Source organism: Aquarana catesbeiana, linkage group LG10 (genome assembly GCF_042186555.1).
Source record: "Aquarana catesbeiana isolate 2022-GZ linkage group LG10, ASM4218655v1, whole genome shotgun sequence".
Lineage (NCBI taxonomy): Eukaryota > Metazoa > Chordata > Amphibia > Anura > Ranidae > Aquarana > Aquarana catesbeiana.
Window position 1 is genome coordinate 146,192,972 of NC_133333.1, and position 144,179 is coordinate 146,337,150.

Consider the following 144,179-nt stretch of genomic DNA (forward strand, 5'->3'; position numbering starts at 1 on the left):
CATGCTGAACCGTTGCTGTCACATATTTTGGTTTTACCAAGGGACGTTTGTGTATAGCACCTTTGCACTTAATTGTTTGGGACAATTTATGTTATTCTTTGGATGAACGTTTTTTGCACATTTGTCACTTTGTATCCAGCATTGGGTACGTATTCATTTGATTGGAATACCCCATTGCACATTGTCACTTTCTTTGAGCTAATTTTTGCACATAGTTTTTTTTTTTTTTTATTATTGATATTTATGTATTGCACTATATGACAGAATGTTTTTTAATTGCAAGGTCTACTAAATTGCTAACAGGCCACTTTTATGTGTCACTATATATATTTCTTCACGAATATAAATTCCACATTTAAGATATCATTTCCACTAGTTTTCATCCACTGACTAGTGCCTTACATCACGTTTATATTTTTCCTACTTTTTGGTCTATGGATTAAGATTTTATTTTATGAATCTATACTCACCTTTATGACACAAGTCTGTTCAGTGAGGATTAGCGCAGCACCACCCATTTTATACTTATTCTTTGCGAAGGACAGGTGTGTACCCGAATCGGTGCAAGCTGCTTTTCCAACTTTAGCCGACTTCCATATCTTGATAGCACGGGAATAACCATATTTATTGTAGTTCAATGTAGTGTTAAGGACTAGTTTAGTGAAAAGGTTAAGGTCCGGGGTAGAGGGTTTGACAACTATTAGAGTAAAGTTACACAGTTGAATTTATTCTCTTGCTTCTGAGAATGTTTCTAGTAGATATAACGTATTCCTTAAAATGTCATAAAAGGTTAAAGTAGAACTATCAGAAAAGCTTTTTTATTTTCATTTTATTTCATTTTGGATAGGGTAAAGGAGGGTTATAAACATTATCAGATTTTTTTGCCATCTGTGTCCCATTGCAGAGAGTTTCCTTCACTTCCTGTCCCATAGCCAAACAGGAAGTGAGAGGAAATACCTGCAAATTAAGGGAATCCCTTGGGGACCCCCAGGTCACCAGAACTAGTGTCCCCATTGAAAAAAATTCCCCTCTATTACTTTTGTAGGGACAACCCAAAATTTGGGATTTTCGTTTATTTTCACTTTTAATAATAATGGTAAACAGGACAAATAGAGAGAGTGAATCTCCCTAAGGGGACACAGACAGCAATAAAAACCTGACAGGTGTTCTAATTCCTCTCTACTCCATCCAAAACTAAACCAATCTCATAAAATCTGCAACTTTTATTGAAGCAGTACTCAGCGAACCTGCCATGAAGGTACTTATTCAGGCACTTTCTGTTATGGAATGACACCTGTCTCCCTGCATTGTTATCCTGGTACATGTGCCCCAGGTGGAGATAACAGGCAACAGCACCAACACACATTGCACATGCATAGTCCACCATTGTCACTATCATGAAGTCAGTCCTTAGAAATGATGTGTAGCTGACATTAGAGCAAGTGCATGTAGACAGAATGTGGCTGAAAGAGGCTCAATAAGATCAGAAGAGCTGAGATTCAACAAAGGATGAAAAAGTGGTGAACACAGTGTTGTATGAAATAAAATCTACACCTATTGTTTATGATACACAATGCCTTAACAAAGTAAATGACATCCAGTCATGGTTTATATTAATGTAGCACTACTCCCTATAGAGTCGCTAATGTCCTGGGTCCCCACTGCTGCACCCCCAGTCACTTAGCATTTCCTTGATTCACGCAGACACGGAAATCAGTCCTTGGTTTGTTTTTATCGTTTTATTAGGGGTTGATAACTTGGATGGGGTAGGGAATTATGTGATGCCCAACTTGAAAAAATGTCCAAAACTATTCACAAAGGGACACTTTTCGTTCCTCCTGCACGGATTTGGTTTTTAAGTACAGCACCTGCTGCTCACTCTTCAGAAAACTAACAGTCTCTACAGTTAGTTCAGCAAAGGCCCATTACAAGCAGGGACTCTCAGCTCCTTGATGAAGTAGTGCAGTGAGCAAATAGCGTGACATTCCTCCTGCTTCCCCATGGCCACTGATCCCAGCTCCACTTGCTTGCAGAAAAAAGCTAGCCCACCGGGCTGACACCAGCCACTCCTAGCTGATCTTCCTCCCATTCCTCTTGACTGACTTTCTGCCCCAGTCCTGGTAATCAACTGGAAGTATTAATAATAAGAACATTAATATTAAAAATTTAATTAGATATGGTGCATATGGGTATTAAGTAAAATCAAAAAGGGAGTAAAATTTGTAAATGGATAAAGGGAATAAATTTATAAAAGGTGGAACAGGTCATAGGAAAGCGGGTGTCTTCCACCCTAATTATTTAGTTATCTATAGGGATTTATCTATTGGGACCACCTATGCCGGGCCACCGCTCTTTTTCATTCCCTGGAGCTGGCCATAACATATGGGCTGCTTTGTAAGTAACATTGATAGTGCTTCTCCTTTCTGCCTTTTCCTTTACCTATGGGGAATAGTGGACCTTATACATAACTCAATAATTTATTTAATTTTTAGTTCATTCATGCATCCAACTCCTGATGTTTGGCAAGAGGCCATGAAATGCGTTGAGGGTTCATCTACGGGTGCCAGGTACAAGTTTGCCCTGATAACTGTATCATATTACAACTTTTATCAATTTCACATATCAAGTAAATCATGTATGAATTATCTGTATGTATTTGATTGTCTATCATTTACTGTGTTTGTCACAAATCATGTTAATTAATTAATCATTTGCTATTAAATTTATTATTATTATATATATTATGATTACATTCTGTATCATAAAATTTTCACCGTTATCGGTTTTATTAAGCTTCGTCTCATTATTATGAATTACCCCTAGGGGATTGTGACATTCAACTTATTCATTTTTTTTCCATACATCATTATACACACCAGTGTGCCTCATGTAAAGTCCCAACCCCACTTATTTTTGTTTTCTCTAACAGTCTCTACAGTTAGTTCAGCAAAGGCCCATTACAGGCAGGGACTCTCAGCTCCTTGATGAAGTAGTGCAGGGAGCAAATAGCATGACATTCCTCCTTCTGTTTCCCTGTGGCCACTGATCCCAGTTCCACTTGCTTGCAGAAAAAAGCTAGCCCACTGGGCTGCCACCAGCCACTCCTAGATGATCTTCCTCCGATTCCTCCCGACTGACTTTCTGCCCCAGTCCTGCCTGACTGGCACACACACATGGAGACCTCCCAGGGCAAGGTTAGATGAAGACTTGGCACTGTGCGGTCTTCAAGAGAGGCTTGCTGCAGATGGCAGCCTCTCTCCTTGTCTGTCCCTGCACTGTGCTGAGCTACTCATTGTCTCCTTGCTCCTTCCCGCTGCCTCTCTGGCTCGGATCCTTCCACCGCCTCCTGTGTCAGGATCCTTCCAGGCCAGCCTTCCTGAGCACCCAGTCCAATGTACCACCCCTCCCTGGTAGGGGTCTTCTCCAGGGCCACCGACAGCCTCTCCTCAGCACTCCATCTCAATCTTCCATCCAACTCCCCTTGCTGGCATGGCCCATGCCTATTTATGGGGTTATCCCAGTGCCCTGCCAATCCACTGCTCAGGATTGGCTGGGGCCCCATAAATATTCATGTCAGCTACTCCTAACCACTGCCCTCTAATTCTAGAAGGTTCTCCAACCTTCCAGACACCAGGTGGAAGCACCAGAGAGCTGCCAGGATGAGTAATCCAGCCCTGGTCTCTAGTAAAACTAACCAAATTTGATGACTCAGGTTATTCCTGGCCAAAATATACTTTTTCCTACTCTCACACTAGTAGCACACACTAGAGGGTGCTACAATTACTTTATCAACTTGCTTGGAGTCACAAAATTAGGGTAGCATTAGGCAGGGTTTACACTATTGCATTTTGTTAGTGCATTTTACAATTTTACATGTTTTGGAGCACTGCGTTGCCATTCATTTTGAATGCCACCCCAAAGCACTATGATAATGAACCTGCAATGCCCCTACCATGCTCTGCCATGCCTTTTATTCTCATACAAGGGTCAGGTGTGGTTTTAGCCATGGAGGGGTGTGTTGGCAACCCATTTAAAATGAATAGGCGACCTTAATGCAATTCACGTTAACGCACGATGAAACACAACAAACTTGCATTATTGCACTGGACAAGTGTGGACCTGGCCTTACACAGGAGATTCTTATTCTTAGAAGCCTAAAGCACAACTCCAGGGTCTTTTCAGCAATCCCCACTTCAGCAAGCCTCCTTTCTAAGGCGCTCCAAGCCATGGTTGTATTTCTTCATCCTCCATGTATAGCACAGTGTTAGTACCCCTGCTTTGTGTGTGAAGCCGCAGAGGGACCACCTACAGCCCTGAGCACTGGAGGGAAGGAGGAGAGTGCTGGAGTGTTCTGGAAAGGAGATACATTTTACAGACATTTTCTTCTCCAACCAAGTATTTACCCTTGCAGTATGTGGGGTAGGGTAAATTAGATTAGATGTTAGCTGATTCTTGGAGTCGGGCTTTGATCCTGCTATTAAAATTGATAGCAGTTAATTTCTAGCAGTAGCATAATCTCTAAATAAATGAAAGAGACAGTTACCTAAGTCACACAAGTAGCACATAGGAGCATAGTGTAGTGATCAAATGCACATTTTGAAACATTGTGCAATCGTGCATGATTAATCAATGCTACAAACTATTTGTGTAGCTTACTCTATACAAAGCCATTTCTTTTTTCTGTTTAGTTATCATTTGATACCCCTTCTTTGTAGCTCCAGTCTAATGAGGTGACTGCCAGAGAGTATTTAAATCTCTTAGTATCAAGAGAATACATCACCAGTATAGTTTAGCCATCATAAGGAATTATAAGCAATCATAAGGAAATTCACAAGGCTTAAGGTTTAATGTTATACATCTTGGGATGTACTTTTTTAACCTGCTGATTATTATATACAGTATGTGTTTATTAAATGTAAGCAATGTGTTTTGTACAAAAATATACCTACATAAAGATTTTATATATGAGTAACAATTCCCAGAACTCAATAGGCTAGCTGCAGAGATGGCACAGCAGAGCTACTTGCTCTCAGGCACAATTTTTCAGACTGAAAAGTAAGACTAAGTCATCTGAAAAGGGATGAGTCCCTGCTGATGAGTTATTGAACTGTGTAAATTAGCTTCCTTCATCAAAGAAAAAAACAGTCAGTCAAACTAATAATATGCAATATTTCAAATGAAAAAAAATTAATTATATTCTGTTGCCTTGACTGTAATGTCAAAACCATGTTCAAACTATGATGAAATCCTTTTAAAGTTAGGGTAATGGTTTTTGTGGGGTAGGTTTAAGGGTAAATATTGGTGGAGGTAAGTGTTAAGGGCTTAGATTAGGTTAAAGTGGTAATAAACCCCAAACCAAAATTGTAATATATTGCAGCTTTCCAACTCTTATGTCGCGTAAAGATGATCGGAATTTCCGACAACCTAACCGTGGATTTTTTCCCGACCGATGTTGTCTCAAACTTGTCTTGCATACACACGGTCGCACAAATGTTTTTGGAAATTCCGATCGGCAAGAATGCGCTGACGTACAACATGTACGACGGCACTATAAAGAGGAAGTTCAATAGCCAGTGCTCCACCCTTTGGGCTCCTTCTGCTAATCTTGTGTTAGTAGAAGTTTGGTGAGAGACGATTCGCACTTTTCAGCCTCATGCTTTTCAGATCGTTACTGCTCTTCAGTTTGTGCTTGTGGGTTCATGTCCATTCTTCAGTGCGTGTTGTCAGTTCGTATCTGTTTTACAGTGCATTCTTGTCCACTCGTTTCTGATTTTCAGATTGTTCTTCTCTGGTTCTTTCTGATTTTCAGTGCGTTCTGTTAGTTCGTTCTGACCAGCCAACCGTTTTCAAGCCATGTTGTGGGTACGTACTCGTCGTAGAGTTCATGCTGTGCAGGGACTTGGTGTTGGGGTTCTTACTTTGACCAAAGCCCAGTCCATGAACAGGGCAAGGAGGAGTTCATGGACGAAGAATTGGTTGCTCCAGCGTGACCAATTCTCGCACATGCCTTTGTTGTGAGAGATCCAGGAGAATAATCCTGATGATTTCAGGAATTATCTCCGGGTGACGGACCCCATTTTTCACCGTCTGTTGGCTTTGCTGTCCCCTTATATTATGAAGCAGGACACCTGCATGCGGCAAGCCATCTCTCCCGAGCAAAGGCTCGTCACCACCTTGTGATACTTGGCGATGGGGAGAAGTCTGCAGGACATGAAGTTCTCGACAGGCATCTCCCCCAGGCTCTGGGGATCATTATTCCAGAGACCTGTTCTGCCACCATACAGGTCCTGCAGAAGGACTATATTAGGGTAAGTTTATCCTTTAACATCACATTCTATGTATTTAATGTTTGCTAATGTATTGTATTTATTTCATCATTCCATAGTTACCATGATTGTAATATGCTGTGAATGTCCTCTTTGTCCTCATGCATGCTGGAGACTTTTAAAGTTCCCTTTTGTCCTTCATGAATATTTGCCTTCACTTACCTCCCCAGCATGCTATTCTGGGCCCATACACACCTAGCCTAGTCACTTAACAATGTTTTTTCTCAGCTCCATTGTAGGGCTTACCCTAAACACCCCCTAAAATGTGTTTAAGCCCGGGTTCACACCTATGCGAATTAGAGGTGCGTTTCCGCACCTCTAATTCGCATAGCAGGAGAATGTGACTGGCTCCCTATGGAGCCAGTTCACATATCTCCGGGGCGGCTGCGGTGCGCACTGCACAAAAACGCTGTGCGTCTTTGGCTGCGTTTCAGGGCCGAATTCAGGCATAGAATCGGCCCTGATTCGTCCCTGAAACGGTGAACAGGGACGCACAGCGCTCCTGTGTGATCCGCAGCCCGTTGTGGTGTGAACCCGGGCTAAATGTTATCTCTGTCCTTAAATTCAGGCAGAATGCAATATTTTTTTTGGGGTGGGTGGCCCAAAATCATTTGGAACCCTCCCTCGCCCCCAACCGCTAAGTCAGCTGATACCAATCCTCTATCAATCCTCTGACAAACCCATACACAATATACCTACCTCTTTTGTGTTCATATTTATTGATGAATTCACCAAAGCATGTAGTGCAAGGGCCTGTCTGAAAACTTTCAAACGCTACTGTTTAAAGTTTTGTTCTCCTATTATCTTGATAGGTAATTGCAGAATGTAAAAATGTGCTTCAATTTGTACAGTGTGTATTCATATTTTTGTATTATGACACTTCTTACCTGTCCAGTGGGATGCCAATAGTGTAAGTAAGGAGGGGCTGGCCAAAGTAACACACATTATTTATGCATTCAGCTCTCAATGAAGTGGAGAGGGTTACCTGTCCAAAACATCCCCCCCCTAACATTTTTACAATGGGCCATCAGAGGATGTGAGGAATCTGATAAGTGGACCTTACAATTTTGTCTTTAAATACTAATTTCAATAAATGTTATAATTATGTTGACCAAGAATGTTAGTGTCTAATCTACTTGCAATGTTATGTGCAAAAGTACTAATTATTTTTTTTCTTGTTTGACTCCACAGTTTCCTTCAAACCCACAGGAATTGCAGACTGTGGCCTCCCAGTTTGCCCAGTGGTGGGACTTTCCTAACTATCAATCAATGGGAAACACGTCCACATCGTCCCACCCCCCAACTCGGGGTCATACTATTATAATTATAAGGGGTTTAATAGTATTATAGTGCTGGCGGTGGTGTCGGCAACATATGAGTTTTTGTATATGGACGTGGGGAAGAATGGCCGGATGTCGGATAGTGGAGTCATTGCCCAGACGGAGTTCTACAGACAGCTCCAGAATGGCAGCTTGGGCTTGCCACCTGCGGAAGACAACGTGGCTGATCTTCTGTTTGTTTTCGTCACTGATGAAGCGTTTGGGCTAGGAGAACATCTGATGAGGCCATTTCCCATGAAGATCCTCACCCCAGACCAGAAGGTTTTTATCTACCGGCTGGCCAGAGCCAGAAGACTGGTGGAGAATGCTTTCGGCATAATGGCAAGCCGGTTCCACCTATTTCTAACACTGATCCACGTGGCGGAATATAAACATATTGTGCTTGCCTGCTGCATTCTGCTCAATTTTCTATGTAAAAATGCTATGAACTATGTGGCCTCAGTTGGGCCTGAGGCCGGATTTCCTGATCAATCAACCCCGATGTCACTTGAAGCTGGCCGTCCTGGCTTGCCCCCCCAAAGTGCCCGCAAAGTCAGACAAAAATATCTGGAGTACTTTGCGGGTAGGGGGGTATGATTTGCCAGCAAATGTGTGAAACATTTTTAAAATACATTTTTATTTTAAAATGAACTAATATTTCATTTGATTTACTGCTTGTGTTTCTTTTATCTGTCTCCTAGGTTCTACAATGGGTTTTTCTTTTTGGCCATTTTCTTCATTAGTGCAAATGTAATTTATTTGATACATGAGGTGACAATTTCTTCTTCAGCTAACTATTATGTTGTGGGTCTGCTACACACACACACATTGTTTTTTTGTTAATGTATGTAATGCATTAGTGATAAAAATATTCATCCTTTTCGGCACCATGAATTAATTGTTTTGAGTCCCTAAAATGGCCTGATTGGGGCCAATTTTAGAGCACTGTGGGGGTTGTTTACTAAAGGCAAATGCACTTTGCACTACAAGTGCACTGAAACTGCACTGAAAGTGCACTTGTAGTGCAAAGTGGATTTGCCTTTAGTAAATAACCCCCGTTGCCACTGTAAACTACAACAACTTACTCCAAAAACTGGTATTGAGCATTGAAATAAGAAGCCACACATTGTTGAGTATAAAACATTTTACTCTGAGCACATTCACATGTGCGTTAGAAAAGGGTTTTTGATGGTGTATAATATTTTTATGGTTGACATTAGAAATAGCCTTTTTTTTGGTTAAACAGTTATGTTTAAAACCATAATAACAGACACAACTCAAGAACTTACAAAGTTTTTCAACTTTGAAAAATTGAAGGCAATATCAGACATTAGTATGTCCAAACTGTGTTGATCTTGCCTTCATCAGATGTGGTAATGTCACCCCTGTGAAAGCCAAATTTTGAAGATGCACACACATTGGGAGACAAAATGTGGATTTTCCTTCTGATCCCATGCCTAATGTCAACATGTGCTAGCTCCCATCATGGGGGATCACTGGACGTGTTTCGGGGGTGCAACCCCTTCATTTCACCTACTTGAGTTGCAAGGAAGGGGTTGCACCCACAAAACGCGTACAATGATATCCCGTGATGGCAGATAGCACATGTTGACACACTGCATCTTCAAAATTTGGCTTTTATAATACTTTAAAACTTGATTTAAAAGAAAAAATTCCAAAAAGGTACAATTTTTGTGTGTTTTAGATTCTGCCTAAAACATCAATGATGTTCTTAATTTTTTGTTGAACATCACTGATGTTTTCCTTTATCTTCTCTAAATCACGATTGCACACCATGATCTCCCCGATGAGGACGTGTGTACTTGCACTGGTGAAATGAGTTTCTTCTTCCACAACATCCACATCACCTAAAATGAAAAAAAAAAAAACACACCATGGGGGTTATTTACGAAAGGCAAATCCACTTTGCACTGCAAGTGGACTTGAAAGTGCACTTGGAAGTGCAGTCGCTGTCAATCTAAGGGGTAGATCTGAAATGAGTGGAAGCTCTGCTGATTTTATGATCCAATCACGTGCAAGCTAAAATGCTGTTTTTTATTTTCCTTGCATGTCCCCCTCAGATCTACTGTGACTTTACTTTCAAGTGCACTTACAGTGCATTTTCAAGAGCACTTGCAAAGCAAAGTGGATTTTTCTTTAGTAAATAACCCCCCATGTATTATAAATATGCAGGCATACATCTATTACCTGAAGCTGTGGTCTCAGACACTCACCTGTTGTGGTCACTATTTTGCCTACTTCATGTACCTCGGAATCCACATCCTTAGGTTGTGGTGTGGGGTTTTCCCCTTCTTTAGGAGGTTGGGGGCCCCTGGTGTCCTCAGATGTCCCGAGTCTTTTCTCCCCTATGTGAATAAAAAAAGGTATACTTAGCACACAGATATTTGAGGCAAGAAATAGGAATATGAAACAAAGCTTGGAAGTGTCATACAATTGTCTGTTTTGGCAGAGTTCCAAGCTGAAGACATGATTTTTTCCCTTTCTTCAAGCTGGAATACTTACCCTTTTTGGTATAGTTTCACACATGGAGACACGCCTAGCATTCACTGGAGCACCTGTGTGGGACACCCTTAAAAGGGTGTTCTAGTGTCCCACACTAGTGCTCCTGCGTCCAGATGTGTAAACAGCTGCTGAGTGTTCTCTCCTTACACTGAATCAAGTTTGCATTTCATTATAGTTACAAACACATGTAGACAACAAACTTCTTTTAATACAAATAGGCCTGAACAAATGTAGTTAACCTGCATTTGCCAAAAACATCGTATTAGTGGGTGAACGAACGATGTTTACTACAAACTATTAATGTGCCCACAAACCTGAAACTTGTCATTTTAAACGCCATTTTAAACTATACAACAGTAAAGGATAAGCACATGGAGCAGCATGAAAGTAATAATAATAATAGGAACACACAACAAATACATAATTTTTTGCAGCACTCTTTTGATTCTTCTGTACTGATCCTGCTCCTTCAATTTGAGGTCTTACCATCGTTTCCTCAGTTGATCCTTGGATCGTCGTACCCCAAAATTCTTCTGCAGACTTTTCACAACTTTAGTCATGATTTTGGCCTTTCTCACATTTGGGTTTCTGTACGGTCCATATTCCCCGTCATAGTCGGCCCTCATCAAGATGTCCACCATCTCCACCATCTCAAAGGACATATTTGAGGCTTTAAATCTCTTGGATCGGGACGTTTGTGGTTCCGGGCTTTCCTCGTCGTTGCTGCTACTCGCATGCACCTGCTCTGTCTCCACCATGTGCTCTCCCACTGCACCGAAAGAGAAGGGGCGGGGAATATACTAGAAAGAAGGTCAGGGGTGGGCGGAGTTTAGTGTATATAAAGCGTAACACGCGTGCGTCGTACGTATGATCTGTGAGCTAAGGAAGGAGTAGCAGAACCGCCGATCGTACTAACAAAGGTACATTTTAAATTGGGGCATCAGTGGCCTATACTGCTTAGAGATTGAGGCCTATATTGGGACAAGATTATGAGAGTTTAGCCTGACATTAGGGTGTGTCTTGTGTTGTGTCTTGCAGATAAAATGGATAGATTCAACGATCACGACTTCCTCCCTAGCTTCATTGATAAATACAGGGAGCTGCCCTGTCTGTGGCAGGTGAAACACCCATTTTATAATAATAAAAAAAAGAGGAAAACAGCGCTGAATCAATTGCTGGAATTGGTGAAGCTGGTGATTCCCACGGCAACCATCTTGTTTGTTCTGGTTTAATTTCGGCTCAGACAGGGTATTAAATATAAATGAAAGATGGGCGTTACCAACCATTTTCTACCAAAAAGGGGTACATGTTCAAATGACATATTTCCTTCACACATGCATTTAACCATTCATAATGTCATATATATTTAACTCTTTACATCTCTGTATCTAAGCAAAACTCATTAAGTCACATTATGTCACCTAGAAAACTCCCTTAAAACTCCAAACAGACTATTTCATGACACACACGTAAGTTCCTCATTTCGGGGTTTCGATTTCGCTGCCTACACAGCAATATATTATAATGTCATTGTTAAACAAAATACATTTAACCACTTCCACTTCAAATGACAGCTGGGTGGTGCGGTTCTCGTTCTGGCTGGATGTCATATGAGGGCTCTCCAGAACGACCACTTTCACGCGCTCGTGGGGGAGTGCATCGCAACGATTGGTGTTGCGGTGTGTCAGTCTGACACACCACTACACTGATCTCAGTAAAGAGCCTCTAATGGAGGCTCTTTACCACGTGATCAGCCGTATCCAATCACGGCTGATCACGATGTAAACAGGAAGAACCGTTGATCGGTTTTTCCTCACTCGCGTCTGACAGACTCAAGTAGAGGAGAGCCGATCGGCTGCTCCCCTGACAGGGGGGTCTGTGCTGATTGATTATCAGTGCAACCCCCCTCGGATGCCCACCCAGGACCAGCAGGATGCCACCAGGACCACCAGGGATTGCCACCACACTGGACCACCAGGTATGCCACCCTAGACCACCAGGGAAATACCAATCAGTGCCCAAGCAGCTGCCAATCAGTGCCCATCCCAAATGCCTGCCAGTGCCATCAGTAATGCCTAACAATGCCATCTATCTGTGCCACATATCAGTGCCCATCAGTGCCACGTATCAGTGCCCATCAGTGCTGCCTATGAGTGCCCAGCAGTGCCGCCTATCAGTGCCACCTATAAGTACCCATCAGTATAGCCTTTCAGTGCCCATCAGTGCCCACCAGTGCCACCCATGAGTGTCCATCAGTGCTGCCTATCAATGTCCATCAGTGCTGCATATTAGTGCCACCCATCAGTGCCACCTATCAGTGCCCATCAGTGCCGCCTGTCAGTGCCCATCATCAGTGCACATCAGTGCCACCTCATTGGTGCCACCTTATCAGTGCCCATCAGTACTGTCTTATCAGTGCCCATCAGTGAAGGAGAAAACTTACTTATTTACAAAATTTTATAACAGAAACAAAAGAAAAACTTTTTTTTTTTTTTAATTTTCGGCCTTTTTTTATTCATTTAGCAAAAAAAAAAAAAAAAAAATGCAGAGTTGATCAAATACCACCAAAAGAAAGCTCTATTTGTTAGAACAAAATGATAAAAATTATGTTTGGGTACAGTGTAGCATGACCGCGCAATTGTCATTTAAACAGCGACAGCGATGAAAGCTGAAAATTGGCTTGGGCAGGAAGGGGGTGTAAGTGCCCTGTATTGAAGTAGTTAAAGGAACACAGTCCAGCCTTAAATCGCAAAAGGCAGTATGAACATAAAGGGGGCTTTTTACATGACTCTTTCAGTACTAGAGCACACTGAGAATTAATCTACTGCTGGAACATGGGGGAGTATAGGATTGGTAAAAAAAATTAGCCATCTCCTAGACTAAACGAGCATCCAACTGCAAGGGGAAATTTTCAGGTTTTCCAGAGTTCAACTTTTGATTTGTCTCAAACCTCTAACCGCACTTGCTGGACAGCTCGGTCTGTTTAATAAAGTTGAAACAAAATTACTGGCTGGATCATCAAGTGAAAATAAATGTTAAAAAATCCTAAAAAAAGGAAACTAATGCAGCCACTGCATCTTATGCCGCGTACACACAATTGGAATTTCCGACAACAAATGTTCAATGTGAGCTTAGTGTTGGAAATTCTGACTGTGTGTAGGCTCCATCAGACATTTGCTGTCGGAATCTCCGACAACAGATGTTTGAGAGCTGGATCTCAAATTTTCCGACAAGAAAATTTGTTGTCGTAAATTTTCGAGCGCGTGTAGACAATTCCGACGCACCAAATTCCACACATGCTATGAGACGGAAGCGCTCGGTATGGTAAAACTAGCGTTTGTAATGGAGATAGCACATTCGTCACGCTGCAGATTTTTAAATCTTTTAATGCAGCGCATTCTTTTCTTCTTTATAATGCTAGAATAATGAAGTTGTTTTGCTGCTGATATTCACACAGAGTTCTGACAAACTGATTTATTTATTATTTCTCTTGATCTCCTAAATAATCTTTATTTTTTTTTTTCACCAGATCTCCAGAATAATGTTTATCTTTATTTTTTTCTAGTGATCTCCATAATATTTTTGTCATTTTGTGTGTCAAGTTACCACAACACCATTATTATCTTATATTTTTTAACCTCAAGAAGATTGGTTGGTGTTGGTGTCCCTTGTTAATTTGACATTGTATTTTTTAAATGTACCTGCCTACTCCCAAACAAACTGTCCTTTTTGAACTAAAACACATAGCCAAGTATTTGTGAAAAAAATAGACATTTATTAGGGGTCATAACAAAATTAAGAGGAAGGCAATGCTGGATAAACAGTTGAAATTGGCAAAGCCTTTGTACCCCAGGACAGATGTCAGTTATTTGACAGGCAAAATTGGTAGCCTGAGGAGTCCATTTAATAGGGAGCACAATATGGTCCAGGACTCCGAGAGATCGGGAGCAGCAGCAGATAACATGTATGTCCTGAGGCTGTGGTCTTACAAGAGTCTGCGTCTTTTGCCAGACCAGACCAATCACTCTCAAGACGTCCTTGCATGCTTCCTTCCAGACTGTGGCTGTGGTGTTGGAGTTGTGGCAGGAGGTGGAGGAGGACCAACTCACATACATGACTTTTTTTGCGAGTTCGCCCATCACCCCCTTTTTTAGGGCCTGATAGATCACTTTCTCACAAATGAGGTGTTGGCCCACCTCCATTTCCTGCATTTTGCTGGCTGCCATGCAGGCATAGGCCTCTTGAAGATTGGGGTGGTTCTGAGGGCTGCAGTAGCCTGCCGAATAAAAAAAAGCGTTGACTCCTCCACGTTACCCCCCTTCCTGGGCCATTTTGCTGGAAGGTGGAGGGCAGGAACCTGCGATTTGGTCAGGCTACTGGGCACGGCCACCTCCTGGCTGCCACTTTCCCTGACCACTTCCTGGCTGCCACTTAACCCTGCCACCTCCTGGCTGCCACTTTCCACTGCCTCCTCCTGGCTGAGACTTTCCTGTGTATGAAAATGGTACATAGTTTTAGTTTTTTGGTTATCAATCACACACAATTTTGAGCTCATGACTGTTGCAAATTCAATGTTAACAAATTGAAAAGACTATCCTTCTGACCCCAGCATTTTTCATTCTTGTCCCAAACATTTTTGGCTACTACTGTCTATGTATATGTAAACCACTTTCCTGTCGCATCATGGCAGCATACACCTATGGTTGTGGCTCCGCCCCCGCAACCTGATAGGACCGCGTAGCTATTAAAGTCTGAGAGAGCCCCTGCCCCAGCATTATCCTTTTTTTCCTCACCTGTCAAGGACCGAAAACATGCATCCCTTACCTAAAACATTCGCCCCAGCCAGGTTCTAGCCTCTCCTGGGTGGAAGTCCTATCCTGTACAGCCTCTAAATGAGCTCAATGGAAGGAACCCCACTCTGATGGTCTCAGGGGTATGTTACAATACATTACAAACCTTAAACAGGTTTATGGATCGCAGCGGTCTCCAGCTCCTTTCTGTGCACCTGTGGGTAACTTCCCCTCCTGTCTGTCTCCATAGCTCCAGCTTGTCAGGACATCCCACTTTCCAGCTTCCAAAATGGCGTCGGAGGCCTCAGAGCGCATCTGAGCGAGCGTGACGTCATCACCCCGGGACGGCGACAAGTTTAAAAATGCTGTAATGTCAGCATTTTCTTGTCTCTTCTCTCCTGAGCCTGTAAGGGGGAATTTTGACCGGATTTCTTTTGCTAATCTACCCTGTCTCTCTCTTGCTATCTCCACGCCCAGGTAAGATCTATGATGGCTTTTTTCTTTGCTTGTTTACTATCTGCTATCCCATGCATGCTAAGCCACCTATATAATTATAGGTTGATTCATCACCTTTCATGGAGACCGTTGCCCAGGTAGACCATCGCCAGCCTACTAGGTAAGAGGGGATGATGGGTAAGTATGAAGAGAAGGAAAAAGAGAGCCCTCACTAATGCTGTTTAAATTGAACAGCCCCACCAGGTCTTCCAGATCGTCACATTCAAGACGAGGGGAGCCTTCAAGAAGGAGCCGCTCAAGCCACAGGCAGAGTCGCTCAGAGCGCGGCAGAAGTCGCTCAAATTGCAGAAGTCGCTCAAGTCGCAGGAGGAGCAGATCAAGTCGCAGGAGAAGCCGATCAAGATCAAGGCATAGTCGCTCCCACCACAAAAAATCCCCTGCGCGCAGGAAATCTCCTGTCACCCAGCCTTCCCGTCCACCCGGGAACTTCTGCTGGATTTGCGGTGCTACAGCACTTCCAGACAAACTGGCCTGTCGCACATGCTTCATTGAGGCAACTAAAGACAGAGAAACAGAGGCAAGAGAACCAATTGATCCATCACCACAAGTCGCAGAGCCAGAAGCCAGCAGACCTATACAAAGTACCTCATCCACTGCCCCATCATCATCAAAGACGTCAGACCCTCTCTCTGACACTGATGATCTAGAGGCATCCACCGGCTTCGACTTCTCATTGATCGACCCATTCGTGAAGTCAGTAAAAGAGGCGATCGACTGGGTGGAAGAAAAAGAAACTCCTCAAAAAGTGAGGAAATACTTTCCAAATCTTAAAAAAGACCCAGAGAACTTCCCGTTCATTGAGGAACTTGAGGATCTAATTAAGGATGAGTGGCAAAAGCCAGAGAAAAAAACTGGCCTCAGCAACAGATTATCAAAACTCTATCCACTTAAAGAGCCTAACGTCAACCCACTAATATCTCCTCCAGTGGTCGACTCCTCCCTAATGCGCCTCGCCAGGCACGTAACACTTCCAATAGAGGATGCAGTCACATTCAAAGACGTCCTGGATAGAAAGATCGATCTGGATCTTAAGAGAACCTACCTCTCGGCAGGTGGCGCTTGCAGGCCAGCAATAGCATTGGCTGCCGTCGGTAAGGCTATCTCAAGCTGGTCCACGATGGCCGAGAAGCTGGTATCGGAAGGAATAGAGCAGGAGAAAGTTATCTCAGCACTCCAAGAACTTAGTCTTGCAGGCGACTTTGTCGCAGAAGCCTCTGTGGATATAATTAAAACCACTTCAAGAGCAATGTTAAGCTCAGTAATGGCCAGAAGGGCGCTCTGGTTAAAACCCTGGTCGGCAGATCCCTCCTCAAAATCCAATTGGTGCAAAATACCCTTTGATGGCGTAAACCTTTTTGGAGAAAAACTGGACGTGGCTATTTCTAAAGTCACGGGGGGAAAATCGGGACTCATCCCTTCAGATAGGAGGCCCAGGCAGCAGAGACCACCGGTTTCTAGAAGAAATCTGCCAGATAAATACAGAGAGGCAAGATCCTACAGGCCCGGAAAAGAGTATAGGAGGAACTGGAAGAATCCCCAGTCATCATTCCTCAAGCTCCAAAAGTCTAAGACCCCTGCGTCAGGGGAACAAAAGTCTTTTTGAAGGTGCGTCCGCCCAACCAGCTTTAGTGGGGGCCAGACTCATGAGTTTCAAGCAGGTCTGGGCGGATACAATAAAGGACCCATGGACGATAGACACTGTCCAGTTCGGCCACAAATGGAAATTCAAGACACGGGCTCCAAGAGACCAATTCTCTGTAACCAGATTACCTGCATCTCGGGAAAAAAGGATGCTACTGACAAAGTACGTCCAAGACCTGTTACAAAAGGAAGCCATAGTGGAAGTTCCAATATCCCAAAGGTCAACGGGATTCTACTCCCCGTTGTTTCTGGTGAAGAAGAAATCGGGGGATCTACGCCCTGTCTTAGATCTAAAGAATCTCAATCGCTCAATCTTAGTCGAGACATTCAAAATGGAGAGCCTCCAGTCAATTCTTCGGGCCATGAATATCGGGGATTGGATGCTTTCCGTCGATTTACAAGACGCCTATCTGCACGTCCCCATTCACATCTCATTCCAAAAATTTCTCCGCTTTGCGGTAGGTCTACATCATTTTCAATTCCGAAGCCTCCCGTTCGGGATCTCCACCGCTCCAAGGACATTCACAAAAATCTTACTGCCAGTAATAGCCTTACTAAGAGAACAAGGATTGAGGGTCCATCATTACCTGGACGACATCCTTTTGCTAGCAGACAATCAGGATTCCCTTCTACTGCATCGATCCATTCTGATTACCACCCTACAAAACTTCGGCTGGATCATAAACTGGGGGAAAAGCAATCTGCAGCCCACTCAGAGAATGATATTCCTGGGGGCGGAACTAGACACCCGTCTCAATACGGTGGAACTTCCGCAGGAAAAAATTCCCAGCCTCATTCAGAAGGCAAGAAAGTTATTAGCCTCTACCACACTACCAGCCCGGGAGTACCTCAGCATACTGGGGTCATTCTCAGCAACCATCCCAATGGTACAATGGGCCCAATGGAACACCAGACCTCTGCAAGCATCATTGTTAAAACAATGGAACGGGGTATCATTGTCTCAGCCGATCGTAGTCCAGAAAGAAATAAAACAATCACTCTGGTGGTGGACCAGATTGAACAATCTGAAGAGATGCAGGCATATAGTCCCTCTTCCTCAGGAAATAATCACTTCAGACGCCAGCCTGAAGGGCTGGGGGGCACACTACCGCCATCACGCAGTCCAGGGCCTTTGGACATTCAGAACACAGAACGTGGTTTCAAATATATTGGAGATGAAAGCAGCTTTCCAAGCTCTGTTAGCCTTCAGCCCCCTCCTCAGGGGGAAAGAGGTCCTGCTAAAATTGGACAACAGAGTGGCAGTTGCCTATATCAACAGGCAGGGGGGCACCAGGAGTCGCTCCATGATGCGGGAAGTCCGTCCAGTCTTCGAGTGGGCACAGCTGAACCTGTCGGGATTAACGGCAGCGTATGTCCCAGGAGTCCAAAATCAACTAGCCGACTCCCTAAGTCGGACCTTTGTATCAAACAACGAGTGGGCCTTAAGTCACCAAGCCTTTACCCTCATAACCCAGACCTGGGGGATACCGGATATAGACCTGGCGGCAACACCGGTCAACACGAAATGCCAGAGATATCTAGCCAGAATTCCTTTCCCATCGGCAGAAGGCACGGATTGCCTACAACACGACTGGAACTTCCGTTTGGGGTACATATTTCCGCCAACACCACTCATTCCGAGATTCTTACTCAGACTCAAGAGGTCGAAAGCCACAGTGCTAGCAGTCCTCCCATTTTGGCCGAGACGACCATGGTTTACGACGCTCCTCCAATTGAGCACAGCAGAACCACTGACACTCCCAATGACAGCGGATATACTGTCGCAGGGGCAACTCCTTCACCCATTTCCGGAGAGGCTGCATCTAACAGCATGGAGATTGAAAGGACTAGGTTCTTAGTCCAAGGTTGCTCCCAGAAAGTGATAGACACTCTCCTCCAGGCCAGAAAATCCACGACCAATAAAACCTATAAAAGGGTCTGGGAGAGTTTTCTCTTAGTCGCACAACAGCAATCCTGGAACCCGGCATCTCCATCAGTTCCTCAGATCCTCGAGTTTCTCCAGTTAGGTCTAGATAAAGGTCTTAGGTCTAGTACCCTGAAGGTACATGTATCAGCCCTATCCGCTATGACAGGAGTGAAATGGGCTCAAGAACCTCTCATCATCCAATTTCAGAAGGCTTGCCTAAAGCTGAGACCACCTAGGAAACCTTCCTTCCCGACATGGGATCTTTCAGTAGTGTTGGAAGCTTTATCCCATGAGCCATTTTTTCCGTTAGAGAATGTTTCCCTGTGGGACCTAACTCTCAAAGTCACTTTCCTAATAGCAATTACATCAGCTAAAAGGGTATCGGAAATTCAGGCCTTACAGGCTAAGGAACCATACTTGATGTTCTATCCAGACAAAGTAGTCTTAAAACCATCGGATCCCGAAAGTGTCATCATCTTTCCACTTTAACCAAGAACTATGTCTCCCCACCCTATCCACAGAACAGGGTGATCCACATCCGCTTGACATAAAGTCGAATATCCAGGCCTACCTCCTGGCAACCAGCAATTTAAGGAAGACAGAGGACCTACTGGTCATTCCTCATGGGTTTAGAAGAGGACAAGCAGCAACCTCTCGCACCATCGCAGCATGGTTGGTGAAGATCATTAAGAGAGCTTACGCATCTAACAATGCACGAGTACCTGAGGGCCTAAGGGCACACTCCACAAGGGCAATGGCGACCTCCTGGGCGGCCTACTGCAGGGTATCAGCCGAAACCATCTGCAAAGCAGCCACTTGGTCTTCGAAAACCACTTTTATCTCTCATTATAAAGTGGACTCCGCTAGATTGTCCACGGTAGAATTTGGGAGAGCAATTATTCAGGCTAACTCCTCAATACCTTCTAAATAAAAAAACTTATCTTTTGCTCATACCCACCCAGTTTGCGAGTTATTCCCCATAGGTGTATGCTGCCATGATGCGACAGGAAAACGGAAAATTGTATACTCACCTTTCCGTAATTTTCCTTTCCTGTCGCATCTCATGGCAGCATACAAATGCCCACCCATCTGAGGTGAGGTATATATACACGGAGAATGCTGGGGCAGGGGCTCTCTCAGACTTTAATAGCTACGCGGTCCTATCAGGTTGCGGGGGCGGAGCCACAACCATAGGTGTATGCTGCCATGAGATGCGACAGGAAAGGAAAATTACGGAAAGGTGAGTATACAATTTTCCGTTTTGTTAAATCATAAATTAGTTTATACCATACAAAAAAATTATAACCGGAGTTACACGGGGAATTTGAAGGGATATGTTAAAGGTTAAACAAGAGAAAGCTTATTTGATTAAGTTACCACAGCCACCGGTGCATTCTTATGCCTTGTACACACGGTCAGACATTGATCGGACATTCCGTCAACAAAATCCATGGATTTTTTCAGATGGATGTTGGCTCAAACTTGTCTTGCATACACACGGTCACACAAAATTGTCAGAAAATCCGATCGTTCTGAACGCAGTGACGTAAAACACGTACGTTGGGACTATAAACGGGGCAGTAGCCAATAGGTTTCGTCTCTTAATTTATTCTGAGCATGCGTGGCACTTTGTGTGTCGGATTTGTGTACACACGATCGGAATTTACGACAACGAATTTTGTTGTCGGAAAATTTTATAGCAAGCTCTAAAACTTTATGTGTCGGAAATTCCTATGGAAAATGTGTGATGGAGCCTGCACACGGTTGGAATTTCCGATAACTAAGTCCTATCACACATTTTCCATCGGAAAATCCTATCGTGTGTACAGGGCATAAGAGAGGGGTAGAAATGGATATATATCTCAAGAGAATAAAACAGACACACAATACATAAAGAGAATGAATAATAATGGACCAGTCATGGTAAAAGTACAGTAGTATATGAGGAAAAGAGAAGAAATTAGGTGTGGGTGCGGCGCTGTTCTGGTTTTATGGCAAAGTGTTATGACACTGTGATAACATGTTAAGGTCACTTCTGATAGGTGAGTGAAAGTGTAAAAATGCTGGGTGATAAAAATTCTTGAAAAACCTTATCCCAAAAAAGAAGTAACAACCAAAAGTGATTTTACATAAAAATAGAAAATGATGTATATGTAATTTGCTTCAGACAGTGGCTGATCCTATGCAACTCACTGTCTACCATGTGATGCTGTTATATCAAAATATGCCCATGTATTCATACCATGCATTGATATAAAGTGCTAAGGTGAGTGGAAGGGAAAATGGAAGGGGGGGTGGGGAGAGAGAGGGAAATGGAAGGGAAAGGGGGAGGGGGAAAATGCAGTCAATAGTAAAGTGACTTGTGCTCAATATAACAAGTGTTAATCAGAAAAAACAATGTTGCTTTGAATAGTCTTAATTATAGTGCACAGGTGATAGTTATGCTTGAAAGCTTGTTCCTCTTGGTAAACAATATTACTCAATACAATCTTCTTATTCCAGTGTTCATTAGTGACAGTGCTTGATATTCGTGCTCTTACTATGCAAGCACTCACCGGATACTTTCACCCCTGCAGGGGTATTGCGCAGTCACAGTTTATGCCACTGTGCAGCAGTTCCTGGCAATCCTGGATCGTGTTATGTTAACATAAAAGAGAAGGGTTGCCCATAGCGTAAAAGCGTTTAAAACCTTTATTCCAAAAGTAACAGAATGGTACTCACATTATACAAGTTCAATTCAAGCCTAAAAGATCTGAGTTTAAACCGTCAAACAATCCTGTATTCATTGGGAGATGACGCATGACGTTGGTCAGGCCACGTCCTACGCGTTTCATCATTGGACGTCTACGGGAGCATGCCCCTTGCTACACCTCCCACCCTTATATAGTGTGCTGTGTTCATACTGCACTTATGCACTTAGATTGCTGGTGGCCATTTTGCCTGTGATTATTGCAGACCGGAGTCTGTGCCTATTCCCTATCTGCTGTGGTTATACAAGTTTGTTCTCAATTTGTGTTTGAATTAGTGACATCGCAGATGTATTCCTGATATCCGGAATTTGTGTCACCGCTCATTTAGTGCTTTAGTTAATCCTGTGATGATACACTTATTTGCGCAAGGCAGATTTAAATGAAATCCCGCATACCACAACCAGGGTCTATTGTCTTAACGGTTATACACAACAATATAAGAAAGTAAAAAAAATATAATAAAAAAGTAAAAAAAAATAAAATAAAATAAATTAAAAACACATAGCTAAAATCATGTCAGATTAAAAGAATTTCCTCAATCACACAAAACCATGATTGTTAAATATTTTCATATTATTGAGAGATGAGATATTGCAATTATTTATACCTGGAGTGTATACTATTTTTTTTTGCAACATATGATATAAGAGTAATTAAATTAATTCTGATAGGGGATTAGTACTGTAATATTGAATCCATATGGATTCCATACTGGGAAGAAAGGAGGTGTCGCATAAACTTTTCACTAAATGATGAGAGAAAAAAAAGGGGTTGTTTTACCTAGTTTGATGTAATAGGATCAGCCAGTATTGGCACTTTTCTTTTTTAATAAATCTGCAAAGTGTCAACAATTCTGTGTTTTTCTGTCAATATGGGGTGCTGTGTGTACATTAATGAGGAAAAAAAATGAATATATATATGTATTTGGGTAGTCATACTTCTTAACAGTCTGATTTGCATTTGACCCCCTAATATTAATAATAATATTTTTTTTTGGGAATTGCCAGTGCTCATATTGGTGAGTCTTCAGGGCATTTTGTGCATCAGATTGCTGGAATTTGGACTGACACTAGTATATACAAAGTGCACAGCTAGGGTTTGAATAACATATCTGAGCAAAATGTTTTACTTATTTCTTAAATGAATAACACTTAAAGCGGAGTCAGCAGCTGCAGTATTTGTAGCTTTTAAAAGATGGACACTTACCTGTCCAGGGTGCCTGCGATGTCGGCACCTGAAGCCGATCTGTTCCTTGGCTCTTGGGTGGAGGCGCCACCATCTTCGGTAAGGGTCTCAGGAAGTGAAGCCTTGCGGCTTCACAGCCTGGTCCCCTACTGCTCATGCACATTGATCCCACTGGTCCTTCCTGTCCTCTGGGACCTGTGTGTCTCCCAGCAGACAGCGGGGGGGGGACAGAGGAGGCGCCAGACATGGCGTAGATATCTGTGGATGCTGCGGTTATCTATGCCCAGAAGTGGGAGCAAATACCTGGATTAGACGGGTATCTGCTCCCCCCTCCCCTCTGAAAGGTGCCAAATGTGACACCGGAGGGGGGGAGGATTCCAAAAAGTGGAAGTTTGATTTTTGGGTGGAACTCTGCTTTAATTTTAACACATATAATATTGCCATCTTTGTTCTTTATAGAAAAATGGTAAGGGGTTGAGGACATACACAGGAATTAAGACGATTCTCCCAATCCCTAATTATAATCAAATACAACGAAGGATAGATTTCTATCAAAGGACATGGGATTTTTGTAGGGAGATAGTACGTCTATTAACAGTAGGTACCAACAAATAGAGTATTTAAAAAAATTAATTTTTATTACATTGCAAAAGGGAAAAAAACAAAAAAGAAATGTACATGACAAATATCAATATAAATAAGCATCAATAAGACCATCCAGTATTGTGTTCAAATCCTATTCATGCCTGTCAGCCAACATGTTTCGCAACAGAATAATTGCTTCATCAGGGCATAAGGCGGCATCATTGATTCATTTAAACTACTGGTGCAAGTCAGGGGTTAAAAGCATACTCCACCATTGCCAGGCATCGTCCACTATGCCAGCTGGTGCAAAAACTCCAGGGGTGCCAGATCCCAACCGGATATTGCCAATAGAGGGACTGGACCGTACGGTTGCAGGACAAAAATCTGCAAAGGCTTCAGATGGTGGTTTATTGGTCCCAGGAGACGTCCTGTCAGTAGAGATGGGTCTGAGTCGGCTGCCATCTTTGTTCTGTATATTCAATAATAGAAGTTGAATAATTAAAGTAGATGATATGATTAAGTAGATTCTTAAGAATTCTATTTTATGGGTGCACTTCATTATGATATATATTACTCGAGAATGCATATTGCTACATTTGCATTCCATATTCAGCTAGTCCTAAATCCTTAGTTAAGAGAAGTTATATGTATAGATGTAAAGTATGTTTTTATTACATGTTTATTGTTGAAAGGTTGCAATTACTGTTAGTATGTTTATGGAATGTGTTGGGCACATATTATTAAGCCCATGCCCAATGCACTGTTACTTGGAAACACATATGGAGAACGTGACGTCAATACTAAATTACATGTATTTAATGGTACCAAAATGTCCTCTTTTGAGGAATCTGATCAGACAAATAAGTAGATTAAAAAGTTTAAGATGATTGCAAAATACAACTTTTTAAGAGTAACATTTTAACTTATAGCTGGAGTACCGTATTTATCGGTGTATAACACGCTCCGGCGTATAACACGCACCCCAAGTTTAGGAGGGAATTTTAAGGAAAAAACTTTTAAGGAAGAAAACTTACATTTAAATGCCCATCAATGCAGCCTTGTGTCATCTGCAGCCTTGTAGTGTCATTTGCAGCCTTTCAGTGTCATTTGCATCCTTGTAATGTCATTTGCAGTCTTTCAGTGTCATCTGCAGCCTTGTGTCATCTGCAGCCTTCTTGTGTCATTTGCAGCCTTGCCCAGTGACACTGCAGCCTTGTGTCATCTGCAGCCTTGTTGTGTCATTTGCAGCCTTTCCCAGTGACACTGCAGCCTTGTAGTGTCACCGCAGTTTTTAACCACTTCAGCCCCGGACCATTATGCTGCCTAAGGACCAGAGGACTTTTTCCAATTTGGCACTGCGTCGCTTTAACGGCTAATTGCGCGGTCATGCAATGCTGTACCCAAACGAAATTTGCTTTCTTGTAATGGTATTTGATCACCTCTGCCATTTTTATTTTTTACGATATAAACGGAAAAAGACCGAAAATTTTGAAAAAAAATGATATTTTCTACTTTTTGTTATAAAAAAAATCCAATAAACTCAATTTTAGTCATATAGGCCAAAATGTATTCCGCCACATGTCTTTGGTAAAAAAAATGTCAATAAGTGTATATTTATTGGTTTGCGCAAAAGTTATAGCGTCTACAAGCTAGGGTACATTTTCTGGAATTTACACAGCTTTTAGTTTATGGCTTCCTATGTCATTTCTTGAGGTGCAAAAATGGCAGGGCAGTACAACCCCCCCCCCCCCAAATGACCCCATTTTGGAAAGTAGACACCCCAAGGAAATTGCTGAGAGGCATGCTGAGCTCATTGAATATTTATTTTTTTTGTCCCAAGTGATTGAATAAGGACAACAAAAAAAAAAAAAATACAAAAAGTTGTCACTAAATGATATATTGCTCACACAGGCCATGGGCATATGTGGAATTGCAACCCAAAATACATTCAGCTGCTTCTCCTGAGTATGGGGATACCACATGTGTGGGACTTTTTGGGAGCCTAGCCGCGTATGGGGCCCCGAAAACCAATCACTGCCTTCAGGATTTCTAAGGGCGTAAATTTTTGATTTCACTCCTCACTACCTATCACAGTTTTGAAGGCCATAAAATGCCAAGATGGCACAAACCCCCCCCCCCCAAATGACCCCATTTTGCAAAGTAGACACCCCAAGCTATTTGCTGAGAGGCATGTTGAGTCCATGGAATATTTTATATTTTGACACAAGTTGCGGGAAAGTGACAATTTTTTTTTTGCACAAAGTTGTCACTAAATGATATATTGCTCACACAGGCCATATGTGGAATTGCACCCCAAAATACATTTAGCTGCTTCTCCTGAGTATGGGGATACCACATGTGTGGGACTTTTTGGGAGCCTAGCCTAGCCAAGCTATTTGCTGAGAGGCATGGTGAGTATTTTGCAGCTCTCATTTGTTTTTGGAAATGAAGAAAGACAAAAAAACATTTTTTTTTCTTTTTTCAAGTTTCAAAACTTTGTGACAAAAAGTGAGGTTTGCAAAATACTCACTATACCTCTCAGCGAATAGCTTGGGGTGTCTACTTTCCAAAATAGGGTCATTTGGGGGGGGGGGGGTTTGTGCCACCTGGGCATTCCATTGCCTCCGAAACTGTGATAGGCAGTGAAGAGTGAAATCAAAAATTTACGCCCTTAGAAAGCCTGAAGGCGGTGCTTGGTTTTCGGGGTCCTGTACATGGCTAGGCTCCCACAAAGTCTCACACATGTGGTATCCCCATACTCAGGAGAAGCAACAGAATGTATTTTGGGGTGTAATTTCACATATTCCCATGGCATGTTTGAGCAATATATCATTTAGTGACAACTTTGTGCAACAAAAAAAAAAAAAATTTGTCTCTTTCCCGCAACATGTGTCACAATATAAAATATTCCATGGACTTGACATGCCTCTCAGCAAATAGCTTGGGGTGTCTACTTTCCAAAATGGGGTCATTTGGGGGGGTTTTGAACTGTCCTGGCATTTTATGCACAACATTTAGAAGCTTATGTCACACATCACCCACTCTTCTAACCACTTGAAGACAAAGCCCTTTCTGACACTTTTTCTTTACATGAAAAAATAATTTTTTTTTGCAAGAAAATTACTTTGAACCTCCAAACATTATATATTTTTTTAAAGCAAATGCTCTACAGATTAAAATGGTGGGTGTTTCATTTTTTTTTTTTTCAAAAAGTATTTGCGCAGCGATTTTTCAAACGCATTTTTTGGGGAAAAAACACACTTTTTTAAATTTTAATGCACTAAAACACACTATATTGCCCAAATGTTTGATGAAATAAAAAAGATGATCTTAGGCCGAGTACATGGATACCAAACATGACATGCTTTAAAATTACACACAAACATGCAGTGGAAACAAAATAAATACATTTTTAAAAGCCTTTACAGGTTACCACTTTAGATTTACAGAGGAGGTCTACTGCTAAAATTACTGCCCTCGATCTGACCTTCGTGGTGATACCCCACATGCATGGTGCAATTGCTGTTTACATTTGACGCCAAACCAACGCTTGCGTTCGCCTTAGCGCGAGAGCAGGGGGGGACAGGGTGCTTTTTTTTTTCTTTATTATTTTTTGCTTTTTTATCTTATTTTTAAACTGTTCCTTTCATTTTTTTTTTATCATTTTTATTGTTATCTCAGGGAATGTAAATATCTCCTATGATAGCAATAGGTAGTGACAGGTACTCTTTTTCGAAAAAATTGGGGTCTATTAGACCTTAGATCTCTCCTCTGCCCTCAAGGCATCTGACCACACCAAGATCGGTAAGATAAAATGCTTTCCCAATTTCCTAATGGCGCTGTTTACATCCGTCGAAATCTAAGTCATGAAATGCTCGTAGCTTCCGGTTTCTTAGGCCATAGAGATGTTTGGAGCCACTCTGGTCTCTGATCAGCTCTATGGTCAGCTGGCTGAATCACCGGCTGCATTCTCAGGTTCCCTGTTGAGACAGGAGAGCCAGAGAAAAACACGGAAGACGGTGGGGGGGGGGGGCATTCCCTCCCACTGCTTGTAAAAGCAGTCTAGAGGCTAATTAGCAGCTAGGATTGCTTTTACATGAAAGCCGACCGCTGGCTGAAAAGAATGATACCAAGATGATACCTAAACCTGCAGGCATCATTCTGGTATAACCACTCAATTTTCGTGAATGGCGTACCTGAAGACATAAAAATGGTTAACAATAAAACACAGTAAACGGTAAAGTATAAAAAATAGCATACCTGAAAAGCAAACATGATAAAACATAATAACAATAAAACATTGCAGAATAGAATACAGTAAAAAAGAGCAGAACAATAGAGAGAGAATAGAGAGAGAGAGAACAATAAAACGACAACTATTTTTTTTTTTATTTTATATATATAGATTTTTTTTTTACACTTTTTTTTTGTAACTAACTTTTATAACTGTAACCGATTCCAGGTTCAGGTCTCTCAAAATGCGATGGCATCTTGGGAGACCCTGTGAAAGTGTGCCTAGTCTGTGCAATGCTGTACGCTACGCTAATACTCAACTAGTGTATGGTAGCATTCAAAACATTCATCAATGCAAAGACCAGGATTGTCAGGACAGGAGGAACAATAATAGCGGGTGTCACGCCTATATCCGCGCTTGCTGCAGACACAACATCTTTTTTGGGGGGGTTCGTTGGGTAGGGGTACTCGGGAGGACATAAAGTAAATGCCTCTCATGCAGCCGACTGCATTTGGTTGGGGATGTGAATGGGGGAAGTACGGGCGCTGCAGAAGTGGTGGGTTCCCAATTAGGATTGGCGAATGCTGCAGGAAGGGCATTAAGGGCACGATGGGCCTGTTTGTCTTCTTCTTGGTGGCAGCGGGACACTACTTGTGCTTGCCACCTCACCAGCTTGAACTGCACTTATGGGACTCGCCACGTCGCCAAGTGTTACTGCAGTGCTGGTTTGACTACGACCGGGGTGTACTAGGCCGCTGGTGCTTGCCAGTTCACCAAAACGCTACCAAAAAAACTGTTAGCGATCGCAGGGATCAGGCCTGACTCCCCGAACGCTGCAGTTATGCGTTTAGTGTTTTGTAAGTGACAGTGATCAATCGATACTGCACTTGGGTGGGCTGGGCCGGGCGGAGGGGCAAAACGCAGGTGCTAGCAGGTATCTGGGCTGATCCCGCTAACACTGCGTTTTTGGGAACCCTAAACTGCTGGGGACGCTAGTATAGATCTGATGGGATCAGATATTGATCCGTTCAGATACTACACCACTAAGGGAGGTGTACGGTGCGTGCGTGGGTGTTAGCGGAACTGGCGCTAATCTGACGCTGCCTGGGGCTGGTGCTTGCCAGTTCACCAAAACGTTACCAAAAAAACTGTTAGCGATCGCAGGGATCAGGCCTGACTCTGCGAACGCTGCAGTTATGCATTTAGTGTTTTGTAAGTGACAGTGATTGATCGATACTGCACTTGGGTGGGCTGGGCTGGGCCGGGCGGAGGGGCAAAACGCAGGTGCTAGCAGGTATCTGGGCTGATCCCGCTAACACTGCATTTTTGGGAACCCTAAACTGCTGGGGACGCTAGTACAGATCTGATCGGATCAGATATTGATCCGTTCAGATACTATACAACTAAGGGAGGCGTATGCTGCGTGCGTGGGTGTTAGCGGTACTGGCGCTAATCTGACGCTGCCTGGGGCGACGCATATCACCGCCAGGCGATCATGGGGCTAAACCTTTATTTGGTAATAAACGACGGGTGCCCTGACACTATAAAAAATAAACGAACTAACCAGCGTCACCCGTAACAGTTATACGGTGAACAGTGGTGAAAGGGTTAACTAGGGGGCAATCAAGGGGTTAAAACCTTTATTAGGAAGTATATGGGGGTCCCTGTCGCTATAAACCGCTGACGGCGAACCTAAATATTTACCTCCCTAACTAGCGTCACCAGCGACACTAATACAGCGATCAGAAAAATGATTGCTTAGCGACACTGGTGACGGGGGATGATCAAGGGGTTAAAACTTTATTGGGGGGGTTAGGGGGGTATCCTAGACCTAAAGGGGGCTAACAGTAACTGTCCTACCACACTAACTGTCACAAACTGACTGCAGTAATCAGAAAAAAAACAAAACAAAAAAAACTGCTTGGTGTCAGTGTGACGGGGGCGGGAGGGGTGATCGGGGGGGATCGGGGGTGTAATGTATGCCTGGCGTGTTCTACTGTATGTGTGTGTTTGTGTAACTCACATTCCAGTCTTCTCTCCTCGGCGCCGGAACGGAAAATGCCGAGCCGAGGAGAGATGACATCATTTCCTCTGCCTCTGTGTACAATACAGAGGCAGGGAAATGATCCCATTGGCCAGGAGCGATCGCGAGGGGGGGCCATCCCCCTCACCACCGATCGCCCGGGAGGATTTGCCGACCGGGGGGGGTCCGATCGGACCCCCCACTCGTGGGCAGGCAAGGACGTACCTGTAAGTCCTTTTGCCTGCCGTGCCGCTCTGCCGATGTACATCGTCGTGTGGCGGTCGTCAAGTGGTTAAATATGGCACCGCCGGGAGACACAGAGCTGGTCTCTCGGCTGCTTTCAGCTCCTCTTGTAGTCCTGTGGGTGGAGCCGAGCGCCGCCGGCATTCATACATAGCCGAGTGTACTCGGCTAGGTTCGGCTAGCTCCGCTCACAGTCACGCCCAGTCCCTGTGTTATGTCCATCTTAGGGAGGGACTGGGCGTGACTCTGAGCGGAGCTAGCTGAACCTAGCCGAGTACACTCGGCTATGTATGAATGTCGGCGGCGCTCGCTCCTCCGCTCACAGTCAGCGGGGGATCGGCGTATAACACGCACCCGTGATTTTCCCCTGATTCTAAGGGGAAAAAAGTGCGTGTTATACACTGATAAATACAGTATTTTTATTATTTTGTTTAGAGTCTGACTTTAAGGAATGGTTTTAATTGTGCAGTTGCCTATTCTCACATTGTTGAAGGTTTGGAAGGTACTTTTCAATATCAACAAATGAACTATACTTCAGATTGATATAATTGCCCTGGACTCTGAAATGTACAATAAATGGCATTATAGTTTGTAGAGGAACCTAGGGTGGTGTTATATGTAGAAAAAATATGTTGCTCAAGCTTAATTATGAAAAAATAGATTATATGTTTGAAAAGTAATTGTGACAATAAGCCCTGTTCAATATCTGTTGATATTGAAATTAAAAAAATGGGAACTTGGCATTGCACAAAGACATTGCCTGTTACAAAACAAAGGGAATGGTTTATTTGTGCAAAGGTATCTGACCATCAGCAACAAACAAAGCATTGATGAATAAACAACATTACATTATTAACACTTTATCGTTGAAATTCTGGGAATTCAAAAAGTAATATATCCAGAATAGTCACCTTGACTGTTATTCAAACAAACTTCCCCCTCAAATTTTAGCACTTCATGGACTCAATATATGCAACAATTTATTCTGGTCCCTATTACTTAATTATTACTTAATTTCAGTAACTCTTCAAACATTTATAATTTCACCCTTTTTTTTTTTTAAACAAAATCCCATTATCAAATTTTACTTTTTGATGATATGGATTTGATATAAATGTGTATGCGAAAAGGTTTTTTAGGGGAAAATATGGAAAGATTTCTAAATGGAGAAAGAATGAAATGGGCAATGAATGTGGAATGAGAAAGTGGTATTGTATTATGTTTAACCACTTCCAGACCACCGCACACCGATATACGTTGGCTATTTGTAGAGGGATATCTTTGTTATGGCAGCAGGTAGCTGCCATGACCCTGGTATCCTCTTCTTCAGTGGACGGTCCAGTTTACGATAATAGTGGTCTCTGTGGCGGATTCGCTGCAAGATCACTTTAATCGGCGGCAGAAGAGGGGTCCCCCCGCCGTTCTCCAGTGCCCTCCGCTGCTTACCGGAGCCGTCGGCAGTGGCGGAGGTGATCGGGTCCTCTTCCGTGTGTGGTATGCAGATGAGTGAGGGGAAGATGGCCCCCATCCGTCTCCATACCACTGCAGGGCGGAGGCGACATCAAAACGTCACTTCAGCCCATAACTCTTAAAGGCCATTTTTTAAATTGCATTTTAGTGTAAATATGAGATCTGGGGATTCCTTGTAATAGGAATAAAAGTGACACATGTCACATGTTTGGGGGTTCTACGTAATCTTCTAGCAAAAAAAACAGTTTTTAACTAAACAACAAATCTAAGAGGCTCAGTCCTTAAGTGGTTAATGAATGCACAAGATATTATTTGATTAGTAAATTATCTAAGTTTGTTATACATGTACACAAAGAAATGGTTATCTCATTGGATATTGTGTTCTCTTATTTTGGGAGTAGAGGTTACTAGGCCCATGTTGCTGATTATATATATATATATATATATATATATATATATATATATATAATATATATATATATATATATATATATATATGAAGTGTTAAAATTTGGGGGAAAGTTTGTTTAACAGTAATGCCACGTACACATGATTGGATATTCCGACAACGAAATGCTGGATTTCTTTCCGACGGATGTTGGCTGAAACTTGTCTTGCATACAAGCGGTCGCACAAATGTTTTCGGAAATTCCGATCGTCAAGAAAGCGCTGACTTATAACACGTGCGACTGAACTATAAAGAGGAAGTTCAATAGCCAGTGCGCCACCCTTTGGGTTCCTTCTGCTAATCTCATGTTAATCGAACTTTGGTGAGAGATGATTTGCGCTTTTCAGCCTTGTGATTTTCAGATCATTACTGCTCTTCAGTAGGGATGAGCTGAACACCCCCCCCCGGTTCGATTCGCATCCAGAACATGTGAAAGGACTGAAAGTTCTCGCGAACATTCGAACACCGTTAAAGTCTATGGGACTCGAACGTGAGAAATCAAAATGTGAATTTTAAAGGCTAATATGCAAGATATTGTCCTAAAAAGGTTTTTGAGGACCCGAGTCCTGCCCCAGGGGACATGTATCAATGCAAAAGAAAGTTTTAAAAATGGCAGTTTTTTCAGGAGCAGTGATTTTACTGATGCTTAAAGTGAAAAAAAAAAGTGAAATATTCCTTTAAATATTGTACCTGGGGGCTGTCTATAGTATGCCTGTAAAGTGGCGTGTCTTTCCCGTGTTTAGAACAGTCCCTGCACAAAATTACATTTTTAAAGGAATAAAAGTCATTAAAAGCTGTAATGTAATGTGGGGTCCCGGCAATATGGATGAAAATTATTGAGAAAAACGGCATGGGTAACCCCCCAGCCCATTACCAGGCCCTTTGGGTCTTGTATGGATATTAAGGGGAACCCCGCACCCAAATTAAAAAAAAAAAAAAAAAAAAAAGGCGTGGGGCCCCCTGGCCCTATATACTCTGAACAGCAGTATACAGGTTGTCTAAACAAGACAGGGACTGTAGGTTTGTTCTTAAGTTGAATCTGTTTGTAATTTGGAACAGGTACATTTTTTAAGTGTAGCTGCAGCCAAAAAAATCTATTTTTAAGCTTTTTGGATAACATAGGGAAGGGTTATTATCACCCCTGTAACATTTGTTTTGCTCTCTGTGCCCCTGTTCAGAAGATTTCACCTCACTTTCTGTCCGAATGACAATTGGATTTAGAAAATTTGGGGTTTTTAGGGAAACAAGGATTGGTGATAAAGCATCAGTGGAGATACCTTTTTCACATATTAACTCTTATGCCCCGTACACACGGTCGGACTTTGTTCGGACATTCCGACAACAAAATCCTAGGATTTTTTCAGACAGATGTTGGCTCAAACTTGTTTTGCGTACACACGGTCGCAAAAAGTTGTCGGAATTTCCGATCACCAAAAACGCGGTGACGTCAACCACGTACGACGAGACTAGAAAAGGTCAGTTCAGAACCAAGCGCGGCACCCTTTGGGCTCCTTTTGCTAATCTCGTGTTAGTAAAAGTTTGGTGAGAGACGATTCGCTCTTTTTCAGACTCGTGGCTTTCAGATCGTTTTCTGCGGTTCAGTTTGTGCTTGTGGGTTTGTATCTGCTCTTCAGTGCATGCAAGCAAGTTCCACGTGACTTTAAGTAGTCATTGTGTTCTTGTTCGTTTGTTACTGTTTTTCGGGTCGCTCTTCACAGGCCTTGCTGTTCTTCAGTGTGTTCTGTTACTTCGTTCTGAGCAGCCGACCATTTTCTAGCCATGTTGCATATACGTACTCCTCGTAGAGTTCGTGCTGTGCGGGGGCTTGGTGTTGGGGTCCTAACATTGACACAAGTCCAGTCCATGAACAGGGTGGGGAGGAGTTCATGGACCAAGAATTGGTTGCTTCAACGTGACCAGTTCTGTCATATGCCTTTGCTCCGTGAGATCCGTGAGAATAATCCTGATGATTTCAGGAACTTTCTCAGGATGACAGAGCCCGTATTTCACCGTTTGTTGGCTTCGCTGACCCCCTATATCAGCAGGCAGGATACCTGCATGAGGCAAGCCATCACTCCGGAGCAGAGGCTCATCGCTACCCTGCGGTACTTGGCGACAGGGAGAAGCCTGCAGGACTTGACGTTCTCAACAGGCATCTCCCCCCAGGCTCTGGGGATCATTATCCCAGAGACCTGTTCTGCCATCATCCAGGTCCTGCAGAAGGAGTATATGAAGGTAAGATTTTTATCCTTTAATATCACATTTTATTGTATTGAATGTTTGCTAATATATTCTATTTCTTTCCTCATTCCCTAATTACCATGATTGGAATATGCTGTGAATGTCCCCTTTGTTCTCATTCATGCTGGATTTTTATGTAATTATTTTTTTAGTCCTTCATACATATTTGCCTTCACTTACCTCCCCAGCATGCTCTCCTGCCCCTATATTCACCTCATGTAGTCACTTAACAATGTATTTTATCAGCTCCCTAGTAGTGCTTTACCCCAAACACCCCCTAAAATGTTTAGAAATCTGATTTGTGCTTTAAATTCAGGCAGAGTGCCAGAGGCTTTTTTTTGTAGTGTCCCCAAATCATTTTTATTAACCCTCCCTCCCCCCAACTGCTAAGTCAGCTGATACCAATTCTCTATTTATCCTCAATCATCTATCTGCTGACTTTGCCAAACCCATACACACTATACCCACCTCTTTTGTGGTCAGATGTATGGATGAATTCCCCAAAGCATGTAGTGCAAGGGCCTGCCTGTATACTTTCCAATGGTACTGTTTAAAGTTTTTGTATTCTATTATTATCTTGATAGGTAATATCAGAATGTCCAAATGTCCCCAAATGTGTACAGTGTGTATTTATATCTTTGTATTATGACAATTCTAACCTGTCCAGTGGGCTGCCAATAGTGTAACTAAGGAGGGGCTGTTACAAGTAATACCCTGTATTTAGGCATTCATCTCTCAATGAAGTGAAGAGGGTTACCTGTCCATGATTCCTCCCCCCCTATAATATTAGAAATGGCCCATGAGGGGGGGGAGGTTGAATATGATAGGTGTACCTTATAATTTGGTGTTAATTTCCCCTTAATAAATGCTATCTGGATGTTGGCCAAGAATGTTTGTGCCTAATCTGCTTGCCATGTTTATGTGCAAAAATAGTAAATTATTTTTGTTTTCCTCAACAGTTTCCTTCCACGCCACAGGAATGGAAGACTGTGGCCTCCCACTTTGCCCAGCGGTGGGACTTTCCTAACTGCGGAGGGGCAATTGATGGGAAACACGTCCGCATCGTCCCACCACCCAACTCGGGGTCATACTATTTCAACTATAAGGGGTTCAATAGTATTGTGATGTTGGCGGTGGTGTCGGCTAATTACGACTTCTTGTATGTGGACATGAGGAATAATGGCTGGATGTCCGATGGTGGAGTCATCGCCCAGACGGAGTTCTACAGGCGTCTCCAGAATGGCAGCTTGGACTTGCCACCTCCAGAGGACAATGTGGAAGGACTCCCATTCGTCTTCGTTGCGGATGAAGCATTTGCGCTGGGGGACCATCTTATGCGGCCATTCCCGATGAGGACCCTCACCCCGGAACAGAGGGTTTTTAATTACCGGCTGGCCAGAGCCAGAAGAGTGGTGGAGAACACATTTGGAATCATGGCCAGCCGGTTCCGCTTATTTCTGACACCCATCCATATGGCGGAGTATAAACTTAATCATCTAATCCTGGCGTGCTGTGTTCTCCATAACTTTTTACGCCAACATTCTGCCAACTATGCTGGCTCAGTTGGGCCTGAGACCGGAAATCTACATGATACAACCCTGACGGCGCTTGAAAGTGGCCGTCCTGGCTTGCCCTCCCTGAGTGCCCGTGATGTCCGGTTAAGATACCTTGAGTTCTTTGCGGGTAGGGGGGCCATCAATATGCCAGACAATTTGTGAAGCATTTATCAAATAAAAAAAACTAATTTAATCTTTGGTGACATTTACTGCTTGTGTTTGTTTTAGCTGACCCTGACAGCAATGTGTGGAGTCCTGAAAATGGCGTGATTGTGTAACCTTATACAAAGCACTGTTGGCTGTTATTTACTAAAGGCGTATACACTTTTTATACCACAAGTGCTCTTGAAACTGCACTGAAAATGCTCTTGTAGTGCAAAGAGGATTTGCCCTTAGGAAATAACCACCATTTTCTCTGAAAACAGCAATTACATCACCACAAAAGTGTTGTAGCGTTGAGACAATAATCCACACATTCTTGATTAACAAACTTTTTAATACCTGCACAATCACATGTGCATTTAGAAACGGTTTTTAAAACAAACCAACATGTTTGTTGTATAACAATTTTTGGGGTGGCATTATCAAAAATATAAATGTCCATTTACGATAAAACAGGCCTGTGTAAAACCAACAAGAAACACAACAAATTTGAACTTACAAAGTTCACATATGGTAAAACTTGAAGGCAATATCAGACATGAGTATTTAGGAACTGTGTTTGATATTGCGTTCAGATGGGGTGAAGTCCCCCCTTGAAAAGACAAATTTGGAAGATGCACACCAATTTACGAATGTCAACATGTGCTAGCTGCCATCACGGGGGATCAAGGGCCGTGTTTTGTGGGAGCAACCCCTTCCTCACCGCTACTTTATTACTGAGGAAGGGGTTGCACCCCCAAAACGCGTCCATTGATCTCCCGTGATGGCAGATAGCACATGTTGGCACACTGTGTGCATCCTCCAAATTTGGCTTTTCGAAACATCGCTCAAAAATTTAAAAGATTGTACCACACAAAAAAAAGAGATTTTCTGGGGTTTTAAATTCGCCCCAAAACATCAATGATGTTATTATTTTTTTGAATTACATCATTAATTTTTTTCTTGATGTTTTCCAATTCTAAATTACACCCCATTATCTCCCCGATCAGGATCTGGGCACTTTCTGATGTGAAAGGATCTCGATCCATAACCTCACGATCACCTAAAAAGAGAGAAACCAAACAAAAACAGGTATCAAAAATCTGCCAGCATCCATCTCTTACCTGAGCCTGTGGTCGCAGACACTCACCTGTTGTGGTGCCAATTTCCACCACATCTTCTTCCTCCTCCTTCTCCACTTGTGTTGGGGGTATTTCACCTTCTTCCAGAGGTGGGGGATCTCTGGTCTCCTCGGATGAGGGGTGTCCTCCAAGTCTTTTCTCCCCTATGTAAAACAAAAATGGTATAATTAGCACACAGATATTTGATGGCAGAACTATAAATAGGAAACATTGCTTGGAAGTGGTGTACAATTGTCAATTTTAGCAGAGTTCCAAAATGTCGCTTTTTTAGTGTCCTTTGTCAACCTGCAGTACTTTACCTGTTTTGTACAAGCTTCACAGATGGAGCCCCCCTTATAGTATACACTGGAGCACCTGTGTGGGCCCCCCTAATAAAAATGGTGTTCTTGTGTCCCACACTAGTGCTCCAGTGTCCAGATGTGAAAACAGCTGCTGAGTCCTCTCCTTACACAGAATCTAGTTTGCATTTCATTCTAGTAACAAAGCCATCTACACAACCAAATATTTTGCATCCAAGTAGGCCCTAAAAAATGTAGGAAAATACATATGGCCTAAACAATGGTGTTTTAGAGGCCGAAAAAAATATGTTTGATACGAACGAATAATGGGCCCATGAACATTAAAATTGACATTTTAAACTGTACAACAATTAAGAAAAGCATATGGAGCAGCACGAACGTAATAAAGACAAAAAGAATAGGAACACAGCACAACTACTTACTTTTTTGCAGCACTCTCCGGATCTTTCAGTACTGCTCGGGTTCTCTTAATTTCAGGTCCGACCCCCGCTTCCTGAGCTGATCTTTCGATCGTCGTACCCCGAAATTCCTGTGCAGACTTTTGACCACTTTCGCAATGATCTTGGCCTTTCTGATATTGGGGTTGGGGTAAGGCCCATACTTCCCGTCATAGTCGGCCTTCTTCAGGATGTCGACCATCTCCAACATCTCCCCAAAGGACATATTTGTGGCCTTAAATCTTCTCCTTCTGGATCGGGACGTGTCCGGATCCGGGCTTGCCTCCTCCTCGTTACTGTAATTAGCACGCACCTGCTGTGACTCCGCCATGTGCTCTTCACCCACTGCACCGAACGAAAAGGGGCGGGGAATAGACTAGAAAGAACGTCAGGGGCGGGCGGAGTTACACGCAGGTGAAGCAGGTGATCCCCACAGCAGACATCACATATTTGAAGATCTTAATTGGTGGCCTGAGGAGCACATATGTAAGGGAGAGCCAGAAAGTCCAGGATTCGCAGAGATCCGGAGCAGCAGATGACATCTATGTCCCCAGGATGTGGTACTATGACAGGCCGCATTTTCTGGCAGGCCAGACTGAACCCAGGTCATCACTCTCCAGTCTTCCTTCCACGCTTCCTTCCCCCCCAGCTGAGGCTTCTGACGCCCAACCTGGGCCTTCCAGGCAGCAACATGTGGAGGAGCCCAGCTTGAGCCAGGTATAGCATTCCTCTAAATATTTCTGCTTGTCCAATCAATGATGTTAACTAGATGTTAGTTTGGAGTACTAATTTATGATTGTGATTGATGAAGCAAAAACTAAAACCATGTCCCTTTTTCATACACAGGGAAGTCTCAGCCAGGAGGTGGCCGGGCCGAGCCGGCTGCCTGATATGCTGGTCCCTCCCCAACACCTGGAAATAGAAAGTGGCAGGAGGAGGAGTGCCCTAGAGGAGGCTGCCATAGGCCTCTTTTGGAGGGCTACAGAGGCCCTGGGAGCACCACATTCCGTGGAGGATGACTTCGCTGCCATCATTGCCTCTAAAATGCAGAGGATGGAGGAGGGACAACAACTCATGTGTGAGTCGCTCATATTGGAGGCTCTTAATAAAGGTATGAGGGCCCAAATTACATCTGAGACACACCTTTGCGAACTCACACATGGTCCTCCTCCTCCTCCTGCAGGTCCTCCTCCTTCTCCTCCTTCTCCTCCAGGTCCTCCCAGTCCTCCTCCTCCTCCAGGTCCTACTCCTCCTCCTGCCACATCAACAACAGCACAGCCACAGCCCGGAATGAAGCGTGGAAGGAAGACCAGAAAGTGAGGACCCTGGATCCAGTCTGGTCGGCCAAAAGATGCAGCCTCTTGTGGTACCACAGCCTGGGGACACAGATGTCATCTGTTGCTTTCCGGATCTCTGCGACTTCTGGACCAGACTGCCCTCCCTTACATATGGACTCCTCAGGCCACCAATTTTGATGTTCAAGAATTGATGTCTGCCCTGGGGGTCCCAGGCTTCGCTAATTTCTCCTGTTGATCCAGCGTTGCCTCCCACTTTGTTTGGTTCTGAGCCCTTAATAAAGGATTTTTGTTTTGAATTATACTTGCCTATGTGTGTTTTACTTCAAAAAGGACAGTTGGTTTGTGAGGATTCAGGTACATTTCAAAAATACAATGTGAAATTAACAAGGGACACCAACACCAAACAATCTCCTTAAGATTAAATAATAAAAGATATCAATGGTGTTGTGGTAACTTGACACACAAAACACACACAAAAATAGTCTGGAGTAAAACTAAAAATAACATTAAACAAAGATCAGCCTTGGAAAAAATACAAACATAAAATCTAAACGAAAAATGGCTTTAAATCCAAAAAAAAAAAATAAAACAAACAAATAAAAAAATTATGTCAGATGTGACAAATAACAATATATTCAGGGAATCCCAAGAAAAATACAAAAAAATAAGTTTGTGAGAAGTGTGTGTGAATATGAGCAGCAAAACTACTTAATTCTTGTCACATTATAAAGAAGAAGAGAGCGCGCTGTATTAAACCATTTTTAACATTGCAGCATGACGAAAGTGCTGTATCCATTGAGAATGCTAATTTTACCTGACCGAGCTGTTCCGTGTCGAAATTTCTTCTGAGCATGCGTGGCACTTTGTGCGTCGGAACAGGCCACACAGTCTGAATTGACGCGATCGGATTTTGTTGTCGGAAAATTTTATCTCCTGCTCTCCAACTTTGTGTGTCGGAAAATCCGATGGAAAATGTCTGGTGGAGCCCATACATGGTCGGAATTTCCGACAACACGCTCCGATCGGACATTTTCCATCGGAAAATCCGACCGTGTGTACGGGGCATTAGACCTTAGGCCTTAGGTGTTGGTGGTACCAGAACACTGTAAGCCCTCACAGTTACTCTTGGTGGGCGCTGGAATGGGCCCTGCTGTGAAATATTATATCAAGAATTGTAATTACATGCCCCTGTTGAACAAGGGAATAAAAATTGGCCTTTGGTGATGGTGGTGGTGGTGGTGCCACAACACTGTAAGCCCTCACAGTTACTCTTGGTGGGCGCTGGAATGTGCCCTGCTGTGAAATATTATATCAAGAATTGTAATTACATGCCCCTGTTAAACAGGGGAAGAAAGACTGGGCCTTTGGTGATGGTGTGGTGGTGTTGCCACAACACTGTAAGCCCTTACAGTTACTCTCGGTGGGTGCAGGAACGGGCCCTGCTGTGAAATATTAGATCAAAAATTGTAATTACACACCCCTGTTAAACAGGGGCAGAAAAATTGGGTCTTAGGCAGTGGTGGTGGTGCCATAACACTGTAATCCCTCACAGATTCTGTTGTTGAGCACAGGAATGAGCACTGCTGTGAAACATTAGATCAAAAATTGTAATTATGCACCCCTGTTAAACAGGGGCAGAAAAACTGGGCCTTAGGTGGCGGTGGTGGTGACACAGCACTGTAAATGAAAAAAAGGGGGGAACTAATACGCAAACCACAGGGGAAAAGTGAAAAATAAAAAGCCTAGCAAAGTAGCTGCCAACATAAGGGTGTTCTCACACTGGATAAAGATAGAAATGGAAAAAGTAATATGACACTTACTCAAAATGGCATAACAACCATACTAAAATGATATATCTTAGGAAGTTCCAAAGGGATAAATCCAAAGGAATAATGCATCCTTAAATTAATCTCTTATCAGATTTTATAGCCAGAGATTAAAAAACCAATGCTATAACAATAAAAGAATGAGCATCCCAAAGCAATGTGTGATGATAACCACAAGAAATAAACAATAACAGACCAGCCTGCCACTCCCAAACACAATCCAGTTCAATGCTAGATCAAGACCAATGCAGTACGACAGTAAAAGAATGATGCAGCAAGACAGTGATGGTTAAAGGGATCACAGGAAAGTCATTAATAGTAAATAAATAGATAAATGTGTGGAGATATAAAATACACTCTAAAGTAATATTAATGCAAAAAGTGCAAAAAATGCAAATTAATAAATTACTTGCTGAATGACTTGCTGGAAAAATGGCTGAGATACTAAAAAATGGCTAAAATCCTACAAATCCTAGTGCAAATAAGCAATCTGTGCAAATTAACAAAAAATATGTAGAAATGCAATAAAAATAGAAAAGATAAAAGTGCAAAGCCCACAATCTGTGTAAATTAGCAATAACAAGAGTGCAGCAATGATTGTGCAAACACTGAAATAATCTGTGCAAGTGTAAACTAGATTGTGACAAACAATGTGCAAATAGTAATGATTTGTGCAAAACAATGCAGCAACTAACAATATAAGTGATGTCCAACAAAATTTGAAATCCAAAGGAATAATGCGTCCTTAAATTAATCTCTCATCAGACTGTATAGCCAGAGATTAAACAAAACAATGCTATAACAATAAATGAATGACCATCCCAAAGTAATGTGTGATGATAATCACAAGAAATAAACAATAACAGACTAGCCTGCCGCTCCCAAACACAAACCTGTTCAATGCTGGATCAAGACCAATGCAGTACGACAGTAAAAGAATGATGCAGCAAGACAGTGAAGGGTAAAGGGATCACAGGAAGGTCATCAATATTAAATAAATAGATAACTGTGTTGAGATATAAAATACACTCTAAATTAATATCAATGCAAAAAGTGCAAAAAATGCAAATGAAAAATTACTTGCTGAATCACTTGCTGGAAAAATGGCTGAAATCCTAAAAAATGGCTACAATCCTACAAATCCTAGTACAAATAAGCAATCTGTGCAAATTAACAAAAAATATGTAGAATGCAATAAAAATAAAAAAGATAAAAGTGCAAAGCCCACAATCTGTGCAAATTAACAATAACAATAGTGCAGCAATGATTGTGCAAACACTGAAATAATCTAAGCAAGTGTAAACTAGATTGTGACAAACAATGTGCAAAGAGCAATGATTTGTGCAAAACAATGCAGCAACTAACAATATAAGTGATGTCCAACAAAATTCATTAAAGTGCTCAAAAAGGAAAATGTAATAATCATTGAATGAAAGTTAATGGAAGAAAAGATGCATCAAAGGATTTGTGAAAAAACGGGATCCCATACACAGTGCAATCCAATTGTGACAATCTCTTTGAATGTGGGATGCAGTTCATCAAATAGTCAAAAGACCCTGTCCAACCAATCTCCATTGTCCGTGATAATGTTTCCCCCAGCCTCTCACCTCAGTTCTTTTACTGTCGTACTGCATTGGTCTTGATCCAGCATTGAATTGGATTGTGTTTGGGAGAGGCAGGCTAGTCTGTTATTGTTTATTTCTTGTGATTATCATCACACATTGCTTTTGGATAGTCATTCCTTTATTGTTATAGCATTGGTTTTTTAATCTCTGGTTATACATCTGATGAGAGATTAATTTAAGGACGCATTATTCCTTTGGATTTATCCCTTTGGAACTTCCTAAGATATATCATTTTAGTATGGTTGTTATGCCATTTTGAGTAAGCGTCACATTACTATTTCCATTTCACAGCACTGTAAAGCCTCACAGATACTTGCACTGGTGCCACAACACTACTACCCCTCACAGATACTCTAGTTGAGCGCAGGAACGAGCCCTGCTGCAAAAAATTAGGCACTGGTGCTGGTGCCTAGAACCAAAAATGTTCTTAGAAGGTATCACCATGTACATTGAGGAGGAATAGGATAGTCACTCAGCATAACAGGATGGTCACTCAGCATCAGCATAGGCAGTCTTCAAGGCATCTCACATTCATAAAAAAAATTAATTGGTTACATCAGCATCAGGTGCTTGGTAGCTGTTGATCCAATACTGATTCATTTTTATGAAGGTGAGCCGATCAACCGAGTCTGTGGATGCAGGACAGGCCAGTAGCTCAATTGCATACTGTGCAAGCTCTGGCCAGTGATCCATCCTCAAGACCCAGTAACCCAGTGGATTTTCGGTTGGAAAGGTCTCCAAGTCTGATATTGCCCCAAGGTATTCCTGCGCCATGTAAATCAGACGCTGGCGATGGCTGCTGGAACCGATCAGACCTTGGGGCTGTGGACTAAAAAATTGTCTGAACGCATCGGTCAGATGGCCACCTTCTCCACCGCTCCTTCTGTGACTGACCGAAGCCTCAGCAACACATTGTCCAGGAGGACCAGGAAATTGCAACCTCCCGAGCTCTGGAAATGCATTACACAAACCTTTCTGCAAGGCCTCCCTAAGATGTTTCATCTTCTGCTCCCTCTGCGAAGGCTGGATAAGTTCTGCAACCTTACCCTTGTAACATGGATCAAGAAGGGTTGCCAGCCAGTACTGATCCCTTTGCTTGATACAATGAATCCGAGGGTCCTTTCGCAGGCATTGCAGAATCAGGCAGGCCATGCAGCGTAGGTTTGCTGAGGCATTCGGTCCGGAGTCCTCTGGGTCACTAAGGACGACATGATGCGCAGCCACCTCCTCCCAGCCACGTACAAGTCCATGGGTTTCTGAGGACTGAAAACGATCCCTTGAAGACTGCTGCTGATGCTGAGTGCCAGGCTCCACCTCCATGCTGACACAATTCTCCTTCTCCTCCTCTTCCTGTGTGATAGGCGGGCCTGCAGCAATACTGTCTGAATAAAGGGGGCCTTGAGAGGTAAGGAAGTCTTCCTCTTCCTCCCTCTGTTCTGCCTCAAGTACCCTGTCCATTATTCCATGCAGCGTGTGCTCCAACAGGAAGACAAGAGGGACAGTATCACTGATGCATGCACGGTCACTGCTCGCCATCTTCGTGGCTTCCTCAAATGGTGACAGGACAGTGCATGCATCCTTGATCATTAGACCCTGTCCTGGTGCCATACTCACACAGGTACTCATTGATGGCCCTCTGCTACGTGTGCAGCCACTGCAGCATTGCCAACGTTGAGTTCCACCTGGTGGGCATGTCACAGATGAGGCCGTTCTTGGACAGGTTGCATTCCTTTTGAAGGTTAGCCAGCCAAGCACTGGCATTATATGACCAGCTAAATGCCCACAGACTTTCCTGGCCTGCCTCAGGAGATCCTGTAAGCCCGGGTACCTGCACAAGAACCACTGCACCACCAAATTAAGGACGTGAGCCAAACAGGGAACATGGGTCAAGTGTCCCTGTCGGAGGGCGGACAGGAAGTTGGTGCCATTGTCGCAAACCACCATTCCTGCCTAAAGCTGGTGTGGCGTCAACCACCTCTGAACCTGCCCCTGCAGAGCTGCCAGAATCTCTGCCCCACTGTGGCTCCTGTCCCCTAAGCAGACCAACTCAAGCACCGCATGGCATCTTTTTGCCTGAGTGCTTGCGTAGCCCCTAGAATACCTACAGAGCACTGCTGGTTCCGAGGACAAATCTGCACAGGAAGAAGCCATAGAGGAAGAAGAAGAGGAGGGGGTGGAGGAGAGAGGTGTGGTAGAATCACCACTACCAGCATTTTGGAGGCATGGTGGTGGAACAAGCTCCAACATTACTGCACCCTGTCCTGCATCCTTCCCAGCTGCCAGCAGGGTTACCCAGTGCGCCATGAAAGAAAGGTAACGTCCCTTTCCATGCCTGCTGGACCATGAGTCAGTGGTAATATGCACCTTATAGCTGACCGCCCTGTCCAACGAGGCCCAGACATTGCCTTCCACATGCCGGTAGAGAGCAGGAATGGCCTTCTGAGAAAAAAAATGGCGTTTGGGAACCTGCCACTGAGGTACCGCACATTCCACACATTCACGAAAGGGGGCAGAGTCTACCAGCTGAAAAGGCAGCAGTTGGAGTGCTAGCAATTTAGCCAAACTAGCATTCACCCGCTGAGCATGTGGATGGCTGGGACTGAATTTCTTTCCATGATTTAGCAACTGGGGAAGGGAAATTTTCCTGCTACAATTGGATTTAGGTGTACTGCTAGCAGATTGCCCGCAAGTGCTTGGGACACCTAATTCTACACCTTCATTCCTCTCAGTGCAGGTCTCTGAGACGACTGAAGGTATAGTGGGGTTGGAGATCCCAGCTGATGAGGAGCAAGGAGAGGTCCGCCTTGTTCTTTGGTGTAGGTCTTTTAAGTACTGTTGGCAACGGACTGCATGGAAGCTCAACATATGTCTGGTCAAGCATGTGGTGCCCAAGCAGCTGCTGTTTTGGCCATGCTTGATACGCTTCAGACATATGTTGCAAACAGCAATGGTGCGATCTGCTGCACACGTCTCAAAAAAGGCCCACACCAAAGAACTTTTGAAAAAACGTGTGGAGTCAGCAGCGCCCTGCACATGCGGAGCTCTGCAGTGTGATGCAGTCGGTTGGCTGTCCTTACGCTGGCCTATGGAGGGCATCCTGCCTCGTTGGAGATGTGCCACCTCCTCCTCCTCCTCTCTTCTATCAGGCACCCATGTAGAGTCAGTGACCTCATCATCCCCTCCCTCCTCACCACTGGAGTAAACCTGGCAGTATGCTGCAGCTGGGGGAACATGACTGCCAGTTTCTTGTCCTTCTTGGGCACCCCCTCTCTCGACACTGTGGTCGAACAGTTCGGGGGTCTCCTCAGGACATGATGGTGGGGCTAGGGAAGGAGTGACTGATGCCATTGAGCCGATGGAATAGGCTGCTTTGGTAGCTGCATTGGCAGCCAAGCTTGTCTAAGCCTGGGTGACATAGGATGAGGAGGATGAGGACGGCTTTGTGATCCACTCTACCAACTCTTCTGCATGTTGTGGCTCAACACGGCCAGCTGACGAAAAAAGGACAAGCATGCCCCACGGCCATGTGCTGAGGATGCACCATGTCCACGACCAGCACTGTTGGCTGTAGACACAGAGCCTACTTGCCCACTTTTAGTGGCCTGTGAGCATCTGAGCATCTGCCTTTTCTTGGTGGCCTTCCAGACATGCTGTAAAATTGGATTAGCAAAACACCACCTGAAGTTTACTAGAAAAATTACACCAGGAATGACCTGCAGTCAGGTATAGGCTTAGCTAGACTAGAATGCAGTGGATATATATGTAGGAGACTGTATATATATATATATATATATATATATATATATATATATATATATATATCTTTATGCACTGCAGATCACTGAATCACCTGCCTGCCTGCCTGAAAGTGTATTTGAAAACGTACACCAGGAACTACGTGCAGTCAGATATAGGCTTGGCTAGAGTGGAATGCAGTGGATATATATATATGTAGGAGACTGTATATATATTTTATGCACTACAGATCAATGAATCACTTACCTGCCTGCCTGAAAGTGTATTTGAAAATGTACACCAGCAATGGCCTGCAGTCAGATATAGGCTTGGCTAGACTGGAATGCAGTGGATATATATATGTAGGAGACTGTATATTTATTTTATTCACTGCAGATCACTGAATCACCTGCCTGCCTGCCTGAAAGTGTATTTGAAAACGTACACCAGGAACTACCTGCAGTTAGATTTAGGCTTGGCTAGACTGGAATGCAGTGGATATATATATGTTGGAGACTGTATATATATTTAATGCACTGCAGAACACTGAATCACCTGCCTGCCTGCCTGCCTGAAAGTGTATTTGAAAACGTACACCAGCAATGGCCTGCAGTCAGATATAGGCTTGGCTAGACTAGAATGCAGTGGATATATATATGTAGGAGACTGTATATATATTTTATGCACTGCTGATCACTGAATCACCTGCCTGCATGCCTGAAAGTGTATTTGAAAACGTACACCAGGAACTACCTGCAGTCAGATATAGGCTTGGCTAGACTAGAATGCAGTGGATATATATGTAGGAGACAGTATATATATTTGATGCACTGCAGATCATTGAATAACCTGCCTGGCCTGCCTGCCTGAAAGTGTATTTGAATACATACACCAGGAACGGTCTGCTATGAGATCTAGCTAAACTGGATACAGTATATATATATATATATATATATATATATATATATATATATATATATATACAAAGCCGGGATGTATATTTATACTAAATACACTGCAGCTAACTGAATCAACTGCCTGCCTGAAGTATATTAGAAACAGTACAGCAGGAACAGTCTGCAGTGAGATCTAGCTAAACTGGATGCAGTGGATATATATATATATACCAGTCTGACTGTATATATATATATATAATAAAGGGGTATTGCCACAGGGGTTTAACTAAAGGTTATTAAATTTACGAGTACCATCATCCTGAAGTAGTGAAGCTAGAGGGGAATGGGGGGAATATAACGAAGGCTACTCCAAACAAATCCTACCTCCCCATAAGGAAGTATATGGACTATTGCGGTACCCAATGGAGACATAAACTATAGATAAAATTTCAATTTATTGAATTACAAAAATAAAAATTGTATATACAATTTAAAACAAGACAGCTTAGGAATTGTTGCAACAAAAACAAACATTAAAATGACAGTAGGTAAAGCCCACATGTATGAATGAAGGCACATTGATGTACTAAAGGACGTTTGACCTCAACAGTTTCGGTACCCAATGTCTCCATTGGGTACCGCAATAGTCCATGTACTTCCTTATGGGGAGGTAGGATTTGGAGTAGCCCTTGTTATATTCCCCCCATTCCCATCTAGCTTGTATCTATATATATATATATATATATTAAATACACTGCAGCTAACTGTGTAACTATTAGAAACAGTACAGCAGGAACGGTCTGCAGTGAGATCCAGCTAAACTGTATGCAGTGGATATATATACTGTATATATACCAGTCTGACTGTATATATATATTAAATACACTGCAGCTAACTGAATTGACTGCCTGCCTGAAGTATATTAGAAACAGTACACACACACACAGGCACAATTTTAGTTTTTTCAGGTATTTACCAAAACATATTCAAGCTATAGTTATATAAAGGATATGGGCAGAAAGTGCACACTCTCAGGTTTAATTTGAGGGTATGTACATCCAAATTGGAGGAGGGGTTTAGGAATTACAGCTCTAAAGAATAGCCAACCCCCTTTTTCAAGTGGCCATAAGTAATTGGACAATTGAATAAAAAGCTGTTTCATGGCCAGGTGTGGGCTACTCCTTTATTATTTCTTCATCAATTAAGCAGGTAAAAGGTCTAGAGTTGATTCTAAGTGTGGTATTTGCATTTGGAATCTATTGCTGTGAACCTACATCATGCGTTTAAAGGATCTGTCCATGCAAGTAAAACAGGCCATTGTAAGGCTTCAAAAACAAAACAAATCCATCAGAGAGATAGCAGCAACATTAGGAGTGGCCAAATCAACAGTTTGGTACATTCTGAGGAAAGAGGAAGGCACTGGTGAGCTCAGCAACATAAAAAGGCCTGGATGTCCATAGAACACTTCAGTGGTGGATGATCGCAGGATCCACTCTATAGTAAAGAAAAACCCATTCACAACATCCAGACAAGTGACACTCTCCAGGACGTGGGCGTATCATTGTCATAGTCTACAATTAAGTAAAAACTTTATGAGAGCAAATACAGAGTGTTCACCACAAGGTAGAAACCATTCATAAGCCTGAAAAACAGAAAAGCCAGATTAAACTTTGCCAAGAAACATCTAAAAAAGACAGACCAGTTCTGGAAAAGTATTCTTTGGACAGATGAAACTAAGGTTAATCTGTACCCGAATGATGGGAAGAAAAAAATGTGGAGAATGCTTGGAACAGCTCATGATCCAAAGTACACAACATCATCTGCAAAACATAGTGGAGGCAGTGTGATGGCGTGGGCATGCATGGCTTCCAGTGGCACTGGGTGATTGGTGTTTATTGATGATGTGACAGAAGACAGAAGCAGCCAGATGAATTCTGCAATGTTTAGAGATATACTGTCAACCCAGATTCAGCCAAATACAGAAAAGTTAATTTGACGGTTCTTCACAGTACAGATGGACAATGATCCAAAACACACTGCAAAAGCAACCTAGGAGCTTTTGAAGGAAAATAAGTGGAATATTCTGTGATGGCCGAGTAATTTATCTGATTTCAACCCAATTGAGCATGCATTTCACTTGCTGAAGGCAAAACTAAAGGCAGAAAGACCCACAAACAAAGAACAACTGAAGGCATCTGAAGTTAGAGCCTGGCAAAGCATCAGAAAGGAGGAAACCCAGTCTTTGGTAATGTCCATGGGTTCCAGACTTCAGGCAGTCATTGCCAGTAAAGTATTCTCAACAAAATATTCAAAATGAAAATTTTATTTATGATTATATTCATTTGTACAATTACATTTGAGCCCCTGAAAATGGGGGGGGGGGGGGGGGGGGGACTGTGTATAAAAATGGTTGCAGTTCCTAAAATTTGTGCTTGACATTTATGTTCAAACCCTTGAATTAAATCTGAACGTCTGCACTTCAAATTAATTTGGATTGTTTTATTTTAATTTTATTCTGGTGGCATACAGAGCCAAAAGTATGAAAATTGTGCCTGTGTCCAAATATATATGGACCTAACTGTATATATACCCGTCTGACTGTATATATATATATATATATATATATATATATATATATATATATATATATTAAATACACTGCAGTTAACTGAATCAACTGCCTGCCTGAAGTATATTAGAAACAGTACAGCAGGAATGGTCTGCAGTGAGATCTAGCTAACTGAATAAACTGCCTGCTCAAAGTAAATGAAATGACATTCTCTCTCTCTCTCTCCCTATCTCTCTCTCCACCAGCAACACACTACACAAGGCCGACGTGCAGGCGGCCTTATATAGTGTGGGGCGTGGACTTAACCCTCTGAGCCATAATTGGTCAAAGGCACCATGCCTTTGGCCAATTATGGCTCTCTTTGCTGATGGCGCTGTGATTAGCCAAAGTATGCGAGTCATAGTGCATGCGTGGCCAATCATCAGCCAGTATTGCACTGCGATCACGCAGTGAATTATGGGGCGTGACGTGCCGCCCAAATTTGTTGGGAACGCCCCATAATGTTCGATCTTCGTTGAACGATCGAACAGCCGATGTTCGACTCGAACTCGAAGCTCATCCCTACTCATCAGTTTGTGTTTGTGGGTTCGTATCTGGTTTTCAGTACGTTTAGTCAGTTCGCATCTGGTTTTCAGTGCGTATTTTTATAGTACGTATTTGATACTCAGTGCATTCTTGTCCACTCGTTTCTGATTTTCAGCTCGCTCTTCTCAGGTCTTTCTGATTTTCAGTGCGTTCTGTTAGTTCGTTCTGACCAGCCGACCATTTTGAAGCCATGTTGCAGGTACGTACTCGTCATAGAGTTCGTGCTATGCGGGGGCTTGGTGTTGGGGTTCTTACTTTGACCCAAGCCCAGTCCATGAACAGGGCGAGGAGTAGTTCATGGACTGTGCCTTTGTTGCGGGAGATCTGTGCGAATAATCCTGATGATTTCAGGAATTATCTCCGGATGACAGACCCCGTTTTTCACCGTTTGTTAGCTTTGCTGTCCCCTTATATTACCAAGCAGGACACCTGCATGCGGCAAGCCATCACTCCCGAGCAGAGGCTAGTTGCCACCTTGCAGTACTTGGCGATGGGGAGAAGTCTGCAGGACATCAAGTTCTCAAAGCCTCTACCCCTGTGCCCCTGTGCACAGGTCTTACCTGATTGCGGTCCTCAGCCTGCTGTTGACTTACTGCCACCATGCCTCTGCCTGCTGCATGAACGGACCACACCGCTACCTGGACTATGCAAATAATTAGCTGTAGCAAGAGGCAGTATGTTTATGAAGGGCTGGAGAGCGGTACAATAATAAGTGTCTGCAGGTAACAGTGTACCAGGACCAATATTATGGCTGTGCTGGCTGTCTCTGCCTGGACAATTTCTATAGACTGTTCTGTGCTGACAATATCCTTGTGCTGACTATAGACAATATTCCTGCCTGCTGCCTGGATAATTACTATCGCTAAGCACATCCCTGCCTGCTGCCTGGACCAGTGCTTTCCTCTGTGGATACTTCTAAAAGCACAGGTAATGCTTTTTTTTTACCCTTTCCGCAATAAAATTTATTTTGGATTGTAATTCTTGGTATGTACATGCTATGTAAAAAAATGAAAAAATGAAAAATAGGGATGGCTCTGTTATAAAAAGGTGTATCAATATAATACTTATTTTTCTTAAAAGATATGAGGTGACAGGTGCTACAATTATTATAAAATTAATACAGTGTATCAGTACAATAATTATTTAGTTGTGAATATAAAGTGATAAGTGCTGAATTGTGCAAAAAAGGATTGTAAACAATATGCAAATAATGAGAAATCGGTCACTATACCATATAGGTGAAAACACAAAAAACACACAAAAAACTAAGGTGACATGTGCTTATAGGTCCCATATAAATTAGTCTATTGGATTAGGGATCTAAAGTGACAAGTGCAGAGATATATTAAATATATGTCTTGATATGAGAAACAATGTGCAACAAAAATCAATATCCAATAAAAAAACAAAAAATAAAAAATATAACAATTCATCAACTCCCTGTGTATTAAGTAAAAACTGATATAATGTATAGAAACATGATCAGAATGTTCATAAAGGTGACGTAACGTTTCTTCCAATATGTTTGAATGTCTCTTTTATAGTAGAATATAGGTAAAGAAGTGCAGTGATTGATGGCAATATCCCCCTTATGTAGTTGCACTCACCGGAGTGCCCTACCCCTGCAGGGGTACGAGCATAAGATGTTAATCCCCAGGTGCCTATATCCTTCCAGCTCCCAGTAGCCCAATCCAGGGTCGTCCACCCGTAGAGAAGGAGGGGGGAAAGAAACTCCACTGGCCCCTATTTCAATGGAGATCCTGGCCAGACATCCACATGATGTATTTCATAAAATGAAAACAAAAGTGATCCACATAGCGTAACTCCGCTTTAATATGTTTATTGTAAAAAGTATATGTATCTCCAAGGAATAGACATTATAAAATGAAAGTTAAAAAAGGAAAGTTTAAAAGTAGGAGAGGGAGCTTGCAGGCTCTCTTACTCTTCAAACGACACGGGGAAGCAATGCTACCTAGGATTGCCACTTGCGCTCCACCGGTTGATTTTCCAGAACCACAGTACCCGGATGTGACGTTGTGCATGTCAAGATAGTCCCGGCTTACGCGTTTCATCATACGGACCTCATCGGAGGCACTGCAAACTTGACACTCCCCACATCTTTTATCTTGGGTGTAGTCATTGCTGCAACCAATCCCCCGCTATATACTATAAACAAGCAGTAAGCGGGTCCAATTAGAATGTGCTAAATAGATCACCAGGGAGATGTAAACACAGGTATTGTTATTACCTTAGCCCCATTCAAATAGGGGGTTGTATCTCTATGTAAAAGTGTAATACCAAATGTCCTTAGGCGCCATCCAGTGGTAAAGTGCAACAGGGATGTTTTGTATAAAATAGCAGAAACCTTATACAATCCAGATATTATCTGGTAAAATTATACAATGTGTTAAAAAATAATTAAATACAAATTAAATATCCATCAATATTATTAGGTATAGACATGTCATGAGGAAATATATTCTAGTATTCCAAAAAATTCCAAGAGAATATATCATAATTAAAACTATATTAATAATAATGAATAAAAATAAAAAAAATAAATAAAAATAGAGAAAGAAAAATAAATAAATAAAAATAAAAATAAAAATACAATAGAAAATATCGGAAAGAGGCAAATACCTATCTCTATTGTGGTGGATCTATATGAGAATGTGACAGCTCATGCTATATATAAAGTGAGTGAGGAATTAAAGATCGGTATGAGGAAACACTACTTAATTTATATGTGCTGTATTGAGGTATATCCAGAGCTGTATAAAAATATTAAAGTTAAGAGTATGGACTTTTGTAGCCAACTACAGCTAAAACCCGTTATTAAAAATTAGATAGGAAACAATTAAGATCAATGTCCACATTTAACCCTCTAGGTACCAGACTCCCTAGGCGGTATATACACTTAGTTTCATTCTGGGACACTTTTATTCTTTTGTTTCCGCCCCTCCAGTAATCATCAATCAAATCTATCTATGCCGTAAAAAATTAACCCTGTGGGGTCCCTGTTGTGGAACTCATCAAAATGCCTAGAAAGGTTGTGTTTTGGAAAACCTTTTTTAATATTATTTATATGTTCTCTGATTCTGACAAAAAGAGGCCTAGTGGTTCTTCCCACATATTGTAATCGACAAGGACATTCGATCACATATGTGACGTAAGTACTGTCACAGGTGATCAATTCCCTGATTTGGTACTCTTTCCCAGATCTAGATTTGAACGATGTCTTTTTCCTTGGCTGTTTTTTGCTAACACGGCAAGGCAGGCATTTTTGGCATCTGTAGAAACCTTTCATCTCAGGGAACAATCTTATAGTCTTGGGTGGGTCGATCACATTGTGTACCAGCTGGTTTCTCAGGTTAGGGGCCTTTTTGTAAATTAATCTTGGCTTCTTTGAGAGTATCTTTGCTAAGACTCTGATTTCAGAATCGGCCAATATTTCCTGATGATGTGTTCAACCGCACGGTATTGGTTGTTGAATCCAGTGATTATTGTCCTTCTCCTTCTTTCTCAATAAGGAATCTCGATCCAAACCTCCTACCTCCATCTTCCGTCTCATAAGGGCATCTTTTTGGTACCCTTTATCAACAAATTTCTTAATCAAAGTATCTGCCTGCATATAATAGTCGTCTACATTATGACAATTTCTCCGTAACCTCATCAATTGGCCTTTCGGTATATTCTCCTTCCACTTGGGGTGGTGGCAGCTGGATACTGGGATGTAGCTGTTGCGATCTGTTGTTTTGAAGAAAGTTCTTGTGTGCAATTCATTGTTCTCCTTAAAGATCTGCACATCCAAGTAATCTATTTCTTGGGAATCATATTTCCCACTAAAAGAGATGCCATACTGATTCATCATTCCCAAAAATTCCTGGAAGGAGTCTGCCGTGCCTTTCCATATGATGATCACGTCATCTATATATCTGCGATAGAATTTAATTTCTGGGCATAATCTTTTATAAATATACTCTTCTTCCCACATGTCCATAAATAAATTTGCCACGCTTGGGGCATATCTTGCCCCCATGGCAACGCCTTTGGTTTGAACATAATATTCTTTCTGGTACCAAAAATAATTACTCTCCATCGCTAGTTTCAAGGTCTCCAGGATAAAGCTAATCTGTTCTTGTTTGAGGTTGGCATCTTCATAGAGTGCTTTCTCTACCCCCTTGATTCCATATTTTTGTATAATGCTGGTATATAGGGAATTTACGCTTATTCTTGCAAGAAGACAGTCATTAACTTCAGTCACATGTGTCAATTCGTTAATTAGTTGTGTACTGTCCCGTAGGTATGATCTCCCTTTTGTTACCAGTGGTTTCAGGAAACAATCGATATATTCCCCCAATCTAGAAAATAAAAAATTGACTCCACTTATAATCGGTCTTCCTGGGGACTTGTCTAATCGTTTGTGTACTTTCGGTAGATAGTATATTACCGGTGTCTTAGTGGACTCACATATCAAATATTTTGCTTCCTTCTTATTTAAAACTCCTCTATCTTTTCCTATCAGTTGTGATCATATGTGACCAATTCTTAGTGATTGACACCATAGTTTGTAGACTCTATAACTTTCACAAAGACCAAATAATTTACACTAATTTGGGTTATTTTTTAAAAGATGTAGCAGTATAAATTTTGGCCAAAATTTATGAAGAAAAATTACTAATTTGCAAAATGTTATGACAGAAACAAAGAAAAATGCATTTTTTCACAAAATTTATTTATAGCACAAAAAATAAAAAAAACCCACTAGTAATTAAATACCACCAAAAGAAAGCTCTGTTTGTGTGAAAAAAGGACACAAATTTCATATGGGTACAGTGTTGCATGACTGAGTAATTGTCATTCAAAGTGTGAGAGCGCTGAAAGCTGAAAATTGGTCTGGGCAGGAAGGGGGTGTAAGTGCACTGTATTGAAGTAGTTAAATTCCTGCAGAGTGGCAGATCCTTTTTTTTGGGGTCCCAAAAACATTTGGAACCCTCCCTCCCCCCAACCGCTAAGTCAGCCGATACCAATACTCTATCTGCTGACTTTGCCAAACCCATACACACTATACCTACCTCTTTTGTGGTCATTTTTCTGTATGAATTCATCAAAGCATGTAGTGAAAGGGCCTGCCTGAACACTTTCAAATGGTACTGTTTCAAGTTTTGTTCTCCTATTATCTTGATAGGTAATTGCAGAATGTAAAAATGTTCAGTGTTACCTGTCCAGTGGGCTGCCAATAGTGTAAGTAAGGAGGGGCTGGCCAAAGTGAAGTGGAGAGGGTTACCTGTCCAAAACATGCCCCCCCCTAAAATTTTTACAATGGGCCATCAGAGGGGGTGAGGAATCTGGTAAGCGGACCTTATATTTTTGTCTTGAAATACTCCTTCAAATAAATTTTATACTGATGTTGGTCAAGAATGTTTGTGTGTTATGTGCAAAAGTACTATTTTTTTCTCTTGTTTGACTCCACAGTTTCCTTCAACGCCACAGGAATGGCAGACTGTGGCTTTCCAACATGCCCAGCGGTGGGACTTTCCCAACTGCGGAGGGGCAATTGATGGGAAACACGTCCACATAGTCCCACCCCCCAACTCGGGGTCATACTATTACAACTATAAGTGGTTTAATGGTATTGTGATGTTGGCAATGGTGTCGGCGACATACAAGTTTTTGTATGTGGACGTGGGAAAGAATGGCCGGATCCTCACGGCAAACATCAACTATTTGAAGGCCAAAATTGGTGGCCTGAGGAGCACATATAATAGGGAGTGCAAGAAGGTCCAGGATTCCATGAGATCAGGAGCAGCAGCAGATGATGTTTATGTCCCCAGGCTGCGGTACTATGACAGACTGCGGTTTTTCTCAGACCAGACTGAAGTCAGGCCATCACTCTCAACCCTTCCTTCCACACTTTCTTCCACTATTCCTTCCACCTCAGATGAGGCTTCCAAAGTCCAACCTGGGCCTTCCATTCAGGAAGAAGATGTGGAGGAGCCCAGCTTGAGTCAGGTATAGCATTGTTTAACATATTTCTCAAAATTATGTTTTATTGATGAACAATAAACTAAAACTATGTCCCATTTTCATACACAGGAAAGCCTCAGTCAGGAGGAGGCTTTGGAAAGTGGCAGCCAGGAGGTGGCGGGGGAAAGTGGCAGCCAGGTGGTGGTGGGGGAAAGTGACAGCCAGGAGGTGGCGGGGGTGAGTAGCAGCTAGGAGGTGGCCAGGCCCAGTAGCCTGACCGAATCCCAGGTTTCTCCCCTCTGCCTTCCAACAAAAAGGCCCAGGAAGGGGAGTAACATGGAGGAGAATAATAGGGAGCGCAAGAAGGTCCAGGATTCCATGAGATCAGGAGCAGCAGCAGATGACGTTTATGTCCCCAGGCTGTGGTACTATGACAGACTGCGTTTTTTCTCAGACCAGACTGAAATCAGGCCATCACTCTCAACCCTTCCTTCCACACTTCCTTCCACCTCAGATGAGGCTTCCAAAGTCCAACCTGGGCCTTCCATCCAGGAAGAAGATGTGGAGGAGCCCAGCTTGAGTCAGGTATAGCATTGTTTAACATATTTCTCAAAATTGTGTTTGATTGATGAACAATAAACTAAAACTATGTCCCATTTTCATACACAAGAAAGCCTCAGCCAAGAGGAGGCTTTGGAAAGTGGCAGCCAGGAGGTGGCGGGGGAAAGTGGCAGCCAGGAGGTGGTGGGGAAAGTGACAGCCAGGAGGTGGCGGGGGTGAGTAGCATCCAGGAGGGGGCCGGGCCCAGTAGCCTGACCGAATCCCAGGTTTCTCCCCTCTGCCTTCCAACAAAAAGGCCCAGGAAGGGGAGTAACATGGAGGAGTCAGCACTTTCTTTCATTCCAGAGGCCACTGTGGCCCTCAGAATCACCCCCAATCTTCAAGAGGCCTATGCCTGCATGGTAGCCAGTAAAATGCAGGAAATGGAGGTGGGCCAATGCCTATTTTGTGAGGAAGCAACCTATCTGGTCCTAAATAAGGGGTTGAGGGGTGAAATCACAAGCAAAACCCACCTGTGTGAGTTGGACCATCATCCTCCTCCTTCACCTCCTCCACCTCCTGCCACAACTCCAACACCAGAGCCACAGCCTGGAAGCAAGCGTGGAAGGAAGACAAGAGAGTGATGACTTGGGTTCAGTCTTGTCTGACAAAAGATGCAGGCTGTTGTATGACCACAGCCTCAGAACATATATGTCATCTGCTGCTGTTCCTGATCTCTCTGAGTCCTGGACTGGATTGTGCTCCCTATTAAATGGACTCCTCAGGCTACCAATTTTGCCTGTCAAATAATTGATGTGTACCTGGAGTACAAAGGCTTCGCAAATTTCACCAGTTTATCCAGCGTTGCCTTCCTCTTTATTTTGTTATGACCCCTAATAAATGCCTAGTTTATTTTCACAAATACTTGGCTGTGCTTTAGTTCAAAAAAGACAGTTTGTTTGTGAGTAGGCAGGTACATTTCAAAAATACAATGTCAAATTAACAAGGGACACCAACACCAAACAACCTCCTTGAGGGTAAAAAATACAAGATAATAATGGTGTTGTGGTAACTTGACACACAAAAAGATAAAAAACATTATGGAGATCACTAAAAATATAAAATATTATTTAGGAGATCACGAAAAATAATAAAGAAATCAATTTGTCAGAACTCTGTATGAATATCAGAAGCAAAAAAACTTCATTATTCTAGTATTCTAAAGAAGAGAATGCGCTGCATTAAAAGACGAACGTGCTTTGCTTTCTCCAATTATGAATGAATGCTAGTTTTACCAGACCGAGCGCTTCCATCTCATACTTGATTCAGAGCATGTGTGGAATTTTGTGCGTCGTAATTGTGTACATACGCTTGGATTTTACAACAACGCATTTTGTTGTCGGAAAATTTGAGAACCAGCTCTCAAATTTTGTTGGTCGGAAATTCTGACAAATGTCCGATGGAGCCTACACACGGTCGGAATTTCCAACAAGCTCACATCGAACATTTGTTGTCAGAAATTCCGATCGTCTGTACGCGGCATAAGAGGCAGGGTTTGGGGTGGTGAAATTTCTGCTTATGTGGATGAACACAGAATTGAACCAAATTATTGGGATCTTGGGAAAAGTTTAGGAAAATGAAAATTATAATGGGGACTTTTTTTATTTTTTTATCTTATGGACATTCATTCTTTGGGACAATTTTTCATTTAGCCTAAAGGCTGTCATGCCCCTCCCACTTACTTTTATGGACTGTTACGCCCCTTCCTCCATTCTGATGTGTTTGTTGTTCTCTATTTTTACATGCTTGAGATAGTGGTACATTTGTGGGAAAGTAGTCCAGGTGAATGTTGGTGGCATATTGGGGGCAACAGGGTTTGTGATTGTCACGTTCGTGACAAAAGAGAGGATTGAAAGAGTCATGCAAAAAGTCTCCCTTATGTTCATATTACGTTTTGCGATTTAAGGCTGGACTGTGTTCCTTTAAGTGTATTTTGTTTAACAATGACATTATAATATATTGCTGTGTAGGCAGTGAGCTTGTGTTGAAATCGAAATTCGAAATGAAGAACTTACATGAGTGTCATGAGATGGACTTAAGGGAGTTAAGGGAGTTTTCTCGGTGACATAACGTAACATAATGAGTTTTGCTTAGATACAGAGATGTAAAGTTAATCATATATGATATCATGATTGGTTAAATGCATTTGTGAAGGAAATATGTCATTTGAACATGTACCCCTTGTGACGGGAGTCACTTTGGGTGGGGGGGCTTGTGGAACCCAGCTTACCTTGGAGAGCTCTGGAAACTCCGTGTTCAGCTCCCACGGCCCCTCCTATGTGTAAATTACTCTGTGTCCATTAGGAGCACAGGGTGACCGAGAACCCCAGTCTGATCTGTACTAGTTGGACTGGCTGTACAACCACACTGGAATGTTGTATATATGTATGTATTGTGTGTTGTCTCATGTTGATGGAATCATTTGGGGTTTAGCTGTGTCCCATTGTTCTGTTGTGTCTGTCTGCCTTAGAAGAAATGCATTATGGGATGGATGTTTTGTATTTGTGTTCCTGGCATGTGGACTTGGGGCAGGGTGGAAAGGGGAGGGGTGAATTCCTTCAACTACTTTAAGGTCGTGACGACCTGTGCCAATTATCCTCTCCCATTGCACTCTTGCCCTAAATGACAGCTCTCTGGCCGGGGATGTCATTGATAAATATGGATCAAATAGACATCAGTAAGGTTTAGGCACTATGTTCAGGGATTACAAATTTTGTGTTTAGCATTCAGTGCACATCCAGAGAACAAAACTTCACTCATCACTACCTTCAGACAACCCATTTTCTGTCCCTTCGTTGATATACCCTATTCTTCATTGCATGGAAGGATCCATGGTAGTCACACAGGTTGGACTTTAAACAAGTTAGCCTTTGTTCATCTGCATTAAATGGTGAATTAATGAGTCTAGTAGATTACACAATAAATATAAGGATGTTTATACTTTCTTTTAAGCTCACAGGAAGTGATAAAGAAACTGCATTTCTGTCACCTTTATATAGAGAGGACAGGAACAATCAACCACTGGCACCACATCCCATGAAGAAATACATAAAAAAAAGGGGGGATGGGGTGAAGTTACCCCAGGGACTTTAAAGGTGCTTAGATACTAAAGTATATGGAGTAAAGAAGTATGTATGCAAAGTCTATCCGTACAATTTTTTTTTATTTATTATGTTTAATACATATTATCAAAGGTTAAAAACAGGTCTCTCAATATCCATATCTGGCTTTACAAAGACAATAACAAAAACCACTTAGTAGATACCACTCGACATGTTTCTTTATGAGCTTAATCAGGAGTTCTGGTAAACATGTGGCATACTAGGGATGAGAGAAACAGAGTAAATATCACATATTATGAAAATTGAACTGATGGATAAAAAGCACACGGATAAAATAATTACTGCATACATGGATAACAAAGTTCAATCAGGAAGTCTCATAAGGGTATTGAAATCATAACCAATTAATCAATGAGAAGAATAAATGAAAATCAACACAGCAAAGAGAAGCAACTAATCAATAGATAATCATGATAAAGACAATCTTACCAAGCCAAATAATGAATGAAGGTAAAACAATTGTTGTAGGTTAATGAACGTGATGAATAGCATTCACAAAATTGGATAGGTCTCTTCTGCCTGGACCTCTCACATTGTTGGTCACAGAGGGGCTAAGTATAAATATATCCTTGCTGGGAATTGAATAGAGATAAAGAATAAAAATTATAATTATAAAGATGGTCTATAAGACACCTAGGATTCAACATCCAGAGGTCAGACAATAATTACCTTATGTTGAATCAAAGGTCGATTGCTAGAGGCTATTAAAGCCTTATTGCAAAATAAAAGCAGCCGCTTAGAGTCTCACTGATGAGAGACTTAGCACTGACCAGTTGTTGGCAATTCATAGACAAGGAATAGATGTTGTAAAATATATGTATACTGCAAAGAAAAAACAACGAAGAAATAATATCAATAAATATGCTAACCACAACAGTGAGTCGCTTTAGTGTCAGTGTGTGGAAGCAATTACCTGGAACAACGTGTGAGCGGGCATGCAATGGAGGGGAGAGAGCGACACAGCCTCCCCTTTCAGCAGAAAGGCCACCGACAGAGAGTAGCGGCTGATTGCCGCATACTTATAGTCCCTCCATCCCGGCGGGGTCTGACGTCTACGCCGGGATGCGTACGTATAGTGAGGCATTCCACATATGGGCATGTAAGTCGGGGCGAGGATGGAAATCTGGTGGTGTGACGTAAGATACGTCAAAACCTGTGCCGCGCATGCGCCCAGGATCAAGACGTTGACCGTGCACGTATCCATAGTGTGCATGCGCCAGGGCAGAAAAACATAACCTGTGGAAGTCTTAACCAGACTAAGGAGCCGATATCGCCATTTTAGAAGAGGGAAGGAAAGAAATAAAGGGTATATATGAATCTTCCCTTAAAGCCGATCTCATCCTTTCAAGGGAAGAATAGGAGAAAATGAGATACATGCTTGTCTCCTGTATGAATAGGGACTATACTAATATCATTAAGATCGGCCTCAATGTACTAAATACCAAAATAACAATTTTGATAAAAAACGAATAATAAATGTATGACATGTATATGAATGGACCCTCAAAAAAGAAAACAACAACATAAAGCCCCATTTGTTACAGAAACCCCCCAAGGAACTAGCATCTCTAGGGCTCCCACAGGTGAGTGATTGATTACTCACGCATCCTGTAGGTGCCCCTGGTGTCCGTGTGTACCAAAGAAGGGAAGCCAAACAGGAGAGATATCCAAATCTATTAATTAAATGGTCAAAATCTTGGTAATGATAAATAATGAATAAGCTTGGGAATAAAGTCAATTACAAAATTAGGGAAACATAAATATACATAGACCATACATATCTGTACCATATGTTAACAACAATAGTTCACAACTCATCTATGTGTATACAGAACATGTATATGTTTATTTGGAAAGGAAGAAATATAAAAGGAGAAAAGGGGAGAAAGGGAAAACATGAAATCTTGTCTGAATCAATGTCTGATGTAATTAGAGAAAGGATTTGAAGTTGAAGGCATCGTTGAGGCCAGGATGTTTTAAAGCCGAGAAATCGTGTATCCAACGAGCCTCTCGTTGTAAAAGTAGCTTATCATAATTCCCACCTCTATCTCCAGGGGGAATGTGCTCAAGAGCAAAAAAATGCATTTTGCTACTATCGAAGTTATGGTACAGACCTATGTGCCGACTTATTGGGGTTTCCATTCTCTTCTTCTGGATCAGGGACACGTGGACCCTGATTCTACAGAAGAAGGGACGTTTGGTTTTGCCAACATAAAACACTTGGCATTCGCATACCATAATGTAGACAATGCCAATGGATTGGCATGTGACAGAAAAATGCCTCGTGCAGCATAGATAAATCTACAAAATTGACATTTGTGACAAGGCCTACTGCCATTTCTCGATTCAACAAGTGTTTCAATTGAGGTATCGTGATGGCTATGCACCAAGGTATCTCAGAGGGATCGGGAATGCCTAAAAGTAATTTTGGGGTACGGCTTGAGATGTTTGGAAACTTTCTAATCTCCCATTAGGAGGTACCAATACTTTTAATTATGTCTCGTACATAATTAAAAAGTGACAAATAATTTCTGTCACAATCAAAAGATATTTTCTGTATGAATGCAGCCACAACATCTAAGGACTGGTAAATTGCAATATTTTGCATTTTTGTTTTTGGGTTTAGATATGCCTAACAAAATGCAAACACATACTGTAATCTACCTGCTGTTGTCCTATGTTTTAGCTAAAACTGAAATTTTTTTTTTAAACTTACTTAACCTCTTGCTGACCACCACACACACATATACGCCGGCAGAATGGCTCGTACAGGAAAATGGGCGTACCTGTACATTCCTCTGAATTTTCCGCCTTGCGGGCGTGCGCACGCGCCTGCCGCACGCCGCTGGTCCCGCAAAGTCAATGTTCGCTGGCAGCCCACGATCGTGAGACAGAGAAGAAGAACGGGGATATGCCTAAGTAAACAAGGCATTTCCCTCTTCTGCCTAGTGAAATGACAGGGATCTACTGCTCCCTGTCATCGGGAGCAGTAATCGCTGTCATGGCAATGGTAGCCCATCCCCCCCACAGTTAGAATCATTCCCTAGGACACACTTAGCCCATTGATCGCCCCCTAGTGTTTAACCCCTTCCCTGGCAGTGTCATTTATACAGTAATCAGTGGCTACTTATAGCACTGATCTCTGTATAAATGACAATGGTCCCAAAATAGCGTCAAAAGTGTCCGATGTGTCCGCCATAATGTCACAGTCCCAATAAAAATCCCAAATCGCCGCCATTACTAGTAAAAAAAAAATGATAATAAAAATGCCATAAATCTATCCCCTATTTTGTAGATGCTATAAATTTTGCGCAAACCAATCAATATACGCTTATTACGATTTTTTTCACCAAAAACATGTAGAAGAATACATATCAACCTAAACTAAGGAAAACATTTGTTTTTTTATATATTTTTGGGGGATATTTATTATAGCAAAAATTAAAAAACATTGCCTTTTTTTCAAAATTGTCGCTCTTTTTTTGTTTATAGCGCAAAAAATAAAAACCGCAGAGGTGATCAAATACCAACAAAAGAAAGCTCTATTTGTGGGAAAAAAGGACGTCATTTTTGTTTGGGTACAAAGTCACACGACCGTGCAATTGTCAGCTAAAGCGACACAGTGCCGAATTGTAAAAAATGCACTGGTCAGGAAGGGGGTAAATCCTTCCAGGGCTGAAGTGGTTAATACACAGAGTTGTGGATTGGCTGTTTTTGAGGTTCACAAAAAAAAAAATCCGAATGGACCTAAAATGTCATAATGTACATTTGCAGATGAAAGAATGTACAATGGAGTTGAGCATTGGTTTGCTCTAAACTTCCACCAGAAGGCAGCGTTAGCTAAAATCCAGACACCACTGCAAGTATTTTGCATGTAATCAGAGTCCGATTTTACAGCACAAGTACATTATTTAGATCAAATCAAACATAGATTTCCCTTTCAGAATAGGTAGGAATACTTTGCAGTGCCCAACCACTATTGTCTTATTTGAAATCGCATTGTGGTTCTCACTAGCGTGGAAGGCATTAAAGCAGAACAATTGTTCTGCAGTCTGTGAAATGAGAAGTGTCCAAAGCGATGTCAGACGAAAAGCCCCGTCGTTTATACTGGTTACTCCTCAAGGATTTCACAGAAACAGAACGCAGCAAAACTGTTTCCAATTAGTAGATATTTTTTAAGGTGTCTGCAGTTGATTTTTTTCCCTTTAGCTCTGGGCTCTGATGATAAGAGAGAGGACGAGATAATACACGATTGATATTAAAGGAGACAGGAGACCGGATAGAGAAGTAATTTGATTTCAGATCAAAACGCTATCAACTGAACGTTATTTTTTTAGTCACATTTGAAATCCCACTGGCTGTTTTGAAAATTCAATTTTAATCATCGTGGGGTGTATTAGTGATCAGCTGTGCCAGGGAAGTCAGGAGGAAATGCTTTGCAGGGCATAAATTTGGCCCTGTTTATGAGACTAGTTTAATAGTCTGCCAGCGATAATAGCTATTAGAAAATACAGACCTTTCTATGAATTGAGTTCTTACATTACTTATGTTGTGCTTATCCAAATTATGTTACTGGAAAGTAAATGTGACTCTGGAAAATATGGCTAAGAATAATTTATTTCATGATCCTCTTCATTAACTAACATGTTGCACACTCTAGATATTTAGAATATAAAGGCAAAACAGATTCATTTTGGGAAAAATTTATATATATATACATTTTTCCCAAAATGAATCTGTTTTGCCTTTATATTCTAAATATCTAGAGTGTGCAGCATGTTAGCATGTTAGTGCTATATATATATAAAAACTCATAATAAATATAAATACATTATCTTTATATACTGTATCTATAAATATAAAAAACGTATATTAAACTTGTAAACTTCCCACTAATAACTGCTCAAAGCTTCACTTATAAGGAAATGAATGAATAGCCACATTTAATATAAGTATGTGAATACAATGATATACAGTATATAACTGAAACATTGTGCACATTATCTCCCCCACTCACTAGCATTAAATTTGTTGTGCCAATGGTGCCAATACTAAATAATTAAATGAAGAATAAACAAATACATCCACCCTCACTGCTGCAAAATGTAAATATATTACCATCAAGATGAAACACCCTTAATATAAATTGCATGTGAAATAAAATGCAAAATAATCCCATAAAGGCGGTTTTTAGTGTTATAAATTTTTTTCCACAATTGTGAAGATGTAGACTAGTGCAGCAGTGATTCAAAAAGGAGTCTGTACAGTGCATTCAGTCAGTTTCACAGTTCCAATGGTTAAGACAAGTGCAGCAATGATCCTTAGCTTGGTTACTGATCCTTTGGGAGTCAAACAATGATGAAATGTGTTGGGTGGTGGTATAGCACAGTGACATCACGTATTGGTTTGCACATGCACACATGGAGGTGAGAGTGCAGCCTGTCACTCCCTTTATGAGATTAAAAGCTTCTATCCTTAGTGCTGAATGTTTTTAAGAAGGATTTTTTAACTTTTAAAACTCTCAATAGACCTCTTTTTTGCTATGATGGTTTCCTCTTTTGTCTTATTTAATGTATTGTTTGAGCCTGTCCTGCTAACCCTGGGAGGAAAGTGATGCCTGGATTTAGCAATGGTTATCTTCAACTAGTGTACAAGACCCTTATGACCTTTTTATTAGTTTAGGGGGTCATTTTGAATCAGTGGGATTTGATTTTAAGAAAGTGCGTGGTGGTGGAGGATTGGACACTTTTTTGGTTTTGACCAAGGTATTTTGGCCAACTGGCAAATTAATTAAAATGTACCTTATTTTTGAGGCAAGGATTATAAGAAACTTTCAACACTGCCAACTCTGGAAAGATATATTCGAAATGTGATATTCTTGTTCCAAAAAATCAAAACTACTCCGAGAAGAAATGGGAGATTTCAAAAACAACTGGAAACCGGATAAATTTTAAGTTTTGAAGTAGAGGGACTGATCTACTAAGCTAAAGCATGTTTACTCTATGAAGTGAATTTTCACTGTGTGCCTGCAGAATTCCAAAGGATCATGGATGAAAGCAGCTCCAACAAAAGGCCCTAACAGGGCCGGTACAAGGGGGGGGCAAAAGGGGTGGATGCCCTGGGCGGCACCATTTACCGGAGGAAGGGGGCGTGTAGGTAGCCTCCTCACATACAGTTAACTGTGACAGGACAGTCTTGCTGGCTGAGAGGAGAAGTGGGGCTACAATTGTATCATACCTACTTTCTCATGCAGAAATGTCATATTATATTCAGAACGTGTTTGTGTTTTCCTGCTGTTTTGTGAAATCCTGTTGAGGCTGTACGTTCTCTGAACTTGACTCCAGCAGCCATCTTGAAGAAGCCTCATGTTCTGATTGGTACTAAGTTCTCTCGAGAGAATGAGGAAAGTGGAATGAGTGAGGGAGAGGTATACTGCTTGTGAGGGAAAGCTAGACCTTATTCAGGGAGAGTGTTCCAGCCTGCAGGGACAGCACAGGGATCCTCAGGAGTCCTGCCTATCAGCACTGCTGCTGTGCTTGTGATAGAAGATCATCTAAGACAGTGTATTTTCCTGTTAAATCATCTCTGCTACATCTGTGGAACCTGCTTATGGACTCCAGCCTATGGCAAGTAATCAAAATGTGCCTTGTATACACTGATGTGTCTAAAGAAAGGAATAGTAACTACATTGCCAGTTTACTGAGCTGCATTCTGTATCTTTGGTGAATGAATTGTGAATCTGTGCCTTATATGCTAACAAGAGAACTGTTTACTCCACTTTTGTAAATATCATTTTCTACTGCTGCTTATCTGGCAATTAAAGTTACATCATTCACAATACCATGCAGTGTGTTTACCTCTATAATACAGCCGCGCTAATTCCCCCGCTTACATTTTGGCGTAGTCGGCAGGATGTCAGAACCATCATCCATGGTGGCGGGAGTGGCTAGAGGGTTAACCATGGCACCTTATGGAGCCGCTCTGGCACTGATCCCTAAATTTAATGGCACAAATATCTCCCTGACAGACTGGGCGGAGAGATTGGACAGCTCAGCCCGCTTGTTCCAAGTACCCGCTGAGCACATTGCAGATTTGGCTATTAATGCACTTAATGCACCGGGCCATAAAGGTTCTGCCAGAAAAGGACAGAAACAACAGAACAGCTATTGTGATTCATATGGAGAGCTTGTATGGTCAGAGTACCCCTATAAGCTGAAATCCGGAGGATATTATATACCTGGAGCCAGCATGACCAAGAGACTATGTCTCAATATGGTGTTGCCCTGCAGGAAATCTGGTGCCAGCTGGAGAAACAAATGGCACCCACTGGAACAGGAGTATCTAACCCTGATCAACTCATCCAGGGCCAGTTTATCTTTGGGGTATGGTCCTTCATTAAAGAGAGCCTTAAGGGATAGAGTGAGGGATGATGACGCAGTAAAGTTTGCCGTTATCCTGCAAGAGGCCATTGAGACGAGAACAGGAGAAGCTGGAACATGAACAGGCTATTGCCAGAAGCCAGGTTACCTCCACTCATGGAGTCAGGTGGCTGTTAGAGCTCAAGGAAGCGACTGCTCCATGCCCCTCATCAAACCCAGCTGTTGTGTTGGCCTCAATAGAGAAATTGTAAAGGACCAGCTGATTCTGTGACCTCCCTCAAACAGGAACTGTCAGCTACATGGAGCAGGGCTACCCAACCCACTCGAACCCAGACCCAGATACAGATTGCAGGTGCTGGCAGTGTGGGCTGTTAGGCCACATTTCCAGGAACTGTGCAGGAAAGGGAGCAAAGATTGCCCAACAGCATCCTTTAAACTAGAGGTTCCCGTGGCAAAGGGGTAAGTCATGGGAAGCGTTTCTTCACAGCCCCAAAAAGACCCTATGCTTATGTCCACATGCCCAGTAATAACTGTGACTTTCAACGGCCAGCCAGCCAGCTGTGTGGTGGACACTGGATCAGAGGTCACTACCATGGCATCTCACTTCTACGAGCATCATTTTCGCAACACCCCAACTCAAGATCCTTCCTGGCTAAATCTGAAAGCTACAAATAACCTGCCTATTCTGGTAGTGGGGGTCACCTGGATGTCCCTAAAGGTCTATGGGCAAACCCTCACCCAGGTCAGGGTGGTGGTGACCCGTGATGCTTCCTTCCAGATATTCCAGTGGTTTTGGGCATGAACACCTTGAAGGAACTGGACTTAATCCACCTTCTTCAGGAGGCTTCTACACGGGGGTCTAAACAGCCAGAAACCCAGCTACAGAATCTGATTAATGCTTGTCAGGCTGTTCAGACATCATGTCACAAATATACGGAGAAAGTTGGGATCATCCACCTTCCCACACGCCAGCGGGTTACTATACAACCTCATCAAGAGCTGGTGTGCCCCCTTCCTGTTGTGGCTAGAAGGCACATAGAAGGAGCCACTATGATGGTAGAGCCACAATGCAATCTAGAAATGAAAGGTGAATGGCTACTAGCCAGGACTTTGTCTGTTGTCCAGCAGGGGCAGGTATTGGTGCAACTTGCTAACGTGGGGTCTTCCCCTCTCCACGTACCCACTGACCTGGCAATTGCAGATGTGTATACAGTACCTAGAAACTGCATCACTGATCCTTGCCCTGGAGTGGAAACTGCATGTGCTTCTTTGCAATCTGCTCTGCCTGATTCTGAGGACTCTTATCTTTTGCAGTTATTAGCACAACTCACACTTCCAGTTCAAAAAATGACTCCTGATCACATAACTAAAATACAGAAGTTGGTTCACAAATATATGATAGCATTCTCTAGGGGCCCAGAAGACTGTGGCTGTACTACTGCTTTGGATCATCCAATCCACACTGGTGAAGCTGCCCTTTGTCAGGAAGGTAAAGACTTACTACGAGGAATGTTATAGGGTGGATACGAGAGAGTTGCAGTCCTTGGGCGACTCCCATAGTTCTTGTCCAAAAGAGAGATGGAAATTTACTTTTTTGTGTGGATTATCACAGACTGAACTCATGTATGCATCAAGATGCTTACCCACTGCCACGGGTCGAAGAATCCCTAGGCCAGGCTCAGTATTTTTCTACTCTAGACCTGGCCAGCGGATACTGGCAGGTCCCAGTAAAGGAAGACGACCGTGAAAAAGCAGCCTTTATTACCCCTCTGGGACTGTACAAGTTCAATTGTATGCCTTTTGGCCTGAATAATACCCCCAGCACTTTCCAAAGGCTAATGGAACGTTGCATTTGGACCAAGTCCTCTCTCGGCTGGCTCAATATGGACTTAAGCTCAAACCAGAAAAATGTCATCTTATGAAGACCAAAATCCACTATTTGGGGCATGTGGTTGAGGCAAAGAGGGTGTCCCTGGATCCAGATAAAATTCAGGCTGTTCAGTCTTGGAACACTTCATTTATACTGACAAAAACCCTCTTGCCTACCTAGAAACTGCCAAACTTGGGGCCTTGAGGCAACGTTGGGTGGCCCGGTTAGCCCAGTTCAACTATACTATTAACTACAAGTCAGGGCTCTCAATGGCAAGGTTGAGGTTTCCCCATGTCCAGAAATAATAAGTGGTAGGACCTCTGCGCTACTAAATAAACGTGCTAAGAAATCAAATGTGTGCAAAATTATGAAAGTGATGCTGCAAAATCAATAGTGCTCACTGAATCACCATAAAGTATATGTTGTAGGTAGGATTTCGCGCAAACACATAAGTGAATATAAGTGTTAGCTGATAAGTCACGTGAATTGTGTACAACCAATAAAAACAATAAAAAGTGTCCAATAGTGGTAGAATAATAAGTGATGGCCTTTAGCTTCCAGTTAGACAATGTAATAATCAATCAGCTGGGTGATAGGCTTCCACAAATACACAGTGGTCAAATAAACTCCTTCCCTCTATAACAGGTCTCCCATTGCCCTTACCTTAAAGGGCTTAAGATAAAGCCTTAGTATGGATGTGGGGTGATGGTCTAGAGGTAGTTTGGTGGTCGTCTAGAGGTAGTTTGGTGGTGTCCACTGGTTGTTGGTTCCTGGTGAATGGATGCTTTGGTCGCTTCTTGTTAGGGGAGATTCTGGATCCTGCTCCCCATTCACACCTGAGACCTTGTTTTTTTTTTTTTTTTTTTTATGCATAAAAAAACAAAAAAAAAAGAACAAGGTCTCAGGTGTGAATGGGGAGCAGGATCCAGAATCTCCCCTAACAAGAAGCGACCAAAGCATCCATTCACCAGGAACCAACAACCAGTGGACACCACCAAACTACCTCTAGACGACCACCAAACTACCTCTAGACCATCACCCCACATCCATACTAAGGCTTTATCTTAAGCCCTTTAAGGTAAGGGCAATGGGAGACCTGTAGGGAAGGAGTTTATTTGACCACTGTGTATTTGTGGAAGCCTATCACCCAGCTGATTGATTACTACATTGTCTAACTGGAAGCTAAAGGCCATCACTTATTATTCTACCACTATTGGACACTTTTTATTGTTTTTATTGGTTGTACACAATTCACGTGACTTATCAGCTAACACTTATATTCACTTATGTGTTTGCGCGAAATCCTACCTACCCATGTCCAGCCTCAGGAGGATAGAGATCAATAGCGTGAAGAGTATGAGGTTGTCCCCTCCAGGGTCAACCTACGAGAACAACGGGCATCCTCAACTCTGCAAAGTGACCAAATCCCACAAAGAGGACTAGAAATTCATACTCCTCAAGAGTGGATTAAACTTCAGTGGAAAGACCCCGACATTGGTCAGCTCATGAAATATTGGGACAGGAATAGAAAACCAGACTACAGGGAGCGAAGAAGGCTCTCGTCAACATTGTGTCAGCTTCTTAAGCAGTGGAATACATTGGAAAGATATAATGGACTCTTGTACCGAAAAACACGCATACCAGGAGAACCACGGATTATCCATCAACTGATCATCCCTCGGAGGCCTTAGATGTCTGTCAGGTCTTTCACAGTACTGGAGGACACTTTTCTGCCAAACGGACAGAGGCTTTTGTTCGTAAGTATGTTTTTTGTCGTGGACTGACTAAGTGGGTGCTGAAGGTGTGTCAGGAGTAGGGATGAGCCGAACACCCCCCGGTTCGGTTCGCACCAGAACCTGCGTACGGACCAAAAATTCGCACGAACGTTAGAACCCCATTGACATCTATGGGACTCGACTGTTCAAAATCAAAAGTGCTCATTTTAAAGGCTAATTTGCATGGTATTGTCCTAAAAAGGGTTTGGGGACCCGGGTCCTGCCCCAGGGGACATGTATCAATGCAAAAAAAACTTTTAAAAACGTCAGTTTTTTCGGGAGCAGTGATTTTAATGATGCTTAAAGTTAAAAAAAAAGTGAAATATTCCTTTAAATATTGTACCTGGGAGGTGTCTATAGTATGCCTGTAAAGTGGCGCTTGTTTCCCGTGCTTAGAACAGTCCCTGCACAAAATGTCATTTTTAAAGGAAAAAAAGTCATTTAAAACTGCTTGCGGCTTTAATGTAATGTCGGGTCCTGGCAATATGGATGAAAATCAGTGAGACAAACAGCATGGGTACCCCCCAGTCCATTACCAGGCCCTTTGGGTCTTGTATGGATATTAAGGGGAACCCCGCACCTAAATTAAAAAAAGGAAAGGCGTGGGGCCACCAGGCCCTATATACTCTGAACAGCAGTATATAGGCGGTGCAAACAAGACAGGGACTGTAGGTTTGTTGTTAAGTAGAATCTGTTTGTAATTTTGAACTCGTACATTTTTAACGTGTTTAGCTCCAGCCAAAAAATCTATTTTAAGCTTTTTGGAAAACATAGGGAAGGGTTATCACCCCTGTGACATTTGTTTTGCTGTCTGTGCTCCTCTTCAGAAGATTTCACCTCACTTTGTCCCAATGACAAATGTTTTTTGAAAATTTGGGTTTTTTTGTGAAACAAGGATTGGTGATAAAGCATCAGTGGAAAGGAGAAACGTTTTTCCCATATTAACTCTTACAGGAGAGAATTTCCCTTCCTAGGGGTAGATTTCATCTCACTTCCTGTTGTCTCCTTCCGTTTGCAAGTAGGAGTCGTTTGTAAGTTGGATGTTTGAAAGTAGGGGCCTGCCCTATATACTCAGCAGAAATTTGGGCCTTAGGTGTTGTTGTGGCCACAACACTGTAAGCCCTCACAGGGCCCTGCTGTGAACTATTAGATCAAGAATTGTAATTACATGCCCCTGTTGAACAGGGCCAGAAAAATTGGGCCTTTGGTGGTGGTGGTGCTAGTGCCACAACACTGTAAGTCCCCCCTAAAATCCATACCAGACCCCGATCCAAGCACGCAGCCCAGCCGGTCAGGAAAGGGGGTGGGGACGAGCGAGCGCCCCCCCTCCTGAACCGTACGAGGCCGCATGCCCTCAACATGGGGAGGGGGCGCCCTGCGGGGCCCCCCCACCCCAAAGCACCTTGTCCCCATTTTGATGAGGACAAGGGCCTCTTCCCGACAACCCTGGCCGTTGGTTGTCGGGGTCTGCGGGCGGGGGGCTTATCGGAATTCGGGAGCCCCCTATAATAAGAGGACCCCCAGATCCTGGCCCCCCACCCTATGTGAATGAGTATGGGGTATATGGTATCCCTACCCATTCACCTAGGGAAAAAGTGTCAATAAAAAAAACACACTACACAGGTTTTTAAAATAATGTATTAAACAGCTCCGGGGGGGTCTTCCTCCGGCTTCGGGGGTTCCTCCGGTTCCTCTTCTCCCGGTGTTCCAGTTCTTCGGCCAGCTCCTCCGCTGTCTTCAGGCCGCTCTCTTGCCAGCGGAGGTCCGGACTTCTGGACTTCTTGTCTTCTTCCCTCTTCTCTTCTCCAGATGTTGACACAACGCTCTCTCCGGCTGGACTGCTTTCTGAGGGCTCCGTTGTGACTTATATAGGCGGAGACCCCGCCCCCTTATGATGTCACAGTCCCTGGGCATGCTGGGACTGTGACATTTTAGGGGGCGTGGTCAACATCACCCGGTGACCATGCCCCCTAAAACGTCACAGTCCCAGCATGCCCAGGGACTGTGACATCACAAGGGGGCAGGGTCTCCGCCTACATAAGTCACAACGGAGCCCTCAGAGAGCAGTCCAGCCGGAGAGAGCATTGTGTCAACATCTGGAGAAGAGAAGAGGGAAGAAGACAAGAAGCCAAGAAGCCCAGAAGTCCGGACCTCCGCTGGCAATACTCATTCACATAGGGTGGGGGGCCGGGATCTGGGGGCCCTCTTATTATAGGGGGGCTCCCGGATTCCGATAAGCCCCCCGCCCGCAGACCCCGACAACCAACGGCCAGGGTTGTCGGGAAGAGGCTCTTGTCCTCATCAACATGGGGACAAGGTGCTTTGGGGTGGGGGGGCCCCGCAGGGCGCCCCTCCCCCAAAGCACCCCCCCATGTTGAGGGCATGCGGCCTGGTACGGTTCAGAAGGGGGGCGCTCGCTCGTCCCCATCCCCTTTCCTGACCGGCCGGGCTGCGTGCTCTGATCGGGGTCTGGTATGGATTTTAGGGGGGACCCCACGCCATTTTTTCGGCGTAGGGGGGCTTCCCTTTAAAATCCATACTAGACCTAAGGGCCTGGTATGACCCGCGACGGGGCTCGCAAGGTGTCAATCTCGCCGATAAAAGTGGCAAGATTGACTTCCTTTTCTAGTCTCGTCGCACCTGAGTCATGTTCAAAATGAACGGACTTGTCCATGTGTGGGCAAGTCCGTTCATTCTGAAAATCCGCCGTAACTCCGGCGAAAGTCTGTCGGAAAGACGGGCGGACTTAGCCCGCCGGAAAGTCCAGTCGTGTGTGGGCAAGTCCGTCCGTTTTAAAGTCCGGCGCACAAAGTCCATCAGAAAGTGTGCCGGACCAAGTATGCCAGAAAGTCCGATCGTGTGTACGCGGCATTAGGCACTGGTGCTGGTGCCACAACACTGCAACCCCTCACAGATACTCTAGTTGGAATGCAGGAACGAGCCCTGCTGCAAAGTATTGCATCAAAAATTGTAATTACACGCCCCTGTTAAACAGGGGCTGGAAAATTAGGCCTTAGGCACTAGTGCTGGTGCCACAACACTGCAACCCCTCACAGATACTCTAGTTGGAACGCGGAAACGAGTCCTGCTGCAAATTATTGCATCAAAAATTGTAATTACATGCCCCTGTTAAACAGGGGCTGAAAAATTGGGCCTTAGGCACTGGTGGTGGCTCCCAGAACCAAAAATGTTCTTACAAGCTATCAGCGTGATCATTGAGGAGGAAGAGGATAATTACTCAGGATAGTCACTCAGCATCAGCACAGGCAGTCTTTGAAGGGATCTGAGATTTCAAAAAAAATTATTTGGTTACATCAGCATGAGGTGCTTGGTAGCTGGTGGTGATCCAAGACTGATTCGTTTTTATGAAGGTCAGTCGATCGACCGAGTCGGTGGACAGACGCACCCTGTGATCGGTTACAAAACCTCCAGCAGCACTGAATGTGCGTTCTGAAAGAACGCTGGATGCAGGACAGGTCAGTAGCTCTATTGCATACTGTGCAAGCTCTGGCCAGTGATCCATCCTAAAGACTAGGGATGAGCCGAACACCCCCCTGTTCGGTTCGCACCAGAACATGCGAACAGGAAAAAAGTTCGTTCGAACATGCGAACACCGTTAAAGTCTATGGGACACGAACATGAATAATCAAAAGTGCTAATTTTAAAGGCTTATATGCAAGTTATTGTCATAAAAAGTGTTTGGGGACCTGGGTCCTGCCCCAGGGGACATGGATCAATGCAAAAAAAAGTTTTAAAAACGGCCGTTTTTTCAGGAGCAGTGATTTTAATAATGCTTAAAGTCAAACAATAAAAGTGTAATATCCCTTTAAATTTCGTACCTGGGGGGTGTCTATAGTATGCCTGTAAAGGGGCGCATGTTTCCTGTGTTTAGAACAGTCTGACAGCAAAATGACATTTTGAAGGAAAAAACTCATTTAAAACTACCCGCGGCTATTGCATTGCCGACAATACACATAGAAGTTCATTGATAAAAACGGCATGGGAATTCCCCAAAGGGGAACCCCGAACCAAAATTAAAAAAAAAAAATGACGTGGGAGTCCTCCTAAATTCCATACCAGGCCCTTCAGGTCTGGTATGGATATTAAGGGGAACCCCGGCCAAAATTTAAAAAAAAAAATGACGTGGGGTTCCCCCTAAATTCCATACCAGACCCTTCAGGTCTGGTATGGATTTTAAGGGGAACCCCGCGCCAAAAAAAAAAAAAAAAACGGCGTGGGGTCCCCCCAAAAATCCATACCAGACCCTTATCCGAGCACGCAACCTGGCAGGCCGCAGGAAAAGAGGGGGGGACGAGAGTGCGGCCCCCCCTCCCTCCTGAACCGTACCAGGCCACATGCCCTCAACATTGGGAGGGTGCTTTGGGGTAGCCCCCCAAAACACCTTGTCCCCATGTTGATGAGGACAAGGGCCTCATCCCCACAACCCTGGCCGGTGGTTGTGGGGGTCTGCGGGCGGGGGGCTTATCGGAATCTGGAAGCCCCCTTTAACAAGGTGATCCCCAGATCCCGGCCCCCCCCCTGTGTGAAATGGTAAGGGGGTACTTATGTACCCCTACCATTTCACGAAAAAAGTGTCAAAAATGTTAAAAATGACAAGAGACCGTTTTTGACAATTCCTTTATTTAAATGCTTCTTCTTTCTTCCTTCATCTTCTGGTTCTTCTGGCTCTTCTGGTTCTTCTGGTTCTTCCTCCGGCGTTCTCGTCCAGCATCTCCTCCGCGGCGTCTTCTGTCTTCTTCTCCTCGGGCCGCTCCGCACCCATGGCATGGGGGGGAGGCTCCCGCTCTTCTCTTCTTCTCTTCTTCTCTTCTTCTCTTCTTCTCTTCTTCTCTTCTTCTCTTCTTCATTTTCTTCTCCGGGCCGCTCCGCAATCCATGCTGGCATGGAGGGAGGCTCCCGCTGTGTGACGGCGCTCCTCGTCTGACAGTTCTTAAATAACGGGGGGGCGGGGCCACCCGGTGACCCCGCCCCCCTCTGACGCACGGTGACTTGACGGGACTTCCCTGTGGCATTCCCCGTGACGTCACAGGGAAGTCCCGTCAAGTCACCGTGCGTCAGAGGGGGGTGGGGTCACCGGGTGGCCCCACCCCCCCGTTATTTAAGAACTGTCAGACGAGGAGCGCCGTCACACAGCGGGAGCCTCCCTCCATGCCAGCATGGATTGCGGAGTGGCCCGGAGAAGAAAATGAAGAAGAGAAGAAAAGAAGAAGAGAAGAAGAGAAGAGCGGGAGCCTCCCCCCCATGCCATGGGTGCGGAGCGGCCCGAGGAGAAGAAGATAGAAGACGCCGCGGAGGAGATGCTGGACGAGAACGCCGGAGGAAGAACCAGAAGAGCCAGAAGAACCAGAAGATGAAGGAAGATAGAAGAAGCATTTAAATAAAGGATAAATGGGTGTGTGGACAAGGGATTATAGCGGTGCTAGGGTCAGGAAGATTAGAGAAGAAAAGATAAAACAAAAAATACTAAAATTACAAATTTTATTAATAGTCTATCATAAATACAATGTACATTATAAACAATTCATACAGTAATTATACAAATTTTGTGGATACATGTACTGTAAGTGACCCTAAGAATGGTCAAGTGGGCCAGATGGCAAGTGGCCGTTGAAGGAGGGGGGGCTCATTTTCCTACATGTTTCGCCAAAACATTGGCTTCTTCAGGGAACAGGAGCTCATAGGGTGGATATATATAAAAAATTCTGTGTGGTGGACATAAAAACACATGTTAGAAATATTAATTTGACCAAACACTGCATAGTAAAAACAATAACACACTGCAACTGTGGCTGGACATTCATGCAACCCTAAGCTCCACACCACTAAACGGAACTGCGGACATACCTGGGGCGTCAGTGCCCAAGACGGGAGGGAAGAGAGGGAGAGGGGGAACACAGCCACCCAAGGAGATCCCCACAGGGGAGCAGGCAGACCGCGCCGTAAATTATGCCTGCAGGGGGCATACAGTAGACCTGGCAAAGGAATGTAAAGATAGTCATGTGTCATAATGCACTGTGGTAGTTATTCCAGGAATAGAGGGTTGCGCATATGTGCATTGTATTAAAAAGAGAACAAAAAATATATGTATATAAATAGGTATAAATGTATCTATATCTCTGGAAAGGGTGCGGACTTACATGTATATCTAAAAGCTGTAGAAAGGCAAGGTCAGGAAGTGCCTGTGATATATGTATGCACACAGCAAGGAAAGGACATCAAGGTTGAACCATATCTGCAGACCACTTAAAGCAGGCCTAGTTGGAAAAATGGATAGTGTTAGGGGTCTTGCTGTTGTTAACTGGGGCCAGATATGGTAGTTTGTGCCTATACTTACTTGATGGTATCTGCTGTAAGAAAAGATTCTCATAGCGGTACATTCACAGGTATATAGTACCGGTGCTGGGATGAAAAAGGGATAAAAATAACAGTGGATCCTATATGAAATATAAAGGAAAAAAGGAGGATCAGAAAGGTAGGGAAATGGAAGCTTTAAAATGTACTTGGGCACAGGTGAGGCTAGTGAAAAGGAATCTATTACCTAATTCATCATGAAGCACACCGTGTTGCTTGAGAAAATCAGTGTTAACCACCAAGTAAGAGGCCGGTCCAAAGTAAGTTCTAAAAAGTATGTAAAGGAATAATAAATAATTTATTCATGTAAACAACATGAAGTCAGGGTGTTTTGAAAGGCAGAAGTTTACCTTGTAGCTGTGTGCAGAGCGAATGCAGGCACGTCCCTCGTCCATGGGAACTGAGGGACTGGCCGGTTACTCATATACCCCCCACACCTGATCAGATGATGATCAGGTGTGCGGACGCTAAACGAGGGGTAGCCACGGCTGTGCACTGCACGGTGCCTAGGAACTACGAGTTCCATCATGCAACGCGCGCACATGCTCAGATCTCACGGACCGTGTGGCGATTGGAGAGGCGAACACCCCTGGAATGGGAAGTACCAAGGTGTCATCTCACCCAATCTGCCGATGGAATAAAGGACCAGAGAGTCTGAGAACAGACGTGGGCACCCAGGGGCAGACAGTTGTCTGCGCCTTGGCGTCCGTACAGGCAAAGACAGCGCTAGCCATGTCACCCCCAAACCGGGAGAGCCCGCGGAGCCGCCGCCCACCACCCACGCCACAGATAATCCCCCCAGTCGTGGGGCTAGCCAAGGCACCAGGGACAACCGCAGTCCAGTGGCGGGGAACAAAGGGGCACGAAGTGTAGTGCGCCGAGACACAGGATGGGAGGATATCCCAACGATCTTGCCCAACGATCCACAGGGGCCACTGGGGAAGGTGGGAATTACTGTGTGTCAGCACACGACATCCAGCCACAATGTGTGCAGTGTGCATAGAGAACCACTGGGTCCCAGTACGACAGTAAAACCTGCAACCAAAAATTGAAAATACAATGCAAAAACAATATATAGAAAAGAATATATAAAAAAGGAAACACACAGTATATGTATTGCAACAGTTGTGTCGAAAAATATTGTTCAATAATGACAAAAAAGAGTTTTAAGTCGCAAATAAATACAGGCAATATACACTTATAGAATATACAGGGATATAAGATATATTGAGTCAATTTGCCAGCTTGTCTCAGAAAAGGAAAAAGGCATTTGTAATCAATGTAGAAGGCAAGGTATTAGTCCATGTCAAAAAAACATTATATGGATGAAATACCGGGTGGAGCCATGGCAGCAAAGGGAAAGAAAGACAGGGAATACAGGAGAATGAGAAACTAAGAAGGGAATAGAAGGGGGGGGGGGGGAAGGGATGGAAGAGGATAGGGTAGAGAGGAAAAACCACAAACGACGTTGTCTGGGGAAGGGGCATGGAAAAGAAAAACTTAAAGGAAGGGCTTAAAACTAATATATTCATTGAGTCCTGGGAAGATGGTAGCATTTAATATATGAATCCATTTGGTTTCGAGTCGTAATAGTGAATTATCAGTACTACCGCCTCTTACATGTGAGGGGATATGTTCAAGTGCGGAAAACAAAATAACATGGGGATCGGAGTTATGTTGGGCAGCGATATGCCTATTGATGGCCGTAGTGGTGATGTTCTTGTATAGTGGTTTGATATGGTCCCGGATACGGGTCTGAAAGGGACGCTTGGTTTTGCCAACATAGAATGCGCCGCATTGGCATTGGGCCAGGTATACAACCCCAACAGTGGCGCAGGTGACATAGTGTCTGATGGTGTGTGTGTTTCCATCGGGTAGATTAACAACCTGAGAGTTGGCAACGAATGTACATATGTCACATTTGCCACATTGATAGGTACCGGTGGCAGTAGGCCTATGTGCAGTGTCAGTAGAATGATGACTATGAATCAGACGATCACGGAGAGAGGGAGAGCGTCGATAGGTAATATCAGGATAAGTGTTAATATATTTGGCAATGGTAGGATCAGATGTGAGTAAGGGCCAAAATTGTTTGAGGACGTCTTTGATTTGGGTATGCTGATTGGAGAATTGGGTGATGAGTCGTGTGGGTTGTTTAGAATCCAATGGTTTGTCGGAGAAAACCAGGTCTTTACGGTTGAGTTTTTTTGCCTTATGGAATGCTTTCTTTAAGAGAGAGTGGCTGTAGCCTCTATCTAAGAGTCTATTATAGAGGTCGTGTGCCGCCCTGAAGAAATCTTCATCGCGGGTACAGTTACGTTTAATCCTGACATATTGACTATATGGTATACTTCGAAGGAGGGGCTCAGGATGGGCACTCTGGGCATGTAGGATTGTATTGCCCGAAGAGGGTTTGCGATATAGAGTAGTATAGACTTGGCCATTGGGTTGTACACCAATCTGAAGGTCCAAGAAATGGATCTGAGACTGGCTGCACTCCATGGTAAATCTTAGATTGTATGTGTTGTCAGTAAGGCTTTGTACAAATGAGGAAAGTTCTTCCTTAGTACCGGCCCAAAACAGAAGTATATCATCGATATACCTGTACCAGGATATAATCCTGGACAGGTAGGGGTTGAAGTGAATCGAGTCAAAAAGTTCCCTCTCCCACCCCCCCAGGTACAGGTTGGCATAGGCAGGGGCACACTTAGTCCCCATAGCCACACCCTGCACCTGGAGGAAGTGGGAGGAGCCGAACATGAAATAATTGCGTGTGAGTATGAACCTCAATAATTTGAGGACAAAGTCCCCGTATTCATCATATTGGGGGCCTCTGGCACGAATGAGTTTGCTGATAACTGAGATACCTCTATTGTGGGGGATTACGTTGTATAAGCTTTCCACATCTAAGGCTACCAACCATGTGCCACTGGGCAGGGATTGGCCATCTAATATACGAAGGAGATGGATAGTGTCCTTTATATATGAAGGCAAAGCTACAACATGGGGTGCCAGATATTTATCTACCAGAGCACTGGCAGATTCTGTGAGGCATTGACGACCAGACACAATTGGGCGACCAGGTGGATGGTCGAGAGATTTGTGCAATTTCGGGAGGGAATAGAAGGTAGGGGTAGTGGGTTCTTTAACATAAAGAAATTTCCATGTGTTGGAGTCTATAATGCCTTTTTGATAAGCTGCAAATATCAGCTGTTGGTATTGGTACTCCTCTACCACATCCACCTACAGGTCATTCAAAGACCGCTCACGTATCCACTCCCTTCACTAAAGCACAACCCAAGTCGTCAGCGATTCCCAAATCATCCTCTACCAAGACACCTGCAGGCATAATGGCACCACCGCACCCTCAAACGCACATCACCTCCCGAAGGGTAAGTGAACCCACTATCACCTCCATGTTTCCAGCCAGCTCTGCTACAGCAGACCCTAAACTTGCACCTATTTTTTTAGGGCAGGGCCAGGAGTCTCTCCCAAGCCCATCCCCCGATTTACACCCACAATATGCCAATGATCCAGCAAGACCAACCACCCCTGATGTAATCAATCTATCTTCTATTCCACTCAATGCGGATCAGATCTATGTACTCCAATTAGGCCTCACATTTTGTCCCTCTAACGACTTTGACAAATTCGCCTTTATTAAAGACGTGCATCTTTTTGCACGTAAACTTCTTTTCAAAGTGATCTATGACAAATCTCAATCTAATACTGCACTTGTTCAGAATGTGCATGTAAATCCTTCCCAACAGGTTCCCACCCTATCGGAAATACAAGCCCTCGAAGAATTAATGTCACTTTGGGAGGAGGGGTGCACTGATGGTGACGACTCTCTTGATCCTACCAATCTTGAGGCCGCCGCCCTTGGTGCTCCCCCCTTCCCCCCTCCTGTTTCTTTTAAACCCAAATCTGTGAATTTTCCAAATCTTTCTACAAATCCCAATATATGGGCCTTTGTACAACAGGTCACTAACACCATCGAAGGCTTAAATTTCAACTCCGCGTATCCCTCCAACCTAACTTTGGCTCAGATTAGGGCCATCAAATCCCTACAAAACCATCCTGAACTCACCATTAAGCCAGCCGACAAGGGTGGCAATGTGGTGGTGATGGATGTGTCCTATGAACAAATGTGCCTGGATATTTTAAACAATCGCGAGTGGTATAGACCAATTTCTAAAACACTCATTGCTAACTATATATCCGAATACCAACAGCTGATATTTGCAGCTTATCAAAAAGGCATTATAGACTCCAACACATGGAAATTTCTTTATGTTAAAGAACCCACTACCCCTACCTTCTATTCCCTCCCGAAATTGCACAAATCTCTCGACCATCCACCTGGTCGCCCAATTGTGTCTGGTCGTCAATGCCTCACAGAATCTGCCAGTGCTCTGGTAGATAAATATCTGGCACCCCATGTTGTAGCTTTGCCTTCATATATAAAGGACACTATCCATCTCCTTCGTATATTAGATGGCCAATCCCTGCCCAGTGGCACATGGTTGGTAGCCTTAGATGTGGAAAGCTTATACAACGTAATCCCCCACAATAGAGGTATCTCAGTTATCAGCAAACTCATTCGTGCCAGAGGCCCCCAATATGATGAATACGGGGACTTTGTCCTCAAATTATTGAGGTTCATACTCACACGCAATTATTTCATGTTCGGCTCCTCCCACTTCCTCCAGGTGCAGGGTGTGGCTATGGGGACTAAGTGTGCCCCTGCCTATGCCAACCTGTACCTGGGGGGGTGGGAGAGGGAACTTTTTGACTCGATTCACTTCAACCCCTACCTGTCCAGGATTATATCCTGGTACAGGTATATCGATGATATACTTCTGTTTTGGGCCGGTACTAAGGAAGAACTTTCCTCATTTGTACAAAGCCTTACTGACAACACATACAATCTAAGATTTACCATGGAGTGCAGCCAGTCTCAGATCCATTTCTTGGACCTTCAGATTGGTGTACAACCCAATGGCCAAGTCTATACTACTCTATATCGCAAACCCTCTTCGGGCAATACAATCCTACATGCCCAGAGTGCCCATCCTGAGCCCCTCCTTCGAAGTATACCATATAGTCAATATGTCAGGATTAAACGTAACTGTACCCGCGATGAAGATTTCTTCAGGGCGGCACACGACCTCTATAATAGACTCTTAGATAGAGGCTACAGCCACTCTCTCTTAAAGAAAGCATTCCATAAGGCAAAAAAACTCAACCGTAAAGACCTGGTTTTCTCCGACAAACCATTGGATTCTAAACAACCCACACGACTCATCACCCAATTCTCCAATCAGCATACCCAAATCAAAGACGTCCTCAAACAATTTTGGCCCTTACTCACATCTGATCCTACCATTGCCAAATATATTAACACTTATCCTGATATTACCTATCGACGCTCTCCCTCTCTCCGTGATCGTCTGATTCATAGTCATCATTCTACTGACACTGCACATAGGCCTACTGCCACCGGTACCTATCAATGTGGCAAATGTGACATATGTACATTCGTTGCCAACTCTCAGGTTGTTAATCTACCCGATGGAAACACACACACCATCAGACACTATGTCACCTGCGCCACTGTTGGGGTTGTATACCTGGCCCAATGCCAATGCGGCGCATTCTATGTTGGCAAAACCAAGCGTCCCTTTCAGACCCGTATCCGGGACCATATCAAACCACTATACAAGAACATCACCACTACGGCCATCAATAGGCATATCGCTGCCCAACATAACTCCGATCCCCATGTTATTTTGTTTTCCGCACTTGAACATATCCCCTCACATGTAAGAGGCGGTAGTACTGATAATTCACTATTACGACTCGAAACCAAATGGATTCATATATTAAATGCTACCATCTTCCCAGGACTCAATGAATATATTAGTTTTAAGCCCTTCCTTTAAGTTTTTCTTTTCCATGCCCCTTCCCCAGACAACGTCGTTTGTGGTTTTTCCTCTCTACCCTATCCTCTTCCATCCCTTCCCCCCCCCCCCCTTCTATTCCCTTCTTAGTTTCTCATTCTCCTGTATTCCCTGTCTTTCTTTCCCTTTGCTGCCATGGCTCCACCCGGTATTTCATCCATATAATGTTTTTTTGACATGGACTAATACCTTGCCTTCTACATTGATTACAAATGCCTTTTTCCTTTTCTGAGACAAGCTGGCAAATTGACTCAATATATCTTATATCCCTGTATATTCTATAAGTGTATATTGCCTGTATTTATTTGCGACTTAAAACTCTTTTTTGTCATTATTGAACAATATTTTTCGACACAACTGTTGCAATACATATACTGTGTGTTTCCTTTTTTATATATTCTTTTCTATATATTGTTTTTGCATTGTATTTTCAATTTTTGGTTGCAGGTTTTACTGTCGTACTGGGACCCAGTGGTTCTCTATGCACACTGCACACATTGTGGCTGGATGTCGTGTGCTGACACACAGTAATTCCCACCTTCCCCAGTGGCCCCTGTGGATCGTTGGGCAAGATCGTTGGGATATCCTCCCATCCTGTGTCTCGGCGCACTACACTTCGTGCCCCTTTGTTCCCCGCCACTGGACTGCGGTTGTCCCTGGTGCCTTGGCTAGCCCCACGACTGGGGGGATTATCTGTGGCGTGGGTGGTGGGCGGCGGCTCCGCGGGCTCTCCCGGTTTGGGGGTGACATGGCTAGCGCTGTCTTTGCCTGTACGGACGCCAAGGCGCAGACAACTGTCTGCCCCTGGGTGCCCACGTCTGTTCTCAGACTCTCTGGTCCTTTATTCCATCGGCAGATTGGGTGAGATGACACCTTGGTACTTCCCATTCCAGGGGTGTTCGCCTCTCCAATCGCCACACGGTCCGTGAGATCTGAGCATGTGCGCGCGTTGCATGATGGAACTCGTAGTTCCTAGGCACCGTGCAGTGCACAGCCGTGGCTACCCCTCGTTTAGCGTCCGCACACCTGATCATCATCTGATCAGGTGTGGGGGGTATATGAGTAACCGGCCAGTCCCTCAGTTCCCATGGACGAGGGACGTGCCTGCATTCGCTCTGCACACAGCTACAAGGTAAACTTCTGCCTTTCAAAACACCCTGACTTCATGTTGTTTACATGAATAAATTATTTATTATTCCTTTACATACTTTTTAGAACTTACTTTGGACCGGCCTCTTACTTGGTGGTTAACACTGATTTTCTCAAGCAACACGGTGTGCTTCATGATGAATTAGGTAATAGATTCCTTTTCACTAGCCTCACCTGTGCCCAAGTACATTTTAAAGCTTCCATTTCCCTACCTTTCTGATCCTCCTTTTTTCCTTTATATTTCATATAGGATCCACTGTTATTTTTATCCCTTTTTCATCCCAGCACCGGTACTATATACCTGTGAATGTACCGCTATGAGAATCTTTTCTTACAGCAGATACCATCAAGTAAGTATAGGCACAAACTACCATATCTGGCCCCAGTTAACAACAGCAAGACCCCTAACACTATCCATTTTTCCAACTAGGCCTGCTTTAAGTGGTCTGCAGATATGGTTCAACCTTGATGTCCTTTCCTTGCTGTGTGCATACATATATCACAGGCACTTCCTGACCTTGCCTTTCTACAGCTTTTAGATATACATGTAAGTCCGCACCCTTTCCAGAGATATAGATACATTTATACCTATTTATATACATATATTTTTTGTTCTCTTTTTAATACAATGCACATATGCGCAACCCTCTATTCCTGGAATAACTACCACAGTGCATTATGACACATGACTATCTTTACATTCCTTTGCCAGGTCTACTGTATGCCCCCTGCAGGCATAATTTACGGCGCGGTCTGCCTGCTCCCCTGTGGGGATCTCCTTGGGTGGCTGTGTTCCCCCTCTCCCTCTCTTCCCTCCCGTCTTGGGCACTGACGCCCCAGGTATGTCCGCAGTTCCGTTTAGTGGTGTGGAGCTTAGGGTTGCATGAATGTCCAGCCACAGTTGCAGTGTGTTATTGTTTTTACTATGCAGTGTTTGGTCAAATTAATATTTCTAACATGTGTTTTTATGTCCACCACACAGAATTTTTTATATATATCCACCCTATGAGCTCCTGTTCCCTGAAGAAGCCAATGTTTTGGCGAAACATGTAGGAAAATGAGCCCCCCCTCCTTCAACGGCCACTTGCCATCTGGCCCACTTGACCATTCTTAGGGTCACTTACAGTACATGTATCCACAAAATTTGTATAATTACTGTATGAATTGTTTATAATGTACATTGTATTTATGATAGACTATTAATAAAATTTGTAATTTTAGTATTTTTTGTTTTATCTTTTCTTCTCTAATCTTCCTGACCCTAGCACCGCTATAATCCCTTGTCCACACACCCATTTAACGTTTGATTATTTAGGGGATGAGGTGCTGTATCCTCTGGTACCATCTAGCCATTTTTACTTTTATTTAAATAAAGGAATTGTCAAAAACTGTCTCTTGTCATTTTTAACATTTTTGACACTTTTTTCGTGAAATGGTAGGGGTACTTATGTACCCCCTTACCATTTCACACAGGGGGGGGGCCGGGATCTGGGGGTCACCTTGTTAAAGGGGGCTTCCAGATTCCGATAAGCCCCCCGCCCGCAGACCCCCACAACCACCGGCCAGGGTTGTGGGGATGAGGCCCTTGTCCTCATCAACATGGGGACAAGGTGTTTTGGGGGGCTACCCCAAAGCACCCTCCCAATGTTGAGGGCATGTGGCCTGGTACGGTTCAGGAGGGAGGGGGGGCCGCACTCTCGTCCCCCCCTCTTTTCCTGCGGCCTGCCAGGTTGCGTGCTCGGATAAGGGTCTGGTATGGATTTTTGGGGGGACCCCACGCCGTTTTTTTTTTTTTTTTTGGTGCGGGGTTCCCCTTAAAATCCATACCAGACCTGAAGGGTCTGGTATGGAATTTAGGGGGAACCCCACGTCATTTTTTTTTTTAAATTTTGGCCGGGGTTCCCCTTAATATCCATACCAGACCTGAAGGGCCTGGTATGGAATTTAGGGGGACCCCCACGTCATTTTTTTTTTTTTAATTTTGGTTCGGGGTTCCCCTTTGGGGAATTCCCATGCCGTTTTTATCAATGAACTTCTATGTGTATTGTCGGCAATGCAATAGCCGCGGGTAGTTTTAAATGAGTTTTTTCCTTCAAAATGTCATTTTGCTGTCAGACTGTTCTAAACACAGGAAACATGCGCCCCTTTACAGGCACACTATAGACACCCCCCAGGTACGAAATTTAAAGGGATATTACACTTTTATTGATTGACTTTAAGCATTATTAAAATCACTGCTCCTGAAAAAACGTCCGTTTTTAAAACTTTTTTTTGCATTGATCAATGTCCTCTGGGGCAGGACCCAGGTCCCCAAACACTTTTTATGACAATAACTTGCATATTAGCCTTTAAAATTAGCACTTTTGATTTCTCCCATAGACTTTTAAAGGGTGTTCCGCGGCATTCGAATTTGCCGCGAACACCCCAAATTGTTCGCTGTTCGGTGAACTTGCGAACAGCCAATGTTCGAGTCGAACATGAGTTCGACTCGAACTCGAAGCTCATCCCTACTAAAGACCCAGTAACCCAGAGGATTTTCGGTGGGAAAGGTGTCCAAGTCAGATCTTGCCCCTAGGTATTCCTGCACCATGTAAAAAAGACGCTGGCGATGGTTGCTGGAACAGATCATACCTTGGGGCTGCGGACCAAAAAATTATCTGAACACATCGGTCAGACGGCCACCTTCTCCACCGCTCCTTCTTTGACTGACCGAAGCCTCAGCAACACGTTGTCCAGAAACAGGAGTTTGTAACCTCCCAGTCTCCGGGAACGCGTTGCACAGACCTTTCTGCAAGGCCTCCCGAAGATGTTTCATCCTCTGCTCCCTCTGCGATGGCAACCTTACCCCTGTAATGTGGATCAAGGAGGGTAGGGTACTCATTGATGGCCCTCTGCTGCATGTGCAGCTGCTGCAGCATGGCCAACGTTGCGTTCCACCTGGTGGGCATGTCACAGATTAGGCAGTTCTTGGGCAGGTTAAACTCCTTTTGGAGGTCTGCCAGCCGAGCACTGGCATTATATGACCGGCGAATAGGCACAAAGACTTTCCTGGCCTGCCTCAGGACATCCTGTAAGCCTGGGTACCTGCCCAAAAACCGCTGCACCACCAAGTTAAGGACGTGAGCCAAACAGGGCACATGGGTCATTTGTCCCTGTCGGAGGGCAGAGAGGAGGTTGGTGCCATTGTCGCAAACCACCATTCCTGACTTAAATTGGCGTGGCGTCAACCACCTCTGAACCTGCCCCTGCAGAGCTGACAGAACCTCTGCCCCAGCTACGGAGCACCACTGGTTCCGAGGACAAAGCACAGGAAGAGGCCATGGAGGAAGAAGAGGAGGAGGGGGTGGAGGAGAGAGGTGTGTCACAATCATTAGTAGTGGCATTTTGGAGGCGTGGTGGCAGAACAACCTCCAACACTACTGCACCTTGTCCTGCATCCTTCCCAGCTGCCAGCAGAGTCACCCAATGCGCGGTAACATCCCTGTCCATGCCTGCTGGACCATGAGTCAGCGGTAATATGCACCTTACTGCTGACCGCCCTGTTCAGTGAGGCCTGGACATTGCCTTCCACATGCCGGTAGAGAGCTGGAAAAGCCTTCCGTGAGAAAAAGTGGCGTTTGGGTACCTGCCACTGAGGAACCGCACATTCCACAAACTCACGGAAGGGGGCAGAGTCTACCAACTGAAAAGGCAGCAGTTGAAGTGCTAGCAATTTTGCCAAGCTAGCATTCAACCGCTGGGCATGTGGATGGCTGGGAGCGAACTTCTTTTGGTGGTGCAGCAGCTGGGGCAGGGAAATTTGCCTGGTACAATCTGACATCAGTGTACCGAAAGCAGATTGCCCACAAGTACTTGGCTGTGACACGCCTAATTCTACACCTTCATTCCTCTCAGTGCAGGTATCAGAGAGGACTGAAGGTATAGTGGGGTTGGAGATTTCAGCTGATGAGGAGCAAGGAGAGGTCCTCTTTGTTCTTTGGTGTGGGTCTTTTAGATACGCTTGCCAACGAACTGCATGGCAGGTCAACATATGTCTGGTCAAGCATGTGGTCCCCAAACGGGAGATGTTTTGGCCACGCGAGATACGCTTGAGACATATGTTGCAAATAGCAGCGGTGCGAACTGATGCACTCATCTCAAAAAAGGCCCACACCAAAGAACTTTTGGAATAACGCACAGAGACAGCAGTGCCCTGCACATGCGGAGCTTTGGGGTGTGATGCAGTCAGTGTGCTGCCCTTAGGCTGGCCCCTGGAGGGCATCCTGCCTTGTTGGTGATGTGCCTCCTCCTCCTCTCTCCTATGAGGCACCCACGTTGAGTCAGTGACCTCATCATCCCCTCCCTCCTCATCACTGGAGCAAACCTGGCAGTATGCTGCAGCAGGGGGAGCATGACTGCCAGATTGCTGCCCTTCTTGGGCACCCCCTCTGTCCGTGCTCACGTTACTGCCTTCATCTAGCTCAGTATCATCATCAGAGCCTTCTAAACGCTGGGCATCCTCCTGGAGCATGTACCCAACACTGTGGTCAAACAGTTCGAGGGACTCCTCAGGAGAACATGGTGGGGCTAGGGAAGGAGTCACTGATGCCATTGAGCTGAGGGAAAAGGCCGCGTTGGCAGCTGCTTTGCCAGACAAAGTACACTGAGCATGGGTGAAAGAGGATGAGGAGGATGAGGATGGCTTGGTCATCCACTCGACCAAGTCTTGCCAGCTGCCGAAAAAAAGGCCAAGCGTGTCCCACGGCCACGTGCTTTAGAGGACGCACCGTCTAGACGACCAGCACTGTTGCCTCTAGACACAGAGCCTGCTTGCCCTCTTTTATTGGCTTGTGACTGTCTGCCTCTCCTTGTTGGCCTTCCAGACATACTAATGGCCTGTAGCTGCACTAAGCTGGGATATATATATATATATATATATATATATATATATATATATATATATATATATACTGATACTGCAGCTAGCAAAATCAACTGCCTGCCTGTAGTATGAGAACACCACCAACCTTCTACAGGTATCTTTAGCTGAACACTGTGCAGAGCTTGCAAAAAACTAACTTGTAGCTTATTTAGCTGCCTGTGGTAGTGATAGGATCAGGAAAACACCACCAACCTTTGACAGGTAGCTTTAGGTGAACACTGTGCAGAGCTCGCAAAAAACTAACTTGTAGCTTATTTAGCGGCCTGCGGTAGTGATAGGATCAGGAAAAAACCACCAACCTTTGACAGGTATCTTTAGGTGAACACTGTGCAGAGCTCACAAAAAACTAACTTGTAGCTTATTTAGCTGCCTGCGGTAGTGATAGGATCAGGAAAACACCACCAACCTTCTACAGGTAGCTTTAGCTGAACACTGTGCAGAGCTCGCAAAAAACTAACTTGTAGATTATTTAGCTGCCTGCGGTAGTGATAGGATCAGGAAAACACCACCAACCTTTTACAGGTAGCTTTAGGTGAACACTGTGCAGAGCTCGCAAAAAACTAACTTGTAGCTTATTTAGCTGCCTGCGGTAGTGATAGGATCAGGGAAACACCACCAACCTTCTACAGGTAGCTTTAGCTGAACACTGTGCAGAGCTTGCACTACACTAACTTGTAGTTTTAGCTGAACACTGTGAGGAGGACGCACTACACTAACTTGTAGCTTTAGCTGAACACTGTTCAGAGGACGCACTCACTAACTTGTAGTTTTAGCTGAACACTGTTCAGAGGATGCACTACACTAACTTGTAGTTTTAGCTGAACACTGTGAGGAGGACGCACTACACTAACTTGTAGCTTTAGCTGAACACTGTGCAGAGGTCGCACTACACTAACTTGTAGTTTTAGCTGAACACTGTGAGGAGGACGCACTACCCAAACTTGTAGCTTTAGCTGAACACTGTGCAGAGGTCACACTAAACTAACTTGTAGCTTTAGCTGAACACTGTGAGGAGGACGCACTACGCTAACTTGTAGTTTTAGCTGAACACTGTTCAAAGAACGCACTACACTAACTTGTAGTTTTAGCTGAACACTGTAAGGAGGACGCATTACACTAACTTGTAGTTTTAGCTGAACACTGTGAGGAGGACGCACTACACTAACTTGTAGCTTTAGCTGAACACTTTGCAGAGGTCGCACTACACTAACTTGTAGTTTTAGCTGAACACTGTGAGGAGGACGCACTACACTAACTTGTAGCTTTAGCTGAACACTGTGCAGAGGTCACACTACACTAACTTGTAGTTTTAGCTGAACACTGTGAGGAGGACGCACTACACCAACTTGTAGCTTTAGCTGAACACTGTGAGGAGGACGCACTACCCTAACTTGTAGCTTTAGCTGAACACTGTGCAGAGGTCACACTAAACTAACTTGTAGCTTTAACTGAACACTGTGAGGAGGACACACTGCACTAACTCTAAATAGTCTAGCTGCTTGACTGTGGTACTAATAGGATCAAAAGAACACCAGCAATTTTCTTCAGGTAGCTGTAAATACTGTAACAAGACAAGCCTGCCTGTCAGTAGGAAGATAACAGGAACAGATCTAGCTAAACTGAATACAGTGTATATATATATATATATATATATATATATATATATATATATATATATATATATATATATATATACATACAACACCTGGGATGCATATATATACACAATACACTGTAAGTGCAGCTAACTCACTGACTGTCCTGCCTAATCTAGCTAACTCAAATGAAATGACACTGTCTCTCTGTCTATCTAAGCACGCTGGAACACACTACACAGGGCCGCCGTGCAGGCGGCCTTATATAGTGTGGGGCGTGTTCTAAACCCCCTGAGCCATAATTGGCCAAAACCACCCTGGCTTTGGCCAATTACAGCTCTCTCTACTGATGGCGCTGTGATTGGTCAAGCATGCGGGTCATAGTGCATGCTTGGCCAATTATCAGCCAACAATGCACTGCAATGCCGCAGTGAATTATGGGCTGTAACGCGCCACACGAATTTGGCATGAACGGCCCATAACGTTTGCAATTCGGCGATTGATCGAACAGCCGATGTTCGAGTCGAACATGGGTTCGACTCGAACGCGAAGCTCATCCCTAGTCAGGAGTGTCAGAGTTGTGCCACTCACTAGAGAAAAGCAGAGAAAACTACCCCTCTGGTGGTGAGCACAGGAGAGCCCTTTGAATTACTGACCATGGACTTTCGGACAGTGGCTGAAACTTCTGGATTTCATTATACCTTGTTGTTCATGGACCACTTTTCTAAGTTTGCCATTGTCATGCCAACCAAGGATCAGACTGTCATTACCACAATTAAACAGTTCTGGAAACATGTGGTGCAACCCTATGGGTGCCCCAAGAGGATTTTGTCTGACCAAGGCCGCAACTTTGAGTCTCTGTGTTTTCTGAACTGTGTCGCCTTATTGGCATTCGAAAATCTCATACCACCCCTTATCATACCCAAGGCAATGGTGTCTGTGAGCGCTTTAATCGGAGTTGGAGTTGATTCCCACCTTGGAGCAAGAGCAATGAGAAAGATGGCCACAGTATGTCGGTAATATTGTCTGGGCTTATAATCAGACAGTGCATAGAGCAAATGGTTATACTCTCCATTTTTTGATGTTTGGCCGTTGTGGCCATTTACCTGTGGATTTATTATTGGAAACTCCAGAGCCTATCACATCAAGGACCCCTGATGAGTGGGTCCAAGACCATTGGCAACGCCTAGCCCGAGCTAAACAAATGGTGCTGGGAAGGCATCAGGATCTGGCTGATGAAAGTACTCAACTTGCTGCCACTAAAACCAGGAGACAGGGTCTTGGTGTGCAATCCCAGACACATTAGAGGCAACAAGCTGGAGCCTAAGTGGGATCCCTGCCCATATCGGGTTGAGAAGCAACCTTTTCCTGGATGGCCTGTGTATCATGTTTTTTCAGAGAAGCCAAATGGGCCTTGCAAGAGACTGCACCGTAACCTACTTCACCCATGTGTGTTCACTGCAGATTCACTGTTGGCTGAACCTGTTCCTGATTTTCCTCCATCTGCCAGGTGGAACAGCTTAAACAACAAAGCGAGTGCAGTGCTAATAATGATGTAGAATATGATATCGTTATGATAATAACAATTGTGGACCAATTGTGGTCTCAAGTCCTGAGATAGACCTAACCATGTTAGTACCCCTCCAATGTGGGCGGATGGTGTCAATAGCCAAGAACGATGTTCCTTTTAGTTGTCGTTCATGATATCTATCATAGTGCCTAGACAAATTGTGTTTTTTAAAACCTCGTTTGATATTACCTACATGTTCAGCTAATCGTACATGTAACTCTCTTTTGGTACGACCTATATATTGTTTTGAGCATGGGCATTGGATTATGTAAACTATAAATTGTGTAGAACAAGTTATAAATGACTCAATATCATAGGTTTTGTTAGTCACAGTAGATTGGAAGGCCTCACATTTACGTCCTTTAAAGGAATTGATTTGACAGATACTACATCTATGGCATGGAAAAAAACTTTCATTGACTGAAAAAAAGATAATGTCTTTGGAGGGTCTATAACATTAGGGGCAATGTTGTGTCTCAAAGAAGGAGCGCCCCTAAATATTAAAACCTGTTGTTCTGGAATGACAGGGCCAAGAACTCTGTCTTTTCGTAGTACGCCCCAACGTTTCTTAAGAACTTTTTTTTAAAAAAATCGCTGGTTAGAGTACCGAGTAACCATTGACCACCCGAATTTATCAGATGCTGTGTGGTTTTCTCTCCTCCCACTGAGCATGTTGCCCCTATCCATGGCCGCAACATTGGCAATGGTCTCATCAATTTCACATTCCTGATAACCTTTACTCAAGAATCTCTGTTTTAAAATTATTACCTGCTGGTAAAAATCAGAGATTTCAGTACAGTTCCGCCTAATACGCTGGAACTGTCCTTTGGGACAAGTCCAGAAAATGGATATGTGTCTGACTTGCCTTATGTTGCAAAAAGATGCCCCTATCATTCTGATTCAATTCCACAAAGAATGCTTCAAGGGAGGGCAAATCCCCCTCCCATATGATGAGCACGTCATCAATATATCTTTTCCATAGCCGCAGCTCTCTCGGTGGGTTTTTATCTATACATTCCTGTTCCCAACGGGCCATGAATAAGTTTGCTAGACTAGGGGCGAACTTAGCCCCCATTGCTACACCATATGTTTGTAAAAAAAATTCTCCACCAAACCAAAAATAATTATGGCTTGTTGCAAAGCGCAGGAGCTCCATAACAAAATCTCTCTGCAAAGAGGATAAAGATAAATCCTGTTGAAGATAGAACTCAACTGCTTCAAAGCCATGTCGTGGGATATATTGGTGTATAAGGAGGCTACATCGTCAGTCGCTAAAATACAACCTTCCTTCCAATGATAATGATTCAATATATTTAGAACTTGTGTGGTATCACGCAAATAAGCGGGGGTGGTAACCACCAGTGGTTGAAGGAAGCTGTCCACATATTTGCCAGTCCTCGCAGTTACAGAGTCTATGCCGCTTATAATGGGGCGGCCTGGAGGTTTAGTAGGATTTTTATGAATTTTGGGCAAATAGTAGATAACCAGTACCCTTGGGATACCCTAGTGGGAATTAGATGGGCTTTCTCTTTTTTTATTAAGAATCCCTTGTTCAAACCGTATTCAATCAAGTTAGAGAGTTGCTTTCTAAATCTAACTGTTGGATTGGAGACAAGGGGGGTATATGTAGAGTGGTCAGATAAGAATCTATTCATCTCCTCTATATACTGAGATTTGTCCAAAATGACAATACCGCCCCCCTTGTCGGCGGGCGGATTACTAGGTCATTACATCTACAAATCTGTTTAAGACTTGTTTGGAATTCACTGGTACCCCTTCTTTTAAGGATCTTTAGTGCTATCAGATCTTTAAGTACAAGTTCTTTAAATACCTGGACTCTAGCAAACTTATTCATGGCCCGTTGGGACAGGAATGTATAGATAATAACCCACCGAGAGAGCTGCCACTATGGAAAAGATATATTGATGACGTGCTCATCATATGGGAGGGGGATTTGCCCTCCCTTGAAGCATTCTTTGTGGAATTGAATCAGAATGATGGGGCATCTTTTTGCAACACGAGGCAAGTCAGACACATATCCATTTTTTGGACTTGAACATTGCGGTTAAAGATGGTCGTCTCATTACCAGTACTTACTTTAAGGAGACGGACCGCAATGCTCTTATTCCCCTAACCAGCTGCCATCATAAATCATGGTTAGCCGCTGTTCCCAAAGGACAGTTCCAGCATATTAGGCGTAACAGTACTGAAATCTCTGATTTTTACCAGCAGGCAATAATTTTAAAACAGAGATTCTTGAGTAAAGGTTATCAGGAATGTGAAATTGATGAGACCATTGCCAATGTTGCGGCCATGGATAGGGACAACATGCTCAGTGGGAGGAGAGAAAACCACACAGCATCTGATAAATTCGGGTGGTCAATGGTTACTCGATACTCTAACCAGCATTTTTCTATAAAGAACATTCTTAAGAAAGTTCTTGGCCCTGTCATTCCAGAACAACCGGTTTTAATATTTAGGGGTGCTTCTTCTTTGAGACACAACATTGCCCCTAATGTTATAGACCCTCCAAAGACATTATCTTTTTTTCAGTCAATGAAAGTTTTTTCCATGCCATAGATGTAATATCTGTCAAATCAATTCCTTTAAAGGACGTAAGTGTGAGGCCTTCCAATCTACTGTGACTAACAAAACCTATGATATTGAGTCATTTATAACTTGTTCTACACAATTTGTAGTTTACATAATCCAACGCCCATGCTCAAAACAATATATAGGTCGTACCAAAAGAGAGTTACATGTACGATTAGCTGAAGATGTCTAGGCACTATGATAGAGATCATGAACGACAACTAAAAGGAACATCGTTCTTGGCTATTGACACATATATATTTAATTTGTATAAGCATTTTTATACATAAATATTACATTTTGGTATATTAGGAGCTTATTAACATAATTGTAGCAGTTCATATAATTGTTGTCATGTTTGTATCAAGCTGACGGTGTCACTATTAAAACTCCAACGCTTCCCTTTCCTGTGTGTTCGGTATCCACCTAAATTACTTAGGTTTCTTATTTCGTCACTAGATGGCGATGTTATCTATTGTCTCTATTCCCCTATTCCCATTAGTAGCCAACACTTAAGATGGAGTTGCTACCATTTATTGTCTATGATATTACCCTGGTTGCTAGTAGTTAAAATGGCGCTGTAGGCATATATACACCTCCGTAGTGATGACACATCCAATTGGCCAATCCCTAGAAGACGTCCGCTCCTGACGAAACGCGTAGAGTGGAGCCTCTGATGGTGACGTCATCATGCTAGCCTTCCGCGACGGTGGTGAGATGAACGCTTTAGGAATAGGGAGAAGCAAATAGAGACACCACGACTTTTATGTGACACAACCGCTTATGATGACACTTCGTTCCTGTAAGTGCAAACTTTTTCTTTAATAAATGATATTGAACTGACATACTGCACTATGGAAGTTTCTATTTTTTATCTTTGAGCAACAATAGAAAGATCGGCTGGTCCGGATGATCTTAAGTTCTGGGGAGACTTTTAAATTCCCTGTGCTGGGCGAGACTGCTAGCAGCAGTCAGGCTTTTTGGTAAGCATGCTACCTCACTTTTGGGTGTTGACCTGAACACACGTTGGTTTTGCATTAGGAAGATTGGTGTCACAGCTTCTGTTTCCTGCAATTCATGTTTTCTCCTGTGGACGCATATTGGATTTTCTCATTGATCGCTATGGGACATTGCTTTAGTTTTCTTCTTTTTCCTTTTTTCTTTTTTAAATATTTTTTCTTTTTTCTTCTTTTTATGTAGTTATTTTTTAATTTTTTTTATTTCACTTACCATTGTATGTATCACTGTTTTTTGATTATTCCACAATTTTTATTATCATAACGATATCATATTCTACATCATTATTAGCGCTGCACTCGCTGTGTTGTTTATCCTATTGGAAATGTTTTGGTATTAAACCTTAGGTGCTGGCTGCTTTACACTTATAACACTTTCATTATTTATTTTTAGTTGCTGATTTCTGTCTAGCGCAGCGTTGACCTTAGGGTTTTTTTCTTTTATCAGATGGAACAGCTGTCCGGAGATTCTCAATAGTGATTCAGCAGCGTGGTACCTACCCCCTTTGCCACCAGTAGAGGAGTTATCCTCAGCTGAAAGAGCTACAGGTAATCAGGCTTCTTCCACCTCCTGTTGAAGCTGAGCCTCTGGTGGATGAAGTGTCGCCTGTTGGTTCTGATGTAGAGGAGGAACGGTGCCCTGTATCCCCAGAGGGAGATGGACAATTGCAAGTTCCGGAGCCTCATTTACCCAGGCGCACTACCAGGGGACTCAAACCTGTCAAGTATTCTGATTATGTGACTTGAACTGTTATGACTGTTTGTCTGCTTGTTATGCTATTGCTCTATTTAATTGCTTTTACCTAGGTGAATGTCGAGGAATGCATTTTTTAAGCAGGGGGGGAATGTAGGTAGCCTCCTTACATACAGTTAACTGTGACAGGACAGTCTTGCTGACTGAGAGGAGAAGTGGGACTACAATTGTATCATACTTACTTTCTCATGCATAAATGTCATATTATATTCAGAATGAGTTTGTGTTTTCCTAATGTTTTGTGAAATCCTGTTGAGGATGTAATGTTCTCTGAACTTGACTCCAGCATCCATCTTGGAGAAGCCTCATGTTCTGATTGGTATTAAGTTCTCTCGAGATTTTGTCCACCATTTTCTGTTAGCTTCCATATAAAAGGGGGCCCAGCCACCATTTTGAGAGATGTGTGTGGAATGAGTGAGGGAAAGGTATAATGCCTGTGAGGGAAAGCTAGGCCTTATTCAGGGAAAGTGTTCCAGCCTGTAGGGACAGATCGGGGATCCTCAGGAGTCCTGCCTATCAGCACTGCTGCTGTGTTTGTGATAGAAGATCATCTAAGACAGTGTATTTTCTTGTTAAATCATCTCTGCTACATCTGTGGAACCTGCTTATGGACTCCAGCCTATGGCAAGTAATCAAAATGTGCCTTGTATACCACTGATGTGCCTGAAGAGAGGAATAGTAACTACAGTGCCAGTTTACTGAGCTGCATTCTGTATCTTTAGTGAATGGACTGTGAATCTGTGCCTTATATGCTAACAAGAGAACTGTTTACTCCACTTTTGTAAATATCATTTTCTACTGCTGCTTATCTGGCAATTAAATTTACAATACCACTCAGTGTTTTTCCCTCTATAATACAGCCATGCTAATTCCCCCACTTACAGGCACAGGAGAAGTTCTGGCAGTGTGCTGCTACAACCTGGCCGTCAAGCACACTGACACTGGCTATGTTGGTAATGGCTGCAACAAGTTCTGAGTGCGCTCCTACACCCAGCACAAGCCTAACACCAGCCCCGTCCTTGAATTCTTACTCTGCCCAACTGCCCAACAGGTGCTTCCTAGTCCCGACTGGCATGATGTCACTGAGAGGCTGGCTGGGAGGCAGGATTGGAAAGGAGCATAGAGTGCTGCCTGCCTACGAACTGTGAGTGTGATTGAGGAGGAACCAAGCAGTGCATCACACAAGTAAGCAGATTGCCATCTGCAGATGACATAATTAACTCTTTGAATGGGGGGGGGGGCTGAGGGAAGGTTGATTACTTACCAATGGTATTTCTATAATATGCAGCATGAAGAGGGTTAATGTACTGTCACTGATGCATTAGTGACCAGTGGCAGTTAATTAACCCTTGTGCTGCATTAGTGGCACCAGTGGGTTAATTAACACTGACACTGGTTCCACTAATGCAGCACAAAAGGGTTAATTAACTGCCACTTGTCACTAATGCATCAGTGACCAGTGACAGTACATTAACCCTCTTCCTGCTGCATATTACTAATAGCATTGGTAATTAACCACTTGTCAACTCTCTACAGGTGGCAGCTACAGGCACCAGGATGTACCAGCACGTCGCTGCCTGTTTCAGGGTTTCAGGTGCATGCCCCCGTCCGCCTACTCTCCTGTGATTGTACACAGTGGGAGTCTGTCAGCAGATCCCAGCCAATGATTCATGATTCATAGCTGGTACCTACTGACTGGCTGTGTCAAATCACTGCCCAGAGCCCTGTGTTGACAATCAACACAGAGCTCTGTACAGAGGAAACGATCACTTTTTTCTTTTTCATGCAAAGCAGGGGAAATAAACAAATTGATCAGTAGTAAAAAACAGCACACATTACACACATTACACATTGTTAGGCACACAATTAACCCCTTGCCCCTAGATGTTAACCCCTTCCCAGCCAGTGTCATTAGTACAGTGACAGTGTATAGTATTAGCACTGATCACTGTATTAGTGTCACTGGTGATGTCGGTGGCAGTTAGTCAGTTCCCACAAAGTGTCAGTTAGTGTCACTATCACAGTCCCACTATAAGTTGCTGATCGGCGCAGATACTAGTATAAAAAAAATATTCCAGTATATACAGTATCCCATCATTTGTAGGCACTGTAGCTTTCACACAAACCAATTACCATAATATACACTTATTGGGATTTTTTTTTTTTTTTTTTTACCAAAGACATGTAGCAGAATACATTTTTGCCTAAATATATGAAGATTATTTTTTTATTTATTTTTAGATGTTTTATAGCAGGAAGTAAAAAATATTTATTTTTTCAAAATTTTCTGTCTTTTTTCATTCATATGATAAAAACTTAAAAACCCAGTGGTGTGCAAATACCACCAAAAGAAAGTTTTTATTGTGTGAAAAAAATTATATAAATTTCTTTTCCTGACGCCTTCATGGCAGTACACACTGGGTTGTGACTCCGCCTCCACAACCTGACAGGATTGGACTAGCTATCCTCACCTGAACAAGATTGGATGGACATCACAGCCTCTTACCGCATCGCCCCAGCAGGTTCAAGCCTCTCGTGTTTGAAAGTCCCTCCTGTACAGTCTCTAAAGGAGCTTCTATGGAGGGAACCCCGCTCTAGTGGTCTCAGGGGCATCAACAACAGAATTATCTGGCACAGAAATAAGCTTTAAAAAGGCTTTAAAATATGCAGTGGTCTCCTCTTTTTACACCCCTATTTAATTTGTCCCTTATGGCAATAAACGTATGCTTTGCTTCTTTTACCTTCTGGGACCTGTAGTCCCACAACACTGGATCCTCTCCATTGTGGCCGCCGCGTCCTTCTACCCACATTGCTCCGCTCTGGTGGTCTCAGGGGCATCAACATCAGTATCATCTGGCACAAGAGTAAGTTTTAAAAAGAATGTGAAAGTGGAAACTCCTGCGCTGTCTTGGGGGTGGGGGGGGCTATGCTAAAAGGACACTGCTGCAACACCTAAGTACTGATCCAAGGCAGGACAAATGGGACAAAAGTGGGGGAAGATGGTAGTTGCGCTGTGATGAAGGGGGTGGGGGGGAGCTACAAAGATGACTAAAGTGGCAAAGTGAACTAAAAAAGCAGAAACGGGCCAATGCATGAATAGATCCTACATGCTAAAAGAACATGGTGGGGATGCAGTGCAGTGCAACGTAGCTGATCAACATGACATGTTGCGGGCAGACAAAGCCTAATATATAAAGGTAATAGTGAAACAGTGACTGCTTGAATATAGCAAAACAAAAATGCATATACCAACACAAATAGGGTGAATAATGACACAATGCAAAAAAAAAAAAATATATATATATATATAATGCAGGAAAAATATATGTGGGCTAGTGCCCCATTAGCAAAAACGTGCCAGATCCTGGTGAACTACAAGTTACAAATCCCTAGGACAAACATGAATATTAGTTCTATCATCCAGTCCAAAAAGCAAAAACACGTGATGAGAAACACAAAACAAGTCCAATCGTGAATGGAGGGGGGATCTTCAGTGAGGACACCTCCGTGTTTGCAAGCCGCTTACCTTACAGCTGTAAGGTGTACAGCCTGTGTTGCAAATGACCCGCAGGTGTAGACATTCCGTGTATACAGGCAGTGACAATGATGAACATGCCAAGCGAAATATAAAAAATAAAAAGTATGCAGCATGTAAAATAACTCTGCAACGACCACAGTGGAGGGGGGGCAAGACACACACAGGGGGAGGTTGCACTCACTTTCATGAAGTGAGTGTGGGCATCAATCCACGAGCGCCGAGCTCGTATGCCTCCAGGAGTGTCACCAATCTGGAATCTGTCCCCGTGCCTGGAAACTGGAATATGTCCCCGTGCCTCTCTCCTCAGTGTTCGTCAGGTAGAGTAGTGATGTACAGTGTGAGGGGGAAAGAGACGCACATAGCGTGATCCCATATAAAAGGTATATTTATTTAATAAAACAAGTCCAATCAACTTACATTTAAAACAATGCTGCAGTGTGTAGTAACTACGAGCGCCGAGCTCGTCTCCTGTTGTTTGTCTATGGCAACGTCCCGTGCTCCAATCCTAATGCATATCGTCACGTCATCCTCTGAAGAAGTCACGTGACGTGACAATATGCATTAGGATTGGAGCACGGGACGCTGCCATAGACAAACAACAGGAGACGAGCTCGGCGCTCGTAGTTACTACACACTGCAGCATTGTTTTAAATGTAAGTTGATTGGACTTGTTTTATTAAATAAATATACCTTTTATATGGGATCACGCTATGTGCGTCTCTTTCCCCCTCACACTGTACATCACTACTCTACCTGACGAACACTGAGGAGAGAGGCACGGGGACATATTCCAGTTTCCAGGCACGGGGACAGATTCCAGATTGGTGACACTCCTGGAGGCATACGAGCTCGGCGCTCGTGGATTGATGCCCACACTCACTTCATGAAAGTGAGTGAAACCTCCCCCTGTGTGTGTCTTGCCCCCCCTCCACTGTGGTCGTTGCAGAGTTATTTTACATGCTGCATACTTTTTATTTTTTATATTTCGCTTGGCATGTTCATCATTGTCACTGCCTGTATACACGGAACGTCTACACCTGCGGGTCATTTGCAACACAGGCTGTACACCTTACAGCTGTAAGGTAAGCGGCTTGCAAACACGGAGGTGTCCTCACTGAAGATCCCCCCTCCCTTCACGATTGGACTTGTCTTGTGTTTCTCATCACGTGTTTTTGCTTTTTGGACTGGATGATAGAACTAATATTCATGTTTGTCCTTGGGATTTGTAACTTGTAGTTCACCAGGATCTGGCACGTTTTTGCTAATGGGGCACTAGCCCACATATATTTTTCTTGCATTATATATATATATATATATATATATATATATATATATATATATATATTTTTTTTTTTTTTTTGCATTGTGTCATTATTCACCCTATTTGTGTTGGTATATGCATTTTTGTTTTGCTATATTCAAGCAGTCACTGTTTCACGATTACCTTTATATATTAGGCTTTGTCTGCCCGCAACATGTCATGTTGATCAGCTACTGTACGTTGCACTGCACTGCATCCCCACCATGTTCTTTTAGCATGTAGGATCTATTCATGCATTGGCCCGTTTCTGCTTTTTTAGTTCACTTTGCCACTTTAGTCATCTTTGTAGCTCCCCCCCCCCCTTCATCACAGCGCAACTACCATCTTCCCCCAAGTTTTAAAAAGGCTTTTAATATTACAGTGGTCTCTTTTAATCACTATTCTTTATGGCATTAAACGTATGCTTTCCTCCTACCTTCTGGGACCTGTAGTCCCACAAGCACTCGGTCCGCTCCGTCATGGCCGCCGCATCTGTCTCCCTGCATTGCGCACATGCCGGGGGAGGAGATTGGGCCATTCTGAGTCCTGAGCCGGTTTCCAAGATGGCGCCGGCGCACTCGCGGCTCCTCTGCACATGTGCGAGAGCGTCAGTTCTGCCATCTCGGCGGCACCATTTTAAAAAAACATAGAAATTACTGTCAGTGATTCCAAATCACTGTATTTCATACAAAACGCTGTATGTATGACCCAGAATTTTCAGATAAGTCTCCTATCCTTTTCCCCTTTTATTTTCTGGGTTTTTCTTTGCTGTTTTCCTGACTTTTTGTATATTCTTTCAGGGTTCCCTATTTTCTTCTCCTACCTTATCTGCACTGCTCATGGAGACCACTACCCACGCAGACCACTCTCATCCAATAAGGTAAGAGGCTGTCCACCTGGATTGGTAAGTATGGAAGAGAGGAAAAAAGAGAGCACACCAGCTAACATGGCACCTTCTGACAGCCCTTCCAGGTCAGGATCAAGACATAGAGAACAGTCGAGCCATGCTTCAAGCAGACGATCCTGCAGAAGCCGGTCACGCTCTTTATCCCATCATAGACACTCCCACCGTTGTCATTCACGCCATGGTTGGTCACTCTGGACATGGTCACTCTCGGGATGGTCACTCTCGGCATGGTCACTCTCGACACAGCCGATCACGTCATAGAAGATCACCTTCTCCACGTTGCAGCTGAAGCCATCACACCCGTCTCACAGCAAATGCCTGCTGGGTATGTGGCGCCACCGCTTTGCCAGATAAGGTAGCACGTCGCACATACTTTGATGACGCCACGAGAGAAAAAGAATCGGATGCCAGAGAGGTGACCGAGCTGATCCGAGAACCCTTTGCGAAATCGGTTAAGGAGGCCATAGGCTGGGAAGAGCCTGAGGAAGCGCCTCAAAAATCTAGAAAATATTTTCCTAACTTGAAAGGGGATCCAGAAACCTTCCCCTTCATCGAGGAACTAGAGGAATTAAGGACGAATGGGAAAAATCTGTCAAAGGCCCAGCCTTAACAATAGGCTATCAAAGATGTATCCTTTGAAGGGATCTAAGGTTAGCCCCTTGATTAACGCTCCTGTTGTGGATGCTTCCCTAATGCGCTTAGCAAGGCATGTCACTCTACCCATCGAGGACGCAGTCACCTTCCGAGATGTTTTAGATCGAAAGATCGATCTAGAAAAAGCATATTCCACGTGTAGGCCGGCAGTCACCACGGCAGCAGTTGGTAGAGCCATCTCAGGTTGGGCTTCCAGTATTGAAAAATCTCTTCAGGAGGGAGCGGATCAGGAGAGAATAATTACTCCTCTGAAAGAACTCAAGTTGGCAGGCGATTTCGTCGCAGAAGCCTCAGTGGATGTTATCAGATGCTCGGCACGGTCAATGTTAGCCTCGGTGATGGCAAGAAGGGCTTTGTGGCTAAAGCCTTGGATTGCCGAAGCTGCATCAAAATCAAATTGGTGCAAAATTCCCTATGACGGATCTAATCTTTTTGGCTCCAAATTGGATTCAGCCATCTCCAAGGTGACGGGAGGCAAGTCGGGCCTTATTCCCTCGGACAGGAGAACCAAAACACCAAGAGGTCCTACCTACAAACGCAACCTTCCTGAAAGATACAGAGAAGCCAAGACCCATAGACCAGGTAAACAGTTCAAGCAAAACTGGAGAAACACACAGTCATCTTTCCTGAAAATGCGAAAAACCAAACCACCCCTTCGGGTGAACAGCAGAAGTCCCTTTGAAGGTACGACCACCCATCCTCCAAGGGTGGGCGCCAGTCTCTAGCGATTCACTCGAATATGGTTGAAAAACATCAAAGACCCTTGGACCATCTCCACAATCAAGTTTGGTCACAAGTGGACGTTCGCAACCAAGTTCTCGTCTTCTCCAATCAAAAGGAAGATCCTTCTAGAATACATAACGGAGTTAAAACAAAAGGAGGCTATCCTGGAAATTCCATTGTGTCAGAGGGGCAGAGGATTTTACTTTCCCCTATTTCTTGTAAAAAAGAAAACGGGATTTTTAACCAGTACTGGACTTAAAGAGACTCAACAAGAACATCAAATTAGAATCTTTCAAGATGGAAAGCCTCCAGTCCATACTATTAGCAGTGAATCTAAAAAATTGGATGCTATCCGTAGATTTATCGAACGCCTATCTTCATATCTCAATACAGCCCGCCTTTCAAAGATTTCTCTGTTTTTCGATCAACCACTTTCACTTCCAGTTCCAGTGCCTGCCATTCGGCATCTCGTCGGCTCCCAGAACCTTCACCAAAGTTCTTCTACCCATCATTGCATATCTCAGAGAAAAGGGTCTAAGAATAAACCATTATCTGGACGACATACTACTACTAGCATAAAATCGCCAGATCTTGATTCAGATCTTACTGACAGAAAAGTAAGCTGCAGCCCACACAAAAGATGATATTCCTGGGGGCGGAATTGGACACCATTCTGAACAGAGTACAGCTTCCTCAGGAGAAGGTTATGCCTCTAGTCCAAAAAATACAGAGGCTAATCTCAGCAACACATTTACCAGTCGGAGTCTGTATGAGCGTCCTGGGTTCCATGTCGGCAACTCAGAATTCCTTTCTAAGGCAGTGTGGAGCATCAATGCTTCAGACAATCTACATTCACAGACACGTGAAAGAGTCAATGTGGTGGTGGACACGTTTCAGCAACCTCAGGAGGTACAAGCATATAGTCCCTCCTCTGCCGGAAGTCGTTACTTCAGATGCCAGTCAGAGGGGATAGGGAGCCCATTACCAGAACCTTGCAGCCCAAGGACAGTGGAAGTTTCGAGCTCACGGTATAGTATCAAATATACTGGAGCTCAGAGCAGCCCTTCAAGCACTTCTGGCCTTTGCTCCGTACCTGAAATGGAGGAGCGTTCTGCACAACAGAGTTACTGTAGCATATATTCAAAGGCGGGGAGGTACGAGGAGTCGCACACTGATGGAAGAAGTTTGCCCTATCTTGGATTGGGCACAAGTACATCTGGTAGACCTAAGAGCAGTATATGTCCCAGCAGCACAGAACATGCTGGCTGACTATTTAAGCAGGGAACTTCTCTCGAACAACGAGTGGTCATTGAGCCAGCAGGCCTTTTCTCTCCTTTCAGAAACTTGGGGAATACCGGAGATCGACCTGGCAGCTACTCCTGTGGACACCAAATGCCACAGATTTCTGTCGAGAGCAACCTTCCCATCGGCTGAGGAAGTGGACTGCCTGATCCACCCATGGATTTTCAAACTGGGATACATTTTTCCGCCAACTCCTTTAATCGCAAGATTCCTATCCAGGCTTCGGAGATCATCAGCCACAGTGATAGCAGTGATTCCTTTTTGGCCAAGGAGGCCTTGGTTTACAACCCTACTACAGCTCAGCTTGCAACAGCCTCTGCCTCTCCCGATAACATCATGTTTCCTATCCGCCCTATCAGCTGAAATGGGCATTAGATGGGCTCTACATCCTCTGGTAATCCAGTTTATGAAGGCCTCCCTAAAGATCAGACCTCTGAAAAAACCAACATTTCCGCTAGGGGATCTCTCTACAGTTCTTGATGCGCTGTCTAACCCACTTTTTTTCCGGCTAACTTAATCTCTCTTTGGAAACTAACCTTGAAGATAACCTTCCTTATCGCCATTACATCGGCAAGGAGAGTTTCGGAACTTACAGCATTATTGATAACTGAACCATATCTAATCTTCTATCCCGATAGAGTGGTACTAAGACCCTCGGATCATTTCATTCCTAAAGTATCGTCCTTTTTTCATTACAAACAGGATATCATCCTTCCATCTTTCACTAACAACCAAGGCGAACCCCAAACATTGGATGTGAAAACTAGCATTACCAATTATCTGGAAGCCACAGCTTCCTTCAGGAAGTCGGATACTTTCCTCATAATTCCACATGGTTCTAGGAAGGGTCATCCAGCAACTTCCCGAACAATTGCATCCTGGCTGGTTAACTCTATTAAAAAGGCTCACTCTATTCGACAACTGGTTATCCCGGAAGGCATCAGGGCGTACTCATCCAGGGCAGTGGCGACATCATGGGCAGCATACTGTAGAGTTTTACCAGAAACAATCTGTAAAGCAGCGACCTGGTCATCCAGAAATACATTCATTTCTCACTACAAGATAAATTCTGACTTTGGCAGATTCATCATTAGAGCCAATTCTACAGCTCTTTAATAAAACTTTTTCTTGTTCCCACCCGTCTGGCGAGTTATTTCCCAGTGTGTGTTGCCATGAAGGCGTCAGGAAAATGGAAAATTGTATACTCACCTTTCCGTAATTTTCCTTTCCTGACGCATCTTCATGGCAGCACACAGGAACCCTCCCTGTTTTTAGATGATATATACAGAGAATAGTGGGGAGGTGTCTCTCTTTAACTTTTATAGCTAGTCCAATCCTGTCAGGTTGTGGAGGCGAAGTCACAACCCAGTGTGTGCTGCCATGAAGATGCATCAGGAAAGGAAAATTATGGAAAGGTGAGTTTACAATTTTCCGTTTTTGGTACAGTGTTGCATGACCACACAATTAACAGTTAAAGTAGCGCATTTCTATATAGCAAAAAATGGACTGGTCATGAAGGGGGAAAAATCTTTCATAGCTCAAGAAGTTACCATAATTAACCCCGCTCCCAGAGAGTTAACCACTCCAGCCAGTTCATGTGGGGATCACATACACTGCCATCAATGCTGGTGGTTATTACATAAGCTAGCACCTTTGCTGGGGATTATTGTTGCAGAAATTGACGCAAATGCTGTGGGTTATTATTGCATATTAAATTATCGAATTAAACCTAATTTAATTTGTACTGTTTTTAGTATTCTCTTGTGTTTCCATCTTTGCCCTGGGCACCGGATAACCTTGTCCTGACACTGGGCCCTCACCACAACTCTAGGTTGTCCTACCCGGAGTAGTGGTTTCGAGCCTTTTCTTGGAGCTTATTTCCCTCTGTTTTTAAGCCCCATACCTAACTGGGTTTGTGAATATATTGCATTGTGTTTTATATATTTAAAAAGATGGTACCTTAAGTAATGAATGAGGTTGGTGTGACCTTTTCGTGTTTTTTCATCCAGTTTTTAGGATAGTCAAGGAACACACCAAAGGTCGGGATATGAAGCAGACGAGGACAGTCAAGAACAAGCCAAGATCTGTAAACAGGATCAGATGTAGGACACAGAGCAATGAGCACATGGAGGCCAAAACGCACAATATTGATCAGCAGAGCTGGCTTGCAGTGCACAGGTTAATATAGAGTTCCCTGATAGGGGCTGGGGTAGAGCCATGCTTTGAGTAGAGAGATTACGTAAGCAGCCAGGTGGCTGGCCTCTTAATCTGAACACATGGAGAGGTAAGCTGACAGACAAACATTACTGCATAACCATGACAGTATTGCTTTATTAGTGACAATTATGTAAACCATCTAACCAGCTTCACAACTCTACAAAGATAGGAAGAATACAAAAAATGTAAATATATATTAGTGCTGTCCTTCCTTATCCTGCTGACCTAGGTAGAGGCCTACAAGTGCCTTTTGGCAAATATAACCAAATATGACTAAATGATGTGGTGTGGGGAGAGGATTTCATCCTTGCTACTGCAGATGTATCCTACCTGTACACTATCATCTCTCACCATCATGGGCATGAGGCAGTTAAATATTTCTTAGATCAGGATGGCAGTTTGCCTCTGCGGCAAAGGACCTTTATTTTGGAACTGCTTACCTTTGCGATGGATCATAATTATTTCTGGTTTGGAGGTAATTATTACCTGCAGAGTTATGGTGTAGCCATGGTTGCGGACTTCTTAAGGCCCCTTTCACACGGACGGACCGTCTATCCGTATTTCTTCCATCCGTCGACGGACGCCAATGCATACCTATGGGCAAACGGATGACCATCCGTTACTATCTGTTAACCTCCGCTTCCGTTTTTATCTGTTTTTTTTAACGTACAAGGCTACGTCCAGATCCGTCAAAACGGATATTAACTGACAATGTCTGTCAACATCCGATCAGTTAAGATCCGTTTTGAAGAAATAATTCAAAGTTCATACTTTGACAAATGAAAAAACAAAGTGAAAAAACCTTTATTTTAAAAGGGTTATTCAGAATAATAAAACTAAAATGGTTTTGAACATATAATGTGCTTTTGTGTCTTTTTATGCTATCAAAACACAAGGAAATAACCAAATTAATTAATACATTTAAATTTGCTCTGCATTATTTATATATATATATATTGGTACTGCCATGGATCTTCTGATGGAGATAGAAAGTAGTCGGCAAATTGTTCATGAATGGCAATGTAGGATGGGAGGAGCAATGCTTTCTGGGTAATTTCCTTAAAGGCACAGAAACTGCTGTAAACTGATGAAAACGGATACAAAAACGGATGAAAAAATGGATGTAAACGTGTACATTAACAGATGAAAACGGATATTAATGGAACAGAAGACGGATGAAGCAACGAATAAGAACTGATACGTTTTAACATGGCTAAACTGATGGTGCCCGTGTGAAAGGGGCCTAAATTATTTTTCTTCCAGTTCCTCAATTCTAATGACAGGGGGTTCTCTTTGCAATATGATGTAAGTCATAAGTTCATACATATTTTGGATTTCAATATCCATGCTAGAAGCAGTAAGTTAATAACCACTACATTTTTAAGGAAACAGACAGAAATGGGTTTATCCCTTTTAATAGTTGTCATCACCCTTCTTGGTTGAGGGCTGTGCCAAAGTGCCAATTCCAGAAGATTAGGCGACATTGGAGATTACTACATGCAAGCCCAAACTCTAAAAAAGAGTTTTTTTGACAAAGGGCATAATGTGGAAAATATCAACCAAGTCATCGAGGAAGTTAGTAAAATGCACAGGACTGAAATGCAGAGAGAATGTAGGCAGGAACAGCAAGGGGTCTCCAATAAAATTGGATTGTCCCTGGTTACTGTTTTTTTCACCCAACATTTTCAGTTAAAATGATCATTAAGAAACATTGGGGGTTCTGAAAAATGATAGGGTTTTGGGACCTCTAATTCTCTACCAGCCAATGGTTATTTTTAGGGGAGCACCGACTCTCAGGCATAGAATTGCCCCCAGTGTGGTGGATCCCCCGAAGACCCTCTCTTTCTTTCATTGCATGAAAGTGTTCTTTCCATGCCGTAGGTGTAATTTATGCTATCTGAATGTGTTTAAGGGGAGATGTCTAACCTAGGGATGGGCTGAATGGACCCCTGTTCAGTTCTCACCAGAACTTTTGAACACCGCCAAAGTTCGGACCCAAATATCGAACCCCAGTAAAGTCAATGGGACCCGAATGTCAAAAATCAAAAGTGCCCATTTTGAAGGCGTATATGCAAGTAATTGGGCATACAATGGTTATAGGGGTCCGGGTCCTGCCCTGGGGGACATGTATCAATAAAAAAAAAGTTTGTGAAAAACGTCATTTTTAAATGAGCAGTGATTTTTTGATTTTTAAAGTGAAAGCATAAAAATGAAAAATTCCTTCCAATGTAATGCATGGGGGTCCCCTTAGTCTACCTGTAAAGTGGTAGATCTGTACCATGTCTAGAATCTGCTGCAGCAATAATTGCATTCATAAAGCTAAATAAAAAACACATTTTACCTGCAAGCTGCCTTTATTTTGCTTAGCAACAGCTGGGGAGCCAGTGTGTATGATGAGGCCACAATATAGTGCAATGGAAACACAATAAGAGATTTTTTGGATACATTCTGATGTCACTTTGACTTTGGATAGAAGTAACAGGTGCAGAAAAATTGGTCTTTGGGTGTTGGTGGCGCCTTCCCATCGTAACCCTATAGAGGTACTCTTGATGAAAACAATAATTGGCCTTGCTGTAAAAAATTGCAATAATATGCACCTGTCAAAAGGTGCATTGCCGGTGCTCCATGAAATGGCCGCTTGATCACGGAGATCCGTCCTGCTCCGTACCATCGACGCTCCCAGCGGCAGGCACAAGCGCACTATAAGCTCCGCACAGGTAGCGGACACACTCGGGATACCCTGGGGCACAGTTACCGGCCAGCACAAATAAATTCTGGGGCACGATTCTCCATGCTAACAGGCTGCCAGGGTAATAGCCGTAGGACGGGTAATTCTGCCAGTATCCATCATGGTGGCGCCAGGCGAAACTCTGTGCGCATGCGCGCACGTAGGCGCACAGCGACAGGCACACACAGGTGCGCAACAGCGGGACCACGCAGACGTGCACGTTAACGTACGTGCACGCATTGCGGTAATCATTGGCGCCCTTTTGAGAATGAGAGTTTCTAGATTACTTCGTCATCATCTACCTGGATGATATCCTGATATTTTCAACTACCCTGGAGCTCCACCGTACACATGTAAAGACAGTTCTGCACACACTACAGAAGCACAAATTTTATGTAAAAAGCAGAAAAGTGTGATTTAGAAAAGGAGTCAATACAATTCCTGGGGCTAATTATCTCCACTGGTGGTGTTGCTATGGACCCGCAAAAGATGCAGGCAATCTTGGACTGGCCAACTCCATCAGATAAAAAGGGAGTACAAAGATTTGTGGGGTTCGCAAACTTTTATAGGAAGTTTATAAAGAACTTTTCCTCCATCATCTCACCAATCACCCAAGTTACCCGTTTACATACTCAGTTCCTGTAGTCTCCGGAAGCTCAATCAGATTTTGATAAGCTCAAATCTCTCTTTACCTCCGCACCCATCCTGCAACATCCTGATCCGGTCCTGCCTTACATCTTAGAGGTTGATGCCTCTGAAGTTGCCACAGGGGCAGTCTTATCCCAACGTCAGGGTCCTAAGTCGTTACTCCATCCTGTGGCCTTCTCTTTGCCAAAAATGAGTCCGTCTGAAAGGAATTATGACGTGGGTGATTGAGAGCTCTTGGCTATTAAAACTGCCCTGCAGGAATGGCGGTACCTCCTTGAAGGTGCTCAGCATCCCATCATGATATTCACGGATCACAGAAACCTGGAGTATTTTCGCACTGCTAAACGCTTAAGACCCCAACAAGCTCGATTGGCCTTGTTTTTTACCAGATTCAATTTTCATATCTCCTTCCGCCCTGGGTCCAAGAACAGGAAGGCTGATGCCATGTCCTTGTCCCGGATGTTTCCTGACACTCCTGAAGAAATCACTCCCAGCACTATATTGTCTCCACAGAATTTCCTCATGATTCAAACCGACCTGAGTTCCTCACTGAAACAAGCTTCTTCACAATGCTCTGAACCAGAGGCACTGTCCTTAAGAAACCAGGAAGGATTTCTTTGGTATCAAAACTAAATTTTTGTTCCGCAGCAAGCCAGAGCCCAGGTCTTAAAGACTTTACATGACCACCAACTTGCTGGTCACTTCGGGGTATGAAAGAATTTGGAGCTTGTTTAGCGATCTTTTTGGTGGCCCACTCTAAAGCCTGATTGCAGGGAATATGTCAGTTCCTGCACCATATGTCAACGTATAACAAGGGGTCTAACATCAAATCTTGGGGTTTACTATGCCTATTGCCTGTGCTGGAGCAGCCATGGAAAGAAATATCTATGGATTTCATAGTAGAGTTACCACCCTCGGAGGACTTTACAGCCATCTTGGTAGTCGTTGAACGATTGTCCAAAATGGCGCATTTCTTGCCCATGATGGGTACACCATCTGCTGCTGACAAGGCAAAGATCTTCATAAAGGAGATATTCAGACTTCACGGCCTACTTAGCAACATTGTGTCCGACAGAGGGGTGCAATTCACCTCTAAGTTCTGGAAGGAGCTCTGCAGAATGCTTTCAATTAAAGTGTGCCTATCTTCAGCTTACCATCCTCAAAGCAACAGTCAAACCGTGTTTAACTGCAGACTGAATGCCTCAATCCTCAGCAATCCCACCCATGTCAGCGAGATCGAAAACAACATCTGGGAATATTTCTTATTTAATGATGTCGATAACATCTCCCCTATCTCTCTATGGGCAGCACATAAAAACTCAATTAGGGGTTAGCTGATCCAAATGTCCTCTAGGATACGTAAAGCCCGCAAACTAGATATTGACATGCTGGAAAGGGAGTTTGCCTCTCATAGCAAACAACATAAATGTAAGCCCTCTTCCGCCTCGGCAGCAAAAATTGAAGCAGCGCGCACAGCCCTTAACTTGGCTCTTACTGCCATAGCAGAAAAAGAACCCTCACACAAAATCCCCAGAAAATCATGGAACCTTTTTATGACTTTTACCGCACCTTATACAGCAAAGAGGGGAAAGAACCACTGCCAAGCCTGATTGACTCCTTCCTAAAACCACTGAAGATCCCTAAAATCCAGGGTCACCACAGGGATAGTTTAGAGGCCCCTATATCAGCGGATGAGATCTCTCTGGTCATCAAAGACCTCAAAAATAACTCTGCCCCTGGCCCTGATGGCTTTTCAGTCCCGTATTACAAGCATTTTGCCCCACTACTATCCCCTTACCTGGCACAATTCTTTAATCAACTTTGAACTGGAGCACAACTAGAAACTGCTTTAAATTCAGTTATATCACAGTAATACCTAAACGGGGCAGGGACACTAGTTGCACAGCTAATTATCGTCTCGTATCATTGATAAATAATGATATAAGAATTTGAACTAAAATTATGGCAGATAGAATATCCAATTTTATTGGCCTGTACATCCACAAAGGCCAGGTAGGTTTTATGCCTGGTAGACAGGGACCTGATCAGATCAGAAGAGCAATTGACGTAATTTCTTTGCTGGGGTCTGGATGGGACAAGGGACCCCCACAGAAGGGATTCTTGCTTTCTCTAGATCTCATGAAAGCGTTTGACTCTGTCTTCTGGTCTTTCCTGTTCCCGATCTTACAAAACTGGGGTTTCGGTCAATTCATTCTGAACACAATTAGGACACTATACTGAAACCTGGAGGCGAAAATCAAAATGCAGGGATACTACTCAACATCTTTCCCAATTCTAAATGGCATGAGACAGGGCTGTCCCTTATCCCCACTAATCTTCGCCATGGTCATTGAAACCCTAGCTATCGCTATCAGACAACCCTAATATACATGGTGTACGGTGCAGGCCACAAACCCACAAATGCGCTCTCTCTGCGGGCGATGTATTACTCTTTATCACCTCACCCCTAATATCATTACCAAATATATGCAGGGTACTTGATGACTTTGACAGAGTCTCTGGACTCAAGGTTAACTTTTCGAAATCTCTGGCACTAAGTGTCAACTTGCCAGCAATGCTGGTGGTGCAACTTAAAGACAACTTTTGGTTCCTTTGGAAAGAAACATCAATACCCTACCTAGGGATTAACCTCACCGCATCCATACAAACTATATGCCACAAATTTTCCCCCAATTTTTCGCAAATTGGAGAAAGATCTTTCCACTGGGATAAATCAGGCCTTTCCTGGCTTGGAAGGGCTAATTCAGTAAAAATGACCCCTTTGCTGCGTATCCTCTACCTAATGAGATCACTACCTATCCCCATTCCCAAGGACCACCTCAGGAAATTCCAATCTAAAATCATAAAATTTATTTGGGGAGTGAAGGGACACAGAATAGCCAAAGGGACCCTGTATAGGAATCAAGACCAGGGAGGGGTGGGTTTACCTTACCTCCTCTGGTATTATATGGCAGCACCGCTATCTCTACTCTACCACTATATACTCTATATACTCCACATATATATATATATATATATATATATATATATATATATATATATATATATATATATATATATATATATATACTAAAATAGCACACCCTGACTGGGTACACATGGAGAGACAAACTATCCCCCAATACACCCTGGACTATATTCTCTGGTGTCCCGCTAAATCCAGACCAGCTATTATGGCCCCCACGCTTTCCCATTCCCTAGTACTGTGGGACTCTCTCAAAACGAATCCTGATCTCGCACTGACACCCACTGTCACATATTTTCCGGAACCCCTTGTTTCCTCACCACAGCTTTCCGGTGGTGGTTAGATAAAGGACTATATAGGATAGGACACTTTGTCAACCCAGCAGGGCCTCTCACTCTGGCCCACTATATAAGTAAACTTGACATGCCAAAATCGGAAAGGTTTAGATACCACCAAATTGCCCATTTTATCTGGTCCATACTGTCTTCCACAATGATCCCACTATCGATCACAGACTACAAAAAGTGGTTTTGTCAAGCCATGGAACAGAGGGGGGAAATATCAGTGATATACCGATGACTTGCTAGGGCTGACACCAAAACGCTCTATATGAGAGAATGGGAAAATGACCCGCAACATAGTTGGAGCATTGAGGAATGGCATAGAGCATCGATTGCGGCATCTAAGGCCATTCTAAACATAGCATTAATTGAGGCAAATTTGAAAGTCCTCATGAGGTGGTATATGGTCCCCCTAAAACTTGCCAAAATCTACCCGAACACCTTCCCTCTGTGCTTCCGCAACTGCTGTCATGTTGGGTCGATACTACACGTTTGGTGGGATTGCCCCAAGATCAGGCGGCTTATGGAATAAAATATTCCACATCATCGGGAAAATTACTGGCTTTCCGGTTCAACAGACTCCCCAATCTGCCCTCTTAAACTTAACCATCCCCAAGACCCCTAAACTAGTCCAACACCTGATCATGTTTGTTTTCCTTGGGACAAAGCTGACGAATGCTCGGGCTTGGAAGCAACCCACTTTGCCCTTTTCCTTGGTCAAAAGGAAGATATCATGAATCATGGCCCAGGATAAAACAGTTAGCATCCTCTTGGATACTGCCAACAAACATGAGGCCATCTGTGAGCCATGGACCAGATACCTATCTCAGACATCTGCCACCCCTCACTAACTCGGGTTCATGTAGATGAGCGAGTTCCACACTGTCTACTATTAAGCTTGTGCCATTTTCCTTTTTTCTCTTTACTTGTCTTCTCTCCTCCTTTCCTTTCTCTCCCACTTCTTCTAACTGCTAGCATACAGGTACAACTGCAAGCATTTCCCTCTGGGACTCGTTTTCAGTCTCATCCCGCCTTGCAAACAACAGACTTCTACATCTATCCACATAAGCAGTTGGAATATCTCTTGGTCCTTTTTTTTTTTTACCTAATACCTCCTGCTCAGAGGATATCCACATGTATGTATTTCCCCCGCCACTAACAGTTCACCTACCTGCCTAGACAAAACAGTGCTACAAGGTATTCCATTCTTAGCAAGGTTGTTCGCTTTTTTACATATCTTTGGAATTCTCTATATTATTTGTTCCTCCTACTTGAAGCTTATCTTTGTACTCATCACTGTACTCCGTTTGGGGGAGATGGACCCCTCCTACCCAACACAGCAAGATCCCATGAGGGGTATTGGGGTCGGGGAGTCTCTTCCTCCTTTAGGAGTTTTGAGCTTCTGCAATAACTTGCTGAAACTACTCTGCTCCTTCTCATCTTAAACATGTAATGAGTCCTTTGAAGTATTACTTTATCTGATGTTAACAGATGGTTCTACCTGTATCTTTGTCAACATATTCTTCCTGTTCATCAATAAAAAACTATTGAAAATAATATGCACCTGTCAAACAAGTGCAGAAAAATTACTCTTTGGGTGTTGGGGGGGGGGCGCCTTCCCACCATAACCCTATAGAGGTGTTCTTGATGAGGGCAAAAAAAATGGCAAGGATATGCACCTGTCAAACAGGTGCAGAAAAATTAGTCTTTTGGTGTTAATTGTGCTCATGAAACCTATACCAAAAACATCCTTCCAGATGAAATGATTGAACACCTTCAAACCTAGGCAGCCTCGAAGTCCTGCAGAGATTCCACATCCCAAAAAGACTTAATCAGTGACATCGGCATCAGGGCTTCATAGCTGACAATCCAGGACTGATTCATTTTTATAAAAGTCAAATGGTCCACAGAGTCTGTGGACAGATGCATTCTATGATCAGTAAAGAAACCTCCTGCAGCACTGAATACCCGTTCTGAATGCACGCTGGATGCAGGGCAGCCCAACAATTCAATAACATACCGGGCAAGTTCTGGCCAGTGGTCTAGTCTCATGACCCAGTAAGTCAGTGGATCATCAGCTGGAAAGCTCTCCATCTCTGTTTTGGCCCTGAGGTAGTCGTCCACCATGTGATGCAGACGCTGCCGTTGTGATGTGGAAGCTGACAGCCCTGGGCGGCGAAGACTTAAAAAATTTAGAAATGCCTCACTTAGGCGGATGCCTTCGTGAAGTTTTCCACAAAACTGTAACCTACTGAAGTCAGAAAAAACGTTCAATAAAATCCTCTTTAATGTGTTCTCAAGAGATTTTATCTTCTGCACTCTCTGTGGGGACGGGATGAGTTCTGAGACCTTTCCCTTATAATGGTGGTCAATTAGGGTTGCCAACCAGTAATCACCCTTCTCCTTTATGCCACGTATTCTTGGGTCCTTTCGCAGACTTTGAAGCATGAGGTTGCCCATGCGCCTCAAATTTGCAGAGGCTTGAGAAACAGACTCCTCTGGGTCAATCAGGATGTTAGCATCTGGAACTTCCTCCTCCCAGCTACATACTACTCCCAAGGGCCCTGGGGTTGGAAAGCCATCGCTTACAGGTTGACGCATGTCTTTCTTTTCTTTGAAGCCTATGAAAGTGCCAAAATCCTCCTCCTCACCCTCCTCCCCCTCTCCTCCTGTGTGTTCTGTGACATAGGAATGATGGTGTCTGAATAAAGTGCGCCTTGAGAGGAAAGGAAGTCCTCTTCTTCCTTCTGCTGCTCTGCCTCCAGTGCCCTGTCCATAATGCCACACAGAATCTTCTACAGCGGGAACACAACAGAGATTGTGTCACTGATGCATGCACTGTCACGGCTCACCATACTTGTGGCCTCTTCAAATGGTGACAATACAGTGCATGCATCCTTAATGATCAGCCATTGGCGTGGGGAAAAAAAGCTGAGGCAGCCTGAGCCTGTCGTCGAGCCATATTTGCACAGGTCATTGACGGCCCTCTGCTGCATGTATGACCGCTGCAGCATTGACAAAGTCGAGTTCCACCTGGTGGGCATGTCACAAATCAGGCGGCATATGGGCAGTTGGATTTCCCGCTGAATTTAAGCCAACTGAGCACTGGCTGTGTATGACCGCCTAAAATGGCAACAGACTCTTCTGGCCAGCTTTAGCACATCTTGCAACCCTGGGTACGTATTTAGGAAATGCTGCACCACCAAATTGGAGACATGTGCCATGAATGGCACATGTGTCAACTTTCCCTGTTTAAGGGTGGACAGGAGGTTTGAGCCATTATCGCACACCACCATTCCTGGCTCCAACTGGCATGGTGTGAACCACCTCTGGGCCTGTCCCTGCAGAGCTGCAAGAATCTCTGCTGCGGTGTGGTTCCTGTCCCCTAAACACACCAGCTGAAGCACTGCATGGCACCTTTTAGCCTGACTCTGGGAATAGCCCTTTGAACGCTTAGGGGGTACTTGAAGTTAATAGGACAATTTTGCAGAGGAGGGCATGGAGGTGGCAGAGGAGGAGGAGGGAGTAGAGCTCACAGGTCTGGCATCATCACCACCATCTGTATGGAGACGTGGGGGCAAAACAAGCTGCAGCACCGAGCCCTGTTCTGCATCCTTTTGAGTTGCAAGCAACGTTATCCAGTGTGCTGTGAACGAAATATATCATCTCTGCCAATGCTTGCTGGACCACGCGTTAGCAGTAAGGTGGATTTAACGGCTGACTGCCTTTCCCAACAATGCCAGAACATTCCCTTCCATGTGATAGTAGAAGGATGGAATGGCCTTACGTGAAAAGTAGTAGCAACTGGGAAACTGCCATTGTGGTGCAGCACATTGTGCAAATTCACAGAAGGGGGCAGAATCCACTAGGCTGAAGGGCAGAAGTTAGAGAGCCAACAGCTTTGACAAGCATGCATAAAGAGGCTGCGCATGTGAGTGGCACAAATTTGCCGGCTACAGTCTACAGCTGGTGGTGTGCTGCTGGCAGGTGTGCTGCTAGGACCTGGGACACCATGTGCTATACCATCATCACTGTCAGTGGAGGCTGCTGAGAGGTAATGCAGGAAATGTGAATGATTCCGTGCAAAGGAAGTAAATACTGACCTAAAAAACAAAAAGGAGAACTGCTGCCTCTACTAATTGCTACCACTAGGTGGAGTACATGGTTGAAAAGAAAATAAAGTAGATATGGTGCCGTTCTATATCCGTGTTTGAAAACTGTCCTAATACATAAATTAATTGATGAATGTACGGGTGTTAGTGCAAGTACCGTGTATACTACATAACTTTACAGTGTCTTAATGACCAAACGAAATAAACATATAATATTAATATATTACCAAATTAATATCAATAAACAACTTAAATATCTCTGTGCTGATGTGCTAAGACCAATAAATCCTCCACAGAAAAATTGTCTTTTCCTACAAAATATTAAATGATTCCATTTGTGATTTAAAGTGCTTCTGTGCAAAAACCTTTTATGGATTAAAAATAAAAATTTTTAAAAACAATATTACAAATATATGTGCAGTCCAAAATTTTAAATATTCAAAATTAAGGTGCTTCTGTACTGGTGAAAAACAATATTGTTCACTTTGCAAAGGTGATCACAGCATGCGTGCTTTATCCGTGCTCTTATTGTGGCTGCACTCACCGGAACCCCCCCCCCCTTGGAGTATGGAGCATTCACAGTATCTGCCACTGTGCAGCAATCTGAAGGCTGGATATTCCCCGGTGTATTAATAGTTTCCACTCATGAACTGCAAATCAAGAGTGGGTGATTGGGGAAACTTCCTCATCACCTGAATTTTCCAGAATGATGGGCTGCTGGGTACTCATTCTGGAAAATTCAAGTGATGAGGAAGTTTCCCCAATCACCCACTCTTGATTTGCAGTTCATGAGTGGAAACTATTAATGCACCGGGGAATATCCAGCCTTCAGATTGCTGCACAGCGGCAGATACTGTGAATGCTCCATACCCCAAGGGGGGGGAAGTTCCGGTGAGTGCAGCCACAATAAGAGCACTGATAAAGCACGCATGCTGTGATCACCTTTGCAAAGTGAACAATATTGTTTTTCACCAGCACAGAAGCACCTTAATTTTGGATATTTAAAATTTGGGACTGCACATATATTTGTAATATTGTTTTTAAAATTTTTTATTTTTAATCCATAAAAGGTTTTTGCATAGAAGCACTTTAAATCACAAATGGAATCATTTAATATTTTGTAGGAAAAGACATTTTTCCTGTGCAGGATTTATTGGTCTTAGCACATCAGCACAGAGATATTTAAGTTGTTTATTTATATTAATTTGGTAATATAATTGTAGCGCTGGTAGATTTACGATCTACCATCTGATAGGTAAATTTAGTAAATTGCTCGTTAGGGGAAGTTAGATTTGCCTCTGTTCCAGCTTGGCTGACGTTGGATGTGTTTCCATACTGGACCGGTGGGTGTCGTCGTTACTATCCGCTAGTGTTGGAAAGGCAACATGTCAAAGCGTATGGATGCTCTTCTGTCCTGGAGACAACTCGGTGGAGGTGGTCCTCCGAGTGGGATTCTGGGAGAGGGTATTTATGGGACAGACGCCATGTTTTAGGGTCGTTTTACAGCCACATGCTGGCCCTCCTGGCCGACAGGTATGCGTTAGAGTGCTACCTCGTGGTCCTCCGTTCCGGAGGCCGCGTCGCTGCGGCGCATGGGTGGGCCCAGAAGGTTGTCTGGGGCCTACCACAGCAGCCGAGGAATGGTCCTGAGCTGTCTATCCAGAGTGAAGAAGCTGGACAACCGAGGAGATCCCAGGGGAGGACCCGTCATGGAAGGATCATGCAGAGTGCTGGTCTGGAGAGGGGCCTGGTGACTCGGTTGGAGGACGTATCCTAAGGTAACTTTACAGCATAGTGTTGCCGGGTTTGGCTTAAAGGTTCAAGCACTGTGACTGACATTCACCGCAAAACCAATACATCCTGTGGCAGAGGATCGTATTGCATCCCAAGCAAGTCTGTGGCAGAGACTTTTGTTCGTGCTACGTACTGGCTGCTAGGCAAGTGAGAGAGGCCTATCCAGGCGAGCAAAGAGTGTGTCCCACAAGGGGAGCGCATTATACTGTACTATTCAACTCTAATGGACATTTGTAACGAATCCTACAGAAAGGGTATTTGAGCTTTCCCTGCAGTTTCCCTTCTGCCTCTTTCCTGCTACTTCCTTCGTTAATTGTTCAATAAAACATTGAAAATGTACTCACGTGTTGGTGCTTGTATCGTCCGGAGGTAAACTCAACGGAACCCTAGACCCGGTGCCGGTGAAACAGAGGGAAGGAGAGTGAAGGTAACAAGCCCACTTAAACCAGCAGCTCTGCCGAGAGTTATTGCTACATAATAATATTATATGTTTATTTCATTTGGTCATTAAGACACTGTAAAGTTATGTAGTATACACGGTACTTGCACCAACACCCGTATATTCATCAATTAATTTATGTATTAGGACAGTTTTCAAACATGGATATAGAACGGCGCAATATCTACTTTATTTGCTGAGAGGTAATGACTTGGTATAGCAGGGGCAGACTGAAGTGAGTAAGGAGGAGGGGGAGGGACAGATTTGTGCCCCTTTTGTGTGGCTTTTAGGTGCTCTTGCCAATGGGCTGAGTGATTGGACTTTAATGCCTTGTTAAGCATGTGGTACCCAAATGGTTGGTGTTTTTGCCACGTTTGATGTGCCTGAGACACAGTTTGCAGATAGCAACAGTGCAATCTGCTGCAGATGTGCTGAAAAAGGCCCAGACAGCTGAGCTTTGGGGAGTGGGCCAGGAGATAACAGCTGCAGAATGTGATGGAATAGGGTGGCTGCTCTCTACTCTTTCTTGATGTCAGCCTCCTTGGGGTTGTGCTGCCTCACCTTCAGTTTCCTCCTCTGCTCTATCTGGCACCCAAGTCGCATCAGTGACCTCATCATCATCCTCTCCATCTCCTCCATCTTTATCATTACCACTGGAGACAACTTGGCAATATGCTGCAGCTTGGGGAACATAAATGCCATTTTGTCTACCAGTGTTCCTCTCTCAGGCTCTAGGCTCATGTTCCTGTCATCCTCAACCTCAGGACCAAGATCTGAATCCAGTAATGGCTGGGCATTATTAAGGAACAAGTGGCTGATGCTGTGGTCAAATGACTCAGCTGACTCCTTAATGGCTGATGTTGGGGCTATGGCAGGAATAGATGTTGACAGGGAGGCGGGTTTATCCACTCTGGCAACTGCCAGTCTACCACCTCCTCTGCATGCCATGGCTGGATAGCATGGGCAAATTCTCTAAACAGAGGATATGATGCCCCGCCTTAGGACTGACCACCACGTCCACCTTTGCCTGTGGGCACATTTGTTGCTGGCCCCCTTACAGTGCCATGGGAATGTCTACCACTCCTTGTTGTCCTCCCAGACATTATTGGGAGGAAGGGGGTGGTGCTTATAAGCAAATATAAAGAAGAAGTTGAAATCTGTACGTAGATGCACTTTAATCAATGTAAAGAGGTGTTTGTTGCACTTTAATTTGAGTACTCACACTACACAGACACACTCCACAGATACACTATAATATACTGTAATATAATGCGACAAATGTACAATGATGCACAGAACTATATGGTGTTAAACTGGCAGTAACGCACACATAACTATATGGCGCTAAACTGTTAGTAATGCACACAGAACTACATGGCGTTAAACTGGCAGTAACGCACACAGAACTATATGACGTTAAACTGGCAGTAATGCACACAGAACTATATGGCGTTAAACTGGCAGTAACGCACACAGAACTATATGACATTAAACTGGCAGTAACACACACAAAACTATATGTAGCGTTAAACTGTCAGTAACGCACACAAAACTATATGGCATTATACTGGCAGTAACGTACACAGAACTATATGGCATTACACTGGCAGTAACGCACAAAAAACTATATGGCGTTAAACTGGCGGTAACGCACACAAAACGATATGGTGTTAAACTGGCAGTAACGCACAAAGAACTATATGGCATTAAACTGGCAGTAACACACACAAAACTATATGTAGCATTAAACTGTAAGTAACGCACACAAAACTATATGGCATTAAACTGGCAGTAATTCACACAGAACTATATGGCGTTAAACTGGCAGTAACACAGACAGAACTATATGGCGTTAAACAGGCAGTGATGCACACAGAAGTAAATGGCGTTAAATTGGCAGTAACGCACACAAAACCATATGGCGTTAAACTGGCAGTGACGCACACAGAACTATATGGTGTTAAACTCGCAGTAACGCACACAGAAGTAAATGGCGTTAAACTGGCAGTAATGCACACAGAACTATATGGCATTAAACTGTCAGTAACACACACAAAACTATATGCCGTAAACTGACAGTAACACACACAAAACTGTATGGCGTTAAACTGGCAGTAATGCACACAAAACTACATGGCGTTAAACTGGCAGTAACGCACACAGAACTATATAGTGTTAAACTGGCAGTAACGCACACAAAACTATATGATGTTAAACTGGCAGTAATGCACACAGAACTATATGGCGTCAAACTGGCAGTAATGCACACAAAATTATATGGCGTTAAACTGACAGTAATGCACATAAAACTATATGGTGTTAAACTGGCAGTAACGCACACAGAACTATATGGCGTTAAACTGGCAGTAACACACACAGAACTATATAGCATTAAACTGGCAGTGAGGCACACAGAAGTAAATGGCGTTAACTGGCAGTAATGCACACAAAATGATATGGTGTTAAACTGGCAGTAATACACACAAAACTATATGGCTTTAAACTGGCAGTGACGCACACAGAACTATATGGTGTTAAACTGGCAGTAACGCACACAGAAGTAAATGGCGTTAAACTGGCAGTAATACACACAGAACTATATGGCGTTAAACTGGCACTAATGCACACAGAAATAAATGGCAGTAAACTGGCAGTAACACACGTAGAACTATATGGCATTAAACTTCAGTAACGCACACAAAACTATATGGTGTTAAACTGACAGTAACGCACACAGAACTATATGGCGTTAAACTGGCAGCGATGCACACATAAGTAAATGGCATTAAACTGACAGTAACGCACACAAAACGATATGGCCTTAAACTGTCAGTAACGCACACAAAACTATATGGCGTTAAACTGGCAGTAACGCACACAGAACTATATGGTGTTAAACTGGCAGTAACGCACACAAAAATATATGGCGTTAAACTATCAGTAACACACACAAAACTATATGGCGTTAAACTGGCAGTAACACACACAAAACTATATGGTGGTAAACTGGCAGTAACACACAGAACTATATGGCGTTAAACTGGCAGTAACACACACAAAACTATATGGCATTAAACTGGCAGTGAGGCACACAGAAGTAAATGGCATTAAACTGGCAGTAACGCACACAAAATGATATGGCGTTAAACTGGCAGTAATACACACAAAACCATATGGCGTTAAACTGGCAGTGACGCACACAGAACTATATGGTATTAAACTGGCAGTTACACACACAAAACCATATGTAGAGTTAAACTGTCAGTAACGCACACAAAACTATATGGCGTTAAACTGGCAGTAACACACAGAACTATATGGCGTTAAACTGACAGTACCGCACACAAAACTATATGGCGTTAAACTGGCAGTAACACACACAGAAGTAAATGGTGTTAAACTGGCAATAACGCACACAAAACTATATGGTGTTAAACTGGCAGTAACACACACAAAACTATATGGTGTTAAACTGGCAGTAACGCACACAGAACTATATGGTGTTAAACTGGCAGTAACGCACATAGAACTATATGGTGTTAAACTGGCAGTGACACACACAAAACGATATGGTGTTAAACTGGCAATGACGCACACAGAACTATATGGTGTTAAACTGGCAGTAATGCACACAGAACTATATGGCGTTAAACTGGCAGTAACACACAAAACTATGTGATGTTAAACTGGCAGTAAGGCACACAGAACTATATGGCGTTAATCTGGCAGTAACGCACACAAAACTATATGGCTTTAACTGGCAGTAACGCACACAGAACTATATGGCGTTAAACTGGCAGTAACGCACACAGAAGTAAATGGTGTTAATCTGGCAGTAACACACATAGAACTAATGGCATTAAACTGGCAGTAATGCACACAGAACAATATGCGTTAAACTGGCAGTAACGCAGACAGAAGTAAATGGCATTAAACTGGCAGTAATGCACAAAACTATATGGTGTTAAACTGGCAGTAACGAACACACAGAACTATATGGCGTTAAACTGGCAGTAACGCACACAGAAGTAAATGGCGTTAAACACGCAGTAATGCAATCAAATAGACGGTGTTCAACCGTCACTACACTGACGCTATCTGAACTGTCTCTACTCTAGCTATACAATAACGTAAAGTTTACTGACACGATCTCACTACATTACATTGAAACTATATGAGATGTCCCTACTCTAAACTAATGTATTTATGAATGACACGGTCTCACTACACTACAGTGAAACTATCTGAGCTGTCCCTACCTTAGCTGCACACTATGCAAAGCTGAATGATAGTCCTCCTCACTACACTCACACTATCCCTAGACTGACACTAAACTAATATTCTACACTGACAATTGAAGCAAACTAGCACAGTATAGTACACTAACTAACTAATAGCACTGAACAGAGTTCTATCTCTCTCCATGCTGAAATCACACTGAAAATGGCTGCCATTGAAAGAATACTTTTATACTGTGGGTGGGAATGAGCCATGATTGGATAAAGTCATGATGACAGTGTCCAATCATGACTCTGACAGTGCTCTGTGCCCTGATTGACTAAAGCTTTCACTGCTTCAGCCAATCAGGGCTTGCAATGCACTGTTCAGCGCCGCAATGCGTTTTGGATCAGTTGGGGGGGCAGATCAAATGGTCGAATGACCTGTTTGTTCGGGTTGTTCGCCAAATGACCGAACAGCGAAAGTTCGGCCTGAACTCATGCTCGAGCCGAACCTTTCGCTCATCCCTAGTCTAACCTTGTTCCATTTTTATCAGACTTAAGTCTCATATAATATTGACTCTTTTGTTACCTGAATGTCTAAGTACGTTGTTTATCTGATTCAGTGACTTTGTGGAAAACAATATGTGTAGCGCACAGTGAGAATGCTACATGTGCACCTTGGTGAACAGATTGGCAATATTAGATGTAGTTTTAAGGGCCACAACCTGTCAAAGCATTATGCTAGATGTCATGCAAAAAATCAGGAAGGCACATTATTCTTTGCCATTTAAAAACATGTTCTGCATTAGAGAGAGAGTTTTATTAGGAGGGTTATCTCCAGATCAGAAACTTGCTGGACTTCTAACCTCAGAAATTTTGGGCATAATGTGGATTGGGATGTTAATAGCTGAATAAATAACAATTGAGAATTGTATTAGGATGATCTTTTAGGTATATTCTACTCGTTTTTTTGCATTCCTGTAGATGCTAAAATTGTTGAATTGTGATTTTATTTTGTTGTAGGTATTATACTGTGGTATGTATCTATTTAGGATAATAGCCTGTATAATTTTTTTGTTTTATTTCTTTTTCTTTGGGGCTGCTTTATTTACGCCCTAGGAGTAGTAATGCTAAATGGACATTAGAGGGCATGTGTCCCATTGTCCATTATTCATATTGTGGGAATATCACCAGTCTACAATATGGTGGTGTCTGCTATCTTTAGGTTGTATATATTGAGTAGTGCCTGGCATCCTCCTGTAGCCCATCTCTCTGACGATGCATCTGTGATGAAATGTGTTGGATGAGGCTTACAGGAGTGATGTCATCATGCACCACAAAGTGATCAGATGAGCGGATGGACCTGGAGCAGCCTACAGGAATGCTGTGGGTTTTGGCTTTCATGTGTTGTACAACCAGTTTAGCATCAAGACATTGTGAGTTTACATCCTTTTATGCTTAATAAATGATCTAAATGGTTTTACGCTATGGGAGTACACCTTGTTCTTTACCTTTGTGAGATGCTGTGGAGGCTGAGTCCGGAGCATGGGTGGTCTATTGGCTGAGGGTGGTCGGATTATACCTAAAAGTGCTGTTTGACCATTTGCTGTGTAAGTGATGGTCTATAACAGTGTTTCTCAACCTTTTTTTAGGTCAAGGTAACCTTAAAAATTCCACACAATCCCACAGCACCCCATTCTAAAATTTAAAAGATTAATAGTTTTACATAATGCAGCAACATCCAAATGCGTAGGACACCCAGCATTAGATTAAATTAAAAAAAGAAGCATCGCCACAGGATGCGAAACAGTGGTCAACAGTGCCACGTCCTTAACCACTTCCCATTTGGCCTATAGCAAAATGATGATCAGGCGGTTCAGTCATCTTGACTGGGTGTCATATGACATCCAGCAGGATAAGCTGCAATCGTGCACCCAGGGGGAGCTCAGTGCGGTGATCGGTGGTGTGGTGTGCCAGTCTGACACACTGCATTACCGATCTCGGTAAAGAGCTTCTGACGGAGGCTCTTTACCACGTGATCAGAAGTGTCCAATCACGACTGATCACAGTGTAAACAGGAAGAGCCGTTTATCGGCTTTTCCTCTCTCTCGTCTGACAGACACGAGTAGAGGAGAGCCGATCAGTGGCTCTCCTGACAGGGGGGTCTGTGCTGATTGTTTATCAGCACTGCCCCCCTACGGATGCCCGCCCATGACCCCCAGGGATGCCGCCAGGACCACCAGGGATACTCATAAAGGATGCCCACCAGGTATGCCACCCTGGACCACCAGGGATATGCCAATCAGTGCCCAGGCAGATGCCAATCAGTACCCGTGAGCAATGCCTACCAGTGCCAGTGCCATCAGTGATGCCTATCAGTGCAATCTAGCAGTGCCACCTATCAGTGCCCATCAGTACCCATCAGTCCCACCTATCAGTGCCCATCAGTGCCACCTATCAGTGCCACCCATAAGTACCCATTAGGGATGAGCTTCGTGTTCGAGTCGAACCCATGTATGACTCGAACATCGTCTGTTCGACTGTTCCCCGAATTGCGAACGACATGGGCCGTTCACGCCAAATTCGTGTGACGCGCCAAGGCCCATAATTCACTGCGGCATCACAGTGCATTGCTGGCTGATGATTGGCCAAGCATGCACTATGACCCGCATGCTTGGCCAATCACAGCGCCGTCTGTAGAGAGAGCTGTAATTGGCCAAAGCCAGGGTGGCTTTGGCCAATTATGGCTCAGGGGGTTTAGTACACGCCCCACACTATATAAGGCTGCCTCCAAGGCGGCCCTATGTAGTGTGTTCCGGCGTTGAGAGACAGAGACAGAGAGACAGTGTCATTTGATTTAAGTTAGATAGATTAGGCAGGACAGTCAGTCAGTTAGCTGAACTTACAGTGTATTGTGTATATATATACACCCCAGGTGTTATATATATATATATATATATATATATATATATACACACTGTATTCAGTTTAGCTAGATCCATTCCTGTTATTTTCTTCCTACTGACAGGCAGGCTTGTGTTGTTACAGTATTTACAGCTACCTGAAGAAAATTGCTGGTGTTCTTCTGATCCTATTAGTACCACAGTCAGGCAGCTAGACTATTTACAGTTAGTGTAGTGTGTCCTCCTCACAGTGTTCAGCTAAAGCTACAAGTTAGTGTAGTGCGACCTCTGCACAGTGTTCAGCTAAAGCTACAAGTTAGTGCAGTGCGTCCTCTGAACAGTGTTCAACTAAAGCTACAAGTTAGTGTAGTGCACAGTGTTCAGCTAAAGCTACAAGTTAGTGTAGTGCGTCCTCCTCACAGTGTTCAACTAAAGCTACAAGTTAGTGCAGTGCGACCTCTGCACAGTGTTCAGCTAAAGCTACAAGTTAGTGTAGTGCGTCCTCTGAACAGTGTTCAGCTAAAGCTACAAGTTAGTGTAGTGCACAGTGTTCAGCTAAAGCTACAAGTTATTGTAATGCATCCTCCTCACAGTGTTCAGCTAAAGCTACAAGTTAGTGTAGTGCGTCCTCTGAACAGTGTTCAGCTAAAGCTACCTGTAGAAGGTTGGTGGTGTTTGACTGATCCTATCACTACCGCAGACAGCTACATTATTTTAACGTTGGTGTAGTGCGACCTCTGCACAGTGTTCAGCTAAAGCTATCTGTAGAAGATTGGTGGTGTTTTCCTGATCCTATCACTACCGCAGGCAGCTACATTATTTTAATGTTAGTGTAGTGCGTCCTCTTCACAGTATTCAGCTAAAGCTACAAGTTAGTGTAGTGCGACCTCTGCACAGTGTTCATCTAAAGGCTTAGTGCAGCTACATCTCACTGCAGGCCATTAGTATGTCTGGAAGGCCAACAAGGAGAGGCAGACAATCAAAAGCCAATAAAAGAGGGCAAGCAGGCTCTGTGTCTAGAGGCAACGGTGCTGGTCATGGTGACGGTGCATCCTCATCAGCATGTGGCCGTGGGACACGCTTGGCCTTTTTTTCGGCAGCTGGCCACGTTGAGCCCCAACATGCGGAAGACTTGGTAGAGTGGATGACCAAGCTGTCCTCATCCTCTATCACCCATGCTCAGGGTAATCTGTCTGGCAAAGCAGCTGCCAACGCGGCCTCTTCCCTCGGCTCAATGGCATCAGTGACTCCTTCCCTAACCCCACCATGTCCTCCTGAGGAGTCCCTCGAACTGTTTGACCACAGTGTTGGGTACATGCTCCAGGAGGATGCCCAACGTTTAGAAGGCTCTGATGATGATACTGAGCTAGATGAAGGCAGTAACATGAGCACGGAAAGAGGGGGTGCCCAAGAAGGACAGTAATCTGGCAGTCATGCTCCCCCTGCTGCAGCATACTGCCAGGTTTGCTCCAGTGATGAGGAGGGAGGGGATGATGAGCTCACTGACTCAACATGGGTGCCTGATAGGAGAGAGGAGGAGGAGGCACATCACCAATGAGGCAGGATGCCCTCCAGGGGCCAGCCTAAGGGCAGCACACTGACTACATCACACCGCAAAGCTCCGCATGTACAGGGTGCTGCTGTCTCTGCATGTTATTCTAAAAGTTCTTTGGTGTGGGCCTTTTTTGAGACGAGTGCATCAGATCGCACCGCTGCTATTTGCAACATATGTCTCAAGCGTATCTCGCGTGGCCAAAACATCTCCCGTTTGGGCACCACATGCTTGACCAGACATATGTTGACCTGCCATGCAGTTCGTTGGCAAGCGTATCTAAAAGACCCACACCAAAGAACAAAGAGGACCTCTCCTTGCTCCTCATCAGCTGAGATCTCCATTCCCACTATACCTTCAGTCCTCTCTGAGACCTGCACTGAGAGGAATGAAGGTGTAGAATTAGGTGTGTCACAGCCAAGTACTTGTGGGCAATCTGCTTTCGGTACACCGACGTCAGATTGTACCAGGCAAATTTCCCTGCCCCAGCTGCTGCACCGCCGAAAGAAGTTCGCTCCCAGCCATCCACATGCCCAGCGGTTGAATGCTAGCTTGGCAAAATTGCTAGCACTTCAACTGCTACCTTTTCAGTTGGTAGACTCTGCCCTCTTCTGTGAGTTTGTGGAATGTGCGGTTCCTCAGTGGCAGGTACCCAAACGCCACTTTTTCTCACGGATGGCGATTCCAGCTCTCTACCGGCATGTGGAAGGCAATGTCCATGCCTCGCTAGACAGGGCGGTCAGTGGTAAGGTGCATATTACTGCTGACTCATGGTCCAGCAGGCATGGACAGGGACATTACCTAAGTTTCATGGCGCATTGGGTGACTCTGCTGGCAGCTGGGAAGGATGCAGGACAAGGTGCAGTAGTGTTGGAGGTTGTCCACCACCACACCTCCAAAATGCTACTACTAATCATTCTGACACACCTCTCTCCTCCACCCCCTCCTCTTCTTCTTCCTCCATGGCCTCTTCCTGTGCTTTGTCCTCAGAACCAGCAGTGCTCCGTAGGCGTTCAAGGGGCTACTCAAGTATGCAGGTCAAAAGATGCCATGCAGTGCTTGAGCTGGTGTGCTTGGGGGACAGGAGCCACACTGGGACAGAGGTTCTGTCAGCTCTGCAGGGGCAGGATCAGAGGTGGTTGACGCCACACCAACTGAAGGCAGGAATGGTGGTTTGCGACAATGGCACCAACCTCCTCTCCGCCCTCCGACAGGGACAACTGACCCATGTGCCCTGTTTGGCTCACGTCCTTAACTTGGTGGTGCAGCATTTCTTGGGCAGGTACCCGGGCTTACAGGATGTCCTGAGGCAGGCCAGGAAAGTCTGTGTGCATTTCCGCTGGTCATATAATGCCAGTGCTCTGCTGGCAGACCTCCAAAAGGAATTTAACCTGCCCAAGAACCGCCTAATCTGTGACATGCCCACCAGGTGGAACACAAGGTTGGCCATGCTGCAGTGGCTGCACACGCAGCAAAGGGCCATCAATGAGTACCTGTGCGACTATGGCACTAGGACAGGGTCAGGGGAGCTTGTTTTTTTTCCCCACGCCAGTGGGCCATGATCAGGGATGCATGCACTGTTCTGTCACCATTTGAGGAGGCCACGAGGATGGTGAGCAGTGACAGTGCATGCATCAGTGACACTGTCCCCCTTGTCCACCTGTTGGCGCACACGCTGCATGGAATAATGGACAGGGCACTTGAGGCAGAACAGAGGCAGGAAGAGGAGGACTTCCTTAGCTCTCAAGGCCCCCTTTATCCGGACAGTGTTCCTGCGTACCCGCTGATCACACAGGAAGAGGATGAGGAGGAGGAGGATTGTGTCAGTATGGAGGTGGAGCCTGGCATTCAGCATCAGCAGCAGTCTTTAAGGGATAATTTACAGTCCCAAGAAACACATGGACTTGTACGTGGCTGAGAGGAGGTGGCTGCGGATCATGTCGTCCTTAGTGACCCAGAGGACTCCAGACCAAATGCCTCAGCAAACCTATGCTGCATGGCCTCCCTGATCCTGCAAAGCCTGCGGAAGGATCCTCGTATTCGTGGTATCAAGGAGAAAGAACAATACTGGCTGGCAACCCTTCTTGATTCACGTTACAAGGGCAAGGTTGCGGACCTTATCTTGCCGTCGCAGAGGGAGCAGAGGATGAAAAATCTTCAGGAGGCCTTGCAGAAAGGTCTGTGCAACGCGTTCCCAGAGACTGGGAGGTTACAAACTCCTGTTTCTGGACAACGTGTTGCTGAGGCTTCGGTCAGTCAAAGAAGGAGCGGTGGAGAAGGTGGCCGTCTGACCGATGCGTTCAGACAATTTTTTAGTCCGCAGCCCCAAGGTATGATCGGTTCCAGCAACCATCACCAGGGTCTGTTTTACATGGTGCGGGAATACCTAGGGGCAAGATCTGACTTGGACACCTTTCCCACCGAAAATCCTCTGCGTTACTGGATCTTGAGGATGGATCACTGGCCAGAGCTTGCACAGTATGCAATTGAGCTACTGGCCTATCCTGCATCCAGTGTTCTTTCAGAACGCACATTCAGTGCTGCTGGAGGCTTTGTAACCGATCACAGTTGAGTAATTATTCTCTTCCTCCTCAATGATCATGATGATAGCTTGTAAGAACATTTTTGGTTCTGGACGCCACCAGTCCCGCCACCAGTGCCTAAGGCCCAATTTTTCAGCCCCTCTTTTAACAGGGGCATGTAATTACAATTTTACATGTAATTCTTTGCAGCAGGGCTAGTTCCTGTGCTTCAAATAGAGTATCTGTGAGGGGTTGCAGTGTTGTGGCACCAGCACCAGTGCCTAAGGCCCAATTTTTCATCCCCTGTTTAACAGGGGAGTGTAATTACAATTTTTGATACAATTCTTTGCAGCAGGGCTAGTTCCTGTGCTCCAACTAGAGTATCTGTGAGGGGTTGCAGTGTTGTGGCACCAGCACCAGTGCCTAAGGCCCAATTTTTCAGCCCCTGTTTAACAGGGGCGTGTAATTACAATTTTTGATGCAATTCTTTGCAGCAGGGCTAGTTCCTGTGCTCCAACTAGAGTATCTGTGAGGGGTTCCAGTGTTGTGGCACCAGCACCACCACCACCAGCAAAGGCCCAATTTTTCTGCCCCTGTTCAACAGGGGCATGTAATTACAATTCTTGATCTAATAGTTCACAGCAGGGCCCTGTGAGGGCTTACAGTGTTGTGTCCACAACACCTAAGGCCCAAATTTCTGCTGAGTATATAGGGCAGGCCCCTACTTTCAAACATCCAACTTACAAACAACTCCTACTTGCAAACGGAAGGAGACAACAGGAAGTGAGATGAAATCTACCCCTAGGAAGGGAAATTATCTCCTGTAAGAGTTAATATGGGAAAAACTTTTCTCCTTTCCACTGATGCTTTATCACCAATCCTTGTTTCACAAAAAAAAAACAAAATTTTCAAAAAACATTTGTCATTGGGACAAAAAGTGAGGTGAAATCTTCTGAAGAGGAGCACAGACAGCAAAACAAATGTCACAGGGGTGATAACCCTTCCCTAGGTTTTCCAAAAAGCTTAAAATAGATTTTTTGCCTGGAGCTAAACACGTTAAAAATGTACCAGTTCAAAATTACAAACAGATTCTACTTAACAACAAACCTACAGTCCCTGTCTTGTTTGCACCGCCTGTATACTGCTGTTCAGAGTATATAGGGACTGGGGGCCCCACACCTTTCCTTTTTTAATTTGGGTGCGGGGTTCTCCTTAATATCCATACAAGACCCATAGGGCCTGGTAATGGACTGGGGGGTACCAATGCCGTTTGTCTCACTGATTTTCATCCATATTGCCGACATTACATTAAAGCCGCAAGTAGTTTTAAATGACTTTTTTTCCTTTAAAAATGACATTTTGTGCAGGGACTGTTCTAAGCACGAGAAACACACGCCACTTTACAGGTATACTATAGACACCCCCCAGGTATGATATTTAAAGGAATTTTTCACTTTTTTTTTTTTTTTACTTTAAGCATCATTAAAATCACTGCTCCCGAAAAAACGGCCATTTTTAAAAGTTTTTTTTGCATTGATACATGTCCCCTGGGTCCCCAAACCCTTTTTAGGACAATACCATGCAAATTAGCCTTTAAAATTAGCACTTTTGATTTCGAACGTTCGAGTCCCATAGATGTCAATGGGGTTCTAACGTTCGTGCAAATTTTCGGTCCGTTCGCAAGTTCTGGTGCGAACCGCACCGGGGGGTGTTCGGCTCATCCCTAGTACCCATCAGTGCAGCCTTTCAGTGCCCATCAGTGTCGCCTATAAATGCCAATCAGTGCTGCATATCAGTGACACCTATCAGTGCCCATCAGTGCTGCCTATCAGTGCCCATCGTCAGTGCCCATCAGTGCCACCTCATTGGTGCTGCCTTATCAGTGCCCGTCAGTGCAGACTCATCAGTGCCCATCAGTGAAGGAGAAAACTTACTTATTTACAAAATTGTATAACAGAAACAAGGAAAAACTTTTTTTTTTCAAAATCTTCTGTGTATTTTTAATTGTTTAGCAAAAAATAAAAACTGCAGAGGTGATCAAATACCACCAAAAGAAAGCTCTATTTGTGGGAACAAAATGATAAAAATTTTGTTTGGGTAAAGTGTAGTACGACGGTGCAATTATCATTTAAATGTGACAGCCTGAAAGCTGAAAATTGGCTTGGGCAGGAAGGGGGGGAAGTGCCTGGTATTGAACTGGTTAATTGGAAATATAATGGAGTGAGTGAACTTTAGATGGACTTTTTAGGCACCACATAATACACAATATTAAAATATAGTCATTTATTGATACAAAGTTAAAAAACCAACAGACAACTGTGCAATTAAAATCCTCTATCCTCTGGCTCATGCTCCTTGAGCATTGTAGTACTCCCCGGAACCCAAAACTACCATCTATAGTACCTACCTGAAGCTTCTGAAGAAGCGCGTCAACACGAAACATGTAGAGCATTGAGCCTTCAAGCTCTTTTACCTGTGACATCAACCCACACCAGGCCTCTAAGTGCTATACATGATCATATGGTTATAGGTCAAGTTACATTATGGCCTATGAGTAATGGTGGGGATGTTCTTATGTGGTAGTTTGTCTAGCGTATGTTGCTAGAAATTTTAATTGCACTGTTATCTGTTGTTTTTTGACTTTGTATCAATAATTTACTATATTTTAATATTGTGTATATTGTGGTGCCTAAAAAGTCCATCTAGAGTTCACTCATTCCATTATACACCCTGCATTAGAGGTGATTGATTTCATCTTCCAAAGCAAATACACCTTGTATACTGGCACTGATTAGTATTCCAATGTTTCTCTTCCCCCTCACTCAGCTAATGTGACCCCAGTGTTGAAGAAAAGGGGAAGAGGAGGGACAAACAAGGATGCTGTGCAGGTACCAGACATCCTCCTTATCAACCAATTACATCATTGGTTGTTAGGATACTGGTGACTAGCTAGGAGGTTGTAATGGTGCACAATGAAAACCTGTGGCTTTATGTAACTAATAGGTAGGATTGAGCCACCTGCTGGCTTGTATACAATATTTGAGCAATTTTTAAGCATTTTGCCAAGGCACCCCTGAAGACACCTGAAGGCGCCCTGGTTGAAAAAGGCTAGTCTATAATATCTGGTAAGCTGCTGAATATTTCTTCACTTTCTCACTGGTGAATACGGCAATGGTTTACACACTGAGTGATTGCAAGAAGATTTCTCAGCACTGCATTACTTCTTGAGGATTCATGTTTTTGATTTTGCTGGATTTTTCTCAAATATTTGTTTATATTTAGGCATAAACACTTTAGCACATGGTTTATGCGTTATGCTATATTGGTCTTTTAGGACTGGATTTACACATTGACCATTATTTATTTAATTTCGTTATTTTGTTTAATATTTTGTTCATGATATATGTGATTATGTATGTTATTCACATTGGGGTTTATCGCTGCACTGTTTTATATTATTGTATATTTTGGGCTTAGTATCACAAGCTTTGATGCGAGCAGCTGTGTTATTGGGGGGTTACACCTAAGCACAGAGATTTCTTATTTTATACAAATATGACCCCGCCTGTCATATCCCAGACACTGAGCCATCCTAGACTGATAGCTAAGTGACCTATGGATATATCTGTTTCCAATACAACTTTGGTTAAAAATGGCATGTTATATAGTCTTTGAAATGTACTGGAAACAGGTAGGCAAAGGATGTACCTTACGACTTCCATTACCCTTTCATATTCCTTAAATCGCAAGCCCTTTTTGCATTTTTCTTATTATGCTTGTTAACTAATCATCCACTATCAGAAATCTATGATGCTTGCAGCGACATATCTCTAGTGGTTCATTAGATATATACCCATAGCAAAATAGTTAGTAACCTACCCCTGTGTATGAATCATTAAGAGCTATTCTCTAAGCTGCTGACTTTATTACAGCTGCAGCTATGGAAATCATCACCAAGTCAAGAGAACTATAAATAATCAGGATGAGTTCAAAGTGTCTTATGTTATTCATTTATTGACTGTATGGTAATGTGAGTTTTAGGGCTTGTTCACACCATACCTGTTGAGCTGCACTGACCTGCATACAGTAGATCTAAGCAGGATCAACACAGGGGCAAGTAGCAAAGAACTGTTGCTTCTAGTGGTGTTGCATTGTGCGGTGGTGGCACATTTTTAGGCAGTGCAAATCACCTCACAAAAGGTGCATAAAGCTGAATAAAGTGTAATTGTGGTGATGACCATTGTCACAGAGAAAGGAAGTGAGGCGAAATACAAAATTGAGTTATCCTCAGAATATGAGGTTTGTGGAAATACTTCAAATGAGGGCACCTATTCCAGGGACAGCTGTCTAAGAGAGAAATTTTTACCTCCCTTTTGGAGAACTTCCTGTTGAGTCCTGCCACTATGAAAATGTAGGGAAAAATGACACAGGATTAGCATTAAGGCTTAATGCGAGGTTCCAGACTATCGTTTCAGAGCATAGAGAGCTGTGTTTTTGGCTTTCCCTGGATTCTGTAAATCTGGATTGGAGCCTAGAGCTTGAAGGCAATGCTGTATCCTGGCCTAGACCGACAAGGCCCAGGCCTAGGGCAGCACTTTGCATGGGGGCAGCACTGAAAGAGTCCCCGCTGTTAGTGTAGTGATAGTCTTATGGAGCGGACTGGGCTGAGTGGCAAATTAGTCTAGCGTCCCCATAAAGCGGCCGCACTGCTTCTGGTACGTGGTCGGCTGGCATTCCGCAACTGTGGGGGGGGGGGCGCATCTAATTTTGACTGTCCTATCATCCTGGACCACAAATCTTCCTCATTGTGCTATGTTTTCGGCTGCACTATTGGAATGGTTATATCTTTTTAGTCCTCTCCATCAAATTATAAGAAATTTATGCTTAAAGTAGAACTATAGGCAACACTTTTTTTTTCCATTTTGGATTGAATAAGAGAGGGTTATAACCCCTGTCAGTTTATTTTTTACCATCCCTGTCCCATTGCAGAGATTTCCCTTCACTTCCTGCCCCATAGCCAAACAGGAAGTGGGAGGAAATCTATGCAAATTAAGCGAATCCATTGCCCCCCAGGCCCTCAGAACTAGTGTCCTCATTTCAGGGCAGGTCTTAAACAGCAAGGGGTGTGGCCGTGACAGGAAGGGGTGGGTCATATTTAAATTAAAGGGTGCACAAGTTTAGTCAGGCCTAGGGCAGCACAACATCTAAATATACTATTGCTTGAAGGTTCCAAAGTGTCTTGGGTGGGACAGAACCTTCAATCCTTTGTTCGGATTGTACTGGCTGCAGCCTATGTGAGTGCACAGGGTTGTCATACACTCAAACCTAAGGATAGCTCAGGGCTTCCAGTTTGGTGACAGCTCCCATCTTGGAGGTTTCACCCAGGGATCAGAGGTGCCCAGCCAGGAGTCAAGAGACCGGAGGTTTCAAATAGGGGTCAGAAGTGCCCCAGCCAAGAGAGAGGAGGTCTTGTCCCAGTAGTTACGTCAGCTAATATTGGGGTGTCAGGAGAACCCCTATTCAGAGGCCAGGTCTGTACAGCAGTGTAAAATGACTAAAGGCTGGGCAAGCCAAGAGAACCAGACCAGCTGGACAATACAGTCAGAGGGACTGGTAAGAAGAGCAGTGGTGTTGCTGATATGGGAGTCAGGTGACTTGTTATTTTCAATTGACTGTTCATGTTGATGTGAAGAATCCCTTTGTGAGCAACAGATGTCTATGTGAACTTTCCATTTTGTTTAATACAGTTGTGCTCATAAGTTTACCCTGGCAGAATTTATGATTTCTTGGGCATTTTTCAGAGAATATGAATGATAACACAAAAACTTTTCTTTCACTCATGGTTAGTGTTTGGCTGGATCCATTTATTATCAATCAACTGTGTTTACTCTTTTTATATCATAATGACAACAGAAACTACCCAAATGACCCCGATCAAAAGTTTACATACCCTTGTGATTTTGGCCTGATAACATGCACACAAGTGGACACAAAGGGGTTTGAATGGCTATTAAAGGTAACCATCCTCACCTGTGACCTGTTTGCTTGTAATTAGTGTGTGTATAAAAAGTCAATGAGTTTCTGGACTCCTGACAGACCCTTGCATCTTTCATCCAGTGCTGTACTGACGTTTCTGGATTCTGAGTCATGAGGAAAACAAAAGAATTGTCAAAGGATCTGCGGGAAAAGGATACAAAAAGATATCCAAGTAATTGAGAATGCCAATCAGCAGTGTTCAAACTCTAATCAAGAAGTGGAAAATGAGGGGTTCTGTTAAAACCAAACCATGGTCAGGTAGACCAAATAAAATTTCAGCCACAACTGCCAGTAAAATTGTTGGGGATGCAAAGAAAACCCCACAAATAACTTTAGGTGAAATACAGGACTCTCTGAAAACATGTGGTGTGGCTGTTTCAAGATGCACAATAAGAAGGCACTTGAAGAAAGATGGGCTGCATGGTCGAGTCACAGGAAGAAAGCCATTACTACACAAATGCCACAAAGTATCCCGCTTACAATACGCCAAACAGCACAGAGACAAGCCTAAAACCTTCTGCCACAAAGTCATTTGGAGTGATGAGACCAAAATTGATCTTTTTGTCCACAACTATAAACACTACATTTGGAGAGTCAAGAAAGCCTATGATGAGAGGTACACTATTCCTACTGTGAAACACAGAGGTGGATAGCTGATGTTTTGGGGATGTGTGAGCTACAAAAGGCACAGGAAATTTGGTCACAATTGATGGTAAGATGAATGCAGTATGTTATCAAAAAATACTTGAGGAACTTTTTATTCATCAGCCAGGAAGCTGCGCATGGGACGTACTTGGACATTCCAAAGTGACAATGACCCAAAACACAAGGCCAAGTCCACCTGTCATTGGCTACAGCAGAATAAAGTGAAGGTTCTGGAGTGGCCATCTCAGTCTCCTGACCTCAATATCATTGAGCCACTCTGGGGAGATCTCAAACGTGCCGTTCATGCATTACAGCCCAAGAATTTACAGGAACTGGAGGCTTTCTACCAAGAGGAATCATCTGAGAAGATAAAGAGCCTCATCCACAAATACTACAAAAGACTTCAAGGTGTCATTGATGTTAAAGGGGGCAATACGCAATACACGGTATTAAGGACTGGGGTATGTAAATTTTCGATCAGTGACATTTAGGTCGCTTCTGTTGTGATTATGATATAAAAAGAGTAAACACAGATGATTGATAATAAATGGCTTCAGCCAAACACTAACCATAAGTGAGAGAAAAGTTTTTGTGTTATCATTCATATTCTCTGAGAAATGGCCAAGAAATCAGAAAATCTGCCAGGGTATGTAAACTTATGAGCACAACTGTAAAAGTGGGCTGCTACGCCCTAAAATACAGTTTGATCTGGAACAACTCAATGGAAAAGCACCTATCACATGAGCATAATCAGCCCAATGCTACAAAAACATTTTTTCTCTCTTTGCAAGGTAAAAATGATGCAAATGAGAGATTTTCACAATAGGGACATCGTTTTGTTCTGCAAAATATTATGAATTAATAAAATGTTTTCTTTTGAGTTTTCAAGAAGTCTGTCCTGTTTGTACATAAATCTTAAAAGGTATATATAAAAATATTGAAACAGAAAAGAGAATTTGTCCCTTCTCCTTCTCTATGGGATAGTTTCTATCATACTGTTCTCTCTTTCCCTCAGCTGACAGGCATACCCCATGATATCAGACACCTGTGGTGTCACAAGCTAAGTTGTAGGACGCCCTTTGTGTCTTGTCCTGGGTTGTGGATGTGCTTGGTTTTTTGGTGACAGCATCGGCTCATAGATCTGAACCCTGCCGGCAAACCATTCCGCCCCATTTCCTCTTGAAGCTGGATGCTACTCGATGTTGGCTTAGGAGCAACATGGTTAGAATATTCCTGTATTAATTATATTGTGATCTCTATGCTATGTGAATATATTTAAATATTATATCATGTTTGGTTCTTACTGTGTTGTTTATTCTGCTTTTTCTTTACAAAATGTTTTTAGATAAGCACACACCTCACCATCAGCCCCTGAAGAAGAGGTCTCAACATTTATAAACCTCGAAACGCGTCGGGCCTTGTTGTACAGCTTTTTCGCTGAAACAGCTCATGTGGGGTTAAGTGTATCATTGTGCTTAGTCATGTATACTCCTTGTGTTACCACCATCTGAAATTGTTGGCATCCACCTCCTTTTTATCATTACGTGTCATGTTTTAACGTTTTGATAAATAAGATTATATTATATATTTTTTGATACATTGTTTCAAGACTCTTGCCTTATAAAGTCCCACTAAGAGGAAAATTTCCCATTGTGTATTATATAGGAGGAAGCCAACAGCAAAGGAAAAAAAAAGGTAAAGGAGAACTCCAGGAATTTTTAGGATCCCCCCTCTCCTGTGTACAGTATAACAAAATGCAAATCTTCATTTACCTTGCCCATGCTCCAACATTGTCCCCAAATAAATACTTGATTCAGTGCCAGTAGTCTTCTTCATGGAAGAAAGACAATCTGTCATTCTGCCTGTTTTCTGTGAGCCCGGCCTGTTATTTGCATGCACCCCAGGAGGTGCATCATTATGCAGGCTGGGCTTACATTACTTCAGGGTTAAGCAGTGCTCAAAGGCAGACTGAGAGAGAGAGAGATGAGCTCATTATGTGTCGCTTCTCCTTTTACTGTTCTGGGCTCAAAGGAAGTAGGTTGATTGATGCTGGTTATTAGACTGGGAACATCTAGCAGCGGAAAAATTGTACTGTGAGAAAAAAATTTGATATCAGCTAAATATTGTAGACAAAGCTGGTTTTTTTTGTTTTATCTTTTAATGAGCTATTGATTTTGATCTGATTTGTTCTGATTTAACATATATTTTTCTACAGGGTATAGTAGTTACACAGCAAATCATCATGGTCTTCTCAATTTTAGGTCTCATCAGTTTGTTCTGGGCAAGGAGGATGACAATGTAGAAACGGGCAAAATTTTCTATTGAAAGCATACCTCCACTGCATGAAAAATAGAGAATATAGAATTCAGCTTTCCACACAGGGCCGAGAGGTCCATAAATATGGAAAGAAAAGTATTTTTTGAAAATATGATATACTCATAAACAACTTCTAAAAGCATGCAGCTACAGAACAGGAATGCCTAATGGGCTAAAGGAAGAACCAGTCATTGAGGTTTACAAACTATCAAATACACTTGTAGAGAGCTATTCACTGAAAATCTATATCTGTTTATGAGAAAATAAATAAACCAGTTGTGTCAACATCAAATAAGACTTTTGATCTTAAAGGCATGATGGGAAAGCCCACAAATTAAGAGAATAGGCCACCCAAAATCTATTCTTATTTTACTATATAATCCTGATAAAGGATCCACTGACAGGGAACATCAACTTAACAGAAGGGCAACGTGAAGTTTTAGAAAATCTCAAAGACCTGATAAGGGGCCCAAGCAAAAAAGAGAATAGAAAATATTTTTCTTGAATATACTATATAATTAGTTAAAAAAACGTGAAACCTTCACAGAATGTAGTTATGTGACAGAAAATCAGTCTTTACTTCTAACCTTGAAGATTTGATGGTCACATAAATTTGGAAATGTGCAAGAAGAAATCTGTAATTAGAATATATTCCGTCAAAAAAGATCCATTCAAGGTAGCACTGATGCAAGTATTCTGCAAAGCTAGGAGAAAAATCTTTTTCCAACCTTGGGCATTTTTTTAATATTCCACTGATATAAGATGTAAAAGAAAAAGGGAGCATGATTTAGTTTCCTCAAATGCAGCAAAGCACCAAGGTTTTTTGTGATTCACACTGCCAAGATGAAGAAATTCTGCGAGCAGTGCTGAAAAACAGCTTGAATTTTAGTGCTTTTGTCTTCCTCATCACAATTTTGATCAACAGTAATACCTCTTTTTGCTGTTGGTGGATCAAAATATTTATTGCAGAACAAGGTAACATTTAATGTCATTTCTGTTTGTCACCATGTTTGTCACTTGTCTTTAGTATTTGTAGAATACATTCATTTTCTAATCCCCCGTCTTTTCTCCAACATCAGGGACTAATAGGCTAAACCTGTTAAAAAGCATCTGAATGTCCGAGAACTACGAGGGAGGAGCTGGATGTGGGCGAGGTCGCGCTGCCGTTGCTGAGCCCGGGATGCTCGGCGTCCCTCTAGCCGTGATGCACGCCAGGGTTCGCTCACGGCCCTCACGCTAGCCCTCTGCCGCCCCCCCCCCCCAGAGTGCCGCTCTCGGTCCCCGCTGTCCCTCCACTCTGCATATCAGCCCCGTGTTTTGGCTGCAGAGGGAGGAGGCGGTGGGAACGGTGTGCCCGAGCCCGCAGCTGTAAGCGGTCGTTGCAGTCGGGAGTTTCGTCGGGTACGCCGAGCCTTCCCCAACGTGAGCCGGTGCTTGTAAGCAGGGAGAGGAGAGGAGGGAAGAAAAGCATGAATCTGCACATAGCAGAGGTGACCGTCCTCTAGGAGCCGAAGACAGAAAGCTACAGAAGCTGGAAGGGAGATCCAAGGACGCAAGGAATAGGTGAAAGCCCCAGGAGCTCAATAGGAGAGGTGCAGGTGTCACACTGTGGGTAAGATTTTGATCTGACTTAACCTGGAAAGAAGGGTAAGTGACTGCTAGGATACTTCTAAAAGCTACATGGAATTCATCTCACACATGACTGCTTTTTTGCTATATCAGCATACTTTACTATAACTTAATTAGACCAATAATCAAGTGAGGAGATTAATTAGGTAATCTGGTATTATTTGCAATATCTGGTAATACGGTACGATACTGATGGTGGACTGTTTACAAGGAATATGTACTAGTGGATTACGCGAATAGCTATGTGATATATTTTACCAGGTGGCCTTGAGGGAACTGTAGCCACCTTAGTTCTAGGGGAAACAGCCAGAAACAGATTACACAGCATTCCTGTAGTAAAAGATTCATAAAAGCCATTTAAAACCTATTAGCAGAAAGAACAAGGGGTCCATTAACCGGCGGGTGTAGAGGGACTTGTGAAGGGGCAAAGTGTACCACGTAATTATCGGCCGTCCTCTTCCTCTTTCTCTTTACTTCCTTTCCTTCCCAAGTGACGAGAGGAAGGGAAAAATGAGAGGTAGATCAACAAAAGGAGCAACCGCCAACCCGCCTAGAACAAGCGCTAGTCCAGGAACCATCAGGAAATATATGGTGAATGATTGCAGTAAAGAAAGCCCGGGTAAATCAACAGGCGCTAAAAATAAAACCCCAGATCGTCCACCTAAAATTGGGACAAAAAGACAATTGGCCGACACTGAAATACGACCTTCTGGTAGTGAGGTAAAGGCAGAAATGCCAGTGGAAACCCAACAGGAAAAGCAACCCCCCACTAAGGGAGAAATCGCAGAAATGTTCGCCAAACTGGAGGCTTCGATCAAAGAGGAGATTAGTATCCTGCACGAGAATATGAGCCACATTTTAACAAGAGTGGAGGAAGTAGAAACTACAGTGGACAAGCAAGGGGCGGAAATTAAAGGTTTGAAGCACCAGATGGAAGTATTGCAGATCGAACAGAGAAATATAAGGTATAAATTGGAAGACCAAGAGAACCGTAGCAGAAGGAAAAAACCTCCGGATTAGAGGCCTCCCGGAAACGCAAGGCGAAAAAGAGAATTTACAGGAAAAAATTGAGGTAATATTCAAAGACCTGATGAATCCTAGCGACGCCAGTGGTAAATTAAAACTTGACAGAGTGCATAGGATCAGAAAGCCAGCGGAAATCAGGGGTGACGTCCCGCGTGACGTCATTGTGCGATTTCATAACTATCTGGACAAAGAGCAGATCAATATTAATTTAAGGAAAAACCCACAAGCGAAGTATGGTGAAACAAGCCTACATATTTTTCAGGACTTGGCTGCAGAGACCCTTTCTAGGAGAAGGATTTTGAAACCATTACTTGCGGTCCTAAAAACGCATGAGGTACAATACTCCTGGGGCTTCCCTGCCTGTTTAATTGGACGTAAGGATGGCCGTATGACGGTGTTGAGATTCCCGGAGGAAACACAAAAATTCTGCCACCGCTTAGAGATCCCACTAACAGAGATCCCAGGTTGGTGGGAGAGATCTGCTAACCAAGAGTCTACAGGGGAATCAACCACATGGAAACCTATACTAACAGCAAAAAGATCATAGGGGTTAAAATGTCCCCGGATTCAAAAGGACTTAATATAGGCATTTTTGTTTTCTGTTTTCTTATTTTTCCTGGCTGACGGGGGGCGGGGGGTGTGCGGCAGGGACGATTGGGACAGGTA

General features: G+C 43.6%; 1 long non-coding RNA gene across 1 annotated transcript; it reads left to right on the forward strand.

Moving 5' to 3' along the window:
* Window positions 1–11,989: 11,989 nt before the first annotated feature.
* Window positions 11,990–109,664, forward strand: LOC141110073 (uncharacterized). Its single transcript, XR_012236234.1, has 3 exons — window positions 11,990–12,146; window positions 96,670–96,770; window positions 107,409–109,664. It is a non-coding gene; the product is annotated as an uncharacterized lncRNA (long non-coding RNA).
* The last annotated feature ends 34,515 nt before the right edge of the window (window positions 109,665–144,179 follow it).